Source organism: Furipterus horrens, unplaced genomic scaffold, assembly GCF_987537825.1.
Source record: "Furipterus horrens unplaced genomic scaffold, mFurHor1.1.pri manual_scaffold_6, whole genome shotgun sequence".
In the NCBI taxonomy this organism is placed as follows: domain Eukaryota; kingdom Metazoa; phylum Chordata; class Mammalia; order Chiroptera; family Furipteridae; genus Furipterus; species Furipterus horrens.
The window spans coordinates 176,433,907-176,578,085 of NW_028327176.1; the positions used below are offsets into that span (position 1 = coordinate 176,433,907).

At 40.9% G+C, this 144,179-nt stretch overlaps 3 protein-coding genes across 3 annotated transcripts; 1 reads left to right on the forward strand and 2 right to left on the reverse strand.

Annotated features, from left to right (window-relative positions):
- Positions 1–17,349: 17,349 nt before the first annotated feature.
- On the reverse strand, positions 17,350–39,577 carry ADAT2 (adenosine deaminase tRNA specific 2). The gene is made up of 6 exons (XM_090279928.1): positions 39,381–39,577; positions 28,457–28,561; positions 21,772–21,922; positions 20,459–20,565; positions 18,050–18,122; positions 17,350–17,956 (listed from the first exon to the last, which is right to left on the reverse strand). Exons 1-6 carry the CDS (start codon positions 39,474–39,476, stop codon positions 17,913–17,915), a joined length of 576 nt encoding a protein of 191 aa, XP_090136054.1. The 5' UTR covers positions 39,477–39,577; the 3' UTR covers positions 17,350–17,912.
- A 22-nt stretch (positions 39,578–39,599) lies between these two features.
- PEX3 (peroxisomal biogenesis factor 3) lies at positions 39,600–74,309 on the forward strand. The gene is made up of 12 exons (XM_090279927.1): positions 39,600–39,925; positions 47,708–47,839; positions 52,269–52,350; positions 57,644–57,687; positions 60,766–60,890; positions 61,178–61,244; positions 61,346–61,400; positions 61,979–62,147; positions 63,727–63,797; positions 65,835–65,957; positions 72,556–72,652; positions 73,540–74,309. Exons 1-12 carry the CDS (start codon positions 39,853–39,855, stop codon positions 73,621–73,623), a joined length of 1,122 nt encoding a protein of 373 aa, XP_090136053.1. The 5' UTR covers positions 39,600–39,852; the 3' UTR covers positions 73,624–74,309.
- Positions 74,310–80,831: 6,522 nt separating this feature from the next.
- FUCA2 (alpha-L-fucosidase 2) lies at positions 80,832–94,594 on the reverse strand. Its single transcript, XM_090279929.1, has 7 exons — positions 93,975–94,594; positions 90,967–91,154; positions 87,919–88,258; positions 86,415–86,625; positions 85,965–86,155; positions 83,077–83,185; positions 80,832–81,834 (listed from the first exon to the last, which is right to left on the reverse strand). The coding sequence occupies exons 1-7, from the start codon at positions 94,202–94,204 to the stop codon at positions 81,694–81,696; spliced, it is 1,410 nt and encodes a 469-aa protein (XP_090136055.1). The 5' UTR covers positions 94,205–94,594; the 3' UTR covers positions 80,832–81,693.
- Between the last annotated feature and the right edge of the window lie 49,585 nt (positions 94,595–144,179).

Below are 144,179 nucleotides of genomic sequence, written 5' to 3' on the forward strand. Positions count from 1 at the left end.
AGGAACCAGCGCTCCTTGGAGAAGTGGCTCATGCCGTGGCTAGACAAAGAAAGTACAGGATGAGTCTGCAACATCTTGTGTGCCAGAAAGTAAGTGCTTTAATACAAAATGATGACCACATTTCAATAGGATTCAGGAGCCAACTTGACAGGTTCTTTTGGCCAACTATGGGACACTTTGAACAAACAAAATAAATAATGATATAAATCAATCAGGACCCACAAAATATAATAAGAATCCAGGAGTCCATACTGATATAAATAAATAATTGAATAAATCAGTAAATGGGGAAGAAGAGAAAGCTCTTTCTCACAGTAAAACTCTAATAAATGTACAATTAAAGATGGAAAGAGAATGCTATCATTTCTAAATATTATAGTATAATTGTTTCAGGAAAGAATTGTCCATCAATGATAAAAAATTAGTAGCAAAAATATTATAAGAAATGGGATACTTACACAGTCTCAAACTAGAGCCCCTACAAAATATTTATTAATTAAAAAAAATAGTTGATTTGCAGTGGGGAAATCTAGTAGATGCTACTTCAACCAAATGATCGAAGTTCATATCACCAGTGATGGGACATGTCAACACCATGAGCCTCTTCGAATGATGTGCTGAGAAAGACACAGATAACTTTATAGTACTTTTATCAAAAATGAACAACTCAACTTTTATTCATGAAGAAATATAACCCAAACCCAAACTGAGGAAGGTTCTACAAAAATAACTTGCCAGTACCTTTTTGAAGTGTTAAGGTTACAAAAGTCAAAGGAAGGCTGAGGAATTGTTCATATTAAAGGGGCGGGAATGAAGCCAAATTTGAAGAGGTGCTCACCCTCAGGGTCAGGAGAGCAGAGCATAGAGCACGTCCTCCTGGTTTAGATCCTGGACATTAGTGGGCAAACTAGTGAAATTTGAATAAGGTCTCTAGACTGTATAATAGAATTGTACCTAGGTTAATTTCCTGATTTTGATTCCTTATACTGTTGTTATGTAAGATTAACATTTGAGGAATCTGGATATTCAGGGATGGTTCATACTGTCTGTACAACATTTTTAAGTTTACAATTGACTTCAAATGAAAAGATAAAGCAGTTTTAATTTTAAAATATTAAAGACAAACAAGTAAGGACACAGGCTTCTGGTCAAGAATGGAGCATAATGTCTCATGCAGGAGAACCTGGTAAGTCAGAAAGTGATCATGTGTGACACAAGCATGGGCTTTGGAACCATGCAGCTGTAAGCTCAACTCTGGCCTTGTCACTCCCTGATTGTGTGGTGCTAGGCTAGTTACCTAATCTTCCTAAGCTTCGGTTTGCTCATGGATAAAATGAGTCATCATGATCATACCTACTCCGTATGAGTATGACTATCTATATTACTATCTCTATTATGATCAGCTTATTCAATAGACAATATTTGCAGAGAATTAGCAGTTGGCCTTAGGGTTGTCACAATTAGCCATTCCAATGACTAGGCTATTCCTTGTGAACAGTTACACACTGTGCCCTACATGGTCCCTTTAAGGCCCAGTAGATACCCCACACAGACTATGTTTTTAAACTTCTGATGCATCTGTTGATAAGTAAAGCCAATACTTAGAAAACAAATAAATGATGGGTGATTGTTTTTCCTTAAAACATGATTTATAGGCCTCTTTTGGAGCAAAGAGCATTCGGTTTACTTTTAATTTTGTGGAAGCAGATTATGACATAGAGCAATTATTTGTGCATTGCCTGAAGCAGGCAGCAAGGGCCACCAGTGGGTGACTTAGGCGTAGAGAGAGACTGGCTCACTAAGAAGTTTTAAATCTTGACTCTTTCAAACACATGAAGAGAAGCCAAACCCTGGTGTGTCTGTTCTATGCGGATTCTGAACTACTTAAATGTGATGACATAGACCAAATTTTGAGGTTAAAAACTGCTTGAAGATTCATTTTTTTCTCCTTTAATCCATATTTGAGATAACTCCAGCATAAATAATGGGCAATCACTGAAGAAGGTTGAAATGGCTAAAGATATTCTATTCAGTGCTATTTCAGTGCTAAGTCAAACACTGAAGTGTCTGGCGTTTCTAGTAATACGTTTATTTAATGAAAAGGATATAAGATCAAGAGACTTCTTGGCAACTGCTCCATATCTAAATGAGGGATGCAAACCATCCCAAACAAAATATGCCAATCTGCTGTCTTCCAAATATTTCCAATAATCCTTTAAGTCAAGGAACAAACATTAAATTCCTGAATAAATTCTTCTTATCTTTAAAATCAGCTCCAAAGTTTTAGAAACCCTAGCTTTTCAATATTAACCAAAAAAGAGTTTCTATGCAGTCATCTGGACACACGACTTAAATTCATGTTAACTTTAACCAGGGCAGGGATGTTGTTTTGTAATATTTCAGTGACCCCTGGTTGACTCCTGAGCACTCTGGCCACATTGGGTTTTCAAAACACCTCCAATTTTGAGTCCTCATCCATCACTGCTGCCATTCACTTGACAGTAGCTTCTACTTTGCGTTGCTAAGATTGGGTGTATTTAGAATGTGTCATCTAATCACTGTGCTAATATCTCCACCCTCGGCAACCCTATTACTCCTCCAGTTTCTGAACAAACTCACTCTTTCAAGACTCACCTCTTTATTTGGGTTCCCAATCTTCTACCCAGAAGCTTCTCCCCATGGTTATTTATTTTTCTGATTGCCTTTCAAAAGCACATAAGTCACCCTTATGCTTTCTCTGAATAATTGCTATTCAGTTAGCTCTACACCAACAGTTTCCCTGCCTGAATCACGGGTTTTTCCTTTAAGCCTGGCTTCTATCCTGACTCCTCTATTAAAGCAAATCCAAGGACCTTTTATTGATATCTGTCTTTTCTGTCTCTGCCACTTCTGACTTTGGTGAACACACCGAGCTCAGTCTTCACTCTAAACCTTTGCTCCTTGTGTTCCACCGGAAATCTTCCCACTTCTTCATTTATCTCAGTCCTACCCATTCTTAAAGGTCCAGCTTCGGCCCCTTTTCATCTTTGAAGTCTCACCAGGACCTCCCTTCTCTGAAATCTTGCAATACTATTATTAGGACCCGCTGCATCTCCGAGGCGCACCCCAATCGTGCTTCTTGCCAAGCTACCCTTTCTTGGCCAGTGAGTGAGGATGTTCCTTAGTCATGCCAACTGGATTCTCTCCCTAGGATATAAACGTTGAAGAGATTGACTGAAGGAGAATATGGGTGGAGCTAAACCATCTTGGCTGCAGAGTTCTGCTGAGCCTGGGACCCAGTCCCACCTTCCTGATTTTGGGAGGTACAGGTGCTGGTCTTCCTGGACATGGCTCTTTTACATTTCCTTTATTTCTGGGACCCACCTTTTTTTTTATTTTCCCTTAAGTTGGTCAAAATAAATGTTTCCAACTAGATGCAAATAAACTTAAATAGGACTCACTTATTGCCTTTTATTACTTTGAATATGATGAGAGAGGAGCTAATTAAGTCTTGTGAACCAATGATATAGGACTTTTCTTGAGGGAAGAAACTGCCTTAAAACTCTATATATCTTTTATAAATTTTTAAGTTTATATAACTGCCTGATAATAATCATATGAAAATCTTCATCCATAAACAAGAATACTTACATGAGAGCATCCTTATGATTCTGTGTTGCAGTTTGGGATCCTTTGTTATTTCCCTAAACACACCCAAGTGCCAGCTATGACCAGCCACTACATTAGGCACTAAACTGGTACACAAGGTGAAAAAGAGAGAAGACATGGCACCTGCTCCGGCTGCGGTATCTGGAGTTTTTTTCACTTTAACTTGTGTCTTGTACAGTACTAGTACTAGTATTAATTTGGCACTTTTATTTCTGGAGTATTTTAAAATATAACACATCATTTGTTATTCCTATTGTACACAGGGTAAGCTGCTGTTAGGTCATGTGACCAAGATCAAAACCAGACCTACAACAAGAAGACAGATGCCCTGATTTACAGTGACCTTCCTTCCTTCCCTCTCTACCACAGTGAGAAATGTTTCCTTCGGGACACAATTAAATGCCGGTATTATATTTTATTTAATTCCCACATTACATCCAACTCATAGGTTATTCCTTTTTTGCACAAGATAAAGGCAGTTTCTGAGTTTTTGCTAGAGGAAAACAGACGTATTATCTGGTGCAGGGACATCTGGCTAACAGATATTTACATAGCGCATGCTGAAGTGCTGTGCGTTGGGCTGTTCTGTGATGATAACGTCACTCAAGATATACCGAGCCTCTGTCCTCACTGAGTTTATGCCCTTGTGGGAGAACAGGTGAGCACCATGTATGGGTTAGGTGCTAGGGTGAGGAAATACAGCACATCGTCAAGTTCCCCAAAGGTTTACATTCACAAAGAATCTGAATTTAATTTCCCAGTCTCCCCCAATCATTTGTCTAATGATTGAAACTGATCAGCCTTGGTCTTCCCCATTGTTTCAGAGCCAATGTCCCTTCATCTTCACAGTATCATCTTGACCCTTTCCTCTTCATAGTCTCCTTAAACCCATATTTTTACGGTGGTTTCCAACATTGCTATGGACACAGAGAGCACTCACAAAGTTGCTGGTGGACCCTCAGTGGTCCTCAGAGCTCTATACAAAAGTTCCTTTCCTGAGAAGTAGAAGCTTGTCTCTGTCATATTGTCAAAGGTGATACAAAGGTTACACCATGACATTTCTTCTTTAGGAAGGCATTTTCAGTGAGCAGTGTATCTGAATGTGTCCTGCTATTCTGCTTCTAGGGTCAACAGAAGTATATAAAACTTTTCAATTTTTTTCAAAACATGTGCCATGAAATTGACTTAATAGAAGGAATAACAACAGTAGTAGCTAGTTACAATGCAAAACTAGACTAGGACACATCAGTTGAAAGGGCACTTGATATAAAGACTGGATTTTCTGAGTTTAGAATTCACATTTGTCAGTTGTCAAAATGGACAATTTTATGGACAGTCCTAAAGATGTTACTGTCATTTTTTTAAAAAGTAATTTGTATAGGGTATTATTTTCATTTAGAGTTACTGCTAATGTAATGTAATGGGGCACTGCTAGGATAATTTGAGTGAAAAGAAGTGAGAATATGAAAAGATTTTATATTCAGTACATTTCTAAACCATGGCAGGTAAGAGGGATTTGAAAAACCCCAGAATGTAAAATGAGGTCAAGCAGTGATTTAAAAGTCTGTAAATTTCTTTGATCATAATGCTTAGCACTTTTTCTGAGAATTTGCTAACATTAATTACTCCTTACAACATTTTCATTCCATAATATCAACAGCTGCATTTTGTCTTCATTGGTGAAGATGTATAAAAAGGGAGTTAAAAGATGGCTCAGATCTGGAAAGGAGTTGGAGGCAGAGCTAGTTCCTAAATCTTGCATTTATAGTACATCATTAAGAGCTCCAGCCTTGAGAAAAGACAAACCCAGGTTCAAATTCCAGCTCTGTCACTTAGTATCTATGTGAAATTAGGCAAGTCACTTACTAAGTCCCAGTTTCTCCATCAGTAAAATGAGAATATGTGATAGATTACAAAAATGGGTCCAATTGTTTACCACCCTTGTATCCATACCTTTTACTATGCTGCTTTCCAGGGCTTTCCCAAATGATGGAGTGCATAATTCCACATCCTTAGACCTGGCTATGTGACTTGCTTTGACCAACGGATACTAACACACATGTTGCATGCAGAAAATTGAAACGGACTTACACAGTTAAGCTTGTACAGAGCATGCACTCAGAACTTGCAACTCTGCAATTGTCAAGAGAATATGCCTAGCCCAGTCTAGTGGAGGATGAGAGACAAATGGAGGAGGTGAATCTCCCCATTCATCCCAACCAAGGCCAGGCTGGTCTTCAGTGAGCCAAACCCTATGTGCTGCAAGCCAGTCTAGCCAAGATCAGCAGATCTGTTGAACCAATCATCCAAGATGCATAGCAATAAATACTTATTTTTACATGCCACTGAGGGGTTTTTGTTTGTTTTTGTTATGCATCATTGCTGTGAAAATAGATGACTGATGCATGATGATAGCACCTCTCACATACATAATCAACGTGACAAAATACATGTATATCACTGAGCATGGCACCTAGTGATAATAATAAAACAACCACAATAACATGTGTTCTTTCAGAGAACCAGTTACAGAACATGCAAAGGTACTGACAATTCAGTTCCTCTGTGGATCTTAAACAGGACCTGTCTCACTGAAAATTTGTTACAAAATTAGGCTATTCCATTTCCAGTTTTTGTAAAGAACCAAGATGATGGTCCAATTTTATTTTTTAAGCCTGTAAGTATCCTGGGATCTGTTCTCATAAGTAAAACATGTATTTTCTTTCTTGAAGATTTACTTTGTTAAAATTTAGAAACAAACAAAAAACCCACACACAGGGAATAAAAAGACATTCAAATTCATGAAGTTCTGAGAGAAGCCAAAGGCTAGCCTCACGGATACTCCCAAGTTTCAGGGTGTCGTCCCAGTGGAGGGCGTGGCAGGGAACAGCAGTCACCAACTTTTTTGTTCTTTTCCTAGTTGGGTAATCTTCTTGAAATAGTGTGATGCTTAAAGAATGTGAGCTCTAGATTTTAAATTCTGATTCTGCTTTTTACTAGCCCTGTGGTCCTGAGCAAGCTAAACTCGATAAACCTCTATTAACTCCCTGAAGTGGGGAGAAGGACAACAGCTTCCTGAGGTTGCTGCAAGGATCGTGTAACATCTGCAGAGCCTTTAGACCTGTGCCTGGTGCACAATAAACAGTCAATCAATATTAGCTATTATTAGTTGTGATAATGAATGGGTCTGTGTTCTGTCAGCTGCATTTCTAACTAGGCTAGATTGTCAAGAGCACCACTATCTATGTATGGTGAGCCGAATGTGCCTTGATTCAAACAGCCATTAGTGCTGACCTACCTGTATCCTCCCTAAGTATAGATTAAAAACTGAATCTCACTTAAGTCAGTCAGAAGAAACTAAGAACCATATGATTCTACTCATTTGTGGAATATAAAACTGAAACTCATGGACACAGACAGCAATGTGGTAGCTGCCAGAGGGAAGGGGGTTGCGGGACTGGGGATTGGAGGGAGGCCCAATATATATAGTGATGGAGGATGGTTTGACTTTGGGTGGTGGGCACACAGTGCAATATACAGATCTAGTAACATAGAACTGTACATCTGAAACCTATATGATCCTATTAGCCAATGTGACCCTAATAAATTTAATAAAATTATTTTTAGAAATTAAAAAATAAAAATAAAAGGAAATATTTGAGGTCAGTCACAGAAAAAAACCGAATCTCAGATTTTACACTCCAATGTAAGGAAAAGCCACACCCATCAAAAAGAAGAAGAAACAGGATTTGGCCACATGCCAAGAATAATGTTGCTCAGCTGCTCCCAAGCCATCTGATGTAGCCTCATATGACAAAGAGGGTTCAAAGTGACTTCTAATTTTGCACTGTAATTCTGGCCATTAGCACAGAGACATATCAAATGTCCGTCACCTAAGTAACCAGTAGCATGAATGAAAAAATGGCTCTCCACACCTTAAACACCAACATTCTTCCTTTTCTCGCTATTGCTCCTATTAATTCAGTGAAATTAACCTTCAAGACCAAAGTCTGCCCTGAGGGTTGCTGTCTTGCTCAGGAAAGGAGATCAAGAAAGAAGTGGAAAAAAAAAAAAAAAAAAAAAGTCTCACCCTCTCCTTCATGGAGCCACATCCTCTAAGTCCTCTCTTACCCTCTCTTTGTCCATATCTTCCTGGTCTCAACGAGGCGGCTATTTCATCTCCTCAGGGTCTTCAGAAATGGCTCTCTGCTGTGGTGCCCAGAAGCTGTGGTAACAGGCCATGACATGAATTACATTAGCCCCACGCCACAGTCAGCCCCAATTCTCTTTCTTATCTTGGACACAACTCAGCTATGCTGTCGGACCAAGCAGAGTGAACAATGAGCATCAGGTGAAAATATGGCCCAAATAATTTACCAGCGCTATAAAGTTCCTGAAACTACTGCCACCTTATAAAAGTTAACAACACAAACTTTCTCCCATTACTCATTCAATCTGCAGTTCCCACAGAGAAATTTCAGTCCAAAAGTCTGCCCTCCACTATTTCCTTTTACTCGCTCAGAAGAGATGGTATTTGGGCCTTCGGGTGGAATCGGGGATCCTTTGTCAGCAGCTGCACCCTGGGCTGTCTGCCAGTATAATTGCACCTCCAAAATTTGATTATTTCAACCCCAAGACACTCTTTTCCCTCTTTTCTCAAGTACCTACAGGTCAACAGAACACATGAGAATATCATAGCATCAGTCTTAATCCCACAAAATTTAGAAGCACAAATTCCCAGTAATACTCTAAATACTGATCATTATATAAGCAAAAGATAGCATTTCCCAGAGCCCAACACATTATATTCCAGACACTAATTGCTAGTGTCAGCTACAGACCGTTGTAAAGATTTGGTGTTTTCCAGGTCTGCAAAAAAAAAACAAAAAAAAACAAAAATAAATAAAAACTAAAAAGGGAAAGAACTCGTTCTTCAAATTTCAGGATACCAATGAACTTTTACCAACTGTTAGAATTCAGGTTTTAAAAGTCAAGTTCAAGAGAGAGTGAAATCCTACATCAAGACCTTAATTTTGTCACTGCATGCTCCTTGCCATGTTCTGCCTACACAACTGAGCTTACACACACCATTAAAATGGCAACTTAAAAATAAAAAACATGAAGGATGTCCTACTGCACTCACGGCTAACTCTGCTCTTGCCAAGGGCAATCAGCAGTGAAAAGATAAAACAATCAGTATTTGAATTTAAATGTTAAAACAATAATAAAGCCTATGGTCTCCCTAAGGTTAGTTTATAATAAAAATAAATTCTTGATCCTGGAAAACTTATCTGGTTTCTTTCCTCCTTTCTTTCCCCACTTAATGACTGAAGTTATTATTTCCATGGTGGTCTCCAAACCACACTTGGTTTCTATGTAGATTGGCATGTCACCTCCAACAATTTCACCAGCTGCCTTTTCCTCTCAAGAGAATATGATTAAAACATCAATCCAGCCTCTGGACTAGACTAGCAAAAATGTTATATAAATCCGTCTCCACACAACACAATGTTTGCTCTTAACTATGCGCCGCGTCCTCCCTTTTATTTGTTATGCCTCCACAGGAAAGTTACAGGTTCTAGCAAAGCAGATATAAAATCTTTCCCTCTCTGCCTCTCTACTGCTTGTTCCTCCTGACTTCTCAAACCTGAAAATGGGAAATTGCATGCCCGCGTTCAAAATGTAGGTTTCTAAGTGAGAAGAGAGGAGCGGGAGGACGGCCTTGGGTGTCTGAGACGGCTGACCCTGGCAGCCCAGAGCTGTCTGGCCGCGATGGCCCTCACGGGAACGCATGCAGACAGGGGTCCTGCTCAGTCAGCCGGAACAGCCTTCCCGGGCCGCTGCGAATTCACCGTGGGTCCCGGGGACTGGACACCATCCAGAGCTCAGATCCATCACTCAGCGGACATGGACTGAAACCGCCCCTGGTCTAGCACTGGGCTAAGTCCTGGCTTTGGAGGAGCTTACAATCTAATTATTATAATGAGAGACCAATTGAGTGTTAAAGTATGTGACACTAAGTAAGTGTTTGAAGAAAACGATTACTGGGGGCTAAAGTAGTTGGAAAACATTTCATGGAGATTGCAGGACTTTGAAGGAAGAATAAGATAATGCTTGAGGTTTATAACGTTGATGAAATGTTCTTGGAATGAAGGAACGCTGTGCTGAGTGTGGGGCGGACCTGAGCAGGAAGTCCACAAAGGAAGGTGGACTCCAGCTCCCCTTGGCGCCCTGCCAGGGGAGTGAGTCACTAAGAAAATGGGTTTCCTCTCGGGCCCAGAAATAATGTAATCTTTCCTGAAACTGCTTAGCATTTGAATCAGGAGGGTGACATCCTTAACTTACTTAAGCCTCCAATATAGAAATGTCATGGAAAGAAAGGACTTTCTATCAATGCCAGAACAGGCTAGATGAAAAGCTAAGAGCACTTTTCCTGCGGAATGAGTATTACCTAGTGGAGTGATGGGTCTTCTTCCAAAGAAAGGGCACTAACAGCTGGGAGGATCATTGGCAATACCTTCTAGCACTAAGGTTAGAATGGTCAAGCAGTGGCATTCACGTCCATGCATTTTTTTAGTCATTAATGAAAACAGCAGCACTTTGCAGTATTATTCCCCCTCAATTACTAACTTTGCGTTCATCAGTGTATTTTCAGGGAATTATGAGCATTTCAGGACAAAAGCATCTCTGGAAGACAGTCAGGTCTCTCCACCTCTTCCCATATTAACGACAGAACAGGCAGGTAGGGTGAAGGCATTGGCAACACGGCAAAACGAGTTTCCCAATGAAAAGCCATCAAGGCCCCTTTTCTCCACGTTTGGTTAAACTGCTGACTGGGTCAACTAGTGTAGTCGGTTACTTCTGAACTCTTTTTTTTTTTTTTAATTAATTTATTTTTAGAGAGAGGGGAAAGTAGAGAGGGAAAGAAACATCAATGTGCAGTTGCTTCTCATGTGCCCCCAACTGGGGACCTGATGTGCAACCTAGTTATGTACCCGGACTGGGAATCGAACCAGCGACACTTGGCTCTCAGGCTGACGCTCAATCCACTGAGCCATAGCAGCCAGGGTTGAACTCTTATCTCTAATTATTAGGTAAAACTGAAATGTACCCGTAGCTCCCCCCCTTTTTTTTTAATGGAGGAAGAACAATTTTATTTCATTCCAAGTACCATGTGCAGATCAGGTTTTTCATTAGGTAGACAGGGGCCTTGCTTAAACTAGTGTTTCTGAGTAGTTTGCCTACATTCCAACCAGGGACCCAACGGCAGGGCTTTCTGTGAGTGCTGGGGATCAATCAAGCGAGGTGTGATGTTTACTCAGCACTGAGCTAGGCTCAGAGAAGCTGAAAATTGAGTTTATTGCGCTGATCCTACGCCTATGACTCTTCCAGACCAGCAACTCCACCACATGTGCCTGTTGGACACACCCATGGGCGCTCCCAGGGTCACACACGCTCACTGAATGCTGGCTTTAACCTCACCCCTTCCCCAAAACAAGCAAGTGTGACAGAATAGTAGATGGGAGGCAGCGTCATAGGGAACGACTTGAATCTACTCTAAGGTATGCTTTGAACAAGAAGAAATAACGCATAGATGTCAGCAGGTAATTAAGAAAAAACGAATTGCAACATTTCAGAGTTGCAATGCCATCTGAGAACTGCTGCCTTTGACACCAAGCTGCATCGATGTCCCACAAATGGACTGGAATCTGTCGGTCTCAAGGACAACCCCGACTGGCTGCCTGCCAAGCAGGCCAGGGGGCAGCAAACCTTCTCTTAAAGGGCCAGACACAAAATACTTTAGGCTTTGGGAGCCATAGGCAGGTCTCTGTCACAACCACTGGGCTCTGCCACTGTAGCGCAGAGACAGCCCTAAAGACAGAAAAACAAGTGGGCATGACTGCATTAAAAAAAAACAAAAAAAACCCCTCAATTTATGGACTCTGAAGCTTGAATTTCATTTAATATGCTGTCCTTTCTAACTGTATGGAGGGACACCCTGCCTGAACTCAAATCTTAGCTTCACACTTTTTGCTGTTTTCACTGGGGCTTTTCCCAAATATTCCAATCTTCCTCCTCCTCCCAGGGTAGAGGGTGAATTACACCTTGAAGGTGGGCGTGGCTATGTGACTGACTTTAAGTCTTTGGTGAGCAAAAGTGATATCATTTCTGGGCGAAAGTCAGCAAGTCTTCTTGACTCGAGTGGTCCATGGTCCAGCAGTACAGAAATCACCTAGAAACTTGCTAAAAATGCAGAATCTCAGGCCTAGCCCAGGCCTCCTGAATCATAATATGCATTAAGTCCCCCAGGCGACTCAGATGCACATTCAAGTTTGGAACGCTCTGCTCTAGACAGAGAGCATTATTCGCCACTTCCTTGTCCCTGCTACCATGACTGGTGATGTTCCAGATGGGTGACTTAAGCCTGACGTGAACAAGACGTAAAGCATGAGAGAATTAAACCTTCATTCTAAGTCACTGAATTATGAAGACTGTTATCTTGCAATGATCTAGCCCATTCTGACATGATTACTTCATACTCTGACTCTTGGTAAGATATTTAATCTCCCTGTGCCTCAGTTTCTTTGGTGTAAAATAGAAGTAATAGTACTGACTCAAAGGGTTATGAGGATTAATGAGGTAACATATGAATAGAGATTGGCACCTATTAAGTTTCAGGTAAATATTGACTTCTATTATTGACACTGTCCATCCCCACTGCTCAAATTCCAATTCGTCTGCTTACCTCAGTGACTGGAGTGTCACAGCCTTAGTCTCTGGAAGTCTCCCACCCAAACCATACACACTCCAGAAACACATATGAAGTCACACATCAGAATGAGAAATCAGTTCTCCTCCGTTGGGGATCTCACTACGGTAACTGGGCCCAGGCATTTGTCACCTGACATTCCACTGTTCTAATAGTGCATATGCTGATGCTCACCCTCTTGCTTACCTTCCCTTTCGGGACACAGCTGGTGTACCTCGTCCAGGAAGTCTCCCTCAAGTACCTCTCGACTATGCAATTTAGAATTTGGACATAGTATTCGTGTATTACACATAAGGCTTGGTCCTGAACTCAATGCAGGTTAAAAAGAAAAATAACAAACACCTTATACATGTTTACTTTTTGTCTTTTCTTCAAATCTCAGTATGTGTGATTCCAGCACCAAAAGGTTACCAAACCTGTTGCAGAGGAAATTGGGGAAGATGTGCAGATAGAAGATTAGTATGATGACAGATTCTGCTTAAATCCTGGTTTTTAAAAGAGTCCAATAGATTTTTGACATTATAGCAACTGTTCTTAAAGATGATAAATATTTGATAACATTTTTAAGATGATTTTAAATAGCATGTATTTCTTATTCTAAACCCAAATAAAATGATAAGTTATCTTTTTCTCCTTGTCAAAGTGTATATGAGGAAACAAAATATTTTAAGACAGAACAAATATGTTAGTGTCTTAGAGCTCTCTTTCATATTTATAAACTGACTTAAAAAAAATCATGGTACTGAAGCAATTCACCACAGCTGCACAAGGAGACACATTATACAGTTCCGAAGTCACAGAACTTGAACAAGTACCTCAAGAGACCAAACCTCAACATTTTATATTCTCTAGGCCAGGGGGCAGCAAACCTTCTCTTAAAGGGCCAGACACAAAATGCTTTAGGCTTTGGGAACCATAGTTAGGCCTCTGTCACAACCACTGGGCTCTGCCATGGTAGCGCAGAGACAGCCCTAGACAACAGAAAAACAAGTGGGCATGGCTGCGTTAAAAAAAAACAAAAACAACATTAATTTATGGACTCTGAAGCTTGAATTTTATTTAATATTCACAGGCCACTAAATTCTTTTGATTTTTTTCAATCATTTAAAAACATAAAACTATTTTTAACTTGTGAGTGGTACCAAAACTAGGCAGCAGGCTGGGTTTGGCCCATGGGCCATACTTTGCCAACCCCAGCTCTAGGCTCCCAAAGGCATGCTTCTTCAACCACACCACCAAGTCTTTAGCCCAACATTCACTTAAAAATCAGGTAAGAAACAATCCCGTGAGCCTGTTTTTATTAGCTTCATTTGAAAAACACGGATTCTAAAGATGTCAAACTTTCATCAGAACTTATACCCATAAAAGTAACGTCACCCATCACCCCTTTCCTCACCACATGCAATTAACAGTTACAGAGTAAGAAAATAGTTGGCAGCTGTCTTCCAGGATGAAGTCAATCTAGTCTCATTCCTTCGCCAAAAGGCAGGGAAACCAGTTCTTGGCCTCTTCTCTAATTGATGCAGATTGACTGGGAAGGGCAAGCTTTGGCTTCAACATGGATTTTTAACTGGGAACCTCACTACTTGAAAAAAATTTTAATGATTTTTTTTTTTAAGAGCCTTGGGTTTTGCTATTTTTACTGATATTCATTTAAAAGTAGCAGTGCTTGGAACATTTTAAGTCTAGATGTCTCTATGGAAACCAAAAATAACTCCTATGTTATGGCCAAATGACTATCTACCCAGAATTATACAACCTGTTGTTGAATCACAACAGGCCATCTATGGTACAAAAAACATCTTAGACCTATTTTCCCAAAACTATTTTGTCAGATATAATTAAGTTGATATAATAATTAGTTTTGCTGAGGAGATCAAGAGAGCAAGAATTTATGTCCAAGGCTTCCTTTTAATTTTTATTAAGACATCCCTATTTAAAATATTATTAGGGAATTTTATAATTTTTGGAAAACACAAAAGAGAAAGCATGCAATCAAATAGTTTAACAGTTGCTTTGAAATTTACATAATTAATTTTCTTCTCCTTCTTTGCATCAATGTCAAATACATTTTTTAAAAATGTAACCATTTCTCATCCCAAACTGCTTATACATTGCAAAGGAAAAAAGAAAATTATATAGTGTAGAAATCAGATAATACCTTCACCAGGTGACCAAGTTTACACCACCAACGAGGGAAGATGACTTTTGGGTACCCCCAGAAATGACACACTGAGAACACAACATCACCTAGAATGCATAGCCTGAACATAATCATGAGAAAATACAATTATTTCGAAGGAAAAAAAGAAGAGAAAGTTGAAGGGGTGGGAGGAAAGACTGCATGATTTTTTAAATGTCATTGAAGACAAAGAGAGGAATATTCTAGACTAAAGGAAGCTAAAGGTACATGACAAGTAAATGTGATATCTGACCCAGAATGGATTTCATACAGCAGGGGGTTGGATGGGGGAGGTTTTCTAAAGGACATTAAGGGATCAACTGACAAAACTGGAATACAAACAACGTATTGGATAAAAGTAATGCATTAATATTAAATTTACTAATGTAAATAACTATGCCATGATTATATAAGAGAATATTCCTATGCTTAGGATATACTGAAACATTCAGTGTAAAGGACATGATGTATATGCATGCAACTTTCTACCAAATGGTTCAGAAAAATGATTATGTATGAACAGAGGAAGAGAAAAGAGAGAATAAAGGGAGCAAATAAAGTTAAAGGTATAAAAGATTGGCAATAATTTTGAAGAATAAGGGATACATGGGTGTTTTCCCAACTTCTCTGTAAGTTTGAAATTATTTCCAAATAGAGAGTTTACATAAAAAACGAATAGTTCTTGCCTGCATTGGAGTTCTTGCTGTCTAATTTCTCTCCATGAGATTCCAAATACAACACAGGAAGAGATGCCTGTGCCAAGTAACAAAGTGCAAAGATATTTTAACATGATCTTTTTTTATCAGTGATTGAAGCCTGCCAAAGCATTACATACCACCCATTCTCAGCAGAGTCTATTGCAAAAACCAGCCAACATTGGATACTCTAGCGACTTACATACCATCACTTCCTAGTCATTTCTCTAAACAGGGAAGAGGTTCTAAAACCTTTTTGCACCCCACAACTTTCTGAATTATCTTATATACAGAGCAAGTCCCTTGACTAGTCTCTTCGATAGGCAGTATCAGTATCAATCAATTGGAGTTGATCTTTTGAACTGAAGAATCTTAATATTTTAAGCCACATCTAAGCAGCTGGAGAATGTGGTACTCAGAAAGCAGGATCCCCTCATCAGCTCTCCGTAACTCCTCACCACCACCTTGAAAATGCTGTCAGAATCCCACAGCCTTAATGTCTATGACTCTATAATGGCCTTACACCAGCACTGGAGGTGCTTCAGTCTGCAACACACCACCATCTACACCAATTCTGTACCCCCACCCCAAAGTAATACAGGTAACTCTGCCTAAGACCAAACATTTCGGAAACTTTTCTAGAAGTCAATCGCTGGATAATCAAAAAAGTCATAATGAAAATTAAAATTTTCAGCCATGCTTAGGAATTAGGAAATACTCATTCTCCAAAACACAGCAAAGACAGAACATATGTATATTGGTAAGTCCTTTCTATCCTTCTCTATTTATAGTCTTATTATTTTCTAGATCATTTTAGCAGGAACTATCTCTGGGGTTAAAACAGCCATATACTACTTTTGGCTTTGGCTTTTTATCTTCGATATTCTCCTTATTATTCCCTTTTCCTCAAATTTCAACCCATAATTTTATTTAGCATGTGTTTACTAAGAGCCTACTTGACGTAAAGAGGCTTCGCCAGACATACTGGGGTGGCACTCTCTAGATAAAAGATTCCAGGTATTTTTGTCTATAAATAGTTCTCCAGAAAAATGATATGAAGACAATAAGTGCAATGAAGTCTGCCTGCAGAAAACCATAGAAGCCAGAAATGAATTATGACCAAGTGCAAATAGGAATAAACTAGGTGAAGCACTAAAATTTAATGAGAGGATAATTTTTAAAGCAGGTGAAACTGAAGAGAAATTACATGTAACATTATTATAGATTTAAAATCATGCCTGTTCTTCTCCATAAAATTCAAATGTCGTTAAAAACACATACGTACAAAATCAAGCAATTATAAATCCTCCGAAGCATGTAACTGTGATTAGCTGCTACTCTCAGCAATATAAAAAATACTTTCACCACAATTACATTCCAGCCTGTAATGTAATTCAAAACAAACAAGTCAGAGACATTGCTCAAATGGCAGAACCAACAAATACAGATGCTTTGCATCAAGGAAATGAATCCACTGAAGAAATGCAGCTGAGGAGCCGCAGTCCCGGGCCTGGAGCGGGGCTTCTGGTGGAACGGCGAGGCCCCCTTCTGGGCAGAAAGGCGCGGTGCACCGCGGCCGGGCTCCGCAAAGCCGCACTTGATCCGTGCCGGCCTCGCTGCAGTCAGTCCGTCCGCGTGGATATCCGGGAGTTCCCGCTGTGGCGCCCTGTCCAGGGCCGTGGTCACATTTTACCACTTCAGATTTTTAATTCTAAATCGGGATCTTTATAAAAAGCAAGAACTGTATTCGGTTTCAGTTAAAACCGACCATTCTATTTAGTTGCGCAACCAGCATTCCCACCAGCAATGGCTGGCCCATTCTTTTTGCCATAATCTGTATCACCCCCTCTAACATGCTATTCTGTTTATTATCTATCTCCCTGCCCCACGAGGGCAAGATTCTCTGTTTTGTTCACTGATTCACAGGACAGCTGCTCAGTAACAAAGAAGGAATTGTCCCAATTATGCTTTTATCTTTTAAGACTGTCTTCAAAAAGGCACAAATAAGGTTTTACTTTAGCAATATGCTGCAATTGAAAATGACACCTAAACACTTGTTTTAAAATAGGTGTTTATTCTAATTGTTTTATTAAGGTGAAAAATCTGTTCTGAGGACCATATAATCATGGTCTACCTGGATAAAACTCACGTACAGTGTCCAAGAAAGTCGTGGGCCCCCAACACCGTGGGAGAAAACAGTGGCTGCAAAGAGGGAAGACTCGCTTCTGCAACACCAGGCGTGGATGGGGGTCCACAGCAGCACACCCCAGTCTGGACACGCCAGTCACTGAGTCTGGATGCTCCTTCCTCACAGCACTTCCTGGGCTGGGCATCACAGTTTTGGCAGGAAGTGTACTGCACTGCTTACTAATTTCTAAAACCTCAATCTTTCAATTTCCCCCCTTTTCAAAATATTCTTTCAGCTAGTGTTAAAACCAGTAGTTGATTACAATTGTCAGGCTTTGTAAAGGTGCTAATTTGTTCCTTCCACAGAGGAAATGACGAGAGACCCTTTTCCCACAGGTTAAGGACGATATATAACATGTGATTCAAAGAGGTCACTAGCTGTCAGTTGAAGAATTTCATCCGGGGGCATTTGTCCTTCATTAGCTCAAGTTCAGGATTTCTGACATTCCTTTTTCCGAACCTTTGACTTCGGTGCTGTGAAGAGATAGGGGAAAAGGAGAAAATGAGGAGGTAGGCCCATGTCAGGATTTAAGTGAGGGACATTATACACAGCAGCAGAAAACTGACCGTTTGGATTTTCTTGTTTGTAGAAGTTCTTTAACATTTCCACTGCCTCCTCAGCCCGATAGCCAGGGATGCACTGATGAAATGAGACAGTTGAGAATGAACACAGGCCTACAATAACATGTGCGGTAGCCCATAAAAAGGCAATATATATGTCATTATGTAAACATTTTTCAGATGTTAATACACTTTGTAGATATCAGTAAAACAGGAAGTATATCTCCAAAAGAAGAGCTGGATGGCCTGTCAAACGTCACTCTGAATCAACTAATTATTGTTTCACAATCAACTACCATTGAAGTTACCAGCTATTTAATCTTGGGTAAGATTCTTAAGCTCTCTATGCCTTAGTTTCCTCACATGTAAAATGAAGGTAATTATGGCAATTAACCCAGAAGGATTTTGTGAGGATTAAATGGGAATAAATAAAATAAGTACCTGGTGCATCAGAAGTGCTCCTTACACATTAGCTATTTTTCTCTGCTCTTATTTACTGGTGGCCCGTGAAGTGTTTGATGCTATAGAGCTATGGTTGGCCGTACACAGCTAAAAATGATCAGCAAAAAAGGGTTTTTATATTTTTAAAGGGTTGTTTAAAAAAAAAAAGATGTGACAAAGACATAAATGGTTTTCAAAGGCTAAAATTTTTGTATCTGCTCTTTACTTACTATAGAGGATTTTTTTAAAGTGTTCAGTCTATTCTATGTTTGGTATCTAATTGGGGAGAAGAGATCAACATGTGAATGAATTAGATATTGTGATAACAATAAGGATTTGAAACTTGAACTTGATTTAAAGACAGAGAATATTTAAAGAGGCTGAACAGAGCACATTGGGGAAAGAGTAAGAATAAACTTGGGCTGTGTGTGAGGAAACCAGCTGGTGGGGGCAGGGGTGATTATAAAGGGAGTATAAGAAAAAAAATTAAAGAGTTGCAACAAGGTCAAAATAGATAGGGCTTCAAAGGCTTGCCACAGGAGTTCGGACCTGATAATGTTGCACCTTCTGAGATGCATGAAAAGCTCCAATGAGCAGAGATTTCAGGGAGCACATCTGGAAGTAGCAAGAAGTAGAGAAAGGGGCTGGTGGGCGCAGTCCGCTGCTCAGAGTGAGCCTCCTTTTCTCTAGTGCCTTCAGTCAGCCCTTGCCTGGGCCTACAGAGAGAGCCTGCATAAACTTTCCCCATCAAACCAAATACGAGTTCAACCTGTTTAAGTCCCAGATAAATGAGATCGTGCGGAACTTGTCTTTCTCTGTCTGTCTTAGCATAATGCCCTAGAGGTCCATCCATGTTGGTGTGTCCAAATGGCAGGATTTCCTTCTTCTTTATGACTGAATAAAGAAGAATAATATTCCGTGTGTGTGTGTGTGTGTGTGTGTGTGTGTTTATTTCATATTTTCTTTATAGAAGCAGAGAGCAGAATGGTGGTTGCCAGGGGCTCAGGGGTGCTGGAAATGGGGAGACACTGGCCAAAGGGTACAAACTTTGCATCATAAGAGGATTAAGTTCCAGGAATCGAAGGTACAGCATGGTGACCAGAGTTAACAGTGATATATTGTACACTTGACAGTGCTATGACAGTAAAGCTTAAATGTTTCACCGTAACAATGAGAAAATGGTGATTATATGAGGAGAAGGATGTGTTAATTAACTTTACTGTGGTAACATGTCACAATAAATATGTCTATCAAATCAAGTTGTAAACCTTAAACTTACATAATGTTATATGTCTAGTATATCACAATAAAGCTGGGGCAAAACCCAATGACCTCCCTTCTACCCTTCCCCCAGGCAAGCTGCCACCCTAACCCTTCCTGAGAATTTTCCAGAATCATGGTTTTCACTTTTGGGGCTCTCATTTCCTCCTCATCCTCATCCTCAATGGCTTGTGCTCCCAGGACTCCACTCAGATATCAAGGGCAGAAAAAAATATAATGAAAATACAGGTATTGATTGCTACACACCAAAAATAGCAATCACGTAATAAAAGTACTAAATGTGTGCAAAAATATAGTATTTACGGTAAATGTCATCTACTGTCACTGTCAGAGGCCAAACGTCAGACAAACTTGGTACAGCATGGAGCCAGGGAGTGTTGAGAGAGGAAACAGCAACAGCAGTAGTGCCTCCAAACATACCTGAAAGCCTGGGTGAAGAATGCCCGAAGATACCTCGGAAGGCTGGGGATTCTCCTTTCAGCAGAGATTCTGCTCATTCTGAGCTATGCACTCACCTGGAAATGACTGCCTGTCAGCTAACACTGCAGCATAAACGAACTGGTCTGGCAGTCCTGGGAGCCTGTCTGGTTCTAGCATGGCTTCTGGTATACCCGCCACATGCTTCCTATTCACAAGCCCGTGATGAGATAAAAGTAATCAGAAAGAAGGAAAAAGTGTAACAGTTCATGTTACCTGAAATGGTCTCCCAGTATTTGGTAAATCAGCGGAGGCAATATCTAGAACAGAGCCACAACCACCAAAACGTTCATTCTGACAGCCATATACAACCAGCGGGATTTATAAGAGAGAATTAAGGTTCTACAGAGAATGTGCAGTTCAAGACAAGACAGAATTTATACCAGCCATCCTAGAGAGGAAAGCTCATGCTACTCTTTAAAAACAATTAAGCTTAGCCCTCAGCCTGAAAATCACAGGATCCAGTTACACAAAGAGATTTTAAGGATTTAGAAAGTAATATCTCACAATTGTAGGCATAATGAAAACTAAATAGGTAGCTCGTCAATGTTTACAGTTTGCTGTTCTCCCCTGTTTTTCCTAAATCAGTTTGTTTGTTTGTTCGTTTGTTTGTTTTAATCATCAGAGAATTGTAGTCAGAAAAGAGGCAAGGATTTAACCCAGAGATTTTCACCTTTTAAAAACAGCATATTGTTCCTTGTTCTTTCCTCAAATAAAATATACTCTGTGCCCCTGCACAAAGCAAACTAAAGCGGAGTCACTGTAAGGCAGGGCGGGGAGAGAATTCTGCTGACCATAGCTGCCCTTTTCATAAAGTAGAGATTTTACATTTTATCAAACTCAAAATTCTCTGCATTATTTTTAGTGATCGGATTCACACATACATAGTCAACTAATTAGATAAAAATATGCGAGTATGAAACTGAGTATTTAAATTATTAAATTTATTTATTTTAATCTTGAGACTAACTTGCAGCACTCTATTTGCATCACTTACTCTATGAAGGACACAATTCAAAGAGCTGTAACTTTATCAACTTCCCACTTACTTACAACTATATCATAAATGATTTGTTTTTTACTGTGTATTGTCTTCACACTTAAAATTTTCATGTTTGCAATAGGTCTTCATGGCAAAAATAAAGAAATAAAAACATGCAAACAGAGAAAGAAAATTTTTAAATCACCAAAATCTATTATCCAAAGGCAAGACTTGGGAGCATGTTCTTCATACCTTGTCTTATGCACAGTTTTTCAATCTACTTTAACTTAAATTATGATTTATCCTTATATAAGAGTTCAAATTAGTGCTAGGCTTTTCTTTCTCTAGCTTATTTACTAGTTAAATCTTTATAGAGATTTTCTTTAATTTTTATATTTTTACTAAAAATATTTTGCCCAAGGGATATTACATTTTATAATATTCATCTCCTAGAATTTGTGTCCTTAGTCTGTTTTCATATATTAGGAACGGGTCATGTGCCTGGCCACTTTCGAGTTCACAGACATTAAGCCAAGTCCAAGGATACTCATCAGGCGGAGAGCACATGCGCACATGACGCACGGCTCCACGGTGACGTACAGCACAGTGCGCTCGAACACATCAGAGGGACTCCTGCCACTTCCACGACACCAATCCAAGGCCTGGTCGATGGCCACCATTTCCGCATGTCGAGTGGCCTGAAAAGAGAGAGGAGCTTCCCTTGACAATGTTTGTGACATTTGCCAAATACTCAAAAATAAATACAAAAAAAAAGGCGCCTATTGTTTCTGCCGAGGTTTATAAAGAATAGAGGTTTCAGGACACCCTTAGCCGCTGGCAATGTATTCCCCAGCTCAAGTACCATGACCTCACCAACAAAAGACATTTAAGTTAATCTGAAAGCCGTACAAATTATGCTGTATTTTTAGTTAAGTACCTAAAAACTTGAAGGACAAGCTTTCAATTAAAATGCCACAGAGAAGCTACGTCTAAAAAAAAAAAGAAAAAAAGATAAGCTTAGCATTTCTGAACATTTTAGGGAAAGCTTGAAATTGTCATAAGGACGTGCTCCGGTTTCAATGTGTTTCCAAGGCTGTCGCTGACCTGACTCTAAGCAAATCTGTATTAACTTTACAGGAATGTCATCACTTACATGTTCTTTGGGATGAGATTTTAAATGCTGGCAAACTTGAAAGAGAAGCAGATTTTTGGTTTAGGTCTCAGATACCTCATGTAGGCAGTAGAATATAGGAGAAATCACACAATATTTGGAATCAACCACATTTAAATTTGAATCCTGACTGTGACATTACTAATTCTGTGGCCCTGGGCAATTACATATCTTCTCTAAGCCTTGGTCTACCCATATATAAAGTGGGATACAATGGTATCTATGACTCTAAAAGCAATCTGAATTATAGGAAGCTAATGCTATATAATGCTGCATATAGACCCTGCTATGCAGCAATTACCATATTTTTTGCACTATAAGACACACCTGACCATAAGATGCACCTAGGTTTAAAGGAGGAAAACAAGTAAAAAAATATTCTGAACCAAATGGTGTACTAAAATATTTAATAAAATATAACAAAATAATATTTCAACCATGTAAAGTGAACAGCATTCAACAGCGGTATTAAGAACCATCATCACTGTCATTAACAAATGAGGAGAGACTTTAAGGTTCAAGTACTCTTCTAGTTTTCTGGGAACCCCAAGAACTCATCGCCACCAGTGTCAGAATTTATGAAGCTCATTTGTTCACAATCACTGATATCGCTTTCTTTGCTATCTTCATATACGATACTATCTTCAATTCCATCTCGTCGGCAGCCGTCCGTCTCGAGAGACGATGGCGTAGCTTCCTGAGAGTCTATCTGCACCGCCGAGAATGGCTGTGCAGTCCGATTCGGGAGTGACAATCCCTGCCGCACTTGGTACAGGTGAAGGCAGATGGCTGTTGTTGCTGCTGCTGACGCTGCTTCCGCCTCGATCTTTTCTGGGCCGCCTCCTCGTTGCGCGCAGCCTCTGCACGTGACGTACCTTGCCTGACCGCGAGCCTCCAGGCTAGGCGGTCGTCTGCTTGAACTTCCCATGTGTTGAGATTGATGGAGCATTGTGTCATGTCCTTTTTGCAGATGTCTTTGAACCGCAGTTTTGGGCGCCCTGTCATCCTCTTGCCTTCTGCTAGCTCGCCGTAGAGGAGGTCTTTGGGGATACGGCCTGCATCCATTCTTTTGACATGGCCGAGCCACCTGAGGCGTCTCTCGCTAAGAACTGCATGCAAACTGCTCATATTGGCTCGCTTCAGCACCTCGGTGTTGGGGACCTTATCCTGCCAGGCGACATGCAGGACGCGTCGCAGGCACCTCATGTGGAAGCTGTTGAGTTTCCTTTCGTGCCTTGCGTAGGTGGTCCACGTCTCGCTGCCATAGAGGAGAGTGCTGAGTACGCAGGCTTGGTAGATGCGCAGTCTGGTTTTCTCAGTGAGGCTGGAATTGTTCCACGCTCGCCGGTTCAGTCTGGCCATAACTGTGGCTGCCCTGGCGATTCTCCGGTTGACCTCCAAGTCGACTGACAGAGAGCTCGAGATGGTGGACCCGAGGTAAGTGAAGTCGTTGACAACCTCCAGGGTGTATCCGTCGATGGTGATGCATGGGGGAGTCCCCGTGCCTTGAGCCATAACATTCGTCTTCGTCAGGCTGATGGCTAGTCCGAACTCCTTGCATGCATGGGAAAGGCAAGTGACTAGCTGCTGGAGTCCCTCTTCGGAGTGTGATGTCAAAGCTGCGTCGTCGGCGAAGAGCATCTCACGGATGAGCACCTCTTTGACTTTGGTCTTGGCTCGTAGACGGGCCAGGTTGTAGAGCTTGCCATCGGATCTGGTGTGAATGAAGACACCCTCGCTGCAGTCCTTAAAGGCGTATTGGAGGAGCATGGAGAAGAAGATTCCGAACAGCGTAGGCGCGAGGACGCAGCCCTGCTTTACTCCGCTGCTGACTGGGAAGGCCTCAGAGGTTGCGCCGTTGTAGGACACCGTGCTGTGCATGTTGTCGTGAAAGGACATGACCACAGCAAGCAGATGTGGTGGACAGCCAATCTTCCGTAGCAAGCTGAAGAGTCCGCTTCGACTGACCAGATCAAACGCCTTCGTGAGGTCGATAAAGGCGAGGTAGAGTGGTTTATGCTGCTCGTGACACTTCTCCTGCAGCTGGCGTAGGGAGAAGATCATGTCCACTGTTGAGCGGCCAGCTCTGAAGCCACACTGGGACTCTGGGTAGACGCGGGAAGCAAGGGTCTGCAGGCGGGCAAGAGCGACCCGGGCGAATACTTTGCCAACGACGCTGAGGAGAGAGATGCCCCGGTAGTTGTTGCAGTCGCTGCGGTCTCCTTTGTTCTTGTACATGGTGATAATGTTGGCGTCTCTCATATCCTGGGGGATGTAACCCTCCTTCCAGCAGAGACAGAGTAGATGGTGGAGCGGCTGTAGCAGGACTGGTTTCCCGCTCTTTAGGATTTCTGGAGGGATTCCGTCGCTTCCTGGTGCTTTCCCGCAAGCAAGGCGGTCGATGGCTTTGCCGAGCTCTGCCGCAGTAGGTGGGGTGTCTAGCTCCTCCATGACTGGTAGGTCTGGGATGGCTTTAAGAGCAGTGTCTGTTACGGTGTTCTTCGTTGCGTACAGCTCGAGGTAGTGCTCGGTCCACCGCCGCATTTGCTGTTCCTGGTCAGTGATGACCTCACCTGTCTTGGACTTAAGGGGGGCGATCTTGGAGGGGATTGGGCCTGTTGCCTTCTTGATACCCTCATACATTCCTCGTGCGTTGCCTATATCGGCGGCTTCCTGGATGCGTCTGCACAGGTTTAGCCAATAGGTGTTGGCACAGTGGTGGGCGGTCTTCTGGACTTTGTTCCTGGCAGCCCGTAGAGCTTGAAGTGTACTGGGAGTGGGCGTGACCTTGTAAGCCAGTAGGGCCTTCCTCTTAGCCTCGATCACGGGTTCCATTTCTTCCCAGTGAGCCTCGTACCAGTCAGCGTTCTTCCGCTCTTTCTTCCCGTAAGCAATAATGGCGGAGTTGTATATGGCGTCGCGGAGACGTGGCCAATTGGATTCGATAATGTCATCTGCCGCCACTCCCTCGCCGAGTGCATCTTCCATCTTGTTGATGAATTGCTGGGTCTTAACTGGGTTGCTGGCACAACTGGTGTTGATGCGTGGGCGACCCTTCATCTTGGAGTGGTGCAACCTCTTCGGCATTATGCGCACCTTGCTTACCACGAGGGCATGGTCCGTGTCACAGTCTGCACTGTGGTAGCTGCGGGTGAGGAGGGTGCTGCCAATATCCGTTCTTCTGGTGATGACGAGGTCAAGCTGGTGCCAATGACGGGAGCGGGGGTGCCTCCATGACACCTGGTGGATCTCTTTGCACTTGAAGAATGTGTTTGTCACGCACAGGCCGTGGTGACACAAAAGCTCAAGCAGTCGCTGACCATTCTCATTGATCTTTCCTCTCCCAAAGTTTCCAAGGCAGGTGGGCCAGGCCATGTGGTCGGCTCCTACTCTTGCGTTGAAGTCTCCAAGGAGATAGAGAGCGTTACTTCTGGGAATCTTGGATAACGCTTCGTCCAGTGCATGGTAGAACTGTTCTTTCTCTTCGGTGGTGGTGCAGAGGGTTGGGGCATACGCGCTAAGAATGCTGACTGGGCCGAAAGTTGTTGACAATCGGAGGGTAAGTAATCTCTCTGTGCCATCTAAGGCATTGCTAATGCCACATTTTTTGAATGACTGTACAATGGTTTCACCATTCACTGACAGGTCAGGTAATACACATTATGGTCTTTGACACAATATTTGCTTCATAAGATGCACAGACATTTTGCCCCACTTTTGGGGGGAAAAAATGTGTCTTATGGAGCGAAAAATATGGTAATTATAATACTCATGATTATCACATTTATCAACAAACTTATACTGAGTGTTAACTACACACAGGCCACTGTGCTAGATTCTGTGTGGAATAAAGAGTCTCTGTCCTCAACAAGTGTAAAGCCTGGTAGCATAAGCAGAAAGGTGCTCAGTGACCTGTGACATAGGGCAGGGTGTGAAAAGTGCTGGTGAAGTGGCCCAAGTACCATGAAAGCCAGAATTACAAACTCAGAGCTAGAAGGTAGGTTAGAGAAGAGGTTCCCAAGCCTGGTGGCAAACCAGAACCAAATGGGGGAGCTTAAAAATAAGTGTCCCCAACTCGAGTGCTTTTAAAAAATCAAATTCAGATTTACTAAATCAAATCTCCCCATAGTTCTCACTAAGCACTTGTTGAACTGAATCATTTCAATCAGCTTCCTCTTTTATGGCTCTGTTAGGATGTATTAAAGACATACAAATGAGACAGGTGGCGGCAATGGTGACATGGGGCGGTGATGGTGTCAAAGCCAAAAGTAGGACTGAGGTCTCCTCATGTGGGATCAAGCGTCTTTCTATAGTGTGATTATAGGACGATCTTCTATAGGACACAGAATACCAAAATAGATCCAGGTTCATTTCAAGGTAAAGAAGTAACATAGGACATTGGCTGTTAGATGGATGTTGTTAGGACAAAGTTCTCGTTAAAGAAATTGTACCAATGCACAAAATACAAATAGGGAGATATGACAATTATCTAAAATATAAAATTCTACTCCCAAATACAAGCATCTATATATTAACTAATTGTTGTATTACACTTATTAGCTATCTCACAGGTATTTTGACATACACATAATAACTGCTTTGTGAATCTGGGTTCCCACTTAGCATGTATTTTGCTAAATCTCAGTTTTATTTCTGATACATGCAATGGATGAACTTTAAAACCCTCATAGCACTGGTACCAACACCAGCTTGTTCCCTGGCTCCCATGATCACGCAAGAAGATCAAAGTCTGTGTGAGGGTATTAGGGTTATAAGCTCTCCTTGAGCCCACCTAGTACTTCTTACAATCATAAAATCTGGTATTTCATTTACACTTACCATGGCACACTGTTGTGATACCACAGTCAAGAAGTGTTTCCTCAATTCATGAACTTCTCAACCTTACCACAATAAATTGAAAGTCTCATGACCTATTAACGATTACATACTACACGTAGGTGTCCCTGGCTGGTTTGGCTCAGTGGATTGAGCGTCGGCCTGCGAGCTAAGTGTCGCTGGTTCGATCTTCCAGTCAGGGCACATCAGAGAAGGAAAACTCTGACTCCAAAAAACCTCCGCTGCCTTGCGGCATACCTCTTCAGGGGAAAGGCTAAGGGAGTAAACCCCGACAGAAAATCCGGAGCCGGAGTCCCTAAGGCGGTTTGACGTTGTAGTCAACACCGGCAACTCCTGCGGCGCACCTGAAGCCAAGCTGTATTGACTCCGTCTTTCCCTTGGATCCTTCAGCTGCGAAGAGAGGGGGGGTCTGCTGCATGGGCAACAGCAGACCCTCCATATCACCCTGCCCAGGCTCTGTAGCTTCAGCTTCACTGGAGAGGACACTCCAGCGTCATCGCAAGATGTCGATTCAACACGGGAGGAGACAGATACCGTGTCACTCCCGAGTCGGACTGCACAGCCATTCTCGGCGGTGCAGATAGACTCTTAAGAAGCTACACCATCGTCTCTCGAGACGGATGGCTGCCGACTACACGTAGGTACACAGAAAGAAGCTAGTGGAGACTTTATTCCACTGAATTACCTGAAATAAGAATAGCTCCTTTATATATAGCTTCACCTCCAAAGTTATAAATTGAGGGTGATTTTTAATTTACTAGGAGCAACACATTATTTAAAATTACTAAAGAATATGAGTTAAGTTGATATGTTTTATAAAGTGGAATTTTCATATCTTAGATTTGCTTAAAATGGAGACACTCATTTCTTCTACACTGACACTCCAATGTCATAAAATCGCCTCTTAGGTTTCACTCAAGTGCAAAAAAGTAAAGCTCCATAAAATAGGAAATAAGCTCCAAAGATTTTATTGGTTCATTCAGTTTTTCTGAATTTTCCAAATTAAAAAAAAAAATCAACACGTATCACTTTTATCATCAGAAAAAAAAGTCATTAAAGAAAGAGAGAGATGTTCAGGGAAACTACCCTTCCATTGACACCTCCCGGAGGGTACACAGACCCCTCTTCTCACCAACTGTGACGACTTCGCTCCACCCCACCCTCTCTGCCCTGATGCTGCGGTTATACCACTGAACGCACATACGTTTTTGGTTTGATTAACTTCATTTCGTCCCTTCCCCACAACTTCGTTGTTGTAGACCAAAAGGCATCCAACAGGAACTTCAGTATTTTCTAGAGCTTCTCTGGCCTGAAAAACAAAGTGGAAAATCTCAGGTGCAATGTTCAATACTTGAAAGAACTACAGGGGAGAAACAGATGCAGCACGAGCAGGAAACACGCGACGAATGCTAGAACAGAGCAAGGCGACTGACCTTTGCCTTTTCTCAAGTACAGTCCAGGACTCAGCGCCTTTGTTCCCTGTTGTGTCCATACTAAGGGAGACTCAGGAAAAACATCCTGTTCTGAGGTCCTGAGCCCCTGATTTTTTTTTTTTTTTTCTCCCTGGAAGCAGAGGGGATCAAAAGGCTGTTATTGACTCTTGTTCTTAAATTGCCAGGGTCTGTGCACCTTTTCAGGGAGAGCATATGTATTTGCAAAGAGATAGAAGAAGAAATAATATTTATAAAACCTTTCTTAAAATCTTTCCTTGTTGAAATTCTACTTGCTTAATTCTGTTTCTCTAAAAATGACAGAAAATATCCCCTCGAGTTCCAATGACATTAAGGTGACCAGACTGGAAGCCTCCCTGCACCCCCAATTTCCGCTCTAAATGAGGCAAGAAAAGCTGAGGAGCAGTCGAGGTGAAAAGGACACAACCGCTTTGGAGAACGTTTCGGAAGTTTTCTTGAAAAGTAAACAGACACATCATCTATGGACAAATTCCACGCCTGAGTCTTCATTTAAGAAAAGGGACTAGACAGGGTGGGGCAAAAGTAGGTTTATAGCTGTGAATATGTAAAATACAGCTTATTTTTGCATTATTATTTATTAATTATCATATTTTCCATACAAACCACTGTAAACCTACTTTTGCTCCACCCTATATGTCTACGGAAAAAAAAGAAAAGAAAACTAAAAGAATGGTCTTACTAGCTTGACTCACAACAGGCAAAAATCTGGGAACAGCACAGGTGTGCATCAACAAGGGAACAGATAGCCCAACTGTGGCCTTTTCACACAGGGAATACTACTCAGCCATAAACAGGAACGAACTGCTGATATACACAACAGGTTGGCTGAGTCTCAGACATGCTGGGTAACAGAAGTCAAACACCAAGCGTCCACACCGCACGATTCCCTTCACGAGGAGCACTAGGCCGGACAAAACGAAACTACAGTGATGGACACGAAACGGGATATACAGACTGACTGACTGGAAAGGGACGCAAGGGATTGTCTGGGCTGGAGAAATTTTATCCCATTAAGGGTGAGGGTTGCACAGATGTTTACAACACTCAAAACTGAATGAACAATGCGTTGAAGACCTGTGCATTTCCCTGTATGTAAAGTTTACCTCAACTGAAAAATAAGTTTAGGAGCAATTCCACCACCACCATCCCAGGCATGGCAAACCGTTGTTCTATTTGCAAAGCCTCCCTCTTTCCCCTACTGCGCGTTTTCCTCCTGGCCCTTCTGCTTTGTGAACCCCAGCAGGCAGCTCCAGGGCCCAGGACAGTGAAAGCATACCTTTCCCGGGCAGACAGCAGAAGCAGGCAGGGTGTATCTGAGCACATCCTGATACTGCCATTGAGAGAGCATAAAGGAAGGGTGCTAGGGTACAATCATTTCCATTTGACTACAGTTAACCCAAAGCCAGCTGTTTGCAGAAAGGCGCATTTCTTATTTCGGCAGGCCAGAAGACACTTCGGAAGTGTAAGGGTAGGGCATATAGACACGTGCCATAGGGCACGTGCAGGGCAAAGTTGAAGGCATTGCTGAAAACAGTGTTCTTTCTCCTTCACTAGCCTCTCACTCTCGGCTGTACTTTAACGTAGCAATAACTTCCTATCATAATGTGAACATGGGTTCCTCAGCTCCTTCACGTTCGCTCAACAAACACTTTCCACGTGGCCATAGGGGAAAGGAGAGGCACACCAGTGGCAATCAACTGTGCCTCCTTTCTACTCTGGAGTAGGGGGCTAGAAAGATGGAAGGTGAAACTCTCTGAAGCGGTGAGACTATATTCTTCAGAACTGTGTCATGAACTACCCACGGGCTGATTCTGTCCCAGATCTAAAAATGGTGAAAGCATGCCTAGTTTATGCCAAGTTGGAAAGTCTGAAGAGTTCCAAGGTCTGGTGGATACATACAAATAGTCCAAACGCACTATCAGCTACTGTTAAAGGAAGCCGGTGGGGGGGGGGGGGGACCGCTGGCAGTGAGGCAGGAAGGAGGAGCTAAGTGTCATCACATCAAGAATGTAATTTAAAATAAGCTTGGAATCACACATAACCCCAGGTTCACATGAGAGACAAATCATGTATTTTTCCAACAAATATTTGTGAAGGATCTTGAGAGAAGGCAATTATCCTAGTGGTCCTAAATGCAATCACATGATCGCAGAAAGAGAGATTTGGCGCAGGAAGCAGAAAGCAGAAAGCAATGTGATGCTATACTGACAGTTTTGAAGATGGAGGAAGAGGCCATGAGCCAAGCAAGGAATGTCCCTCTAGAACAGCAATTTCCAACTGGTGTGCCGCAAGAATTTTTAAAACATGCAATACCCGACTATTTAATCAGAGGCACTGACCTCTTTTCTCTGAGACTGTCAAATTAAAAAAAAAAAAAAAAATGACAACAGCAAATACAATAATAGCTGTCCAGAATGAATAAATCAAAATTATACCGATTTTTCATGAGACTGGAAAAAAAAATAATTGTGTGTGTGTGTGTGTGCCACAGAAATTTAGTAATTAGTTTATGTGTGCCATGAGACGAGAAAGGTTGAAAATCCCTGCTCTAGAAGCTGAAAAAGGCAAGGAAACATATACTCTGGAGGCTCCAGAGGGCGCTGCGCCCTGCCGAAACATTGGTTGTGGCCAGAGAAACTGATTCCAGGCTACTGGCCTCCAGAGCTACAGGAGAATAAACTTGTGTTGTTTTATCCCACTAAGTTTGTGATTCTTTGTTACAAAAGCCATAGAAACTAATACACCTCATTAAGAGGAATAAAATACCAACTAAAACTGGAAGAAGATAATTGCAAACCACATATCAAACAAAGATCTAGTATCTAGACCACGTAAGGAACTCTCCAAAATTCAACAAGTAAAAAAAGCCCAAGCCCTGGCTGCTGTGGCTCAGTGGATTGAGCGTCGGCGTGCAAACCAAGTGTCACTGGTTCGATTCCCAGTCAGGGCACATGACTAGGTTGCACACCAGGTCCCCAGTTGGGGGCGCATGAGAGGCAACCGTACATTGATGTTTCTCTCCCTCTCTTTCTCCTTCCCCCCCTCTAAAAAAAAAGACCAAAAAACAATAAAATAAAGTAACCTTGTTAAAAAAAAAAAAAAAGCCCAAACAAGGCCACTAGAAAATGGACAAAATATATTAACAGAAATTTCACCAAAGAAGGCATACAAATGGCAAATAAGTACACGAAAAAATGTCCACATCATTAGTCATTAGGAAAATTAAAATTAAAACCACAATGAGACAGCAGTTTGCACCTGTCAGAATGGCTAAAATGAAAAGTAAAAACATCAAATGCTGCTGAGGCCGTGGAGAAACAGGACCGTGATACACTGCTGGTAGGCATATAAAATGGTACAGCCACTCTGGAAAATAGTTTGGCAGTTCCATAGAAAGCTCAACATGCACTAAATGTGTAACCCAGAAATCACACTCTTGGACATTTATTTACCCAGGAAAATAAAATCTTAGGTTCACACAATAGATTTCATACATAGGCATGAACATTTGTAGGAGTTTTATTCAAAATAGCCAAAAAACTGGAAGTGCCCAAATGTCCGTCAGTGGGAATACTTAAACGAGCGGTGGTACATCTATACCGCGGAAAATTACGCAGCAATAAAAAGGAATTACTATGGATTGACTCAACAACTTGGATGAATCTCAAGGAAATTATGTTGAAGGAAAAAAGAACTCTTAGAAGGTTACATATCCTTGTGTGTAACATTTCTGAGTGACAAAATTAAAGGTATGGAGAACAGACTAGTGGTTGCCAGGGTTTAGGGTTTGGGAGGGGAGGGCAGCCATAAAAGGGCAGCATCAGGGAACCTGTGGTTACGGAGCAGTTCTGTTAGTAATTAAACAAAACTGAACATGTGACAAAGTTCCATAGAACTACACATACACATGCACGTACACACGAGTGCATATAAAGCTGATGAAATCCTTATAAACCTTCAGGCTGTATCAATGTCATTTTCCTGGTTTTGATATTGTATTAGTGTTAATGTAAAATGTTACCACTGGAGGAAACTGGGTGAAGGGTATATGGGCCTTCCCTGTACATGTTTTTGCAACTTCCTGTGAATCTGTAATTATTTCAAAATAAAGTTTTTTTAAAAAGGTGTAATAAATAGAAGCATGTTGGAATGCAGATTGAGAGAAACCTGGTAAGGCAGTAGGAAAAGCAGGAGTGTTGGGTGTGATCCAAGACCCGAGAAAAAAATGAACCAAGAAAGAAGAGTCAATGAGGCGAGGCCACTTGGGAGGAGTGATGGAAATGAAAACCAATGGCTTGAAGAGGGACTTATCTGTAGGTTAGATGTCTAGCTTCTATTCCAACAGATTGTTATGGCTATGTTGCAATAAGCTTGCAAATAAGAGCTTACAATTTACTGAAAAACTTGCAGGACTATTTTAAGCACTTTATATGTATTAATGTATTTGGCTTATAACCCTATGAGATAGGTTCGATGATCTCCCCCATGTCACAGATGAGGAAACCGACACACGTAGAGGCTGTGAAATTTGCCCACATGAGAGGCTGGAACTAGAGCCCAGGCAATGTGGCTCCATCCATTCATTAGCTCAACAGGCATTTGTGGAGCCCCTGTCAGGTGCCAGCTCCCTCACCGCTTGGCCACTGCTCTGCCTCTAATTTCTGCTCCAGTCAGCAGGGATCAGCTACTTTCTCAGTGTTTGGGGTCAATGCAGTCTTACTTCAAGGGACAAAAGGAGAGGGAACACTGAGCAAAACAGTGAGATACAGAAAGTTTAAGACTAAAAACACTGCAAGCGAATAAACAAACGGGGAGACCACATGACAAGGATTTTCTGTAAAACCATGTGGAAGAGAATCCAAGACAAAGTGGAAGGGAGGGGGTGGCAGCGGAGAGGGAGAACCTGTACTGTTCGGTGGGGTTCCAAGTCTTGACTTGTCCACCTGAAACACTGAGGTGGGGCAGCACCCTGCAGAGACCCAGCAGCGTCTCATCCAGGCCTCCAGGGGGCTGGGCTTGTGCCTTTTGTGCTTTCCTATGGATTCTTTCTTTTTCCTTCCAGCAAATTTATCTCCCTTTACTCTGTTTCCCACCTCTCATATGCAGATTCTGAACCACAGAGTCGACCCTTGAAACACATGATTTTGAACTGCAAGGGTCAATTGAAAAAATCCTCCTATAAGCAGATCTCTGCAGTTCAAACCCACATTGTTCAAGGATCAATTGTATATGTGTATATATGTATATACAAAAATATGTATATTTGCTTTGCTGTCAAGTTCAAGATAGATTAAATTAGGCTGAAAATAATCTTCTATCCATCCCATCTCATACTTTCCAATACTCCCACCGCCTCTTCTGTCAAGTCTGATCATTTCTTTATAAACACAAAAGAACTCAGGCAAAATGGGTCTGAAATACGTGTAGGGAGATTTTAATTATCGCATCTTTTAGGGGAGAGGACAAAGCTCAATTACTTGGTCTTCCATAATTAACAAATTAACCTCTTTCAAAATTGAAGAACGAAATCTGTCTTCTTCCCAGCCCACTCACTGGTCTTCTCTTTGTCTTTAAATATCATTTTTGCTCTAGTCAAGGGCAGCTGGTTACAGATAATGACAGATCTGGAATGGAAGAGACCTTGTAGTTTCCCGAAAGCCATTGCTCTTATAACCTACTTTCCAGTGAGGTGGTAGTAAAGTGGGGGAGACTGGGCACAGACTCCTGATGAGTCCCCAGATATATTTCCTATCAAAAAAAAAAAAAAAAATCCAGGGAAAGAGCAATTTAGCCAGAACAACTCTTAGGTAGAAAGTAATAACATCCAAAAGAGAACACTGCAATGGTTACTGCTAGTGACACTTAGCTCTGTTTCCCTCTGTCAACTTTAAATTCCTCAGCCTGGCACCGAGAGCCTCCCAAGTACCACCAATCCTCCCCACCAGCCAACACAACTGGCCTAGCTTTTCATTGTTCTTCCAGGTCCCTGGTTCTGTGAGAATTGGACGGAAGTTATGGACTTTCTCACACCAAACAAACATAGGCACACGATGTTGTGATATACAGTTTCAGGAGGTATAGATTCCCTAAAACCTGGGCCCCACGTTAGAAAGCCCTGTTCTACATGGAGCTGAATCACCTCCAAACCAAAGACAAAGTCCTTAATTTCTTGGTAGTTGTCAGTTCCTCTGTGTTGGTTAACCTTTCCCTTCCTCTCCATCAACCCATATCCTTTTTATTCTTTGTTGAATTCAGTAAGCACCCCAATTTGATGCCAACTGACCCACTCAGGACTTTGTTGCCTATCATCTCATAGCACTTTATATCTATCTCTTAATCTGGATGCTGGACATGTTACTTATTAACTTTTTCATTAGTGCATGGCTTCATTTCACCTAGCACTAGCACAATATTACACTAATACAAGGCACCCATAAAATGAATACTGCAATAATATATGATGGATTTATTCTAGAACACTTGCTTTCTTGAGAGATAGATAAATATAGTTAGATAAACACACACACTCAATCTCTCTTTTTTCTTAATTATAAATTAAGATATGTTGAAGGCAGAAAACTTGGGGACAAAAAATCCACACATCAAAAAATAAAACCACTTAGTTATTACAATGTGACAGAAAATTTTCAAGCTTTTTCCTATGCTTGCATATACATAACAATGGGCAACACAATTTTTGTTGAGTTAGATCCGACACTTGTTTTTGACTAAGTTTTGGCATCTGAATCCAAAAATGACACCAGGTTTTCTCTAAAACATCAACTTTTTAAGGTACAGGATACCCTCCCTTTGCCCCCAAAATCATACAAAATTTACATACAAAGGAAAATAAAGAAAAAATTACCTGTATATACTGTTTATTTAAGAGTTATTTTATTCATATAAAGGCTATATATTGTTACTGTAAGTCAAATTGTGTACAAGTAGTAAAGTTCTGCTACCAAACATACACATTAAGGTATTTTATCTTTTCAAACGACAGGCTAGGAAATGCCAAAATGAGATACTTGAAACAGTCTCCTTCAGTTGGCAAAGCTTTAAAAATTGCTTCATGAGACCCAGTTTATGTGCAGAGGTGGGAATATAATGTTCTTTCTGTCAACAAGTGGCTCGTGTAGAACGTTTGGATCACCAGGTTTGAGGTCAGATCTTGGAGGCCAATTCAACTCCACCCAATGCTTCTCATAAGCTCTGCTGTCCCACAGACACAGAAAACAGGGATACTCGGTGTATCTGCGTTGCTGACAAAGAAAGGAGCAGACCATTTAAAGGTCAACACAGATGATCCAATTGTGATTGTGATATTACAACAGACTCTATGTCTTCATATTCTTCACGAAAACAAACTGAATGGCCAATTGCGACTGCACCAAATAAATTGCCACTGTGAAGGAGGACACATTTCAAGCTCCGCTGTGAGCTATTGATGACAGTAGCTATTCAGTGGCGTTATAGATTGGAATTCCCAGTTCCTCCATTAAACCATGTATGTTATGGCAATACACAAAGCCACCGTCACTTCGAAAGTACTGCAGAAATGCACTTTCTCTTGATTGAAAGTAGGATACCTTCGTTCCTTTATCAAGCAAGTTTTTCTTGTGCAGTCTTGATGCTAGGAGTTCTGAAGCCTCTTTGGATAGTCTCAAATCTTGTGCCAAATTATTCAACTCATGCTGATCAAATTCCTTACGAACTGAGTCATCTTCAATTTCAAAATCTTCATCGTTGCTCTCACTTAGTTCTTCACCATACTCCTGTTTTTCGAAAGAGGGTAGTTCAATGAAAACTGGCACTGGGATTTCAGCTGAATGAGGCACTGGGCGTATAGCTGATGGTAGACTAGGAAACTCTATTTTACATTTTTTTTTTTGTTCTATCCTGATGTTTTCACTATACAAAAGTAACAGTCATTTGAATGATCTCTGGGCTCTCACCAAACCATAGGTATACCAAATGGCAATTTACCATGTGTCTCCTTCGTCCACATCTGTAAATGCTCAACACACTGCTAGCACACCTTGTGAGGGACCCAAGACTTATCTTGATCACCAAGTTTTACTTTAAAATATGCAAAATAGGCTTGCCTGACAATTGCGCTTATGTTTGTCCTCTGACTGAGAATGGTGAAACTGCCACAGATATAGCAAAATGAATCAGGGTTGTTTAGGCACTTAAAATGAGAAGTAGCAGAAGCAGACATGATCTGAAGGAAGTAAGTACATATATAAATAAAAAAATAAATTCTGCTAACTCCTTGTATACAGACAAGAACTTGGACTACACTTCAGAATACAATTCACTATATAGAGCGGCACACAACCTCTCACCACACAGTCTCATGTGTAACTGAATGGCCTAGACAAGTAGGAGCCTGTTGCTGGTCTCCAAGGTCATCCCCCACCCCTCCCCAGTCGAGGGAGGTTTGCTCTTAGCCAATAAGAGAGCACTAGTGCTTCCCTAGATCCAGGCTCAATCCAGCCTAGAGTGGTCACATTAAGATAAGCTGTACAGAAAAAACTTGACGTGATAGAAGAAAACTACCTGCAGTTTTGAAATCAGCCTGCCTTTTTAAGTCTAAAACAGTGGAAAAATCGAACTCAACAGGAATTATGTTAAAAATTGTTCCCCTGTGAATTGGAGGTTTTTGGTTTTTTTTTTTTTTAAGTCAAATATATTTATGCTATATATACATTTTAGCAGCCCATCTTTTTCGTTTAGAAATATAAACATTGCCCAATTTTGGGTAATATTTTTCAGCACATGATTTTTTGTTGTTGTTAAATGTTGCACAGTGTTCCTCTCTATGAATATATGATTCATTTAACTGGTCCTCCATTGTTTGACATTTATATTGTTTCAAATATCTACTGTTATAAACAAGTGAAGAACCTCCCTACATATCTTCACTAATATCTCTATTACTTCCTTGTAAATTATTTCTAGAAATAGATATAAAATACAAAGGCCTCCTACAATGTGATTTAGAAAATAAAATTAATAATAAAATTGGGCAACAGATATGTCTAGGCCATTCACAGAAGAAAAAAAATTCAAGTGTCTAATTAGGAAGCTCAATCCATAGTAGGTCAGGGTCATGAGAAAGTAAAATGGCACGGAAATCCAGTAGAGTGTATGCTGGAAAGTAGTGAGCAACCAAACTGCAGTACAGGGGTGAAAACAGATGGCTAGACACAGCTTCACCCTCACCAGCCTTCCAAATCTGAGGAATTATTTACATCTTTGTCCCCATGTGAAAATGGGGACAGCAATATGTACCTCATATGAGGAGCTTACATATTTACGGCCCATATGAAACACTGTTCATAGCACTGAGTCTAAAACATAATAAGGGTGCCACACTGTTACTTACTGCCTATATTTGTTTCCAAGCCTATACCCTTAGAATTAGATGCTGTGATGATTAAAACAATAAGAACCCCCATTATATGTTTAGCTCTCCAAAAGAAAACAGTCATGAAAAATAGTGATTTTACAAAACAATAATAAAGTCTAGAACTTTAAAGTTTAATAAATTTATCAAAGAACAACAACAAAAAAGTTACACAGATGTTGCTCTTACCTGCAACACTGCCGAATGTTAAAAAGGGATATTTCAGAGCTAGTGGGAATAGCTGTAGGACAGAACATTCTTATATACTGCAGCTGGAATTGTGACCGCTTCAGACCAATACCAGCCAACAGAACCTTTTGTAGTACGGGAAATGTCCTTTGATCTGAGCTGTCCAATATGGTAGCCACTGGCCATGTGTGACTACTTAGTACTTGAAATGTGGTTAACATGACTGAGGAACCGAATATTTAATTTTATTTCCTCTTAACTTAAATTTAAATAGCCACATGTACACTCAATAAATATCCGTGCAGTAAATGAAGACATAATTATGAACTAATTAGCTTTAGGAGTCCAGAGACCAGTAAGGACAGGATGAATATAATAAAAAACATGTTATGAAAGATTTCTTTTAGAGCAGCTTTAGAGACATGTAAAACTGAAGGGCATTTCATAAATGTATATATGTGTGTGTGCCTGTACTTATATACATATACATATATATGCCAAATACACTTTTATCCCTACTAAAGAGCTCACTGGCGCACATTAAGTATCCGTAAAGCTTGGATTATACACAAATCTTATCCGAGCGCTCCTTAAACAGAAGGCAGTAGAATGGATGGATGCATGCATGCATGGATGTGTGGATGAATGGTAGAATCTGGCTGTATAGGGATTTGTTTTTATCTACTTCCTACCAGAAACATCCTCAGCTTCCTTCCTTCTACAAGATGGGGTCAAGGGGTCATAAACACAAAATAATGTGTCTTGGCGGATTTGCGAATGTGTTCACAGTAAAGAAGGGTACGTACCACATACGTGCCTACACCAACTGAATAGGGATATATGACGCATACTTTAGGCCAGTGAAAAAGAAATAATTTCTTTATTTCCTTTCTTCCTTCCCCAGGGCTACTGTGAGAATAGGCTAAAGCCAGCTGTTTACCTAAAACGAGATTGTGGTGACGAGAAAGCACCCGGGACCTTTGCTGAAATGATCGGGGTGGGAAGGGAGCCGGAGAAGGTCCCCACCCCCTGCATCTACCGCCCCGTTCTCTCACCATTTGCATGGCCGCCTCCATCCACTTTTCGATCTCCTCCGCAGACACCGAGCACCCAACGCCGGCGGCCGGCGTGGAAGCCTCCTCCGCCTCCATACCGCGCTGGGGCCGCGGCGGCCAGGGCCAGACGCCTCCGCGATGGGGGAGCTCTGCGCCGGAACTCGGCGGGTGCAGGCCATCGTTTCCGGGGGAAGTCGAACGGAGACGCACTCGGGAGCGAACTCTGGACGGACCTGGGTGCCGGGGACCCGTGAGTGGTGACGGCGGCGCGGCGGCGGCCGCAGAAAGCGCAGCTGCTCTGCTGGAGTCCACGCCCCCTTCCCGCTCCTGGAAGTCGTGTTTGTGATTTCGGGAGAGCCCCACGCCGGGCCACTGCGGTCCTGCCGAGTCGTCCAGGCCAGGTGACAAAGAAACGGTTTCCTGGTGCACCAGCCCCCCACCCCTAGGCAGCCCGCACCCCCGGGGACTGAAGATGCTGAGATCTATGTGGAATTTTCTCAAACGTCACAAAAAGAAGTTTATCTTCCTGGGCACGGTCCTCGGAGGTGGGTGACAGCGTTCTTGGAACGGAGCATTGGGAGAAGAGGGTGGGAGAGAGGTGGCTGTCTTCTAATATGGAGAGGCCGGGCGACCATGACCCGACATATGTTCAGCCATCGGATGGGGAGGCAAACCTCCGCGGTTCTCTGCATCTCCCCGATCGTGAAATGTGTGCCCTTTGCCATGACACTGCCCCTGCCTCTGTCTGTCGCCTCTCCTTGGTTCTCACGGACCTTGGGAGAACCCACCGCAATTAAGTTTCTGGTTTAAGGCACCATTCTCTTATGGACACATTTTTTTTTTTTTTTTAATACTCTTCTAGTGTTTTCCTGAGATTCTTTGTTTCTCTTTGGCACTCCTGGTATTTTGCTTGGCTACCCTTTGCAGAAGTTTCCTTATATTCTAGGAGTTACCTAAAGCCTGCAGGTCGAGTGTTGCTTAAAGTTAATTTGAATTTTTGAAAACAGCACAATTGTACAGAAGGACTGGAAGATATATACTAGACCAAAAACCACAAATCAGTATTGTAGCTCTATTTCTGGTATTGTAGAATGCGAACTTTGCAGCAAATTATGCAGTAATACAGTGGTTTCCCTGTGTGCAGTCTTCCTAGGGATCTTCAAGGTTGGGATCAGTGCCCGTTTAGCTGACGTTACTGAGTTGCACAGGCCAAGAAGAGATTTAGAAACATCGATAAGATAACAATCTTGAGAGCCTTTTTCTTTGTATGGCAGTCATGTCATATTGAGCAGGGGTGTACAGGAGAAAATAAAAAGTCTTTTGAGATATAGGAGAAGGAAATGTAGGAATATTAAGACATTTTTAGAATTGGAGTTTTTTGAGAAATATTATCACTGACTACATGCTTTGGTTACAGAAGTACTTAAAAAACAAAAACAGAAGTTTCCCAAAGAGAATTTGGTTGCTTTTCTCTTATTACCATTAGGTTATATTCCATTATCCCCCAAACAGTTTGAAATTAACAATAATTCAGATTTGTAGATTCTTGAAAGTTTGAAACAAACATCTTGATGAAGCAAAGAGAGAGTCTTTCTAGTCTCTGAGCTCTATCATAATTTGATAGTGAGCAAATGTGAATTTTTATCTAATTTCTTTTGAGAACTATTTTACAGTTAAAATATTTTCCAAAATATTCAGCCGCTGACACCTACTGTATATTTAGGTTACACTAAGACTGTTGATTCCATTTTATCAATATTTGTAGGTGCTAGAGATACATGTGTGATCGAAGAAGTATAAATATAGTATTTTTACCACCACTAAAGGAAAGGAAAGAATCTCCTTCTAGCAGTCTCAGAGAGACTGGCATACCCCTTCAAATTTATAGAAAAATCTAACGGTAGATTAGGAGTAATCATAGGGGAAACAAAAGATTATACTTAGGAGACAGTTACAGATTTTTTCAAAAATCTACTGAGAGCTTTATAGTTACAGATTAAGAGGAATGAGAAAGAAAAAAATGTTTCAGAGAGATGGAGAAAATAATCTTAGTGTTTTATAATTTTTTTAAAAAAGTTAATCTAAAAGGAAAAAAGAAGATGACCTTATGGTATTTGTTTAAGCCTCATATTTTTTTCTGCTTCAAGGGAAAGGTCTTGTAACGTGTTACATTTCAGTTAATCTAATTTAAGAATTATTTATCAAGTGCCTGTGGTATTGAAGGTAATGTGGTTGGAAATAGAAGATCTACCAGTAATAGTTACCAATTATTGGGTGCCCAGTGGGCACTATGCTAAGGTCTTATGTCCAATGGGGATGACAACAGAGTAGTTTTTGTTACCCCCATTCAAGAATGTGGGAAATAGAGCCCTAAGAATTTAAGAAACTTGCCCAGAGTCTCAGTGTTAGTAATTAGAAAGCTAGAATTCAGACCCAGGTGTGTTAGATCCCAAAGCACATTCTCTTTCCACACTATACCACTTTGCCTTTGTGGACTTTATGATCAAGTAGGAATGAGAAATAAGTGTCTTAGTCCACTAAGGCTGCTATAACAAAATACCACAAACTGGGTGGCTTATTAACAGCAAAAATTTATTTCTCACAGTTCTGGAGACTGGAAGTCCAAGATCGGGTGCCAGCGTGGTTAAGTGAGGACCTGCTTCCAAGTTGCACACTTGTTGTGTCCTCACATGGCAGAAGGGGCTCCCCCCTCATGACCTAAGCACCTTCCAGAGACCCCACTTGCTAATACCATCACATCAGGCATTAGGACTTCAGTATATAAATGCAGGGCACATAAACATTCACAGCACAGCAACAAATATGCAAGTAATTAAAATACAAAATAATAATAGCTGAAAAAATGTCATACAGATCAAACTGGTAGATAGCATGTAAAGTTATAAAAATTCAATAAAGGACTTAACAGAAGACACATATTGACAGGTTTGAAAGCTAGATATCAACATGCATCCTCAAGGAGGTTTAGCCATGCAATGGTAGGAAAATAACCTGAGTAAAAACTTGGAGTTACAAGCTGTCTTAAGTAATAATTTCCTGCATTTTGAATGAGGAACTACTTCAGACCAATTTGTACAATTTGACCAGTTTATGCAAAGACTAGAGCTTTGGTCCTCAAGCTTTTTGTCAGAGGTCTTCTTTACACTTTTTAAAAATTAAGGACTCTAAAGAACCTTTTAAATTTTGCACTTATTAATAGTCACCATATTAGGTATTGCAACCAAGAAATTTTAAAAATATTAATCAAAAAATAACAATAGTAAACCCATAACATAACATATTCTCTAAATTAGAGAAGAGTGGCATTGTTTTACATTTTTGAAACTCTCTTTGCTGTCTGGCTTAATTGAAGAAAGCTGGATTCTCACATCTCATTTTGTACTTAATCATTTGCGATGCCACAGGTCATGTAGCCTCTAGAATGCTCCACTGTAAACTTGGGAGAGAATGAGAATGAAAAAGGCAAGTAGTGTTTTTGTAATGTTGTGAAAATAGTTTTGATTCTCAGGTGCCCTGTAAGGGTATCGAGCACCTCCTGTAGTGTCCGAGTTTTACTTTGAGAACCGCGATGCTAAAGAACGTGTTGCAGAACAGAGAACAACCAGATTCAGATTTACTGACTTACCGATTTCTAAAAGTCCCAGAGCATTGACTTATATTTTATATCTTAATCCCTGTAACTTTGGTCTCTTACGTTTTTCATTTATTTATTCATGCTTTCATTCAACAAACATTTGAATGAGAGTAGGACTTACTTTCACTATATCCTATATCAGGCTCTGGGAATACAAAAGAATAAGATCATGTTCTTGACTTTGAGGAACTCGTGGTACATACAGTCCAGAAAGCAGAAATGGAAGTAAACAAAAGTAGTACAATGATAGTATTATGGTACCATAACAGAGCAGGGTGCTGTGGGGGAGCATGGAGGAGAGAGAAACGGGAAGGTGTCTGGTAAGCTTCACTCAAGAATCCACTGAAGTTGTACAGGTAGCAAGGGAGAAAGGGGCGCACCAGGAAAAAGGGATGTTCAGCAGATTCAGAGATATTCCTTTTGGTAAGTCAGAGTGTATTTCACTCTGGCTAACCCCAGAGAACCAATGAGGAATGGCAAAAAATGAATTTGGAGAACTCCTCAGAGTATAGATTGGGAAGGGCCTTCCTTACTGTGTCATTCTACAGAACTTGGCCATTATTTTGTGTATCAGTGCTTCTCAGACTTTAGAATGGATAGAAATCACTTAAGGAGTTTAATAAAAATATAGAATCCCTTTTTCCAGGATTATTCATTCATTCATTCAGCAAATACTTATTGGGCTCTTACTGAAGATGCTTTCAAGGAACTTCCTTAAAGGCTACATTTTTAACAAGTACCTCAAGTAATTCCAATGTAAGTGTAACAGAGAATCCTCATTAAGAAATGATGGAGGGTGTTGAAGAATTCTAAACACAGGAATAATGTCAGATTTAAGTTTTAGGAAATCACTTTGCATATCCAAGATGGATTGGAAAGGTGTAAGACCAGAAACAAAAGAGGAGAGTTGGGCAGCTGTGAAATGAGTGTATTAATGCGTGGGGTCCGAAAGAAGACACTGGTAGAGGAGTTGGAGTAAAGTGGAAAACTTAGAAAATACTTCTGAAATAGAATCAGAATGGCAGGATTTGGTAGTCTGTTGGATTAGGAGCAATGTTAATAGATTATTTCCAAACTTGAATTGAAATTACTAACCTAGCAAAATAGTTGTACTGAAGGGATTTTCATCCAGGAAGAGGAGACTAAGAAATGGTTTTTAAAAACCAAATACATAATATGGAAAGACTAGAAGATACCTTGCTTTACCAGCAGTGTTCTGAAAGGAAACCTCAAAACACTTTACATTTATTTTTTGAGGTATTTAATGAATGTTTTCATTATTCACTAATAAAGTTATAGCTACAGAACAAACTTAAACACTCATATAACCCCATACTTCTGTATTATGAATGGAGAAATCTAGCCCCTAAGAGAGGAAGGGATTTGCTCAAAACCACCTGCCTAGTTGGTGCTACAGCCATCAAGACTGTTCCAGGCCAGAATCTAGGCACCCACCCAGGATCAGAGGACCCTGAGCTCCATAATCTAGCTCATTAATTCTCTTCATTCTTCTTTTCCTAGGGAGACAATCTGACAACATCAGAATGTATGAATTTGGGGAGTGAGTGCCTGGATAAATTAGACTTTCTGTAGGAACTTACTTTAGTGCTAACTCAAGAAAAATAATGGATTGTGGGACTTTAGCCTAATTCCATGTCTTAGTTTTCTAGGACTGCCATAACTAAGTACCAGCCGAGAGGCTTAAGCAACAGAAATCTATTGTCTCACGGTTATGGAGGCCAGAAGTGTAAGATCAGTGAGTAGGCAGGATTTGTTGCTTTTAAGGGTTGTGAAAGAAGAATCTGTTCCAGACCCCTCCCCTTGGCTTTAAAGACAGCCATCTCCTCCCTGTTGATTTAAGAAATCATCAAACCTGTAGAGAATTCTTATAAGAGTTAATTTCAGCCAAGCTAACGATGTGCCAGGAAGCAGCGTCTTAGATGTTCCAGGTTTGTGGTTGCTTTTATACATTTGGAATTAAGGAGGGAATGGAAGGAAGATTAAATGGAGGTGGGAGAAAGCAAGGTACAGTTTAACAAGATTGTGTGGTTACTCCTCTGAGGAAAACTGGCATTTCAAAGGCGTGTTAACCTGGATGCTTGAGAACGATGGACAGGGCTTGCTTAGGGCAAAGATAAACATTCTTATAGGCATGGGTGTGACTCCCCGCCCTCGCCTGCCCCGTTGGGAATTTATGATCTGATCACCCTGTGAGGTTTCTTTCGGTCAGATTTATCATAGAGCCCCTTTTTCATCCATGCTCCTGTGTCTTTGCATTATCTTCTGTCTATACATGCTTGTGTCTGAATTTTCTCTTCTTACGAGAACACCAGTCATATGGGTTAGGGGCTACCTTAATGACCTCCTTTGACCTTAATTACCTCTGTAAAGAACTTCTCTCCAAATAAAGTAACATTCTGAATTACTGGGGCTTCAACATGGGAATTTGGAAGGGCACACAGTTCAACCCATAACAATTCATTTTCTTCTTTTAGCTTTAGTTAGAATATATTACATTTATCAAACAAATACAGCAGTTCCTAAAGAATTTTTAGCAAGACATGTTGAGAATCTAATGAAATCAATGGACCTTCCCCCTGGAAAACACATATCAAATCAAATTTACTCTTATTCCAGAAAATTCTTATACAAAAGGCATAATTGTAGTGTTTCACTTTACACTATTATTATTGTTTGAGAAATAATTTTACACATAACTTTTAGCAATCTGTTGTATGAATAAAACATAAGCAATTCATTGATAAGTAGGGCACATCAGAGAAGGAAAACTCTGACTCCAAAAAACCTCCGCTGCCTTGCGGCATACCTCTTCAGGGGAAAGGCTAAGGGAGTAAACCCCGACAGAAAATCCGGAGCCGGAGTCCCTAAGGCGGTTTGACATTGTAGTCAACACCGGCAACTCCTGCGGCGCACCTGAAGCCAAGCTGTATTGACTCCGTCTTTCCCTTGGACCCTTCAGCTGCGAAGAGAGGGGGGTCTGCTGCATGGGCAACAGCAGACCCTCCATATCACCCTGCCCAGGCTCTGTAGCTTCAGCTTCACTGGAGAGGACACTCCAGCGTCATCACAAGATGTCGATTCAACACGGGAGGAGACAGATACCGTGTCACTCCCGAGTTGGACTGCACAGCCATTCTCGGCGGTGCAGATAGACTCTTAAGAAGCTACACCATCGTCTCTCGAGACGGACGGCTGCCGCCGGAGTTGATACATAGCAGTTGCTTGTTAAAGGGTTACTGTGTGAAACATCAGTCAATTTATTTTGTTGGTTTTTTGGCACTGCCATCAGTTTATTTAGGATGGATTAAAAGAAAGGTAACTATGAAGACACCTGAAATTTTATTTGTTCTTTAAGAATGATTATACCCTGGCTGCTGTGGCTCAGTGGAGAGGGAGCGTCGGCCTGCGAGCCAAGTGTCTCCGGTTCGATTCCCAGTCAGGGCACATGACTAGGTTGCACGTCAGGTCTCCAGTTGGGGGAGCAAGTGAGAGGCAACCACACAGTGATGTTTCTCTCCCTCTCTTTCTCCTTTCCCCTCTCTCTAAAAAAATTAATAAACAAATAAATTATTTTTTTAAAAGAATGATTATAATGCCTTTATTTGCATACAAACATAATAGCAATCATAGTTCATTTCTGCCTAATTACTTGTAGCACATACCCTTTTGATGAATTGTTATTTTTAAGAAAAATAATGTTATCATTTCATCTATAATGCTTATTTTATTGAAAATAACTCAAGATATGTGTTTGCTTTACAGTTCCTAGGGGAATGAATGCCTCTCCCCATCTAAGACAAACAGACCAAATTCAATTATTTTCATCATGCACAATTCTTAGGTTCTTTTTGGTAGATATTAGGGCCCCAGACAGTTGGAGGTAGGTGAGGATCAGTTACTCCCCTACAACCTTGTTGCCAGGTTATCATGAAACAAATTCCAGCACACATAGAAACATCGTTAGATAAAACAGTATGATAAACCTGTTCTACCAGTGCAATGAAGTCTTACTGATTTTATCTTGTATTTTTAAAAAGTAATATACTGATTAGAGAAAATATGGGAAATGTAGAGAAGCAACCAGAAGAAAAGAATCACCTGCTATCCCACTATTCAACAATGATCATTATTTATTACATGTTAGAAATTAAAACCCACCTGTTTTCCTGTGTATCTGCTTACATTAGAAAGCAAACCTTCTAGGATCTTATTTTATCATATAAAAACATAACACAGGTATTTCCTTGAGTCATTAACTATTTAATAGTGTGGTTTTTAATAGCTACATCAGATTCTGTTGTATGGATAGACCTTTATTTAAGCAATTCCCTATTGCTGGTTATTTAGAATATCTCCAGTTTACTATTAAAGGCATTGACAGACTTTGAAGACTGGATTCCTTTGTGTTTCAGACCTAGTCTTTATGTACCTGTCTGTCATTGGCTGTTAAAATGACAATCTCCTTTCCCTTCTCTTTAGGTCACAATTCTTACGTAATTCTTTAATTTACATTTTTAGAAGTTGTTATGTTTAGCTTTTTGCTAATATAAGCCTTATATTTGAATAAAGCAGGTTAAGAGTACTGTTTGAAATTTATAATATGCTAATTATTGGATTAATATACTAGCTTGTTTTAAATATACAATTTTAGGAGTATATATCCTGGGGAAGTATGGACAGAAGAAAATCAGAGAAATACAAGAAAAGGAGGCTGCAGAATATATTGCCCAAGCACGGCGACAATATCATTTTGAAAGTAACCAGAGGACTTGCAATATGACAGGTAAGGCAAAGGGAAATATCTATATATGTATAAAGTTATTTGATGATTTATATTAATTTGCATACCTCCAGGACCAACGTTAAAAGAAAAAGCAAAGGAAGAATGATAAAATCTAGCAAGTATTTATTACATGACTTAACTGAAATACATCACTTAACGTGAATTGTAAAAATTAATATAAATCTCCTTGACTCGGTTGGAGCATTGTCCTACACACCAGAAGGTGCAGGGTTTGACTTCCAGTCAGGGCACAAACCTGAGCTGCAGGTTTGAGTCCTGGTTGAAGGCATCTGATTGATGTTTCTCTCTCTTTCTCTCCCTTCCTCTCTCTATAAAATCAATAAAAATATATCCTCCAGTGAGGATTTTAAAAAATCAATATAAATCAATATACAATATAAATGCTTATTCATTTACTTTATTTATTCATTCAGCAAGTAACTTGGGTTGCCCACCACTGGGGAAGCAGAAGTGAACTCTCCCCCCCCACCAAAAAAAAATCCCCGTCCTTCAGAGTTTATGTGCTAGTGAGAGAAAAACATGATAGCCAACAAATAACTCTAGGCAGTGATGGCCGCTATAAGGAGAATAAAGCTGGGGGAGGGAGGTGCTGTTTAAGATTAGGGCAGTCAGGAGAGTCAGGCCTCTTTAAGGAGGTGATATTTGAGGAGGAACAAAATGTTATAACAGAGGGAGCCATGCAAAAAGCCAAAATGCCTGAGGTGAGAACGAGCTTGGCACATTCAGGAAATAGCACAAAGGCCATGTGGCCAGAGCAGGTGAGCCGTGCAGGAGTGATAGGAAGTGGGCTGCAGGTAGGCCTGGTCCCATTGGGCCTTGTGGGTCGTAGTAAAGAGTCATAAGTTCGCTAAATTTACAGTAGGCAACTACAGACCTGTAAGTCTAGAAAAATAGTATGTATTTAAGCAGTGTTAATGAATGGTAATAATTTAACCTCCAGAGCTAGAAATCTACTGGGAGAATGCCATTAAAAAATCATTCAGGGGGGGGGGGGGAAAGCTATGTTATAATTGGCATAACTCCTTAAAGAATTAGTTCTCAAGTCCATGTCAAACCTGTTTTGGTTTTGGGTTGTTCTTTTGTTTTGGTTTTGTTTTTTTTTTAATTGTTAAAGCTTTCTCTAACATTTTTTTCAAGAACAATTAATTTAGAATGAATTTATAAAGGTAAATTTTCTTTGTTCAATTTTTTTTCAGAGTTGAAAGGCCTTTGTTTTTAGTTCAGTTTCATTTGAAAGATAAAGAGGCTGAAATTAAGGAGGTTCAGAGATCCATCCAGAGTTATAGCTGGCGTATGATTTTTATATTTAAAATACTAATACCTCATTCTGTAAAGCAAATAGTAGTCATAAGTACTGGATAAGCACAGACTCACGGGTGAGGCAGGTCTGTTACAGTTCCCACTTTGGCCTTGTAATATCTGTGTGTCTTTGGGGAAGTCTAAGTCTCAGTTCTCTCCTCTATAAAATGATCATCATAAAACCCACTTCATAAATGTTTTGTGAGAATGTGATGAGATAATACAGATAAAGTGCTTGGCATATAATACTCAGTAAATAACTTTTTATAGCATAATTCTTTAAATTAATATTCAGCATTCAATGTAATGGTGCTACCGAGGACATTTAAATGAATTTTTAGAGACTAAGAACAGTCCAGTTTTGCTTTTTACTCAAATTTTCAGAAAATAGAAAAAGGTGGGTCCTGGAGTCTCAGAGTGCGTCTCGGTTTCACGTGGACCCTCGTGTTGGTGTGGGTCCTCTGGGAAGCAGATGCTGGGATGGCGTTAGATGTGGGAAAGATTAATTTGGGGGAAGCACCTGTGGAGAATAAAGGAGAGAGCAGAGCTAGGCAAGGGAATCTTTTAGACCACAATGCAGGGAAAGGGAGAAGGAAAAAGATGAGGTAAGAAGAGCCTCCATCTATAGCACAGTTCTAAGAAAGTTTTGACAGACCTGGTAGAAGAGTCCCGCGGGAATGGGCCTGCTTCACTGTCCCCACTGGGCACTCTCATTGGCTGGGAGCAGTGCAGACATGGCCGTGGATCCAGAGGGGTGGCAGCTGGGACATCAGCTAACTGTTCCTCCTAGCAGAAGATGTGGTGGCAAATTTCCGTGACCATCACAGCCCTCGATGAATAAATAGCTGACCATGGGGAATTAAAGATAAAATATGTTAATCTCCAGAGGCCAAAATATAGGTTCACGGAAAAACTTTGAAAAGTAGCTCACTGGTATGCATTGATGATGGTGTTACATAGCATATGATTACATTTCTATCATTTGAATAAGATGTAATGGATATACTAAAAATATTTAGTACTTTTAGGTAAATATAGTTCATTTTTCTGTCCAAGAAATTATCCCCAACTTGAAAGATAGCATCTAATAAAATGCTTTTTTGCCTGACCATAGGCTTTATCTTCTTTATGATTTTACTAAAGATTTAGAAGGAATGCTTATCCAATTTGCACATGACACCATGCATGGACTCATAGCTGACACCATAAATGAAGTTTCAGAATGCAAAGTAGTCTCATTTTGTATAAGTACTAGATTAGGTTAAATGAATTGTCTATATTAAAAGTCAGTTGTACAGATCCAGAATTATCCAAGCTTGCTTGGAAGCAGGATGAGTAAGGATTGGGAATTCTGATTGAGTACAAGCTTATTATGAACAAATAGTATGCTGTGACTTCTAGAAATACTAATTTAATCATAGACTTCAGTCATAAAGTCTGTGGTTCAGCATGATCTGCAGTAGTCCGAGTATAGGTCCGTTTCTGCCTCTCACATGTAAGCAGATACAAACTGAAATGTGTCAGCAGCAGCTAAATAAGGTGAATGATAAGCACTAACACCTGTGAGCATTTCCACATGCGGAGAAGCGCTGCTATAAATGCTTTGTATGCCACCGTCCTCACAACGGCCCTGTAAGGTAGACCCAGTGCTATCCTTAGTTTACAGGTAAAGGCTACTGAGGCACAGAGAGATTGAGTAACTTGCTCAGGGTCACACAGATTCATGGCTGGTGAAGGGTTGTCTTATAATTTGTGGTTGGACTGATGTGTTTATCATGGAGACCAGATGGCTGAAAGAAGGCATGAATACTATATTCTGCAAGATACAGAAATGTATTTGTTCAGTGTTCATACAGATGTCTAGAATCAAAGAATCAACTTGTCTTTGGTTCAGTAGGCTGAAAGGGGAAGTCAAAAACACTTATTTCTCTGGAGAATAATTGAAGAGACTCTTCTCAGATCATGTTGTTATACCACATAATCTTTAAACCAGTTCCTTGATGACTCCATTTGCTGAATCTAGGGCTCTAGCCTTGCTTTTTATTGGTAAAGCAACGTATCATGTTTGTCCAAATCTAGATAACAAGTAGACTGAGAGATATAAGTCACCTTTTACTGCTACTTTAGTTAGTAGTCTAAATACCTTAGTTGATTTAATCATGCAGCTTGCACAGGAAGTATCCTGAAGCTACATAGGACATCCAGTACCGAAATAAATGTCTGGGGTTGGTTAAAAGCTGAACTTTCTATAGAAAAAAAGAAATAATGTGGATTTTGTAATTAATATGCTTTGCCTCGTCAAGAGGTAAAAATCGTACACCATAAGGTTTCCCTTTTAGAATGTGGCATTTGTGATGTCTTGACATTTTTTCATTTCCTCATTACTTATTCAGTGTTATAAATGCATTTTAAATTCACATGTATATATTTTTCCAACATTTCTTATACCATGCATAGAGCCATCGATAAAACAGCTATAAGTTACATGTGATCTTTTTTCCATAGAGTACTGTATCTTATTTTATCTTTATGTTGTCCTTGGGAGTTATAGGCAGGAGCCATTGGCAAAACTAGAACTACAGCTTAGCAGCTCTTCATTCCTAGCCTGATGCACTTTTGCCTAAGTTATAATAAATGCTTACCACTTGTAGTAGTTAATAAATAAATGCCTTTCTAAAACTAGAATTAAAATGTGAAGCAAAAAGTGTCTCTAAAGATAAAAATTTATTTTTACTCATTACATCAGAAGTAAACATTTATTATAAAGAAAATGTAGAGAGTATAGAAAAGAGGTAAAAAGGAATTATCTGTAATCCAAGGACCACCACTGTTAGCCTCTGGGAATGATTCTTCTCACACTTTTGTTTACATTGCTGTAATAGTATATATAACATTTTGTTCACTTAACATGGCGGATAAATGATTTGTTAGTATATAATCCATTATTATTATTATTATTATTATTATTATTACTAATTTGGAAACTAGCCCCGCCCTGCCCGTGCAGCCCTGGCTCGTTGCTAGTCCTGTCCCAGGAGCTAAGAAAAGTGTGCCTCCCAGCGAGGGACTCATTCCCCCGGTGACCTGTCGTATTTCCTTTGCGTTGCAGTGCTATCCATGCTCCCCACCCTGAGAGAGGCCCTGATGCAGCAGCTCAACTCTGAGAGCCTCACTGCTCTGCTCAAGCACCGGTAAGGGCGAGGGGCCACTCTTCTTTCCTTACACGCTGCACCTGAAGCTTATGCAGTCAGCCGAAATGCTTTTCACACGTCTTTGTTCCCTGATTTTTCTTTCTAGTTAAAGTCTGCATTATACAGGCTTATTTAGAAAAAAATATTTACTAACTATATCATTGAATTCATATTTTATTTTGTCCATTTGTTTGTGCTCTCCCTTGATGCACAAAATATTTAGGGAAGCAAATGTTTATGTGCATTCTGGTTTTTATATAAATAGATCTTATCTCACTTTGACGTTATTCAGAAATGTCATTATTGAGAGCTTAGGGAATATGTTTCTGAACCAGCTATTGTGAAGCTAAGTTGTGTTGAATGTTGGGCTTCTTAAAGAATTTACTTGTAATAGGTAAAGCATGGGAACACTCATTTTAGATAACTAAGGCATATGAACTTACCTTTTTTATTTTATTAACAAAATGAAGTACACACGTAGTGTGAGCACAAAGTAATGATACACTGGGGAACACAATTTTCATTGAGTTAGGTCTGACACTTGTTCTTGACTAACTTTTGGCATCTGAATCCAAAATTGACCCCAGTTTGTCTCTATCACGTCAACTTTTTGAGGTACAGTATACCCTCCCTTTGCCCCAAAAATCATACAAAATGTACATGCAAAGGAAAATAAAGAAAAAATTACCTGAATATGCTGTTTATTTAGAGTTATTTTATTCATATAAAGGCTATATATTGTTACTATAAGTCAAATTGTGTACAAGTAGTGAAGTTCTGCTACCAAACATACATATTAAGGTATTTTATCTTTTCAAACGACAAGCTAGGAAATGCCAAAATGAGATACTTGAAACAGTCTCCTTCAGTTGGCAAAGCTTGAACAGATTGCTTCATGAGACCCAGTTTTATGTGCAGAGGTGGGAATATAATGTTCTTTCTGTCAACAAGTGGCTTGTGTAGAACGTTTGGATCACCAGATTTGAGGTCAGATCTTGGAGGCCAATTTGACTCCACCCAATGCTTCTCACAAGCTCTGCTGTCCCACATACACAGAAAACAGGGATACTTGGTGCATCCATGTTGCTGACCAAGAAGGAAGCAGACCATTTGAAGGTCAACACAGATCACAGATGATCCAATTGTGCTTGTGATATTACAACAGACTCTATGTCTTCATATTCTTCACGAAAACAAACTGAATGGCCAATTGGGACTGCACCAAATAAATTGCCACTGTGAAGAAGGACACATTTCAAGCTCCACTGTGAGCTGTTGATGAACAGTAGCCATTTAGTTGCGTTATAGATTGGAATTCCCAGTTCCTCCATTAAACCATTTATGTTATGGCAATAGACAAAGCCACCGTCACTTCGAAAGTACTGCAGAAATGCACTTTCTCTTGATTGAAAGTAGGATACCTTCGTTCCTTTATCAAGCAAGTTTTTCTTGTGCAGTCTTGATGCTAGGAGTTCTGAAGCCTCTTTGGATAGTCTCAAATCTTGTGCCAAATTATTCAACTCATGCTGATCAAATCCTTTACGAACTGAGTCATCTTCAATTTCAAAATCTTCATCATTGCTGTCACTTAGTTCTTCATACTCCTGTTTTTTGAAAGAGGGTAGTTCAATGAAAACTGGCACTGGGATTTCAGCTGAATGAGGCACTGGGCGTATAGCTGATGGTAGACTAGGATACTCTATTTTGCATTGATTTTTCTTGTTATATCCTGATGTTTTTACTGTACAAAAGTAACAGTCATTTGAATGATCTCTGGACTCTCACCAAACCATAGGTATACCAAATGGCAATTTATCACGTGTCCCCTTCGTCCACATCCATAAACTCTCAACACACTGTTTGCACACCTTGTGAAGAGCCCAAGACTTATCTTGATCACCAAGTTTTACTTTAAAATATGCAAAATAGGCTGGCCTGACAAATGCGCTGATGTTCGTCCTTTGACTGGGAATGGTGAAACTGCCACAGATAGAACAAAATGAATCAGGGTTGTTTAGACACTTACGACAAGAAGCAGCAGAGACAGACATGATCTGAAGGACAGGAAATAAGTACGTATGTAAATAAAAAAATCAATTCTACTCACTCCTTGTATACAGACAAGAACTCCGACTACACTTCCGAATACGATTCACTATATAGAGCAGCACACAACCTCTCACCACACTGTCTCATGTGTAACTGAATAGCCTAGACAAGTATGAACCTGTCTCTGGTCTCCAAGGTCGTCCCTCACCCCTCCCCAGGAGAGGGAGGTTTGCTCTCAGCCAATAGGAGAGCGCTAGTGCTTCCCTAGATCCAGGCTCAATCCAGCCTAGAGTAGTCGCATTAAGATAAGCTGTACAAAAAAAGCTTGACGTGATAGAAGAAAACTAACTGCAGTTTGAAATCAGCATGCCTACTTAAGTCTAAAACGACCTAAAAATCAAACTCACCAGGAATTATGTTAAAAATTGTTCCCTGTATAATTTAACTTACTGTGACAATTTACTCAGTACCCTTGCATACGGAGCGTGGTGTGTGCTGGGTATTATAATTTAGTGTGGTGCTGTGTAAGTTTGAAAAGGGTTCCAGAGGGAAATGGCTTCTTATTTTAATGAACAAGATAAAGGGAAATGGTTTCGATGAATAAATTTTAATCTTTGTGGCCTTACTGAGACATGTACTTTCCTTGTAGTCGTCCTTAAGTATGCAGGGGAAGGAAGTCTATTCCTGGGCTGTCTTCCTGCGCCAGGCCCCGTGCTAGGTTCCTCATGTACATGCTCCCATTCCGTTTTCACAAATTCCTTGTGAAGCAGATATTATCATTCATTTTGCACATAGGAATTTACTGTTCAGACAACTTCAATAGAAAGCTGGAAAATTTCTTGAAACATTTTCTATATTCAGAGAAGACCTCTCAAAGTAACAATGGATTTGTGTACTTGAGATTTTTTTTATCTGGTTAAAGTGTAATGCTGGTGATAAGGGATTTTGCTACTAAATTTCATCATTCTTAGAGGTTGACATGATTTTGCTATTACATACAGATGCAAGGTTCAGTTTATAAGTTAGTTTATATCATTATATGAAGAAGAAACATATAAGCAGATTACTCTCAAGTGCTTAATTATCACATATATGTATATAAACAAATATGTACATAAGTAGAAAAATAAAATACATTTTAATTATCTTCAGTTTTAGTCTTATTGGGAACACAAGACAAATGAAAAAAGTGAATAGAACCTTTATAAAAGCAACATAAAAACAGACACAATAAACTTAGTGGCATTCTTCTTTCTTGGTGACTCTGCTCCTTGTGATAATCAAGATAAGGTAAGGTCTCTTTCCCTTTAAGATACTGCCATCCAAGAGAGGAGGTGAATGAAGTAAATTACAATTCAAGACACATTATGTTTGATCTGTGGTTAGAAGAGAAAAGTAAAAGCCACATGTGGGGTGAAGATGTGGCAGGCTAGAGAAGACCGATTGATTCCGAAGGCTGTGTCTGGCTGGCTTTGAGGAAAAGCCGACATTTCTCTTTTCTTATTCAATATGCAAACAGGAGAATTCCTTATGTTCCTAAGAGTTTATGATGACCAACAGTTCTCATTCACTGTTTCCTCTTTAAATCTCAATGTTATTTTTCATTTTGATTTGGAATAACTATTTGCAGTTTGGAGTAAAAGAATATCCATGTGAAAGATATTTGCGTAACAGAGGGCTTAAGCCCTTTCAAAATGTGATTAAATAAGGCCTCCAGTCTAAAGATTGCTTTTGTATCAGTTTTCAGTCAACTAAGGTCTCATATAAGCCTGTCAAGCAAGTTAATTTTCACTTCAAACAAATTATGAGAATAACTAGTCAGAAATAAGTAAAAGATTAGATAGTCTTATTTTGTCACTTTTGTAATAGCAAATAAATTTTCATCACTGTTTCTAATACTTGGAATTCTTATTAAACATTGGTAATTATGATGTTTCAGTGAATGATAAAGAATATTTTTTAATTTTTTTTAACATTGATTTTAGAGAGAGAGAAAGAGAGAGAAATATCTATTTGTTGTTCCACTTGTTTATGCACCGATTGATTGAGTCTTGTATGAGCCCTGACTTGGATCAAACCCACAACCTTGGCATATCAGGACAATGCTGTACCCAACTGAGCTACCCAACCAGGTCCAGTGACAAAGAATCTTAAATATCTTCTGTCACAAGAGATATCTAACACTTTGAAAGGATTAGTTTAGTTCTTTAGCAGATATTTTAGTGACACTAAAGAATTAGAAGTGACCCTGGCCTGGTAGCTCAGTTGGTTAGAGTGCTGTACCAATACACCAAAGTTGTAGGTTCAATCCCCAGTCAGGGCACATACAAGAATCAACCCATGAATACATAAATAAGTGAAACAACAAATCGATGTTTCTCCCTCTCTCCCTTCCTCTCTCTTACTAAAACAAATAAATAAAAATTTTAAAAAGTAGAATTAGAATGAATTCATGATACATTTTATCTCTGAATATATATTCATATAAATACATAAATACATATATATTTACTAGCTTAGTCTACTGAAAAGGCTTAGAATTGCTACCCAATGGCAATGGATATCTGTAACCTTTAATCAAAGGTTGCCATCTCAGATTACTATTTCCTACTACCAGGAAGTAGGACTCTTGGAGAAATGGCTGATTTCAGATCTGCAGCAAGAAATGAACAGGTTAAACACAGAACAACTTATCGTCTCAATAAGCAAGGAAGCTGTCAAACACTAAATGAGCTCATGTCAAAAGGATTCAGGAACCAACCTGAATAGTCCCCGCTTTGGTTAAAGATGGACAATTTGAACATCAATAAGAATAACTACAATGAGTTAAAACATATCAAATATTAATATATATTTAAATTCATGTATTTGTAATGATGCTTTAAAACCAAAAAAAAAGTCATTATTTACCTTTGAATGATTAGAAGACCTACTTTATTATGTGTAAAATATTAAATAAGGGGAAGAAATAAACATTATTTTCTGTTTTTCCTACATGATTTTATAACATATATATTTATATGCTCAGAAAGAGGTAAAAGACTAGAAGACTATATACCAATGCACTAGTGAAATAGTTATCATTGGTTACTAAAATTATAGTGTGTTTTTTTTTACTATATTTTGTGGGCTTTGTTTTCTGCAGTTACCCTGTTATAAACTGTAATTAAATATATAGCTGTAAAGTTCAAAGTTTTCTGTTAGATTATCTAATTATTATTTTCATATATTCTGTTTTCTTTAGGCCTTCAAACAAGCTAGAAATATGGGAGGATCTGAAGATAATAAGTAAGCTTGCGTGCTCCGTGACAGCACATCTTTAAAGTATTTCCAAAGGGAAATTTTTGTACTCTTATGCGGATGACTCTGCCTCGTAGAGTTGTCAGGATTAAATAATCCTCATAAAGTAAATAGATCAATGTCTGGTCAGATTAAGTACTTCGTGGCTGTTAAAAATGTAGTATTATTGTTATTGTTATGATAATGCGTAAACCTGTCCTAGACTACATACACCTATACCAGTAGGTACTGATATCTGCAATATTATACTTTAAAAGAGTTTTTACTCCAACTCAGAGAGTAACATTACTTTGATATTGTATACAAACTTTCATTAGTAATAAAAGCTTGAAGCAAAGAGCTGCCCTGGGGCATGTGTATAGATATATATTAATATAAATACACCCATGTCTTAGAACTTTATACTATCGGTTATTCCTACATTTTTCCATCCATTCAACTGATCTTTATCAACTGAAGCATGCTGAAGTCTTCCTGTTTGGAAATGAACTAAACCTTTGTAGTACCCTGTATTTCCTTTCAGCTTTATACATTCTCACACACAACAAAGATTTCTACATTCCCTTCTTCTCACTCCCACTCACTCTGACACAGGACAGCCTGGCTTCCACTCCCATCTCCACCCAAGCGGATCTTGCAACATTAGTAGTAATTTCCATGTTGCTAAATCCACCTGTCATTTTTCCCCTGCTACACTTAATGGCAACACTCAACACCTTTACTCTCCCCGCCTTTTGAACACTGCCCTTTGTTACTGTAACAAAGGTACTGTTTCTGTACCTTCCTCTAGGCCTTTAATGGGCTCATCCTCCTTTACCTGCCTTTGAAGGCTGGAGTTCTTCACACTTAGCTCTCTTTCACTCTGAACTGGCTCCCTGGACAAATGAGAGTTCTGAGGCTACAACTCTTCGTGCTTCCCAGTCTTTTCTTATTTTCCATTTCATTTTTATTTATTCACTTATTTTTTTTATCCTCACCCAAACATATGCTTATTGATTTTTGGAGCATTTCCTATTGAAATACCAATAGCATATTTCAGAGATCTAGAACTAATATTTCAAAAATTTATATGGAACCAAAAAAGACCCTAAATAGCCTCAGCAATCTTGAGAAAGAAGAACAAAGTTGGAGGGATCACAATACCTTATATCAAACTATAGTACAAGGCCACTGTAATCAAAACAGTCTGGTACTGGCATAAGAACAGACACATAGATAAATGGAACAGAATAGAGAGCTCAGAAGTAAACCCAGGTCTCTATGGTCAATTAATATTTGACAAAGGGGGCACAAGCATATAATGGAGTAAAAATAGCCTCTTCAATAAATGATGTTGGGAGAACTGGACTGGTACACGCAAAAAAATGACACTAGACCACCAACTTACACCATACACCAGAATAAACTCAAAATGGATAAAAGACTTAAATATAAGTAATGACACCATAAAAGTTCTAGCAGAAAACATAGACAGTAAAATTTCAAATATCCCACATAGCAGTATTTTTGTGAATATGTCTCTTAGGGCAAGTGAAATAAAGGTAAAAATAAACAACTGGGACTACAGCAAATTAAAAAGCTTCTGCACGGCTAAAGAACCCATCATCAAAATGAAAAGAGAACTGACCATTTGGGGGAACATATTTGCCAATGGTACATCGGCAAAATATATAAAGAACTCATACAACTCAACACCAGGAAGACAACAACCCAATTAAAAAATGGGCAAAGGACCTGAATAGACACTTCTCCAAAGAGGACATACAGAGGGCCCATAGACATATGAAAAGATGCTAAACATCACTAGCCATCAGAGAGACGCAAATTAAAATGACAGTGAGATATCACCTCACACCTGTCAGAATGGCCGTCATTAATAAATCAACAAACAGCAAATGCTATTGAGGATGTGGAGATAAGGGAACCCTACTGCACTGCTTGTGGGAATGCAGACTGCTGCAGCCACTATGGAAAACAGTATGGAATTTCCTCAAAAAATTAAAAATGGAACTGCCTTTTGAACCAGTGATTCTACTGCTAGGAATATACGCTAAGAATCCCAAAATACCGATTCAAAAGAGCTTATGCACCCCTATGTTCATAGCAGTGCTGTTTACAATAGCCAAGTGGTGGAAACAGCCTAAATGCCCATCACTAGATTAGTGGATTAAAAAACTGTGGTACATTTACACAATGGAATACTACCCAGCAGGAAGAATGAAGGAATTCCTACCTTTTGCAACAGCGTGGACGGAACTAAGAGACTATTGTGCTAAGTGAAATAAGGCAGTCAGTGAAATACAAATACCATCTGGTCTCACTTACAAGAAGAATCTAATGAACAAAATTACTAATGAGCAGAACAGAACCAGAAACATGAAAACTTAGAACAGACTGACAGCTGCCAGAGGCGAGGTGGGTGAAGAATAATGGTGGGAAGAAGGGGAAGGGACTAGTCAAAGAACATGTATGAAGAACCCACGGACAAGGACAACAGGGTGGGGATGGCCTGTGGGAGTGGGTGTGGGGGAGGCTGGGCAGAGGAGGGCAAAGAGAAAAATTGGGACAACTGTAATAGAATAAAGAAGAATTTTTTAAAAATGAAAAGAGAAGAAAGAAGAAGGGAGGGAGAGGAACATGGCTGTGAATGAGAAACATCAATCGGCTGGCCCTTGTATGTGCCTGGACCTGGGACCAAACCCACAACCTAGGCGTGTGCCCTGATCAGAAATTGGACCTGAGAGCTATCAGTTTACAGAACAATGCTCCAGCCAAATGAGCCACACTGGCCAGGGCCTTATTTTCTTTTTAAAGCTAATACTATATAACCCTTCACTCAATATATTGGTTATTGTTTTAATTAAGAGACCATAGCTAACCTACATTAAGAAGTTATAAGGAAATAGACTTGGAAATATTTTGAATTGATGTATTTTTGTACTTGAAACAGTTACAAGTGTATTTTTAACTCGTTCCATGAAAAAGTAACCATAGGGATGCTTTGTGATTTTACACATTTTTTGTGTTTTAATGATAGCACCAGATGGTTTTCTTTTCTCTCTGAAGGTTTCACAAGAAGTATTGTGGCTGTATATAGTACTTGCATGCTGGTTGTCCTTTTGCGAGTCCAGTTAAACATTATTGGTGGATATATCTACCTGGATAATGCAGCAGTTGGGAAAAATGGCACCGTAAGTTTAGTAGACTTAAATACATAGTGCCCTTTGTTTCAAGAGGTTCAAACTGAGTATTACTTATTCTGATAATTTCTATAAATTAAATATCTTTACATCTCATGTGATTGTAAACTTCTAGCATTAGTATTTTTACATTTTGAAACTAGACTTTTTGTTAATGAGAACTAATATTATTTTTGCTTATTAGTCCAGATCCTGAGCATCTCAGCTCAAGTTATACTGAAAATATTATTTATTTACTCATAATGTTAGGTAATTTAACCTTATTCTATTTTGTACAGACAGTCCTTGCTCCCCCAGATGTCCAACAGCAATATTTATCAAGTATTCAACACCTCCTTGGAGATGGTAAGATTTTTATTTGTGACCTATAAACTAATTGTAATTCATTTATTTGTATTATTGAGGAATTTGAAAAATAAACAAGACTTTTATTTTTGTTTTAATAGGCCTGACAGAATTGATCACTGTCATTAAACAAGCTGTACAGAAGATTTTAGGAAAGTAAGGCATTTTGCTTTGGATTTTCTGACTTCCTGGTTCTAATGAATAAAGGAAAACTTAGAGTTCTTCTAGCACAGCTAGGAGCTTGACAAACACTCGTAACTTCACAAATGATGGTTTCTGAAATTCTTTGTAACCTAGTAAGAGAGACAGCCCTGGGTACTGCACTGTGGAATCCATTTTCTTTATCAGAGTCAACCTTTTGATACTAAGGGGAACATCTTAGTGTTTCATTGTTTGTTGCTAGATTTCCAAACCAGAAGCATTTGGGTCATGAGATAAAAGGCCTACTTTAAAATCTACCTGTGAGGTTTTTATCTCTTACTTATACTGGTAATGCCTATAATTACAGTGAGAATTTTCATGTAACATATGCAGCAAAACTTTTCTTGGCTCTGTAATAATGTCCCTTAACTGATGGCTGATATTTTCGCCTACTCCAGTGATCTCACAGTCAGCAGGTTCAGGTTTGACTGAATGGAACAGGATCTCAGGTAGTAACACGTTAAGAAAAGAGAGTGTACCGGATGTATCATATAGTTTCAGCTAATTTCCAATTTCCTTTTCTCTGTTTCCAGTGTTTCTCTTAAACACTCTTTGTCCCTTTTGGACTTGGAGCAAAAACTAAAAGAAATCAGAAATCTCATTGAGCAGCATAAATCTTCTTCCTGGATGGAGAAAAATGGATCCAAATCTTTATTATGCCATTATATGATGCCAGATGAAGAAACTCCATTAGCAGCTCAGGTACTTAATTCATAGCCATTTAACCACAGATGTTACTTGATATATTTAAAACTTTTTTACTGTCTCTTAACATTTAGACTTTTGAGTCTCTTAGAATGGTATGTGATTGAAAGATATATATTTCAATAATTTAAATAAAACCTTATTCATTTTGAAAACAGTTCATATATGACTGATTTCTAATTAGAAACATAATTTTAGATATTCAGATTTTTATTGAGAGTTATGTGACATACTGTGATATATGATCAGGATATAAAATGAAAAGGACATGTTCATTACACACAGGGAACTCAGGAGACAAATTCAGTGCCTATGGCTAGAGCATATTTCTGTGAGATCAAGTAGCAGCAGATAGAGCTGATAGTGGGGAAAGATCATGAAGAGCTTTATATGCCAAGATAAAGAGTCTGAACTTAAATTTATAGACAGAGAAAGGTAAATTTTAATCAGGCCAGTACCACTGTCACATTTGCTCCTACTTAAATTAAATCAATGATGGCAGTATCAAAATGGGCTGAAGGGAGTTGTCATCCAGTTGAGACAGAGGCCTAATCTAACAGTTGTCCACTGTGGTGCTGCTGCACACCTACGTATCCCAGGCATTGTGATTGAAGTTATTCATTGATTAAGAATAATAAAAACGCCACAGATTGCAAGTTATATACCTCATTTAAAAATAATCATTGGTGGTTCCATATGTAAGTGGATTGCACCCATGCTTTACAGTTGAGAAGAGTATCTCTCACTTGGCACCTGGAAAAGCCTTAGACCAGAAAGGCCCCAATGCCATACCTTAGCCTTAGTATGCAGTATTTTTCATTGTCTGCAAGTTCTCCCCTACCCTCAAGACCCCAAAGATAGACCTGTTGGGTGCTGAGACCTTGCACTTATGAGTAGGCAAAAATAAAAATAAAAATTTGCAACCTGTTGAAGGCATCCTTGAGGGATGAAGGCCGAAATGAACAAGCATAATAGATGGGACTGAATTAATAAAAGAAACAGAAAACTTACAGGTTAAAATCTTACAGAGATGCAACAAGAGTATTAAAAAAGCATTCTGGAATGATAAAACAGTTTTCAAATTTTAAAATTCAACCAGTGGAAGTTAAAAAGAAAACTATTCGGAAGAACAGGTGAAGAGAGGAATGATTAACTGAATATTACCTGAATTGAATTAAAACCTGAAACTTCAGATTGAAAGGATACACAGAGTCCCAGAATAGTATAGACTGGTGAAAAAGACACATACGTGTCCTGGGAAAGTGTCTTACCGACAAAAGAAAAAATAATCGCGGGCCTCTGCAACCTAAAAGGTTACTTCTTTTTCTTTGTAAATATATTCTAGAAGTGTGTCCAAGAGGGCCCAGATAAACACAAATCTTACAAAGTATAATTTTACTTTGTTTCGCCTTTTAAAAACACAGGAACCTTTACAGTTCTTTTTTAGTTTAACATTTTGTAATTGTTGATAGAACATAGACTTAGATTTCTTCAGCTCTTGAGTTTATTAATATGACTAGTTTCATCATTACCCTGTGCTAACATTTGAAACCCGAATGGCATTTTAATTTCACAGGCCTGTGGGCTTTCTCCTAGAGATGTTACCACTATTAAACTACTCAATGAAACCAGGGACATGTTGGAAAGGTATGTATACTGCATGTAACAGAAAACATGTGTTTCTGTTTTGATTGTACTATGACCATTTTTTACTCTTTCTTGAACAACATATTCAACATAACCTTTTGTTGAAATTAAATTTTTTAATCTATTTCCCTGCTGTTAGGTAGGATCTCCTACCTAAACCAGTGGTTCTGTTACTAGGATGGGGAGGAAAGCAGAGGTTTTTTTCGAGTTGCCTTTGCCTGGCCTACTTACTTCCCTGGCCTAGAGATTCTGTATTCTACTTGAGGGGCTAGAAGATAGTATTAATATTTTGAAAAATCTTTCAAGGACAATTCTGGTATACACAGTGTATACTAGTAAATAGTTTACAAACCAGTTCTGTAACCACAGCAGTTCTGGCTGCCAATTTGAAGCCTCTCCCTGCTGATCCTGGGAGGTGGGAAGAGATACTCTTGTAAGCCAGAGCTAGCCTGCTTCAGCTAATCTTCATGTGTACACACACACACACACACACACACACACTCAATTTGAGAACTACTCCCTTTAACGCTTTCAGAATACACATGTTCCTAAAACTTTCAGTGATAAAAGTTTCATATCTTCCCTAATATGAGAGCTACTATCTTAAATCACCCAGAAGAGAGCCAGGCTGTTAAAATAAGAAAAACACCAGACTATACATTAGAAGACCAGACCCAGACTCAAGACTGGCTGGCCTACGTATCAGCTGTTCGACCTTGCCTGAGCCACTTCACCTCTTTTAGGTAGTTGTATCATTGTCAGATCTGAGGAGTAATGCCAGTCTTGCCCACTTTGTCTTACGTGATTAAAATATCAAAAATTCTTTTAAATTATAACTTAAGACCATTTCTCTAGTTATGTTTTCTGAGGAAATTATATCCTCTGCTTATAGTATTTTTCATGATCTTGAAAATCAGCACAGTTTTAAGTTAACTCAGCTACTGAATCTACTATCTGAATTCATCAAGTTCTAGTTCCTTAACTTTCTACAGTAGCAATCTCTCCTTTTTTCTCTTATTCAGGATTCCACCAAATCACTCTATGAAGCTCTAGAAAAGGTCATCAGTGATATTTTGCCAAATCCAGTCAACCCGTAATGTTCATCTTACGTGACCTTTCTCTGAAAATTGACACTGTTGATCAAGACCTTCTTGAAATTTTTTTCTCATATGGCTTCCATGGCATCTAATCTCTTAATTTTTCTCTCAATGCTCAGATCATATTTTCTTAGGGTCCTCTATGTCTATCTTTCTTTTAAACATTCGAGTTTCCCCAGGTGTTTGTTCTTATTTCATCCTTAATTGCTCTGAGCAGCTTTTTATACTCCCCTTGCTTTAACTACTGTCTGTACGCCAATAATTTCCAAATTTATAGCCTTCGTCCTACAGTCCCATGAGTTGGTATGGATAGAGATTTCTGCCTGTCAAAGACAGGACTAATTAATCAATGAGGCATTTTCTGACTTTCGTAGCACACATACGTTATTCTTTACAGTAGAGAGTTTTTGTTAAGTACTAATATGGCATAACAAAAAAATTTTGAACTTTAAGATAAAAAGGGCTTTGGTTCAAATTCTAGCTACCCCATTTACTAATTACATACCATCTGGTAAATTTCTTTATCCCTCAAGTATCCAGTTCCTCATTTGTCCAGGATAATAAAAATTTTTAAATTACTGGTATTTCATGATGAAATATGTAAGTCAAACCAATAATCTAAGACTATAAGAGGATTTCTCTTCAAAAAATTCTTCAAGAGAAGTAATGCTATTATCGATATTTTAAAAATACATTATACAAAATACTGATAAATGTAAGAAAATCTAAAGAAATGGATGAATGTTTTCATTGTGCTATGCTTATAAGCTTTCTTTTTATTCTAACTTTTAAAGATTGACATATATTTTTATAGTGGGTTAGGCTCTAAAACTAGATTGTGACTAGAAGAGGTGGCTGTCAAAGGTAGCCACAGTTATTGAATTTATTTTCTTTTCTATTAATAATCTACAAAATAACTTATCCTTCTAATTTTGTGTAGTCCAGATTTTAGTACGGTTTTGAATACCTGTTTAAACCGAGGATTTAGTAGACTACTAGACAATATGGCTGAGTTCTTTCGACCTACTGAACAGGATCTGCAGCATGGTAACTCCATGAACAGGTAAGATGACATGTCAAAATGTTATCAGTCTAATGAATACTCTAATAAAATAGTGCTTTTGATGTATTAGTTTATATCTTAGAGGATAAATTTGCTCCTTTTTCAACAAATTAAACTCTGTTAAACCAGTGACTGCTTCACTAGTAGAATTCTTTCTGGACTCAATGTTAAAACTCATTTTTTTCAAAAATTTTCCCAATATAGATAAGTACTTAAGTTGTGAAACTACCTTTCTATAGGCCAAATTCTAATTATTGAGGGTTTTTTTTTAAACTCTTTAGAATACAAAGCTGAAATATATTTTTGTTCTTGTTTTACTTTTTTATTGAATTTATTGGGGTGACATTGGTTAATAAAATTATATGTTTCAGGTGTACAATTTCATAATAAATCATCTGTAAAAATGTTTTAAGTTTTAATTTGTTCTCTAATTTTATTCAAGTACTGAAAACCATAATTGGCCTATATAATTTAATACTTTGGTCATCGTAAGAGCCAGGCATTACTGTTGTAGATTTCCATTTGATGAGTTATCTCCTAGTTCTACAACTGCATAAATGTACTCATTTTCCGCCCTTACTGTAAGACTGGGAATATTTTGTTAGTGCAATTGTTAGTAATTTTAAACATAACTTATACTAAGTCATGGATTCATGCTGCCAAAGATATTTTATTGTTTCATTATAACTTTATCAGCTTAACATAAGCACCTTGGAACTCCTGTTAAGAGTTTACACTCTGTCTTGCATATTAAACTCAGAAAATATAAGGTATTAAGTCAATGTTAACTGGCTATAAAATCATTCATTAAAAATAAGGGAAACAATAAATGATATGCAGTATGTATGTGTAATATCCCAGTTACTCCTTAAATATATAGGACAAGAGATTGATTATTTGCCCAATTCTCTAAAGAATGGTTTAACATTGAGGATATGGAATGTTTAGAGCCATAAAATTTATCTTCTGAAACAAAATATCATCCTAAGATATTTTTTTAGCAGTTCTTTAAATTATACAAATATAAATTTGAGCCCCTATAGACTCCCTAAATTAAGGTACTCCAATTCATAAAATTTCACTATAATCTCAACCTAGCAAGGTTTTGGTTATTTCCTGAGTGTTTATAAAGAATTATAATAGTAGTTTTAACATGAACAAATACTTGATCTTATACACTGAAGAATTACAAAATATTGCAACAACCACAACACCTATTGATAATCTTCCTTTTCTGAACTCCTGTAGTATTCATCTGTACTTTTATGTATAACCTACATTTCACCTTGAACTAGAGTCTTATTCCTTAGTTACATTTTAAGCTTCCTCAGAGCCAGAGACTATCTCATTCCCTTTCATGTTTCATTATGTACACTAGGCAGGCAGTAGAAATTTCCTAAGTTTTTCTCTTTCATGTCAATAACCATGAAACATTATTGAGCGGTAGAAACATTCCCATTATGCCTGCTGTCATACATATTGTTTAACATGTCATGGAAGTTCTAGCCATCACAATAAGTAAAAAAAAAATAATTTTAACTATTGACAGACAAATATCATTAATTATGTGTATTACGATTAGTCAGAACCCTCAAGAGAATCATCTGAAGAGTGATGCAAACAATAATAGCTCAAATTATATATGTGTGTGTATACTATTTATCTGTATATTTACTTACATACTTTATATAACATACATATCTGTATATAAACTAATATATGTATAATAAATATTTAAAAATCAAAAACTTTCCTATTACCAGTAATAGCCCAATATAAAATATAAATGGAAAGATGAGACCTAAAAAGAAAACTGTGCAGACTTAAAGTATGAATATAGAGGCAAGACTCTTCAGCAGAATACTACTCATATAAGCAAATGGAATCCAGAAATATATAGCAACAATTATAGCAATCAATGCTTCCTTTTCCATGTGCAAGTATGGTAATAATCATTTTTCAAAGCATTATCTCATTGGATTTTTGAACTAACCCTAGGAAATAAATTCTATTATCCTCCTCTTTGGAATGGTGAGAAAACTAAGAAAAATTAAATAACTTGATGTCAAACAGCTAGTGAGTAGTAACACCAGATGTTCAATGTCTCACATTAGAACCTGTAATTTTTCATTATTCTTCAACACTAACAAGGATTTATTTTAAGAATGCAAGGAGGGTTAAAACACTAAGAAAGTTATTACAGTATTCTACAACATAAGTTAATGGGACAAAAATATCTTCAGTATTGCTGAAAAGGCATTCAATTAAACAACATTATTGATAAAAATGTTTTAGAAATACTTTTTATATAATAAAAGAATATTTTTTCTTTTTTTTATTGTGTTTTTTCATTACCATTTGTCCCCTTGAAAGCCCCCTTCCCCGCCCCCAGTCACCACCCTGCTGTCCATGTCCGTGAGTCCTTATTCCTTTTTACTCAGTCCCTGCACCCCCTGACCCCACCCCACCCCCAGAGCTGTCAGCCTGCTCTCTAGCTGAGTCCCTGTTTTGCTTGTTAGTTCAGTTTGTTCATTAGATTACACATGAGTGAAATCATATGGTATTTGTCTTTCTCTGACTGGTTTATTTCACGTAGCATAATGTTCCCAGGTCCATCTATGCTCTCACAAGGGTAAAACTTTCTTCTTTTTTATGGCCAAATAGTATTCCATTGTGTAAATGTCCCATAGTTGTTTTATCCTCTGATCTACTGATGGACACTTGTGTTGCTTCCAGATCTTGGTGATTGTAAATAACACTGCAATGAACACAGGAGTGCTTATATTCTTTTGAATTACTGTTTCGGTTTTCTTCAGATAAATTCCCAGAAGTGGAATCACTGGGTCATAAGGCAGTTCCATTTTTAATTCTTTGAGGACCTTTCATACCACTTTCCACAGTGGCTGCACCAATCTGCATACCCACCAAGAGTTCAAAAGTGTTCCCCTTTCTCCACATCCTCACTAGATTTATAGATGATAGCCATTCTGCCAGGTGTGAGATGGTATCTCATTGTGGTTCTGATTTGCATTTCTCTGATGATTAGTGACATTAAGCATCTTTTCGTATGTTTATTGGCCATGAGTCTGTCCTCTTTGGAGAAGTGTCTATTCAGATCCTTTGCTCATTTTTAATTAGATTGTTTTTTGGAGTAGAGTTTTATAAGCTCTTTATAAATTTTGGATATTAACCCCATATCAGATGTATCAGTGAATATGTTCTCCCATTCAGTGGGTTGTCTTTTTATAAGAGAATATTTGAAATCAAAGCAAATATTGTAATGAATGGTAAAACACTGGAATTATCCCATTAAAATCAGAAACAATGTAAAGATGGTCACTATTCAAAAAGAGACTAGACTTTGGGTGGTTAGCACACAATGCACTCAATATTCAAAGGACATATAAAATTGTACACCTGAAATTTATATAATGTTATTAACCAATGTTACCCCAATAAATTTAAGTTTTTAAAAGTTTTTTTTAAAGATGGTCACTATTGGTATATTTATGCAACATCACTATATTACTCTAATCATGTTGTAAATGTTGTAAAGCTAGGGAAAGACCAATTTTGAGAACCATTTATTTTTATATGTTAACTTGCAAATAGACAGCTTTTACTGAATTTTTATTATTATATTGTAAATTATTAGTTGACTATTGATTTTCTAAGTTCAATTCTTATTTTCATAAAATGATATATCAGTTTTGGGGAGGGCAAAATTTATTGTTATATGAAGGTGATCAGATTTTATACTTAGAAATCCAAGAGAATCAATTAAAAATTGTGAAGTTAGCCTCCCAAAATTAATCTGTAAATGTAATCAAAGTACCATCAAAATTGCATTAGGAATTAGAGGGTGATTGCTTTACTTCTGAACCTGAAAAATTGATAGTAAAGATGATCTAGAGGAATAAAGGGATGAGAATATTCAAGAAATAACTGAAAAAGTAAAGCAGTAAGTGTACTTTCCCTATAGAACATATAAGGTGCAGTTTTAGAATAATATGTTATTCTTTTAAAAGACTAGGTAATCAGTGGCCTATGATATAATATCCTGAAACAGGCTCTAAAATATATAGGACATTGTTCCATGATGAAGATGAGGAAGAGAGGTATATTTATTTCATAAATGATGATAAGACAAATAGTCATTTACAATGACTAATTATAAAATAATAATAAAGTTAGAGCCCTTCTGTACCATACATATAGAAAAAACAGATACATCCAGGAGGCTTAAGCAATAAAAATAAATGAACTGATTAAAAAATAAAGGTGAATATTTGATCTCAAAATAAAAATATTTTGAAGAATTAAAGAAATAAATACAATGATAGGTTTTACTGCAAAAATTTTAAACTTATAGATCACACAAGTTAATAATATTAGATGTAAATTGATATGTTGGGGAAAGTGTTTACAAACCATAGATGTCGCACAAAGAGGTAACTAGCATTATATATGCACCAGTTAAGGAAGGGAACACCCAAAAAAAAGAAGTCATAGACATAAACGGATACTTCACAAAAAGCAGAGAGAGAGAAATGGCTATTTTGTTTATTCATCTAACATCTGTTTCTTGAACACCTGCTATGCATCAGGCACTGTACCAGGTCTCTGTCCTCATGGATCTTTCCATCTAGTAGGAAAAGTAGACAGTAAACAGAATTGTACAAAGTATAATAAGTGTTATAAGGGAAAAGAACATTGAGCATGTAATAGAAGTATTTGAACCAACATTAAAAGCCAAGCAGAGTTGCTCTGAGGAAATCATTCGAACTAAGAACTAAAAGATGAACAACTATTTAATATGGCACTGGAGTGGAATGAGGCAGTCGCCATTCAGGGCAGAAGCCACAGGGCAAAGAGCTTTGGAGACAGGAGGACCGAGGTTCAATTTGAGGACCTGGAAGAAGGCTGGTGTCGCAGCTGAACAGATGAACCAGGGCCAGAGTGGTGTGAGGTGCAGTTGGAGAATTCAGCATGTGCAGATTAAGGGTGTTGGCGTGAAATGCTGGGGAGCCACTGGAGGAGTGCCAAGAGAGTGACATGGTAGGATTTCCAATGTAGGAACATTTTGAGTGCTTTGTGGAAAAGAAATTGGGAAAGTGGAAGTTGGGGTGGGACATAGCAATGGATGAATGAAGACTTCTGTTAATCAAGTCAGTAAGTACGTACTGAGCACAGCCGGTGCACCAGGCTCTTTACTAAGTGCTAGGCTAATGTGGTGAGTAAAGCAGACGCGGTACCTAGCCTCACGGACCTTGGATGGTAGGTGTCTTCAGCTTCTGCTGAAGGCAAACCCACAGATGTATACAAAAGAAACATGTAAACAAAATCATGACAGATTTTGAAAAATGCTGCACAGCTACTCTGAAGGAGAATAATGCCCAGTTTCCTTAGGAGTACATAAGTCCTCCCTACTTCCTTTTTCCTTTTTAAGCATTGCCTTAAATCCCAGCGTAGCGTGCTGGTTAGACACCACAGCTTCAGCATTTTCATTATATTTAAAAGGAAATGTCTAGTCTAACCCCAGGTTATAATGTATAAAGTATGATATTTAATGTGATAAACCTAAGTCTGTAACCCACACATAAAAATTCATTTTCTCATTTAGCTGTTATACATAATCACATGTAACGTTTATTCTTCTCACAAATGCTTATTGAACACTTACAAGTTAGAAGGTCATTGCTGAATTCTCTGACTTCATCTCACACCACTCTGGCCCTGGTTCCATTGCTGTAGTCCAGACAGGAAATAATGCTTAATTTGGACTAGGTTTGACGATGGGGAGAAGTAGAGGCACGTTTAAGAAATATTTAAGATTGTGGAGAGAGTGTATGTAGGCAGGGAAAGGCGCTGCCTGGGAGGGTGCCCAGGCTTCATGTTTACACAGTCAAATCGATGATGGCACAGCTCACTGGGGTAGAGGGAGAAACATTCAACGTTGCTAGTAATTAGGGGACATACAGACCAGAACTGTGAGATACCATTTTCAGCTACCTGACGTACAAAGATAAAAGGAAAAGGTAATGCTTGACACAGAAAGAAGGCATGATGGGGCAGGTATTCTCACACGCTGCTGCAGAAGCTGAGGGCATTTGGCAGTATACATTTTAAGCCTTAAAGACATTCATACCCTTTGACCCAGTAATTCCATGTTAATATAAGGAGTTACTTATATTAAGGAAAATGAGACAAAAACTTAGATGCCTAAGTCTAGGGAGCTGATATATATTGTCACAGCCACATAGATTATTATGTAATCATTAAAAACAGGCAAAAATTTGGGAACCATTTTTATTAAGATGAAAACATGCTTATTTAAATACAAGTCAAAACAGTATTGCTTGGGAAGTTATAGCTGTGTGTTATAAAAAAAATAGATATAAAAATTACTGGAAGAAATTAACCATGATGTGAATTATAGTTGTGATTTCCAGGTGGTAGAGTTATATATGATTTTTATTTTCTTATTCACACATTTCTGTAAGTATTTTTCAATAGATACTTATTAATTCATAATTAAAATGTTAAATGCCTATATGATAAATTTCAGAGGATACTTATTACTGTGATGATGTTTCAGTCTTTCCAGTGTCAGCCTGCCTTTAGCTAAGATAATTCCGATAGTAAATGGACAGATCCATTCGGTTTGCAGTGAAACGCCTAGTCATTTTGTTCAGGTAAGAAGAAAGCTTTGGGGTATTAAAAATAGATTATATATTTGGTAGTGGTTTTGTTTGTCTAACATAAAATTACATTTCACTCCTGTGATATTTGCTCAAAGAAAATAAAAACTTAACACCACATGCTTGGCGTGACGGAACGCCCCATGAGAGTAATAACATATCATGGCAAATTTATGAGGTCGAGACGACCTTTGTCCATGTCAAAGTCCGACACCTGATAGACTGCGCTTTAGTCCAGATACATTCCAGTGATCAGTTGAAGTTACAGTGTTAATGTTTCGCATTAGGCTGTGCTAGTGAGAATGTCAAGCATTGAGGTAGATCAATGATACAAGTCCTCAAATTTTTAGAAAAACCAAAAAAAAAACTTTTGTGAAGCAATAAACCATTGTAATAATAAATATAACTATTAATAGTACACCAATAATCTGCTTACTAAAAGCCGCACAGGCAGTGGGTTATTTATATTTTTTACTATACTATTACTCTATTCTTTCTTAGGAAAGCATTTTAGAATGCATTGAGTAAGACATTATATTAAAGGGATAACTTTGAATTCACATAAGTTTTTCTGAGTCCTTTGGAAACTGTATTATAAGTAAAGAATTACTTGCAATATAACTCAATTCCAGACTACCCCAATAACGTGCAGTGAGAAGAGTCCCTAGGCCTAAGTGTAACAATGGCATCCCTCCTAGGAACCAACGCAATAAATATCTCCTAGAATTTATTATAAGAAAAAATACTCCTTCCAGTGAGTGGTTTCCTTTTCGGCTTTAACACCACAAAACTTAGAGGTACATTTGATTCTTGATTCCAGAAATGGATTCCGATTATGTATACACTGTGCAAGCTAAACATTTTGTTGCCGTCTTTGCTAGGACCTGTTGACGATGGAGCAAGTGAAAGACTTCGCGGCTAATGTCTACGAAGCTTTTAGTACTCCCCAACAACTGGAGAAGTGATTTCTTTTAAATGCCTACAATGGATTAGTTTACTTTTAAAAATACATTGAATAAGTCAAATATATATAAGTAGTGATTTATTACCAAAATGCCTAATTAAAAAATATTCTTAAGGTCTTCATTTCATAATAAAACAGATTTGTCATCTTAATATATTTTTTAAAGTCATCAGTGGACTGGTTTTTGTGAGCATATCTGAATGTACATAGCACATATATCAGAATTTGTTTCTCCATGGATATTACTTCCAAACTGACTGAAAACTAATGCAGACATGTTTTTTTATATAATAGGAAATTCAGTGTACTTTGACATTAATACTGAGGTAAAAAAGTTCTTGGGGAAATAGATGTAATGTTTGGAAAATGTGAATCATAAAGTTCACTGCACTGCAGTATACAGTAGTAGGTCAGACTTTTCTCCAGTTACTCTTAAAAGGAATAAGTTATTTCTCTTAAATATGCCTGAAGGAGGACTTTTCTTTTTATGGAAATCAGTGAATTTAACAACCATGAATAGCATTTTTTTTTTCTTTACTATTGTTAACAATCCTTAGAAAATTATATCATGATTTAGAGGCTAAATTGTGTTGATGTCATCTACTCACAGCTATTATTAACTGCATAATTTCATTCATTTGCATGTAAATAATTTTAATAACCTACTTTGTATTGATTTTAAGCACAGTGGATATTGTAATAAAAATATTTTAGTAAAATATGATTTTGTTAATACTTTATAGCCATTATTTGTTCCTTAGCATTTCTTCTTCTTCTTTTTTTTTAACCACATTCTGTTTATCCTTTCATCTGTTGATGGACATTGGGCTGCTTCCATCTTTTGCCCATTGTGAGTAATGCAGCTGTGAGCATAAATGTGCAAATGCCTCTTGCACACCCTGCTCGAAGTTCTTTCAGATATGTACCCAGATGTGGGATTTCGAGATCATGTAGTAGGTCTATTTTTAATTTTTAAAGGACCCTCCATACTGTTCTTCATAGTGGTTGTACCATTTTACATTTGAACCGACTGTGCACATGGGTTCCGATTTCTTCACCTCCTTGCCAGCGCTGGTTATTTAGTTTAGTTTTTGACAGTGGTTGTTCTGATGTGTGTGAAGCAATATCTCATTGTGGTTTTGATTTTCATTTCTGTGATGATCAGTGATGTTGAGCATCTTTTCATATTATTTTTTATTGTGTTTTTTCATTACCATTTATCCCACCATACCCTCTTCCACCTCCATCCACCCCCTCCCTGCATAATCACCACACTGTTGTCTCTGTCCGTGAATGCGTTCTCTTTTTTTCATTTTTCATTCAATCCCTCCATCCTCCCCCAACCTTCTCCCCAGGTCTGTCAGCCTGCTGTTAGTTCAGTTTGTTCATTACATTCCACATATGAGTGCAATCATATGGTAACTGTCTTTCTCTACTGCTTTATTTCACTTAGCATAATGTTCCCTAGGTCCATCCATGCTGTTGCAAAGGGTGCAGTTTTCGCCTTCTTTACAGCCGAGTAGTATTCCATTGTATAAAGGTACATTAGCTGATGCATCTACTAATGTACCTTTGGGCTGCATCCAAATCTTGGCTATCGTAAATAACACTGCAATGAACGTAGGGGTGCAGGATGACTATCATCAATAAATCAATAAACAAGTGTTGGTGATGATGTGCAGAAAGGGGTACCCTCATGCACTGTTGATGGGAATGCAGATTGGTGCAGCCACAGTGGAAAGCAGTATGTAGTTACCTCAAAAAATTAAAAATGGAACTGCCTTATGACTCAGTGATAGTGATGCTACTTCTGGGAATTTATCTGAAGAAACCCAAAACACTAATTCAAAAGTATATATGCATCTTTTTCTATTCTTGTCAGTCATATGTAAATCACCTTTGGAATAATATCTATTCAAGTCTTTTGCCCATATTTTCTAATTTTTATTGAATTTATTGGGGGGTGACATTGGTTAATAAAATTATATAGGTTTGAGGTGTACAATCCTATAAAATACATCATCTGCATATTGTATTGTGTGTTTGCCACCCAACGCCTAGTCTCCTTCCATCATCATCATCCCCCTTTACCCTCTCATACCTCCCCTGCCTCCCTTTCCCTCCAGTAATGACCTTCTGATGTCTTTGCCAATGAGCTTTTTTTTTCTTTGCTTAATCCCTTCACCTTTTTCACCCAGACCCTCCAAGCCCCTTCCTTTTTGACAGCTGTCAGTCTGTTCTCTGTAAGTTTCTATTTTTTTTATTTTGTTCATCAGATTTCACATATAAACGAAATCATATGGTACTTGTCTTTCTCTGGCTGGCTTATTTCACTTAGCATAATACTCTCCAGATCCATCCATGTTGTTGTGAAAGGTAAGATTTCCTTCCTTTTTACAGCTGAATAGTATTCCATTGTTGTAAATGTACCACAGCTTTGTTATCACTCATCTACTGATGAGAACTTGGGCTGCTTCCAAATCTTGGCTATTGTAAATACTGCTGCATTAAACATAGGGGTGCATATATTCTTTTGAATCAGTGTTTTGGGTTTCTTTGGATATATTCTCAGAAGTGGAATTGCTAGATCATAACACAGTTCCATTTTAATATTTTGAGGTAACTCCATACTGCTCTTCACAGTGGCTGTACCAATCTGAATTACCACCAAGAGAGCAAGGTTCTTTTTTTCCCACATCCTCACCAATATTTGTTTGTTAATTTATTGTTGTGGTTATTCGGGGTCTTTTGTGGTTACATATAAATTTTTGGAATATTCTCGTTCTATGAAATACACCATTGATACCTTAATAGGAATTGCTTTGGGTAGTATGTACAATTTAGTGTTAATTCTTCATATCCATGGGCATGGTATATGCTTCCACTTACTTGTATCTTCTTCAAAATTTCCTTCTTCAATGTCATAATTTTCCAAGTACAAGTCTTATACATCCCTGGTTAAATTTATTTTTAGTTTGTTTGTTTTTTTTCTTTTTTAAGCAATGGTGAATGAGAATTGTTTCATTTTCTCTTTCTGATAGTTTAGTATTGGTGTATAAAAATGACTTCTGGATGTTTGTTTGAATCCTGCTCCTTGACTAAATTCATTTATCAGTTTTAGTAGTTTTGGGGAGGAATCTTTAGATTCTCTATGTACAGTATCATATCATCTGCAAATAATGATAGTTTTACTTTTTTCCTTTCCAATTTGGGTGCCTTTTATTTCTTCTTATCTGATTGCTATGGCTAGGACCTCCAGTACCATGCTGAATAAGAGAGGTGAAAGCAGACATCCCTGTCTTGTTCCTGATCTTAAAAGGAACACTTGTAGTTTCTACCTATTTAGTATGATGTTGGCTGCCAGTTTGCCATATATGGCCTTTATTACATTGAGGTATGTTCCTTCTAGTCCCACTTTGCTGAGGGTTTTTTATCATAAATGGGTGCTGGATTTTATCAAATGCTTTTTCTGCATCTATTGATATGATCATGTGGTTTTTATCTTTCATTTTTTTAATATGGTGTATTACTATTACATTTATTTATGGGACAAAACCCGTGGTACACAGCAAAAGCAGTACCCAGTGGGAAATTCATAGCATTACAGGTCTACCTCAGGGAACAAGAAAAATCTCAAATAAAGTCTAAGAAACAATACAAAAGATCAATAAAACCAAAAGCTGGTTCTTTGAAAAGATAAATGAGATTGACAAACCTTTACCCAGATTCATCAAGAAAAAAAGAGAAAGGACCCAGATAAATAAGAAATGAAAGAGGAGCAGTAACAACTGACACCAAAGAAAATAGAAAGGACTGTAAGAAAATATGAACAACTATACGCCAACAAATTGGACAATCTGGACAAGATGGATAAATTTCCAGTAACATACAATATTCCAAAACTCTATCTGGAAGAATAAGAAAATCTGAGTAGATAGATTACAATGAATTAAATTGAAGCAGCAATCAAAAAACCCAACAAACAAAAGTCCTGGACTGGATGACTTTGTAGGTTAATTTTACCAAACATTCAAAGAACTAACACCTATCTTTCTCAAACTACTACTGTTAATAAATTCAAAAGGAGAGAAGACTCCCAAGCTCATTTTTTACAAGGCCAGCATTATTCTGACTCCAAAACCAGATAAAGATACTACAAAGAAAGAAAATTATAGGCCAATATCCCTGATGTATATAGATGCTAAAATCCTCCACAAAATATTAGCAAACTGGATCCAGGAATACATTAAAAAGATTATACACCATGAACAAATGGGATTAATCCAGGGATGCAACGTTGGTACAATAACCATAGCATTTTTGCTATTATTTTTGGAAGATGCTAGTTTTCAATTTCACTTTAACTAGTAATATAATTGATGCTCTATTTTAATTTGTTAAGAAAAAATAGCATTTCCTTGAAAAAGAAATAATTCACTCATAAATCTATAGTACTGTATTTACTTATAAGGGTAACCAGAGCAGAAATAAGTGAATCATGTATCAGTATATTAGGTCTGTTTTCAGTATATAAGAATGTTTTCAGTAACTTCATTTTATGTTTTTCTACCATCACATGTAGCTTAATAGTGGGAGGCAGAAAATGAATTGTGAAGTCTCTTCGAAGGCCAGGCTAGGCCCGAAGCCACTGCTAGGGAGCCGATGCCAGGATGTAAAAAAAAAAAAAAAAAAAAGTAAAGGTGGGGGAGAGGGAAAGTGTTTATTTTTAAAGTGTAACAGAAGGTAATGATATTATTTCTAATAGGGAGATATAAAAACTGAATTCTAGAAAACTAGTAGTGAATATGTGTATAATAGGGCATCTCTTCCAGAAGTATTAACCCAGGATTTCATCCAAAGAAAATTTGAGGCTGAATGGGTGTAGCTTTCTAAGGATACAAAGCTGAATCATTTGCATCTATAGTTATGGCAACTGAAGAGACAAGGTAAAAATCCTCCTGTATTTGGAGCTTATTGTCCTTAGACATTACAAATTTATCTTCTGTTAGTACAGTTTTGTCTGGGACCCTTAGTTATTTGGGTAGTCCAAAAAGTCATTGAAAGCAGGGCTTCATAAAAAATAAATAACATCTGTATTCTTAGATATTTTAACTTAATATATAAAGTTTATTTGCCAATTATTTAATGTAAGAATTAGCCTTTTCTACCTTTTTAGTATAAGTCTGCCTAGAGGCATTCTCTAATTGTCTTCCTTGTACAAATCCCATGTATTACATTACATGGTTGTGAAACAAGGATACAGAATTCTTACAAATTTTTACTGTATTTTCCCCCAAACACCAGCTGCTACACTAATACTGATGGATTCCTAGAACACACACACCTGTATTCCAAGGGGCCTGTCCTCCAGAAGATAATTCCAGGTTTTTTGGGGGGGGAGGGGGATACCCCCTCATATTGACTGGTTATTAGCAAGGCATTCTATCAGTGCCTCTGAAAGCTGAGCTGTGTTTTGTCACTTAGCTTCCTCATAGCTACTCATTACCTACACCCTATGTCTACCTGTCATTTTCCTAAACATTTTATTTTTTCTCCTTCTCAATGTATGAGGGTAAAGGTGGACAGGATAGGAATTTAAGTGGTTGACAGGTTTTGGTTTCAGAAATACTTTTTCTTCAAACAAACATATGACCCTACTTTGAAGATTCCTATACCACTATTAATTTGGGTTGTTTTTTTTTTTTTTTTTTTTTCCTTTTTTGCTTTTTGTTAGTCTAGTGTTTAGGATCATGTTAATATGTCCACGTTGGATTTCTAATAAAATGTTCATTGAAATTTAGAACAGGAAAAGTATTTATTTGTGTAAATGATTTGGCATGGTTTCAAAATTCTGAATTTCAAAAATGAGTACTTTTTTCTTTTTCCACTTTAACATGATTGTAAGAAATAAGTATAAATAGTGTTTTATTTCACTCTCTATTTAAAGCAATTTTTGGAAACCATGCTATGTCTGCATTTGATTAACTGACAAAGTGGAACCTGTAGCAGTTCAGCTAAAGATCTGGCCATATTGCAACCTTTTATTGAGGTTAATCAACAGTTAATCAGTATTTCTCTAAATTTACATCAAAATCAGTATTGTTTTTGCTTCATTACCTTGCTTTATTCTTAAGGAAGATCTGAAGTGAGTTTCTAATTTTTATCTAGGCTTTCAACTTCATTTTGGTTGAAGGCAAATATAGAAAGCAAATTCTTTAATTTAAATGTTTTATTTATTGATTTTTTTAGAGAGAGAAACATTTGATTTGTTGTTCTACTTATTTATTCATTCATTGGTTGATTCTTGTATGTGCCCTAACCAGGGATCAAACCCGCAACCTTAGCTTATTGGGATGATGCTCTAACCAACTGAGCTACCCAACCAGTGCTGAAATTTAATTTAAATTGGGACCTCAAATTATCACACCTACAAAAATGGACCCACACCTCCAATTCCACACCCCTTGCACACCCCTGAAAAAAACCTGGAAGAATATATACTAAAATGTTAGCAATGGTCATCTGAATAGTGATTTTACCTTTGAGCATCTCTGCATGTTTTAAAATATCTACAGTGAATATTTATTAGTTTTATTACCAGGAGGGGGGGGGAGACAATTTCTTAAAATAAAAACACAATTACTGTAAGCATTGAAAATATATATTAGGTCAAATTTATTACATACCTACCACTATATTAGTCTGCTAGGGTTGCCATAACAAAATACCTCCGACTGGGTAGCTTAAACAACCGTAATTTATTTTCTCACAGTTCTGGAAGCTGGAAGTTCTAGGTGTCGTCAGGCTCGGTTTCTCTTGAGGCCTCTCCCCTTGGCCTGCTGACGGCCCGCCTTCTCTGTGTCCTTGCATGGCCTTCAGTCTCTGCTTGTGCATCCGTGGTATCTCTTCCTCTTATAAGGGGAAAGGCCCCTACCCCTATAATTTCATTTAACCTTAATTACCTCCTTCAGTGCCATATCTCCAAATACAGTCACACTGGGGATTAAGGCTCCCACATTTGGCAGCAGACACAATTCAGTCCTTAACACCAGTAATTCCTAGCTATTCTAAAACAAAATCTCCACCTCAGAATCACACATGGAGTTCAATTCAATATGAAGAGACTTCAATGGCAAATATGGGGGAGAGGGAAATTTCCTCTACCCTTCTAGGTTCTTCCAGCGGGGCTAATCAAATTGACACGAGACAGATAGAAGATAATCACATTTAATGACATGTGTATGTATGGGAACTCTATACATGAGAGGTTCAGAGACAGGGAGTTAAAATGAGGCCTATATGATGTTCTGAGCTAAGGCTGAGGTAAAGTAAGGTGCCTGGGGGCTTCAGAAGGGAAGAAGGTTTTGCAGGATGAAAAGTAAATGAGATGTTCAGGAATTCAGTTTGCCCTGCCCTACAGATAGGTCATAAAAAGTTCTTTCTTTCCGAGATATGTATGGCAATGATATGTCTATATCAAAATGTCTTTAATGAAATGAGAGAACATGTGTTAAGGTTTATGATTGCAGAATTAAGTGGAGATAGTGAAGATTATTAACTGGAATTTGGTGGATTTTTTCCTTTGTTTTTAATATTAATTTCTATATTCATTGTAACAAAATTAAATGTCAAATAGTTTAAGATATTCTTCATGTTTACTTTATAGATCTGTCAGTTTTCTGGAAACATTAAAATGGTGAGAAAAAGTTATTTCTGGTGATAACTTATTATGGGCAGGGCCCCAAACTGAACTTCTTTAAGGGAGAGGTCAAAGTTTCTCATGAGCCCGCAGCATCTTGATGGCCTTTAGCTCGAAATAATGCACATGCCAAAGTGGCATATCTTGGTGAGGCCTGTTCTAAACACAAAGTGTCCTAGAGAGTTAACACAGTTACATGGCTAATTTAGGAAAACATTTAGGTAGTAAGAGGTAAATGGCTATACTGCCTAAATAATTACCTGACTTTTCTTGACCCATTTCACATTTGCTTTTTCCATGTGCTATAGTTTATAGAAGGCTGACATTTTCTAATCTTAGATGTAACTGCAACATGCACCACTCTGCTGCACGTTAGGTCACATTAGTTAGTGCTAGAGTCCAGCCCCATTTACAGGGCATCTGATGAAAGGTTAGATGTGGCAGTTCCACCATAATGCCATTTTTCTCCAAAGAGGTCCACTGAAGTGGCTGTCCATGTCCCAGTAGTTTAACCTGAAAATAAAACACATACACAAATGTCTCCAAATGTATCTCTGACCCACCCACTTTATTGAGAAGAGGTGGCTGATGTTTTTTAAAAGCATCGTAGAGAGAAGATTTAGTTTTTACTTTTAATTAGTAGTTCACAAGCTGTTTAACCCTTGATCACAAACAGTACGTCCATCTTGCTCCTATATTATTCTCAAATAAAAATGTGAAGAAGTTGGGGAAGAAGAAATGTAAAAGTTGAATAAAGTGTCAAAGTAGGGAAAATGCAGAAGAGAGAATCAGGGAAGATGATTCTGGAACCAATCTGCCCGAATTAAGTTCTTACACAGAATGTTTGGAGGATGGTTCCTCTCCCTTGTCCAGCCAGGCTTCCTCCCCAGAATTGTCAATGACCTCCACTAATCAACAATACTTAACTGTGACCTATTACTGTAATTGTTTTATATCCTTAGCCTTATACTAAGTGAATTAAAATAATCTACATATCTGGTTATTTTGACACATAAAACTTTGCTTATCATGTAGAGCAATATAAAAACAAAACCTATTAACTTTTAAGTAGCAGTATTAATGCGGGCCAAAGAGAACATTGCTAAAATAAACAAATCATGTCATACCCAGGCCACTAAGCTATAATTAAACATCAGATATGAACTCTATATTCTTTCCTTCCTGATCAATCATACACATTAGAAATGAAATATGAAAAGATAATGCAAGAAGAAGCATATTATCCCCAAGGAAATTGTCAATTTCTTTAAAATAAGCTATAAAATTTATCAAAAAGTACTCCAATACCAGACCTAGTGGTTATAACTTTTAGATTAACCATTAACTTTCTCCAAAGTATTTTATGAACTTAAAATAGTAAGGCCAGGACATCTTACTTTTATTCAGATGTGTTCTGGGGTGGGAAGTCAGGGGAAAGATCTGAATTCCAGTTTTATGAAAAAAAAATCATTTTGGATGCATACAGTAAACTTGAACAACATAGAATGACTATGAAGAGGAATGTTTTACATTGATATGCATGGAGATGATGTTTTATAAGTTTAGTTTTCTGGGAAATGAAAGAAAAATTTCAAAGGTTCAGGCCAAACATCCCCACTGATGAAGCTCATTTTAAAATTACTTGTATGGGCAATGAGGGGAACACATACAGGCTCTCCTTGAAGTTAAAAGTTATGTTTTCATCAGGATAGTCTAGTCATTTAAAGGAACAATAAAGATAAAATTCCCTCTTACCTCTGTTGACCCTAGAGTAGCTTTGGGTTGGCCAAGAAACAGCTTTCCAGATGTGGGCCATTTGAGAAACATGGCATAGACCAATTTTTCTTTAGGTTTGAATGTGTACCTGGTTAAAAAGGGAAAATAGCATAGTAATATTCCTCATTATTTATGGGTCAAGTCTGGAATTATTTGCAGAGGTACTTCCATTTGGTAAATATTTATCAATGTTTTCATTAACAAAGGTAAAGAAAAATAGCTCCATGGGAGTGTAAAAAGCACCCAAAGGGATACTGATCCCAATTCCAGTTGGAGGGAGAGGGTTGCCCATACCGCAAACTGATTCTCAGACACCATCTGGGAGTCCTACAATTCAACTCAATTCTGACACTACCCAGAGATGGTGTCAGATTCCATAGGTGAAGGGTAGTTCTGGGGACAGTGATGGCAAACCAGGGCTAAAATCTCAAAGGATTTTAACGATGGACCTGGGAGTCTATTTTGGACAAAAAAGGGGCTCTGCAGAAAGTAACCTCACAGGCTGATCTGATCCAAAATGTGGGCACATTGTGGTGGGTAGCCAAACCCAAAGCATATAACCTTTTTTAGTAAAAAGTTTTCCTCTGCTGTAAGCAAGCCCTGTCTGTAGTTTCTGTGCATCTATTTAACATCTAGTTAACACGTCTTAGAAATCTGCATAAGCACCCGCAAGAGAGCACATAATCTTGTTAACTATCCTGTAATCCAATCCCCTTTGCTTTCTCCCACCTTCCTTGCATTCTCTCCTTAATTCCAAGTGCATAAAAGAAACTGCAAAACTGTCCTTCTCCGGAGCACTTGAGATCTTGCTTCCCAGCAGTTGTCAACAGTTTTGGCTGAAGAAACTCATTAGAATTCTCTATAGGTTTGGACATTCCCTACATCGACACTATAGTTGACTGCTGCAAGGAGGGGAAGCATAAACGAAGAAACCAAGAGCAAGCCCTGGCTGGTGTGGCCTAGTGGATTGAGCAGTGGCCTGCGAACTGAAAGGTCACCAGTTCAATTCCCAGTCAGGACACATGCCTGTGTTGCAGGCCAGGTCCCCAGTTAGGGGCATGTGAGAGGCAACCAATCGATGTCTCTCTCACATGTAAATGTTTTTTCCCTCTTTCTCTCTTTCTTCCCTTCTCTCAAAAAATAAATTTAAAAAATCTTTATTAAAAAAGAGAGAGAGAGAGAAGAAAAAGAAACCAAGAGTAAAAGAGCTCTCAAAGTGAAGAGGGGAAAGCAGGCCCCCCTGAGGTCGGTGAGGTTGGTAGGGAGCAGGCACAAGGGCTTTTATAGGCCTTGTTGAATATCTTGGCTTTTATCTTCACGTATTTAAAGAAAATTTAATGGAGTAACAGTTAATGATTGTGAAGTCCCAGATGAGAGACCTTCAGAGTCAAATATAAGCCCAGAAAAAAATTCCAAAACCAAATTGCAACGAGCCTCTGTGAAATGCAGGCTTGGAACTAAATTTTCATTATGGCTTCTGAAATTCTACAACCTGTAGCTTCTGTCTACATTGCCTTAGTTTACTTTCTCCGATGAGCCGACAATTCTTTTTTGTCATAAGTCAAGTGAAATCAAAGAACATTTAGTCTAATCTTGTGATCAATACTTGATCAAGCTATCTTCACTTCGGTAGCAACACAAGGTGAAGTTTTAGACCTTCGCTCACACTACTCTTATGTATGTACATATAAGACCCTACATCGGAAACCATTATGTATGCAGAGTTTGATTGGGGTACTTATTGGCCCACAGAACCTTCCAAAACTCACACAGGAGCCTAAGCTAAGGCTTTTTAAGAAAAACACAGTAAAGAGAAAAATAAGCAAGTTAAGATCATTCATTTTAAAGAAACTTTCGGTTTAGGTTTACTTGAATACTATGAACAGGTTACAATTTTTTAATCAACTAAAATAATGCTGTTATTGGAGCTGATTTTTAATGTTTTCTTCTGCCCTTCAGCAAGCACCTCTTGCTTAGTAATTTGATGTGATACAACATCTGCAAAAGTTAGACAACTTAACGGACTAAACAGAAGTCTCTCTTTTAGATTAACCACTCAGGGTTTTTGGCTTTTCTAAATGAGTTATAGTTTGTGTAGGAGTTGACTACTTCCCCCTAAAATTTGTCCATTAGGAGGTGTCTAGAGATGATTTAAGCTCAATTTGCTAAATAGTAAGTGTTCAAAAATATGCTAATGTCTTCTCCTTCTTTCTCTTTAACATGAATTATCTTAACTTGCTAATTTTTCTCTTTACTGTATTTTTCTTTAAAAAGCCTTGGCTTAGGCTTCTGTCTGAGTTTTGGAAGGTTCTGTTGGCCAATAAGTACCCCAATCAGACTCTGCTTATATAATGGTTTCTGAAATAGGGTCTTATCTACACATAAGAGCAGTGTGAGTGAAGCTCTAAAAATTCACCCTGTGTTGCTACCAAAGTGAATGTAGCTTGATCAAGTATAGATCACAAGATTAGACTAAACTAAGGCAATGTAGAAAGTATAGTATTCCCTCACTTGTCACGGGTATTCGTTCTAGACCCCCTCACGAAGTAGTAACCTTACATTTATTCTACACTCTTAAACCTACGTAACTTTAACAACATATGTATACAGTACCGCAAAATACTGTGATATGGCGAAACATCCGCGATAAATAAATATAATATTTTTTAAAAATCCTTCGATACAGAGAGGCCGCATTAAGTGAACCACGATACAGAGAGGGACTACTGTAAATAAAGTTTGGAAAGTGTTTTGTATAAACAGGCATTCATTCAATTCCCTTTTTTATCCTACTGTTCTCTGTATATCTCTGAGAAAACTTAAGTGCCTTTCTCTATCAAATAGTACTTGGTAAAAGAATAACTTACCACACATCTGGGGTGACAGTGTCATTCTGGGATCTCCAAGGGCTGGTTTCATAAACAGCTTCTCCATTGACTTTTAGCCAGGTCCCCATTTGCCTTAATCGCTCCTCAAAAATTGGAGAAATGGTGCCATCTTGTGTGGGTCCAATATTCATCAAAAGATTTCCTCCACACGAAACTGTTTCTACAAGTTGCTAAAGAAAATAAATAAAAAATAAAAGAATGAATATAGTTCTTAGAGTGATAAAAGAATTCTGTCATGAATGTATTACTATATCATATTTTATGGACTCACACATGCATATATGGTCGCTATCTAGGAGAACAAATGTAGAAGACAGAACAGTGTCCTGTGCTTACAGGCCCCTGAGCTACACAAATAACAAAAAGTGATTCTCACACACACACCCTATTAAGAATATTACCATATTGTTACAAGGCATTTTCCTGTACCTTCACCAATTCTTCAATTGTGAGATAGTCACAGATTCCAGCATTCCTCCTATAACCCCAGGAAAACTTGTCTATTGTCATGCAGTTTTCCCACTTGTGTGGCAGGAGATGTCCTGGGTTATAACGATCACGACAGGTGTAGTAGCCACCATGTTTACAGATGCTTCCAGCTCCCCAACGGTCGTTGGTGACCACTGTGTCCCGCACTGGGCTGAAATGAAAAGTATACTTTTTATAAACAAGAAGTAAAAAAAAATAATACAAAAGGAAAATATCACTGAAAAGGGATCTGACTGAAACATACTCCTGAAAATTCATGGTAGTGTAACATAATGCAAAGCCCATGGTTTTGAAGTCACATAGACCTGGGCTGATTACAGTCCTGTCTGTCACATTTTAAACTCCCTATCCTAGAGCATGTCACCTAATTCCTCTGAGCAAACAATTTCCTCAGCTATTATTGGAACAGAAGTAACATCTAAGACACCTAGCTCAGTGCCAGCACATACAGCACTTATAGTTACACTATTATTGCAAGCTTCCCCCCAACAGTGAAGTTACAATTAAGACGTTCTTCTCCCCTATGACTGAATAATCTCATACGTACATGCTAGCCTCTTTCTCTTACCATTGGGCCTAGTATTGCAAAATTTCAGGAAAGTCAACTGTTGCCGTCATGAAATTCACTGTAGTATGAAAGATCTCTACAATATTATTGATCATAGCAGGTGGTACCACCAGCACTTCTCTACTTAGAGGGGACGGTTTTGATTCACAGATTGAAGTGGATGGCTCCCAGTTTTTCCCCTTGGAGAGAGTACATGAACAAACAGCCATTTCAAATATCAAGACAGCTGTCCAGCGTATTTGTACATGCGTCCTTTATGGGTTCGGGAAACACAGCAGAACACTTCCTGACTTTATAACACAATACCAAGGACCTTCTACTGTAGTTACAGATATAAATTTGTTCCACAGAGTTTAAGCCTAATGGAGGAGCCCAGTCAGAACTCCCTGTTCTAATGGGGCAGGCTGGGCCATGCTAGAAAGCAATGGGAAAGAACAGGGACACTTGAGAATGATGACGGAAAAAGGAGACAGACAAAGGGGACATGGACTGGGCAGCAAAGGGTATCAAAGGGTAAGAGGATAAAAAGCAGCAGCAATGAGAGGAACTGAAAAGCACCTAATCAGAGCCAGTCATGAATAGAGTTGTCCCAGAAAAGGAGACGAAACTGGGGACCCACAAAATTAATGTCTTCAAAATTCTGCAGTCTGTGACTTGCAGTCTGACTTCAAAATCAGACTTTTGAGTTGCATTTGACTCCTGATTTTGTAACTCTTGACTATTTTGAGTAAGTATTGATATATCTAATGTATATTATTTAAAATGATCTCCTCCCCTATACCACACATGAGCCTTAAAGGAAATAGTTTCAAGAAGCAAGGGAATGAAATGTTATACACGTATTGGGCATGTTTAAGGTCACTACAGCATACATGCCTGTCATTGTACAGCCAAGCTAAGAAACCTGTGCTGTTCCAGTAGCCATCTGGTGCCCCTCCGTCGCCATCTGCCCAAAGGACCTCCGGCTGGTACTTGTTCACCAACTCCTGGAGCTCAGGTAGCGTCTTAGAAACTGGAAATTGTCGCTTCTGGAATGAGCTGGATTCATCATCAAGGAAGAGCGGATGAAACCACTCAAAAAGGGAATAGTACAGTCCGAAGCGCAGGTCAGTCCTGTGCCTAATGGCTACCTCAAGTTCCTTGATGATGTCCCGCTTTGGACCCTCATCTACAGCGTTCCAGTTCCACGAGTACTTGGAGCCCCACAAGGTGAAGCCTGCACAATTGTGTTAAAAAGCTGTGTAAGTATGTCCATGTCATTGTAGGTCAGTCTCTACCTATACAGATGCCAAAACAAATTTGATCATACGTGGGATATATAAATAACTGCCTCTACAAGCAACTCTTATGGCAATTTTCTTCCCATAGGATATATCCTGCTTTTATACAAGAAAAAAAGTGAGAATTTAAACAAGGTAAACCGAGGTTTTTAGAAGTAATTCTCAGGGGACCCACAAGGTCTGTATAGTCTGATCTATCTTCTGTATTTTCCCTCCGGGAATATAGACTTCCTGGGGAATAGCATCGTGTCTGCAGACTTCTTTGTTACGTCCCAGCCAACTGCCAGCACTGGACCTAACGTGAGATCAACATGAGGAGATCACAGAAAGATTAAAGTATATTCCCTGGCTTTAGGATTGTTTATTTGAGTATAGTAGGTTCCTAGAACACTGGTGATCCACGTGTAGCAGTACCTCTCCTTGAGCCCCATTAGTCATTTAACCAGGGGGTACAGTGGTGTAAGAAAGACCCCAGTCCTCAGTAATTCTGTATTTTCAAATACTACACTCACCGTTTGTAACCCCACCCTACTCTAAAGGCATAAGCTTATATGTTGGTCCTTAAATTACCAAAGTGAGTTACCTACCTACCAAATGGGTAAGAAAAATAATGTCTACCATTAAGCTACTACTTTGAAATAATTCATATTTTAAAAGGAATTTGCATTTAGATTGCTGGTTGTTCTATCTAGAAATATTAGAAGCATTATATAAACTGATGTACTTAAGAAATCATACGAATGTCTCAACATTTTTAGTTAGTGCCTAGGAACATAGGTACGTTGTTATTATCCCACCAAAATCTACGAGAATCTCTGAGAATAGATATATACATGAGGTGCTTTTGGTGAAACAATTAACTCTTGTAAATCAGGACAAATCTAAGATGGACACACTCTTTAGATTCATTTTTAAGACACTTTATAAAGAGCTTCAAAGATGTTTGTGGTAAGCTTCAAAGCAGTGCGGATATTTAAAATGTCTTATTCAAAATGTTTCAACTTGACAGGCCCTAACTCAGGCAATGCTAACACTATGTGGGTCTTCAGTCAGTATCACCCTCACCATAAGCGCACACAGTGGTCTTTCTGCCTGACCAAGCTCAGCAGGGTCTTTGCCTTAAGCAATGAAAACATCTGACAACATGGGCCCTAGAAAGTTTTTAAATGTGAGCTTCATCTTCTGTCCTCACAACATGATTAAGAGTTGTTTTGTCTGTCTTTTTAATAAGCTCACTATGTCATACTTTGTGCCATACAGCTTGGAGAAGTTCCTAGGGAAGGAAATCAACATGTTCACAAACAAATACACTTCATAAATATTCATCTAAGTAGGAGAAACATCTATACAAAAAAAAAAAAAAAAAAAATCACTAAGCCACTAAATAGTGGCCAAATTCATGGTTTTGGTTCTTCCCTCCTACGTCCCTCCCCACCCCTGAAGAAAGCAATGAGGCAAAATTTCTTATACCAAGACAAAGATGGGCTTGCAGAGGAAACTGTCAAATGAATTAACACAAGGTTAGGAAAATAACTTATCAATGGTTTCTTGATCTTATGAACACGTGAATAGTGATGGGTGGAAACGATTCTATCAATGTAGGACCACAGTGATGGTCAACTTCACTGGGCCATAGGGTACCCAGATATTTGGCTAAACATTATTCTTGGTATGTCTGAAGGTATTTCTACATGAGGTTATCATTTAAATTAGCAGACCGCATAAAGCAGATTGCCCTCCCTAATGTGGTAGGCCTCATCCAATCTGCTGAAGGCCTAAGTAGGATAAAAGACTGAGTTAGCAAAAATTCTTTCTGCATGCCTTCGAGCTGAGACATTGGTCTTCTTCACCTTTGGACCCAGACTTGGACTAGAACCTACATCATTAATTCTCTTGGTTCTCAGGCCTTCTGACAGACGTGAACTATAGTCTGGACCACTCAGCCTCCATAATTGTGTGAGTCGATTTCATATAATAAATCTTTTTATATCTATTATACTTCCTATCAGTGCTGTTTCTCTGGAGAACCCTGACTAATACAACCACTGTGTTTCCTTTTAGCTACTCTTCTACCCTCTCTGATATTTCTGGGCACCGTTATGGTTCCATAATCCTCTTCCTTTCAGGTAATCTGTGTCAGTTTCATCATTAGCAAATTGTCTACCATTTGGCCATGTAACAGTTGGCCAAAGGCACAGCCATGTGTGTCAGTAATGACACAAGACTGCAGCAGCATAAGCCCCATGGTGCCTTCCCAGCATGCACTATGGAGATGGAATGAAAGGAAAGAGTGTAACTGCAATTATAAACTCTGACCTTCCCCCCCCCCCCCCCGCCACATCCCACTTCAAATAGCTTTAATCAAATTTTGGAAATATTGTTAAACATGCATATAACAAAATGTGACCATTTTTAATTTTTCTGTTATGTGGAGGGTATGGCCTTTCTGCATACCTAATGACTCTTCATTGGGTGGAACATGTGATCCCTTAAATTATAAGCAAATGTCAGTAGCCACTTATGGTTGCTACCAAGAGAAAACTCTGGTTCCATGTGGATGACCTTGCTTTAGTTTCCTCTCCCAAAAGAACTCCTTTACATTTCATAACCATCGTCCATGTTTGCAAATGTTGCACTCACTTACCTTCATGATGTTTGGCAGTTAAGATAACATATTTGGCACCAGAAGCCTGAAAAATATCTGCCCATTGGTTCACGTTAAAAAACTTTGCTGTAAATAGTGGTCCAAAATCTTCATATTTGAAATCAGGAGGGTAATTATTTTTCATAAAGTCCACAAACTTTTGTATCTTTTCCTTTTGCCAATACCACCTAAGGGGAGGAACAGAAACAGCACATGAAACATATAAACATTTAAAATAATCATGCCAGCTCTCTTCCCTAGTTCCCCTTGCTCAAATACTACCCACGTTCTCTTTCTCACTTTCCCGACGGTTTGACTTTTCTTTAAAGAAAGCTTATGTAAACCAAATTTCCCCTCATCTTCCATCTGCCGCTCTGTGAGAGCCGCTCAACTCATAAACTAGAACATTCTAGACAACACAGCCACACATTTGCTATTAATTCCCCAAGTTTAAATCATAACAAGTAGTGTGTATCTTTGTATCATAAGTGAGGAAGACTTAGAGGGAAAACTAAGTTCCTAAAACATAACATGGATCTATTACATTCACTAGCAGAAAACAGCAAAATTAAGAAGATGCTGTTATTTTAAAATACCGACTCAACCTTCAAGGATTACTTGTTAAATGCATTTATCCTGAGCAATGGGGCCTAACCTTCCTAAAGCAAGGCTTCATGAGGAAAACAGTATCAAAACATAATTATACATTTTAGATAAACACAGCAGTAAGTACCCTCATGAAAAAGTCTCAAGCCCCGTCTCTGACCCATCTTCTCCTTTTTCCACCACCACTCCTTTCATAAGAATATTTCTGTAGGATGAGCAAATCCATACCCGACACTACATCCCCAAAGATGATCAGGAGGTTCTTCCAGCTGAAGAGACATCATTGAAGACATCCTATATCACAGGCACTAGTGTTTGCCTGCTTAAAAGTCAGATACATAATTTCCCAGCTTCCACTGCAGCTTGGACATGGACACGTGACCCAAGCCAATCAATGGAATTTAAGAGGAAGCCAACTTGGGAGATTCCTTTGGACAAGGTTGTGTGAAGTTACGGCTGGCCACCATCATGTGACCATGAAGGAACAAGTCAACAGGCTGAGTATGACAGAAAGAGCCTACATCTTTGATTTCATCAGTGAGCCAACCACTTCTAATTCTCCTTATGTATGATAACAAGCCCCAATTATTATACATTTTACTGGGATTTTCTATACCTTGAAGGGAAAGTATCCTAATTGATCCATGACACATATTTACCTTTTAAATGGAACTGCAATAGAGAAAATGGGACAGTCAGAAACTTGAACAAGAATTAGGGATTTCTCCTATTTTCTTTTCCTTGCACAGTCTAATTCGAACCTGCATTCTCTATATTGTCTAGAGTCACTTCTCAAATTTCATACTAATAGACAGGAAAAGAGGCACTTGAAAAATCTATCACTTCTATTTAGTTTTGAATTGCCATTAAGGACAGCAAAATAAACTCATCGCTGCTGTTGACTGCCCATGAGTCAAACCGGGATGGGGTTTAGAAAAGACACAAAGGGAAACCATGATACTACACTACAGGGTTAAAGTCCTTCCACGCCATCAGAAATATACTCTACTTTTTGTTGGTTTGTTTGAGAAGTATCTCTGTTGTTCTAGGTCACAACAAACAACCCTGTGTTCATTTGTAGAAAATAAGTTTACTATTGCGAAGAATAGAATAACTCAAAACCAGCTGTTTGTGGCAAAGCACTAGTCTCAGTGAACAAACATCAATCCTCTTCCAGCACCAAATGTATATTTACTTAATCTTCATGGCTGAACAAAATAACTTAAAATATAAAGTATTCTATTCAGTAAAAGAGGAAGAAAACCTGTTCACTTATGTGCCTAGCTAATCGGAAACCTTTCAGAAATAACTGCCAAATGCCTCACAGCACAAAACTTGCAAATAAAGATTTACAGCATCCTGAAGTAAATATGTTTGATAATGTGTGGTATGGGAAGGAAGAAGCCCTTGTTTTACAAGTTCATTTCAAAAGAGTAAATGACTAGTACTCCAAAGGTTACACAACTGGCCTACGTTACTAAGAAAAGTCACTGGTTGCAGAAAGTAAATCTCTGTAGAAAATGGTACAATGTATGCTATGCAATGTGAATACAATATAGAGTTTATTCTATATACTACATAAAGTATATATTAAACTCGATGTACACTATATAATATGGATAGTATAAAGTAGAGTTAAATACTCATCGTTCATTTTTATTTTAATTAGGAATATATATTTGATTCCATTTCTATCTTGAAGAAATTAAGACCTGAAGCAATCAGGAAAGGCATGTGAAACACTTCAAAGTTGTAGGAGATTACATGCACATTTTTACATAGGTCTCAAGGTAAAAATAGAAAGAGCAATTTTTTGTGCAACACCTTTCATACAGTAGACTATTAATAATTAAGGTTTCCTTTTTAATTAGGGTAACATTCTAGAACCTTTTTAAAAAAATTCCTAGGGGTACATGGTAACATTTTAACATTGAAGAGCCAGTACATGCCCAAATGAACAGACGTTCCCCAAATCCATGAATTTACCTTTTAACCATACCTCATGGTAGAACGACTGAAAATGGGCAGGTAGCAGATGGGACATCGGAGTGTCCAGGGACAGACAGTTTAGGCCCAAGCTTCAATGCTTATCATTTGACCCTACATAAGTCGATTAATATCTGCTAGTTTAGTCGTTTGATGGTTATACTATAGTGTGATCAATATACGTTGGTAAGTGCAACTATCCAGAAGCTGAGAAGCCAGAGCCCCCTTAACTGACAACTACAGTCACGGGGAGGTAAAAGGCAACGTTCTTCCGGGAAGAAAGCTCACACAATTATGCATTTAACGGCAGGAAATTCTAAACGCGGATAAACCACTGGGAGGCGAAATCGCCAGCGGTGGCTGGGCCCTGGCCGGAGGCCCGGGGACAAAAAGAGGGTCAGAGGATACGCACTCACCAAAACCATTCGCTCCCGAAACTGGGCACGGAGAACACGCCCCAGTGGATGAAGATGCCGAACTTGGCCTGGTCGAACCAAGCGGGCAGCTGTCGGGCGTCCAGGGACTCCCAGGTGGGGTCGAAGCGCGCGGCACCGCGGGCGGGACACTGCGCGGACAGCAGCGGCAGCAGCGCTGCGAGCAGCGGGACCAGCAGGAGCGCGAGCCCGGCCGGCTCCGGGGCCAGCATGTCTCTGCAGCCGCCTCGTCCCGCGCGCACGCTGGCGTCCTTCCGCGTCCCCGGCCAAGAACGCTCCGCCTCTGTCACCTGACCAAACTGTCAAGGAGAAAGGCACCATCCAGGCTCGCATGGTGGCGGCCGCTGTCCGGGCCCAGAGGGGCTGCGTCGCTCACCTGCGTAACTAAGGCGTTTCACTCCAACGCCCGCACTTCGGCTGCTTAGCGAAGACTCCTGGTCAGTCTATCCGTTTGGGAAAGGGGGCAAAGACTGGCACCGCAAACAACCCAGCTCGTTCTCAGCTTCTGGGTGCCTGAGTCTGTGTCCGGGGAAACTCCGAGAGTTTCTAATTCAGTCTGGGCCCCGTAATGTGCATTTCAGACCGAGTTCTACTTGCTGATGTTGCTGAGAACGGCTGCTCTAGAAAGCGAGGTGATCTAAGATGGGTGAAGTCAGTGGGGTGAATGTTTAAGCAGTCTGCAGCCGTGGGAAAAGAAGCCAGAACTTGGAATTGTTCATCAAGGGGCGTCACCAAAACTCAGGTCTCCTCCTCTTATGCTTTCAAGACTGAAAACAGCTCTCATCCTTCTGCTCCTGCAAAACATCTCTCATCCTTCGATGGGCCAGTTCAAATGTCACCTCCTCCCAGCTTTAAGTCACTGCCTTCCCTCCCCACGTTTACTCCCTGCTGTGTGTTCCTAAAAACATCTTATTCCCACCTCTAAAATAGGATTCCCAAGATCGTGCTGTGGTATGGAGGATCCAGATCTCACTTCTCATTAGGCTGTGAGCTTGCAGAGGGCAGGGATAACGACCTTCAATCCCGTAGTCCCTGCCTTGAAAGCAGAGCCTGGCTCCTGGCAGCACTCAAAGCGTGTTGGTTGAAGCCTTTCAATGAGTTAGGACTGGGGTTCTAATTATGAAGTGCTATAAAAGAACGAAGGAGATGAGGGGTTGCAGAAACCTGAATATAATTTATAGCCCAGCATTGGGATTTTTGCATTTGAACTCTGAAGCTGCTTACAGTGCACGCCTCTCTGCTCCTTGGACTTGGAAACTGCCTGCAGAACCAAAGGCTTCTCTGTGCTGATTTCCGCCGGTAAGTTACGCAGAAGCTTCCGGTCTACAAGTCTGAACCAGAACTGGGATATTGACAAGTGCCTAATTATATGCTATCTGTTGATCTGTTGATCTGTTACTGTCCTCTCACAGCCCCCCTTGCTGACCGCTGAGTCAGCTGTCTGTTGTTAAAAGTCCAGTTGCCCCTGCCAAGTAGAAAACAAATAATTTAAGTTTGTCGCTTTGTTTCCCCTAGCAACCCATCTCTTTGCTACAATTTACACCTTTAAAAAACAAACCAACAAATAAAAGAACCTATTCTCCTCTCCCTCTCCTACCCTGGCAAATGATTGAGGGCTAGTCCCTGGATTGCAAATCATATATGGATAAAACTCTTAATATCTTTTGGAAGTTTTGCTAACTAAGGAAGTGACACTAAGTAGCTGTTGCCCTCACTCTGCTACCTCTGCAAAGACATGGGAGCAGCAGCTGCCACTGTCACCCTAGGTATAAGGGCATTCATCCATTTGATGCAACCCCCCTGGACCACAGCTACACTGTAAAGGCCCCCAGTCTTCCCAAGGCAAGGCTCTCCTGGAAGAGAGAGATCAGGGAACCAACTGAACATGCATGACCAACGGCAATAACCCCAGTTAGTGATAAAGTGGATGATGATTTTTTTATTTGGTCTTTGATCCTAGAGTGATTTCAGGACCTCAGTGGCCACTGAACCCCCAGGTTAATTTTTAACAAAAAAGTGGACCTCTTAGTCACTGCACCTTGAAGTCCCTTGAAACAGAGGTTTGTGTAATAAGTGGAAAAGACATATTTCATGCTGACAATGAGATTGTGACCTCTTAAAGGGATAGCAGACATAGCTAGGTGACCGCAGCGGTGGGGCCCTGTCTTCTCATCAAACATTTGCCCATGTAAACCCTATATTTTGAAAGTTTCAATTTCCCAAACAAACGTATTTATCATTCAATAAATTATTTGCATCTTCGTGTATTTCAGTCAATCAGACCTGATCTGCATAAGTGCCACTTGGGTCATTTATGATTTCACTTAAAGGCAATTTTTTTTTTTAGTCAGTAAGTACCACCTTATAATAAACTTAAAATTTCTGTAGGAAATACTGAAAATAGATGAAAGACCTTCCTTAGTGCCCTTGGAGACACATAAGTGTTCTTGAATACCACATGGGGGACCACTGATACAGGAATTTGAATAAATAGGAAAGAGATTTATTTGGAAATGAAGAGAGAGAAGAGATTCTACTCCAAATATACTTGTTAAATGACTAAAAGAATGAACTCTATGAAATGTTTAAAACATAGTCACTTACAAAGAGAGCAGCATGCAGTACATTGCACTTCACATTTTATCAGATAATATGTTACAAACCGACTGTCATTGCACTTAAAGCTACTGCTTATTAGCAATGCGACCGCACCACCATAAGGCACTCTGTGTTAAAGGTTTTGATAGAGGATCCAGATTCCTGAGAAATGACAGTTTCCCCAGGTGCACATGGCTCATTTGGGGGGGGCCTTGGGACTCAGTGGGGAACCCTGCAGGGAGCCCTGATTCCATCCGGTTTGTCTGAGGTCACCACAAGATGCCAGATGAAGAAATGGAAAGGTCTTGGTCCCTGAAGCAACAGGTATTCCTCACTGTGAAGCTATCAAGGTCAGCAGCCACATGCAGGGCAGCAGCAACAGGTTCATGGGGTACTTACCTCCGTCACTGCTCCTGATCTCCCGGGCAAGAGGGGCAGGAGGCCGGCCCTGGACAACCTCTTTGTTGCTGCGGGAGGACGTCATCATGCCACTGCTGTCCTCTCAGGGCTGTCAACAGCTGACATCTGAGTGAGTGAGGCTCTTTAGGACACGTTCTGTGTCTCTGTGTGGGAGCTGGACGACTGCCACCCCCCACCCCCGCCCCGTCTCAGCAGTTACCAGAACTCCTCTGAAGTGGACGATGGAAGAAGTGAAACATTGCCTCCTGGCTGACATCAGCACACAGCCTCTTTCTGGAAATGCAGAAGAACAGCGTTCAAAACAAACATTCTTTCTTTATATGGCAAATAAACCAAGCTGATGAAGTAGGGGAAATAAAATCCTCCCTTTTACTGGCCTGGAGGAGGGAGAGACGGAGGAGGCCACAGTGTTCTGGGCAGGCAGGACAGCAGCAGGACTCGGAGCCTGAGAGCACAGATGTGGTCCCCGGGCATCGGAGTCCCATGCCTGCTCCCTCCTCTACCACAAGGCTGCGTGATCTCTGGGAGTCACTCAGCACCGCTGGGCCTCGGTTTCTGTACCGATTGGATGTGAAAAATAACAGTACAGCTTCCCCGAGGATTGCTACGAAAATTAAATCACACAGAGCACTTATTAAGCCTCATCTCAGTGTAGACGAGTAGTGTTATGTGTGATAGGTGAATCAGGGGAGACTATGGGATGGGCATTTCTGTGTGAAATCCCACTGAGGACTCCAAAGGAAGCCGCCTAGGCTGACTGGCAAATTTCAGTAGGGGAAGCCATGTGGTTAGGTGAAGGGAGAGGCTGCTTTTGAGCTTTCCCCGGTGACCTTGAGGCTAAATGATACACACAGGACCCAGAAGTAGCTCAGACCCTACCAGGAAATCTGACCTCAGTGCGCCCCCCCCCCCCCCCCCCCCCCATAGCTGGGCCTCTGTGCTGAGCGGAGTCTGCAGCCCTGCTCAGAGGCTCCAGCAAACCAGTGGAAGCGGAGGCGGGCCCAGTGCAGACCAGATCCTGAGTTAGAGCAGCTTCTGGCTTCATCTGGGGACATAAGCAGGGAAGTGTCAGTCCCCTAGTGCCTGGAGAGCAACCCCGAAGCCTCCCTGCCTAGAATCGCTCGCCACTGAGGCAAAACCTGAGACTCCGGGTGTGTTTACCCAAAGGAGAGCCTAAATATTTGCTAAGGAGGCTGTTTAATTCACAGGATTTGTCTACATTTAGTCCAAACTGAACAGTTAATTTTGGCCACCAACCAACTGGTGTGTGTATGAGAGAGAGGGACAACATGCAGGTCTGCCAAGGCAAGCAGGTTGACTTGCTATAAAACAAAGGAGCCACCTTTTCTCTGCACTGCAGCGGGTACCACCGGGTCATGTGAGGAGACTGGGCTTCTGAATGTGCAACACATTTGCCTTCTGCTTCACTCCTTCCCAATGTCTTCACTGAAGAAACAAATGATCTAATTAGTGTCCATGCATGAAGGCCTGATTCAGGGAGAGGAGGCCTAGGTCACACATTGACCTCCTTTCCAGGGGCCCTCCTGACTGAGGGCGACAGCCTGCTCCAGGCTCCGTGGGTCACAGCAGAGGGGGAAGTTTCCACAGCCCTGGTTAGGGGTGGCAGGGAAGGGGCCAGGTCCTTGGAGAACAAGGAAGCAAAACAAAGAGAGAGAGAAGGAAAGAACTTACTGGACACAAGCACAAAGATGATAATAACTTTTTAAAAAAGTGACAGGAAAAACAAAGCGTGTCTGAAATTGGAATCAGAAAGAGACTACAGTGCAAAGAAAAGCAGACGAGGTGCAAGAATAGGGAGTGACGAGAAGAGAGAAAGGGGCAAGTGGAGTGGGGGATTGAAAGGAGGTGCTACAGACAAAGCAGGGTGGCAGACACAGGAGGCCATCCCGGAGGTGAAGGAGAGGAGACCAACTTCCTCAGCATGCCAGGAGCCCGAGTGGAGGGGGGTAGACAGTGGAGGAGGGACACGGGGAAGGAGAGGGGCAGGTGACATGGGCAGGAGACCTGCGGGTGAGGAGAAGTGGAGGCTGAGGAACCAGTGGGAGGGAGTGGGCGGATCAGAAAGATGGGATGGGGTTGGGGGGGCGAGGGGGTCCTCCCTCCAGTCTGGTGCTAGCTGAGCGCATTTGTTTTCCCGAGGGTAGAATCTGCCTGCAAAGATTATCTACTGCTGGGAAGTCCTTTCTTCAGGAGCAGCCTGGCCGTACCATAAACTATTCACATACTGCCACACAGATGGCTTTGTTCTCACTTATTGTCACTGAAGAGTGCGGCTCTGGTGCAGGGCGTCAGGGCAGGAACTGCCAGGCTGTACTCTCACGTTCAGGGCCGCTGGGCACTGTGGTCTTCGTGGGCCCTTTTCTCTTCCAGAAAAAACCCCACACACATTAAAAAGTATATTTTACGGTTCTGTTGGTATAAAGGCAAATATATCATATTGCTATTATATATTAAAACGTTTTCTTTAACCTAAAATTTCCTTTTTTCCCCATTTAGATCTTAGGAGAAACTTGAAAATTTTTGTGGCCTCTGCAAGCACTGTGGGCCCTGGGCACTGTGCCTACTGCTTTGCGTGGATAGATAAGTCTGCCCTGCAGAACTTTGAGACACAGGATAATGAACACTAAAAATACACAAAGAGATTAGATGAAATATTTATATTAATGTGAGCCAGGGTAAGTGCATTAGAATAGCAACAACTGAACGTGGTAATCACGAAAATTCCATGATTACAGAGAGGTGGTTTTTTAAGGTGCCGGTATATACCGTCTAGTACTTATATTCTGAGCACCTTTCTAAGTGTTTGATGACATATATACACTATATATGTATTTAATTATGTATATACAATTAAATACCCTCATAAGGCATTTTTATTATCTCCATTCTACAGATGAAGACAAGGGCACAGAGAGGCTACCTAACGTGGCTAGACAGACGAAGGCCCATTATGCTAAACTGGGGAAAGCTGCCTGGACTTCGGTTATTATGTAAATGAAAACAATGTATTCACTCATTCATTTATTTAGTCATTACTCCTTTATTTTATTAGGTCAAAATATATTTATTCAGGCCCTATGCTGTGCCAGGTACTGACCTGGGCCCGGCAGTTGCAATGGCAAGAAAACAGAGCCGGCTCTATCCCTCATATGGTTTATATGGCTTGCTCTCCAGTGTGGAATGTAGACATTGAGTACATACCTACCCACATGTAATACTGCAAACTGAATACTATGAAATCATATGGCATGGGACCTCAATCCAGTCTTGGGTTCAGAGAAAGCTTCCTTGGGGAGTTAAAATTTTAACTAAAAAAGTGTCTGGGATAATTTAGTTAATTAGGTAGACAGACAGTGGGAGCAATGGTGTTCCAGCAGAGGCTAACAAAATGGGTCAGGTGCCCTGGATCTAAAACCAACCTTCAAGAAGCTTCTAAGAACTCTGTTTCCCTCAAGAACTAGAGTCCATTGGAAAGAGAGAAGGAGTCCACAGAGATAAGCAATGAGGAAGTGCTGCTGTGGGAGAAATGTGTGGAGCACTGGAGCGAGGGGAGGGAGAAGATTGGGGGATGCGGGTATTCTAAACAGCAATCTCAGGGTAAGACCTCCAAGGGAGACTAGAGCAACCTCAAGCAATTTTTACAAGAGGTAGGCAAAGGATGTTATCCATCTTAGAGCCCTGAGGAATACTCACTGCAGTCGTTTTAAACATTAAGGATATCAAGGATCAGTCCTGTGGATAGTCTAATAAAAAAATTGCTGTAATCTTCTCAGAAGATGACCAGATCCTCGTGTGAGGCTATGGTAGTTAAGATTTATAGCGCTATTGAAGATGGTACCATGACACAGTGGTCAAGACAGAGAAGTAAGTATGTGCAGTGATGAGGGGATGCCATACCCTGCAGATTGGCACCAAGCAGAGACCCCTTTTTCATATTATTATCTGTAGAATTTCTTATCAAGGAATGAAGATGGCGGCGTATGTAATACACGTGACTGCAATTCCTTGGAGTCTCCATATGGGGGCCACATTTCAGTTCCCTTCACAACACACTCTTTTCTTTCCTGGATATTGATTGATACCTTGAGAAATTAGAAAAGAACTTCGTTCATTCTGTGAAGCAGGCAAAAACCTGTATTATTATATGACCACAGAACTGCTCAAATATTCATTCCAAAAAGTAAAAGACCCCCTCAAATATCTGTATAAGGCTTAGTCTGTATATTTTATGTTCCCCAATGTTCTTCACAGACAATCAAACCTGAAGCTATGTACTCATCAACAAGTAAAACAGGATTAGAAAAGCAACATGACAAATAAACTTCCAGGAATGCCTTACCTTTTACGCAAAATGTTGAAACAATCTTAAGTGCATGGATTCATCCTCAGAATTAAAAGGATTTTCCATTTACTCTTTCTCTTTTCTTAAGTGCAGAATTAATCATGTCTATATTTAAATTTTTGGCATTTGTTCATGGTGTTTTGTTTGTTTTCATTAATTCTGCCTCAAGTACTTGTCTTCTTGGCAAAAAAAAAAAAAAAAGAAAACAACCTTAATATCTCCCCCTTTCCACATGAACTGGTGTAGACACTCTTGATATTAAAAAAAAAAAAAAAAAAGGCCCAATTTCCATATCCCAGCGGGAAGAGCACGGGCATCAGATCGCCCACACTGCCTGGCTTCTGGCTGCCCTCCTAGCTGCTTGTGAAATTCGTTGCGAGCTGCTCTGTGGGGCTGAAGAGATGACCCCGGCTCTGTGGCTCCTGGGTGCTTCAGAGGAAGATGCTGCCGTACCTACTTCCCACCTGCCACCTGCGGGCATCTCCCTGAGAGCTCAGGAGGACCACGCCCAGGTTCTCGAGGCACTCGGCCCTGCTGGCCGGCTCACCGCATTCCCACAGATGGCTACCTCCTGCATGCCCAGGATGCTGCATGTGTCTTCTAAAAGTGGTAGCTCTAAGGAGTCAGTTCTTCCAGTGTATACCCTTGGAAGGCAACATAACGTCCCCCCAGGGTGTCCACTCCTAATCCTCAGAACCCAAATATATTGTTTCACAGAAAAGGGGAATGTAGATTGCAGGTGGAATTAAGGCTGCTAATTACAGTTGAAATCAGATCAGCTTGGATTATCTGGGTGACCCCTCCACCCCAAGAAACATAATCATTAAGATCTTTAAATGGGGAAGAGGGATGCAGAAGAGTTCACATCAGAAGGATGGTGTCATGAAAAGGATTTGACTGGTGTTTGCTGGCTTTGAAGATGGACGTGAGTCGTGAGCCAAAGAACAACAGCAGCCTCTGGAAGCTGAAAAGGGCAAAGAATGGATTCTTCCCTGGAGCTTCCAGAGGGAACGCTGCTCACTTTGATTTTAGCTCAGTGAAACAAAACCCATTTTGGACTTCTAACTTCCAGAACTGTAAGATAATAAATTTATATTGTTATCAGCCACTAAATTTGTAGTAATTTGTTACAGCAGCAATAAGAAACTAATACATCCAAATGGTGTCCTTAAATTCCTAGGGTACCCTTGCCTGAGGTTTCAGGTACTAGCTCTCCACAGTCACTTCTTCAGCCTGCACATGCAACTGTCTCTCAAAGGACCGTGGGGTCTATGTGTGGCTTTTCAAGGCCATAGGCCTCCGTGGTTAGTAATGTTGGCTCACATGAGTGGCGTTTCTCCGAGTGCCACTCATGCCCATGGCTCCAAGGACAGTCCTCTGATTTTGTACAACATGGCCATCTCCAGAATCCAGGTCATGATTTTTCTGGAGTCTGAGCCCTAATGGATTCAGAACATCTGTTCCTCTTTCCCTTCCAGGGACTAAGAACTCAATGCCGGGTGTAGGAACACTTTTACTTGTAAACCCTCAAAACTCAAAGGGTCTAACAAACCCTCTCTGATGACTGCTTTAGAGCTGGTCACTAATTTTCTGAAGGAAGGTTACCCTTGGGGCTTTCAGGAGGTGCCACGGCTCATTCTGAAGAAGGCTCCTTACAGTAGCATCAATTTTCTTCATCTTTTAGGGGCCACACCTACTTTTCTAGAGGTGGGGGTAGAACTAAGTAAAAGAATCCAGATACAAAGAGTTCATACAGTCTGTCCATTTATGTAAAATTCTAGAAGATGCCAACTATTCCATAATGACAAAATAAAAATAAAAAAAGAAAGCAGTTCCATGGTTGCCCGTGGCTGTGGGCAAAAGGAGGGATGAACTATAATTCAGAAGTAGGAAGCATCTTTGGGGCGATGGAAATTATCAGTATCTTGATTGTGGCAGTTTCACTAGTGTGTCCATCTGTCAAAATGTATAAAGGTGGCCCATACCAGTGTGGTTCAGTTGGTTGGGCATCATCCCACAAAGCAAAGGGTCGCTGGTTCAATTCCCAGTCAGGGCACGTGCCTGGGTTGCAGGTTTGGTCCCAGTCGGGGCACATACGGGAGGTAACTGATTGATGTTTCCTCCTGACATTGGTGCTTCTCCTCCCTCTGTTTCTCCCTCTCTTACCCCCTCCCAAAATAAATAAAGTCTTTTAAAAATTTTATAAAATTATACATTTAAATAGATACAATATATTATGTATAAATTAAACTTCACTAAAGTTGATATTGTAAAAAGGATGAGGAGTATTATCCCAAGGAAAATCAAGGGACTGGTTAAAAAAATAAGTGAAAGGTTGTCCACAACACAAAGAAATAGTCAAGGATTTTTTTTTTCAGCCTCAAACTGAATATATGGTGTTGATAGTGTGCTTTCTGCCTGAGGTTTAAAATTTTGCTTTTATTTCTGTAATCATCTTTGACAGGTAGGAATGCTATCCTGCCACAACACATCTTTTAAAAAAGCAAAAACCTTAGAATAGAGGGATAGGTGATCCTAAGATAATCATTAATATCTATATCACATCAAGAGCCACCTCACAGTTAAGAGTGAAATTCTAGACCCATTCCTGTTAGAATAAAGGGAAAAAACTGTGATATTCATTATCACCAAGTTTGTTGAAAATTCTTGCTAAAAAAAGGCCATATCAAGCCTAAATAAAAGTATTATTATTAGCAAGGAGAAGATATCCCCCTTTCTTTCCTCCTTTCCTCACTGAATCCCTCTCTTCTTTTTGTAGATGATATTATTGTAGACTTAAAAAAAAAAAACCAAACAAACCAAGAATCAGCTGAAAATGCTTAGAGCTAAAAAAGAGTTCAATAAGGTACTAGGTTACAAAGATACAAAAATCAATAGCTTTCCTGTATACACAACAGCTGGCTTGAAAAAGGAATTAAAAAGCCCATTAACAATAACAACAAAAAAAATGTGAAATAGAAACTAAAAGGTAAACAACAAACTGAGCAAATACATTTTCTGCAAATATGAGAAAAACTGTACTCTTCTCGATCTATAAAGTGCTCATACAAATCAATAAGGCTAAAATCCCCGCAGAGAAAGGGCATAAACAACCATTTCACAAACAGGAACTACAAATAATGGGCAATAAAGAGATCAAACAGGTGTTCAAAGGCACCAGACTTTTAAAATGCTAATTATAACAACAGATGTTTACCATTTTCTTTTTTGTCAATCCAGAAAATATTTTTTAAAAATTTATGGGCAAAGCTGGCTAAGTATGATGGGTACTCTCAAATACTGTGAGCAAGGGTAGGAACTGATATGATCTTGTGAGTGATAGTGTAAATTACATACAATATTTCTGGAAAGCAATTTCATTTTGTTTCTGAGTTGTTTTACATTATAGTTTTTGGTTTTTATAAAGTCAAACGTTGATTTTTTTTGCCTGTCATTTTTTCTATTACTTTCATTTCTAGAAAGTGCTTTTTCTATCCCATATTTTCTTCTTGCTTTTTATGGCTTGTGTGTGTTTCTTTTTAAAATTAAACTATTTAATCTCTCTCTATGTAGTGTATCTTTTTTAGTGATGTGTCAAAGGAAGATTTTTAAAATAGCTTACAAATAGTTTGGAAAAAAAATCAACACTGTTTATTGATGAATTCCCATTGATCTGTTCTGGTGCCTTTATGATAGACTAAAACAGATATATTTGATTTTTAGGATTTTATACTCTGGTCCATTGGCACAGTCACGGGTAAAGTGATACGTGGTTAGAACAGGGGCTCTCGAGCCAGTCTGCCCATGAGCTTTGGGACTTAGGACACTTCACTCACGCTTTCTGCGCCTTCATTTCTCATCTGTAAAACAGTGCTAATAGGTTTCTGTGAGGACTTATTGTGTTACAGCAACACGTTTAAAGCACTTAGTGTAATGCCTGGTATATTACACATGTGAAGTGAGTCTTAATATGCCAACACCACTTGGTTTAGTTATAGCTCTGGCTTATTTTAAAATTATTAAGTAAAACAAGTCTTTCTCGCTTCTATTTTGAGCCAAAAATCTTGGAGTAGTCCTTGAGTCATTGCTTTCCTTCATCCCCTACCTCCAGTCCAGAAAATAAAAATCCACTAAGACTTTCAAAATGTACTTCAGATCATGCCACACTCCTGCTGAAAGCCTTCCATGGACTTCATTCCACCGGAACTAGCAGAACACCTGGATCACATGCACACCGCCTCCCCCTGGCTCATTACATCCTTGTGGTCTTTCCGTGGCTCGTTCTTCCTGCAGTTTTCACATCTGCCACCCTTCAGCCTGTAATGTGTCCTCTGTCTTCGGGTGTGTACAAAGGTCCCATCTTCAGAAAGGACTTCCCTGACCGTGCTAGTTAAAAGGACCCCCCTTTCTGGCTATTTCTTATCAGATCACCCTATTCATTTCCTTCAAAGTATTGTAACCGTGAGAAATGACGGCGTTTGTGTGCTTTCCTTTTTTCCAGTCTCCCCCGCTGCCCTGGCTGTTTCTCTGGGAGCTCCTGGCGGTCCACCCTTGCCCCACTCACTCCCACAGAACCAGCCTCCAGAATAGACCCTGTGCTGGGATGCTATTCTGAGATAGAATGTAGAAGAAAACTTATTGAGAGGTTACATCACCTTATTTCTCCACAAGGTCATCTCATCAAGGAATTACAGGTAATATTTATTTACTTCTCTCCCTTCTGGGAGGGCAAGATTAAAAACAATCAAACCATAAATTCCAAGTCTAAGGACAACCTCTAAAATGTTCTCTGTTTGCTTGTTTGGGTCCCCTTCCCACCCCCATGCAGCTGGAGATGCATCAAGAAGGGATAAAAGATAATTTTGTCTCTCCTCCAGAAGGGTAGACCTTGGCTTCCAAGGAGCCCTAGAATAGCATTTGAACGTCTTTTATGTTTTTATGTGTGAGCACAAGCCTCCAAACCAGAGAAGTTTCTAAGCACAAAACAATCTCTGTGTACATCCCTGCCTGCTACAGGTCTTGGCCATTCAAGGAAATGAGGTTGGCTTGTCTCCCAAGGGAAAGAAAGGGAAAGCAATGTGGTGGGGAGTTTATTTTCTTTCTTCTTCTTGAAATATAATTTCCATACAGTAAAAGACTCTCTTTTTGGCACACAGTTCTATGACTTTTGACAAATAACCTTGTGTAATCACCACCACCACCAAGTCATAGAACAATCCCATTGGTCCAAAATGTCATGCCCACTCTCTACTCCCTCGCATCTACTACTCTGTTTTCTGTTCCCAGAGCTTTGCTTTTTCCAGAATACCATTGAAGTGAAACAATACTATACGAAGTCCCTTGAGCCTTCCTTCTTCTACTTTGCACACTGCTTTTGAGATTCTTCCATGTTGTATGTTTCAGTATTTCCTACGTCTGCTTTGCTGAGTAGTAAGTAGTCCGTTGTATGAAAGTACTTACTTGGGTCGTTCCTTGTTTTTGCAGATTACGAAAAAAGGTGCTATAAACACTTGCTTTCAGAGTTTTGGATAAGTGTAAGTTTTTATCTCCCTACAGTAAATACTTTGACTGAGATTGCTGAGTCACAGTGTGAGTGCACGTCTCACTTTAGAAGAAACTGCCAAACTAGTTTCCCAAGTGCCTGTGTCTTTTTGAATTCCCACCGGCAATTGATGTTAGTGTTTTGAGGGTTGAATTGAGGAGGATCCGATCCCCAGGTGTATTGGGTACTTCTAACCTTTTGACACCTGAGTGATGGGTTCCTTAACACCCCGTTTAACAAATATTCTCTGAGGATTCAGGATGTGGGAGAGGGGGTTCTGTGTTGACTGGTCATCCTGGACACTACATGCTGATGCCTTGAAAGTCTAGGTGAAGGACCCTAGAGCTGACCTTGGCAACCAGTGGACTAAGAATTATTAGAACAGTCCTCTCCTATCTTCCTAAAGTCTTAAGCACTAAAGAAAGCTCTTGTGTGATCCAAGGAGAAGGAATTCATTCTGGAAAATATCTTGGGAGTAACCTTTATAGATAAAGCTGAGCTGGGTATGCTTTATAGAAACAAAGAAGTATACTGCATATTGCAAATGTCTTAAGAGTATTGTATTGACCTTCCAGTATATGCCAATCATTACACTCAGCACTTTATATACATTATTTTTCAATTCTTAAAACAACCCAACAAATTAAGTATGCACATCGATTAAGTATCACGTAGGTATCAAAATTGTAGCAAAAGGTAATGACTCTGACCTTGTTACCACTCTGCTAAATCCTTTGACAGCCTTCTCTGTTTCATGTCCCACCGCGTCCCTACTCTCCTCAAAGGCTCCAGACTCACCTTGCTACTTCTCTCTGCCATTTCCTGCCCTGCCCCTGAACCTGCCATTCCCTCTGCCTGGGAGGCTTTTCCTGCCTCTTCCTCTTTTGCATCCTTCGTCGGCAGCCGTCCGTCTTGAGAGACGATGGTGTAGCTTCTTAAGAGTCTATCTGCACCGCCGAGAATGGTTGTGCAGTCCGACTCGGGAGTGACACGGTATGTGTCTCCTCCCGTGTTGAATCGACATCTTGCGATGACGCTAGAGTGTCCTCTCCAGTGAAGCTGAAGCTACAGAGCCTGGGCAGGGTGATATGGAGGGTCTGCTGTTGCCCATGCAGCAGACCCCCCCTCTCTTCGCAGCTGAAGGGTCCAAGGGAAAGACGGAGTCAATACAGCTTGGCTTCAGGTGCGCCGCAGGAGTTGCCGGTGTTGACTACAACGTCAAACCGCCTTAGGGACTCCGGCTCCGGATTTTCTGTCGGGGTTTACTCCCTTAGCCTTTCCCCTGAAGAGGTATGCCGCAAGGCAGCGGAGGTTTTTTGGAGTCAGAGTTTTCCTTCTCTGATGTGCCCTGACTGGAAGATCGAACCAGCGACACTTTCCCTACTCCCTTTCAAAATGAATATAAATAAAAGTGTCCATAGAACCATGAAATCTCAGACAAGAAGAAACCTTAGAGGCCATCAAAGCTAGTTACCTATTTCTTACTGATTCTTTTTTTTTTAATGTGACCTTAAATGCTGGCCTACTTTTACTATATTGTTGCCCTTCAGCTTCATTTCCTTTGTTATGAGGCCCTGTTTATTACCTGGGTTCCTTGTCTTTCTGCTATTTCATTTTGGTTATGTATATCATCCATTCTGATCTCTGCTACTTCTTTTCAAATATTACTTTGATTCCCCTTCTCTCACTCACGGCGATTTTATCTACCTGTATTAAGGAAACAATATTGTCCATGAAAGACACTCATTTCTAATGCCTTCATTCTGGCATCATGTGTCCTGAAGAACAAATTTACACTGTATTTGTGTGTGTGTGCTTTATATATAAAGTCTGATAAACAGAGCTTTGTACAAATATAGTGGGAGGGGAAGACAGCAAAATAAAATTATAATTATAAAAGTAATCCAAGTTAAGGGGGATTGGTATTGTCTTCAAGAAACGTCTTGTATTTAGAAAGTTCGTTTGGAATTTGAGCAGCACAACTGTTTGTATACCATTCCTGCCTAAAGACTACCAATCAGTTACAGTGAAGAAATATCGATCAGTTACAAAATATCCTTCAGTTCTCTAGTGTGTCTGATTTTAAAAACTATAAATACTTTTTACTCTGCATTGAAGTACTTGAATAAAAGTCCCTCCTTCCATAAGTTAAACTACAATACACAAAGAGCCCTTCACACTGGTTGTGGCTTTAGGAGAGGCCCACCAGGCCGAGGGAGGGAAGAGGGAGCCACCTCCAGGGAATGGGGAGATTCCACACTACATCCATGTGCTCCTGTTGAAAGCAGAGTGTTCTAAGCATGAATGGGCATATCAAACTAAATTTGCATTTATGAAGTGAATGATAAATGAAATTAATCAATGCATTTTCATGTATATCTTGTGTCATCTTATGTAAATCATAATGCCAAAGAAAATGGTAGAACAATAAAATTATTTTGGGTATGTTAAATCAACAAGTAATTCCTTTTTCACCTTCTGTTTTTATTTCTAGTCTTTCAGGAATAACATTTAATGAAAATAACTGAATAAAAAGCAAACGAAACATATCTACAAACATTTCATGTTAAAAAACTGAACCATAGCTTGTTTATTAAGTTCTGGGCAAAATATTGCCCTCTGGGCTGAGAGATATTTCTAAGGAAATAGAAATCTTATAGCAGGAGTGAGACAGGATAAACAAAACTGGAAATGAACAGAACCCAAATAATATAATGACTAATCATTTTAGGATTGTACAAGCCTGATGGTATTCGAAAAGTGAATCCTAATCCTAATCTTGTTTACCTTTTCAGTCTCAAAATTTAGCCACCCTCACCCCCCGTGAACTCCTGTTCTCCAAGCATATACCATAGTGTCCCCAGGAGCCTCACTTCCTCAAACCTCTGTGTCCTGGCAGATGCCCTTCCTCAGCCTGTGGTGCCTTTGCATCTCAGGTGTCACTTCCTCTGAGAAGCCTTCCCTGATCCTTCACCTCACGCAAGTTTGGTGTCTGCTCCTCTGGGTGTTCATCGTGCTTTCCATGTCCATGTCACTTTTGTCACTTGCCATGAATTGCCGGGTAATTATGTGTTGATGTCTGCCGCCCCAAAGAGATTTCATTCATTGATTGATTCATTCATTCAACACACAGCAGTGCTGGGAGAACATAGGCCAGTCTGGGTACTTCCTGCCTGAAGTAGTTCACAGGGAGTAGGAGAAATAGGCTAGCATCCCCAAAGCTACAGTTTGGTATGGAAAGTGACACAGAGATTCATATGGGACATAATGGCACTGTTCGGGAGGGGTCCTTGCCTGGCTTTGAGGTTGGGAGGTACGGGGAAAGCTTCATGGCGAGACACTTGGCCTGAGGCCGGCTGAGTGATGGCCAGGCAGATAGGAATGAAAGGTGAGGCATCAAAGTGCAGAGGGAATGGGGGCGCAAGGACACGGGGAGAAGAGGAACAGGAAACTACAAATGCCCCTGCATGTCAGAGAGCAGCATATGTACACGAGCAGCAAGGAAAGAATTTGGGGCAGGGGAGATAAGTCCTGACATGCCACACTAAGAACTATGCCCAAGGTGGGCCATGGACCCTTATTTGTGGAGGAGAAGCGAAGTCATGTGTGTCTTTTGGAAAAATTATTCTGGGAAAGAGATGGGGCAGAGGGAAAGGAAGTGAGCCTAGAGGCAAGTTCTTTAAAAGGAAAATAGAAGGTGACGTTTCAAGCCAAAGAAGTGGCTGTGGGAGAGCAGGGAAGAGATCAATTCTCAAGATATTTATCTCAGACAGAGAACGGGCAGAACAGGTTCATGGGGAAGAAGGAGGCATTCAGCCTTGGGGTCAAGGAACCGAACCTCATAAAGAGAAGCCCAGTAGGCAGCTGGACATTGGGGTCCAGAGACCAGGAGAGAAGTTGGGGCTGGAGGGAGAGATTTGGGAGGCATCTGTGCATAGTTCACAGCTCAAGATAAGACTTCTTAGGAAAAAAATTATATGTCAAGTGTGAAGAAGAAAGGGCTAATGCTGGACCCCTGAAGAGTATTTGGCAAGAACAGATGGAAATAAGAGATCCTGAGATGTGAATAACTAGGAGGCAGAGAAGCCCAAGGGACCCCCAGGAAGATGAGTACCCCAGAAACCAGGGGAGCAGAGTCCAGAGAAGGAGCAGGTGGTCAGGGTGTGCAAAGTTTCAGTGGGGTCAGATTAAGCCAGACCTGAGAGATCCCCGGTACATTTGGCAAGTAAGTGCTCAAAAGTGATCTTAGCCAAAGCATCGCCATACAGTAGTAGGGCAGAAGTCACAGTGCAGACAGTAAAGGAATGCATGGAGAAGGAGGGCTAGAAGAACAGGGACTAGCAAGTGGATGCTACTCTCTCTAGAAGCTTGACTGTGGAGGGAAAATGAATGGAGGAATATAGCATTGAGGGGTTCCTTGAGGGCATGGAGCACCTAGCACAGTGCCTGGCCCACTCAGATATGTATATATTAACTAAAAGTTGAAATGATAAATTGCTGAGTAACTGAATAAGAGCCAGGGAGACTTTGTGTGTTCTGAAGTATTTAGTTACTTGTTCATATTCAGAAGAGATGGTAGAGAGAATAAACCAGAGAAGAGAGAAGCAGGAGGCCTGGAGGATGGCAGGAGGCCTCATACTGTAAGCAACAGGGCGAAGAAAGTGGGGTGAGACCTCTATGCAGGAAGCAGGGACGTGGGCTCTGGAGGGAAGGCAACCTACTGGAGTGTGGGGGCGGGTGGGTAAATGCTGAGCAAGTGGACTCAGAAATACAGACAGCATCATGGGGCAGTTACACAGGAGAGCCAATGGTGATGGGAGGTACAATTGTGATCTAATGCTCATTATTCAGGGACAATGGGAAGTCCAGCTAAGTGTCTTTTCAACCCTATCAGTGACCTATCTAACAAAAATAATGCAGTCAATGCTGTGAAGCAGACATATTTTTTTCTGTCCTAAACAACACATATTATCAAGAAAGTGAAGTAGCATTTGGAGTGGTGTGAATTTAAAAAGGGGGGAGCTCAGGAAACATTGCGTGGCAAGACCAGGCAAGCTTGGCTGACTTTGTGGAAATGGACCTGTATTTGGACAGTTTCCACAGCAAAACTGGAATAACCATACCCTGCCCACAGAGTTGCCGTGGGAATGACAGGTGGAAGCCCTTTTAAATGATCAAGGGTGAGCTGTTCTTATTCCACCGGCCTAGTTGCTACAAAGGCCTTCGTGGGTATCAATGTAACTCTCTAGCTTGCATCCCTTATTTTTGTCCCTCCTTTCTTGTACCTCCTCTGCTTGGGTTGTTTTTTCTTATTAAAAGATATTAATATCTGCAAAGAGTCGGACAGAGCCCCTAGAACATGGGTGTGCGTTTGCCAATAAAGGTTAATGGCTAACCCTGTTTCACCCTATTTCCCCCACCCCCCATTCATCACCTATTTCTGCTTCCCATCTATGGCCTGCACACAAACCCAGGGACGTCTGTCCCTTGCCATGAGCTTCCAGGAATAGTGACTGTTGAGGCTGATTTGCAGCTGTTTAATTCTGGGCAAGTCCTAACTTGGGTACCTCATCATGAAATTGATAAAGGTTAGGTTGTGAAATCACCCGCTGACCCAGTAAAATGCCAACTGCCGGTTTTGCAAATCTCTACAAGGCATGGTGTCAGCTAAGATGCTTCCAACGAACCCAACTGGGAGACCAGTCCTTCCGTTGGAAAGCATTGGCTCAAACATCAAATCTGTGTTATTTACTCAGTTGTGGGAAGACTGGTGTTTTAAACATGACCTTTGACTCTACCCGGCAGACAGAAATCCAGGGATGTGGGCAACAAGGAGAGGGCGAGAAGGACTTTTCAGGCGCGGGGTGACAGGAGAAGGTCATCGGACTTAAGGGATTCTGGGATCTGCCGGTGACCCACCAGCCCCTTGGGCCCTGCAGTTTCATACCCTAAACAGGGTATGATCATTTCTATTCCACCTCTAGCCTCGCGCGCCCTCGCGCGTGTGCGCGAGTGCGTGTGTGTGTGTGTGTGTGTGTGTGTGTGTGTACACGGCATTCCACGCCCCTTCCACCTCCCCCCACCCCCCAATAAATGGAAATGGTAGTTACCCCTGACCTTGCATCCCAGCTCCAGAAGCCCAGACCCCACTTCTCTGCTGGCTGCGTGACAGCCAGCCAGAGGGGACCTTCCTGCTGCCACCCTGCAAAGGGCAGTGGCCAGGACCTTGGGGGAGGAGCAGCCGGGCAGGTTCGCGGGCACCGAGGGCGGCCGGCACCAAGCCCTGCGGCTTTCGCCGGCGGGAGCGAGAACAGGCTGTAGGCGGCTCCTTCCTGTGCAAACTTTTCTGTCCTCTTCCTCCTCCCGCCCTCCCGACCAGCTTCTAGGCGCCCAGAGTCCAGCCTCCCGGCCCTTCGCGCTGCCACCGGGTCGCGGCGCGCCGGGTAGCACAACGCTCGGCGCCGGCCCCACCCCGCGCTCCGGCCGGCAACCGGAGGAGCCAATGGCCGAGGCGGGCAGGAGCCCTGCGGAGCACCCGCGGGAGCCAGTCGGGCAGGTGGCGGCTGAAGCCTCTGAGCCCCAGGCGTCCGCCCCGCCGCGGGCCCTACGCAGGCTGCCGGGTGATCCGAGCCCCCGTGGCCGCTCCCAGAGTGACCTGTCGTCGTGCTCAAGCAGGGGCCGCCCTCTCCGGGTCCACATCTCCGGCTCAGGTACGGGCGGCTCAGGGCGTTGGGTCCGGTCGGCGCCCGTGGAAGGGTGGGCGCGGGCAGGCGCGGCGATGGCTAGGCTGCCAGCCCGAGGCGTCCTCGGGCACCGGTCTCGCAGGCTGGTGGCGGGAGGGGAGGGGCTGGAGGAGGTGGAGGGAGGGCGAAGCTGAACTCACCCTGCCGCCCATCTCCTAGGCTGCCTGCCTGCGGCCCCGTACCCTCGGCCGGAGATGCTCGAACCAGGCTGCGCCGGGTGGGCGCGCGTCTCGCCGGGACTGACTTGCAACCCGCCGCGTTAGGAAGCGGTTTGCGGTGTGCGGTGTCCGGAGCACATGCTGCTCTGGTTCTTAGGCTTAGCCATCAGGAAGAGGAACCTTCTCTCGGTCTTAAGCGCGACTTTGTCCCTCGGAAGGGTGCGGTCCTCTCACTTCGGGGGCTGGGCCAATGCAGGTCTCTGAAACCCTCCCCACTGTTCAGGCTTCTCTGAAATAAAGCGTCCTGGGGAAGAAGGCGGGGGGTGCCGGTCAGAGAACGTGGGATGTGCGTTTTTTCTCCCTGTAAAAACCTATGCAGGTGGTGGTCAGAGTTTGGCAAGCCTGTTTGTTCATCGGGTCCTTCACTGTTCTGGATAAAGCCTGGAGCCAGAACCTCTGCGGTCGCCCGGCCACTGCACCTGGCCTGGTGCCCGGGCTCCCCTCTGCGCGGTGTGCACGGCGGTCCTGGGGGCCGCTCGGTGCGCGGGGACTGACAGAACCAGGAGCTCGGCAGGTGCTGCCAGCGCGGTGCTGCGCAACGTGGGGCGCATCACTTAACCTTGTCTCTCCTATCTCGGTATTTAAAGTGGGAATGAGAGTGTGGAGTTACCACATAGGGAAGTTATGAGAATTAAATAATTAATAATTTTTAAATGCTTTGGAAATAAGCATTACCTTAAGAACTGCAGAACTGTTTTTTAAAAGTCCACCAGATTTGTTAAGTTTCCACAGATTGTTTTCTGATTTTCAATCTAGAGCATATACATGGGAGCTGGAAGTTGGAAATAAAACTAACATCAAAAGTACCGATTGCAGCCAAAGGCCCTCGCAATGCTGCCCAGGTGTACACTACCCGCCACCTTGATCCCCTTATGCTTTGGCCTCAAGCCTCAGCTCTAACTCAGCCTCACCACCACCTGAATCCGAGTTTCATAAAAGGGCACATTTCCGCGTCTCTGACTCCACTCCAAATAGCTAGCTCTGCTTTCCACAGAAGCCCTCTCTTTTCTTATTCTTGTAATGTTGTTTTTGCTGCGCAACATATATACTTAAAGAACATTAAAGGTGTTGTCAGTCTGACTTTGCAGATCACATTGGATAAAGCTGGTTGCAATTATTCAGTACAGGTAATGAGACGTAGGCCGTGGGGTTTGTGGCAAGACTCTTTTGCCGAATTTTTATTGTGTAAAGAATTGAATGGGAAATCTTTTACCTCTTGCTCTTTATGTCTTGGCCAAACTGAACTTGACCCATGGATAATCTTGATTGAGTTTTACAAAGATTAACTGTCCAGATGATTCTAAAAAGACAACTGAAAATTAGTCCAGTTGGTGACTGTACATAAAATAAACATGACTTGTATCACCATATTTTCTTTTCATAGAGACAAATTAAGGCACATATGCACCTCTTAAATGCGAGTGTGCAAAGTGTACAACATGTGAACTATGGGCTTCATTTTATGACATTATTTTTACCTTTAAGAAATCTGTGCCTTCTGTGTGCTCTTAAAGGACTTTGGGAAGTGACAACTTTCGGCTTTGTTGTCCCCTGTGCCCCCAGATGCTGACCCATCTGTAGAAGAGTGAACTTCTCCCAAGAGACTGTGTTCCATTTTCAGAACTGAGCCTTGGATTTCAAGAGCAGGCTAAACGTGACCAGGAGCTCCCTGTATTTCTTAGTCAGAAAAAATGTGATCTGGTTCCTCATGGGTATAAGCAGAGTATTTTCCCAGAGTCCTGTGGCCTCTGCAGCCAGGCAGGATGGATGAGATTCAGCCAGATAATGGGGCTGGGATAACGGAGTTGTCCTAGAGGCACAAAGGGAAGGTTACACCACCTTGTGAAAACATTCCTTGGCCTGGGGGAGGGCAGTCTAAATTCCAGGTCCTCCCCAGGAGCTCTGGACACACACGTGGGCAGTGTCTACAGCTAGATTATATGTGGCCTTGCCAGAATGGCCCCAAACTAGCAGCACCAGCCTGATCTCGGAATCTCAGACCCCACCCCAGACCTACTTAATTCTAATCTGTATTTCACAAGGTTCCCAGGTTGTTCTCAGGTACATTTACATTTAAGAAGCATGACTCTCTGACACCTGTTTTCAAAGTTGGTTACACATGGAAGTCACTTGGGGAGTTACCAAACCACCTATGGCTGGGTCTCACCCCAGGGATTCTGATTTAATTGGCATCAGGTGCAACCTGGCATGAGGTGATTCTAATGTGTAGCCAAGTTTGGGACCCACTGTCTTGTGGTGTATATGTCAATACTTACTGCGATGTTGTGGCCAGGGTTGGCGTGGCTGGGCAGGTGTAAGGTTGATGAATTTGGTTGAGTACCTTCTTACATCCCTATGGTACTTCTTCCCCCTATTGCTACCTCCCAAGCAGCTTTTCTCACTCCCTTTCTTGATTCCAATTTCTAGTCAACAAGTTTCTCCTAAGGGTTAATTTCTAATAATGAGTGAACTACCTGGTGTGAATCCTTGGGAGAATGTTGAGGGGGGAGGGGACATCACATTTGAAAAGATGTGTGGCTGGGAGAGAGGAGAAGAGGGGAAGGAAGGAAGAAGGAAGGTGTTGTTCCCCAAGGGCTGATAAAGAAGAGCCTCACTCCCAAACAACCGTCTGCTCCTCACTACCCCAGTCTGTCACCCTACCTCCCACTCCAGCCTCCTCTCTACCCCTAGCCCATGAAAAACTAACTGAAAACTTGAAACTTGGCCGTGAAAATTTTGCCAACTATGGCAGTAAAAGTCATTCCAATACGAAACCTTTATAAAAGACCTGCTGTGTTCGCAGGTGCTGTGGGGACATCACAGGAGGACCCACTCTCCCCGTCTCTGCTTTAATAACTAGATTGTTGACAAGAAAACGTCTCAGACTTCAATGGTTTTTATTAAACTTGTGATGTGAACAGTTATTTTTTACAGGATACAAATGCATGTGTGTTGTCAGCAAAAGCTATACGTTGTTTTGTATATTAAAATGCATTCAAGCCCTGAACTCGGAGCATCCTCCTGAACACCAAAGGGATGTGGGTTTGATCCCCAGTAGGGGTGCGTGCAGAGGGAACCAATTGATGTTTCTCTCTCACACTGATGTCTCCGTCCCTCCCCACCTCCTTCCTCTCTCTCAAAAAAAAAAATCAATAAACATATTCATGGGTGAGGATTAAAAAAAAATCCATTCAAAAAATGTGAAGACAACCAAATATTTTCATGTAAATGCATTATTTAAATAACCCTGAGATTAATACATAAGCCTTTTCATTGACCTTATAAAAACTGAGATTTTTTTTTCTTTCTAAAAACTTAGATTGATTTTGTTTTATGTTTTCTGAACTTTTAGCTCTGGAACACAACAGAAGTTCTGGATTTTAAAAACCTAGTATTTCTTTGTAAATGTAGCAATATTTTAGCATTAAAAAATAAAATTTTGAAATAGCTTTTGGTGGTATATGGTCAGGTGCTTTCTTCCTTTTTCAGCCCAAGCTTTTCTCATATTAGAGACTATAATACAGTCAATGGGTTCGGATGTGCTCTTTGGAGAAGCCCTATTTCTGTTGTGAGCTTTCAGCAAGTACTGACCATGCCCTACTGTGTGCCAGGCGCTCTGCTGGACTTGTCAGGCCAAGAGGTGTTTGTGTCTTCAGATGATGACTCTTAGTCTTGCATCTTGGACTGCACAGAGAAGTCTTTGAGCCACCTCAGAAAAGGGAGGTATGAATGAGTGGAACACTCTATTAGCTTGAGGTATAGATGTTTGGTACCTTGCTTCATCCCTCCTGCATCCCTTTGCCCTGGTACATACAGGTGTATAAGAAACTGCAAATCCAGTATCTTTCTCTTGAGTCTTCCATCCCTAGTGTGTTCAGGGACAGGGCCGTGAGACATCTAGCAAACTTGGATGTTGTGTCATTCCTTTCCCTCTGCTGCGCGGCCCCTGCCACGAGGTGCTGCTGTCTAAGACTGGCTCTGCAGCTGGTGTTCACCTGTCCCACTGAGGGAAGCCCTTGCCTGTCCACACCTTGCTGGCGCTCCCACAGTGCCTGTCACTGACTTGCAAGGTTATAGCTCTTGGGGTTGATGCTTGCGTGTTCAGCCATTGTTCCAAAAGCATAATGCTGTGCCAGGGTGGCTGGGTCCCCAGGGGCCACAGTCCCAGCTGGGCTGGAGCTGCCCTAGCCCAGGAACAATGGATACCTGCTCCCTTTCCATTTGCTTAACTCTGAGTGGTTTTTGCCAAACAAAGACCATCTGGCTCTCAATTTACTTTCCGTGTGTGCCTATTCACCGAAGAGCAAAGCCTCCCTGCCAGGAGCACAAGAACGTCCAGGGCAGAGCACACAGCAGGGATCGCATCCAGCCCGTGCCCAGCCCTGGCCACGCTGTGCGCCCTAGCGTGGACATGCACACCCTCCCCTCGCCCCCACAGGCCATCGGCTTCTAGTCATCTAGTAGCCGGCTGTTGTGGGGCTTCATCCCAGAAGGGCTGCCCTTTGTCTGACTCTCACCAAGGCACCCATTAGAAGCTGATGGTGGCCCTGTACCTGGTGTTGGCACATTTTAAAATTCATCTTTACCCATATACGCTGTAGCAGAGGCTGGCACACTACAAATCTTCACCTGTTAAATAAGGATGTACCTGTTAAGTCAGGTTGCACTTTGTCTCAGACTGAAACCAAGAAGATGTCAGGAACTGAGGCAACCCTAGGGACCAGTTCCTCTATCTCTAGAGCCTCCTGAAGGAAGCCTTCTGACACCTAGCTTCTCTTTGACCAGCTTTCCTCCCCTCTAATCTGAGCAGATTCTCCTTCACAGGTACTTCCTTATCCGTCTACTCATAAACACCACGTCGTGGCTTCGATCGACGCTACCCCATCCTTACCTTTGCCCCCTCTTAGCGCTTGTCTCTATATTTACCAGGAAAAATTTACTTGTATTTCTTTGTCCAAATTTCCCAGAAAAGATACCACTGTCTGAAAACACCTTTTCACAGCAGCTCATAGGTCACCATGAAGCCTACAGGTGATTGTCTGTCCTTGATCTGATGATGCCTGCCCCACTCAAACCAGCTGTGGCCTGAAAGGTGCCAATGGGGCCACTTAGAAAGGACTGAGCCAGGGAAGTTTCCACTCATTCATTCATTCATTCAACTGGTTTTGATTGAGATGAAGGCTACTACAGTCACTGTTCTAGGTACTAGGTGTACAGAGATAACAGGATATGATTCTGCAATTTGGGGGGCAAGACTGAAAGCAGAAAAGGTGTAGCAGGCCAGATACAGCAGCATGCCTAGTGATCTAAGCCATTGTTGTTTGTCATGATTTTGCTAAAATAAGTGACTGATGATGATGATGATGATGATGAAGATGATGATGATTACTCTTGTTCTTGTTTTCAGAGGATGCACCAATCACTGATTATGCCTGAACCAGGCAAGCTCTATCTTGCACTGTAGATCAATGGCAGCTCTGAGGCTGAGTGAAGCAGTGGATTTATTTTGAGTGCCAGCTACTGCAGGGGGTATACTAGATAAAGGGGCATATCTTGATCTTTTAATTCATTTCTTCAACCAGCAAACAGCTAAAGGGCTAAACACAGAGGCTGCAAATGCATCCTTAAGGAACTCACAGTCTAGTGGGAGGAAGACGGAAAACTGTAGTGCAATAAAGTATGAGCTCTGACTTGTGCCCTTTCCTGGGCCTGGGGGAGAACCCAGGAGACTCAGCTATAGGAAATGGTGTGGGGAAGGGTAATCAGGGAGGGCTTCCTGAAGGGGATGAAAGCTGTGCTATCTTCATGCCAAAGGAGGATCAGGAAGATAGATCTGGGTGAGGAGGAGGAGGAGTGTTTGGGAGAAGGAACAGTACCCACAAAAGTACCAAGGCTTGAAACAACCTGACATCATCAGAAAACCCCCAGCAGTTTGTTTGGCTTTCAGTCGGGTCCTGTAGTGGTGGGAGAGGGGAGAGAAGGGAGATTAGGGGGCTGAGGATGAGAGGTTCCTATGTCACTGTTTCCTGGGAGACACAATTGTGGTGACAGTTGTAAGGCCTTTGCAAGCTTGTTAGGGGCATGTTCTTGGGTCTCCTAACATGGACACTGAGGGGAGGACAAGATATGAACAGCTAAGATTTGAGACATAGAATCATGCTCGTGACATGTGTGATCTTGGTCAACCTACTGTCCCTCCCTTTCCTGCTTGGTCTCCTCGTGTCTGACCTGGAAATGGTCAGTAACAGTTAACACCTAGCTCAGAGAGCTCTTGACTGAAAACTGGCCTTGAACTTGAAAGTGCCATGTAAATGGTGGCACCTTTTGCACACTTCTATTGTGGGACTTGCTATGGAATATTCAAATTATGCATGAGTTTGTCTTCTTCATACTGTAAAATCATTGAAGTCAAGAAGTGTGTTTTATTTATTTTTTGGATTTTCAGTGCCTAAAGCAGGGCCTGGTATATACTAGGTGCTTGCTAGATATTTACAAAATTAATGCATAAGTTACTTAAGTCAGTTCTTTTGACACCAAGTATCTATAAATCAAAAATTAGGCAAAGTGATAAAAATTATAAATGGAAGATTGGGTAAAAGCGATTATTCACAAATGTTTTGACCTTTAAAAAAACTAACCAGTGTGTTTTTAAAGAGCTTACTAATGAGATCATTGGAGCTTCTTTGGGGGTATGAAGCAAACCTCACTTTATGGCATGTACAGAAGGTCGTGGAAGAGACTTGGTGACTGTCAGTCCAGCTCCATGCTGGTGATGATGGAATCAAGTAACAGGGATTCTTTAGCCTCCTTGGCGTGCTGAGGACTGGGTGGAAGAGGGCAGGCGAGAGGGATTAGGAGGAAGTGAACTCTCGTGCCAATCTGGTGCTGTACTGTTTACACACGCTATCAGAGTTCATCTTTATAGCAACTCTGTGACATAGCTATGTATCACTTTTAGATAAGGAACCTGGCTTTAGACAGGTGGAGTAACCCACCCTAGTCCCACAGGTAGCAGAGAAGTAGTAAAACCAAAACTGAAATCTTTATGATTTCAAAGCCTATACTCTTTCCCTTACCGCATGCCACCTTCCTGCCTATCCATCACCCCTGTGGAAAGCCCCCAAACGGACCCCCACCAGCAGGGAGGAAACCAGTTGTGGCATGCCTTACCCTACAAGCACCACACTGAGAGACACCATCAGAATAAACATCTCTTTCCAGCAAAGGGTCTTATTAAGGCCCCAGCCAATTGTCTGTCCATTTCAAGGTGCACCCAATGCATCAGATTTCTAGTGTAAACAGCAGATCTGTATTAATTGTGATGGGATTCCAGAATCCAGTATTTGCAGGCTAGCGCACTTCAGGTGTCCTTACGTAGGTGCATCCTCTTCACCTCCGCCCACTAGGTCTTCGAGTCAGGTGTGTAATCCATGTCTGAGAACCATATCTTGTCTCAAAGTACAAGTGTCGTTTCAGTTACAGTGAAGCTCAGGAAAAACATCGAAGCAGTTTTAGTGTTTTTAAAATACCATCCCGGGTGACTCATTATCTTTGATCACACTAGCTGAAATTTGCACCAAGAAGTAGGTTGCACCAGCTTGCCTTAGAAAAAGTTCTAAGATCTAACGTGCTTTGTGACCTATTGGCTAAAACTTGACATTTATAGAGCTTACTTCGCATTTTCTTGATACCTCTGTGAAGGCTTAAGAAAAAGTAGCTATTGCTTATCCCTTGTAGCAGGAAGAAACGTGCAGCTTAGAGAAAAGTACATTTTCTATATTGAGAGCTCAGGGCTGTGACTGGGGTGGGAATATCATAGGTGTGATACTTCAGTTTTGGGTCACTGGCTTACATATGTTTAGTGGGTGACATTAAATGTATGGCCATGATTCAGGTCACCCATGTCGGTCTGTAATCTTTTGTCTTCATGGATGTTTTATACCCAAATATTGGGCATACTTCTTCAGAGGTTTGCTTTCTATTACATAATAATTCAGTACCCTAAACATCAATAATAGACATATATTAAACCCCTGTTCTTCAACCTACTGGGCATTATAAATCTTTGCTTTCTGCCCCAGATACCTGGATGAAGGTCATAGAAATATATGATTATGATAAAGAATGTGATTTATATGTATAGTAAATGTAATAGATCTTATGTCCTCAAGTGACTGTTATCTTGTAGCATTTTCCTACTGGAAGAAGGTATGCTTTCTTCAGTTATGCTCTGGCTGAGGAAAATAGTGTTTAACAAGAGTTATATGCCTAAAATGTTCAATCCCCAGTTTTATTCACTTGCCCTGTTTACAGCACAATTGTAGCTCTTTCAAAAAATTATATCTACCCATCAGATACTACCATTGGGGAAGATTTGAAGTGGCCTAGACATTGCTGGGCTAATGGTCCCACTGTGGGAATTCACTTGCTGTTTGCCAGCATGATTATTTTGGTGGGAAGAATGATCACTTGGACATCTAAGTCATTCATAATACTGTATTGTAATACTTCATACCCCCAAATACATAACCATGCAAGAGCAGCATGTGCTAACCAAAGAGGTCCATGTGGACTACTAACACAGTGGCCATGAGATTTAGAAATGAAAGAAGGCTGCTGTGGCATTTGTGGGAAGGACTCAGTAAGAGATCAATGAAAAGATTTCTAAGAGATAGCAAGGTCTTGATCAAAATGAACAAATTTTCATAGCCAGCAAAAGAGACTTCCTTTTTTGAGTGAAAGAAGAGAGTTTTTAAAGATAATGATACAAGAGCAGCCCCAAACTAGGAAGTGGAGTTGAATATTATAAGGCACTAGATCCAGGAACTGATAAGTTGTCTGTGGCCAAGGGAGCACTTTCTCTCCTTCACTTTTTTCCTTTAGGGATCGATCGATCTATCTACCTACCTACCTACCTAATGTAATCTGTTTTTCCATCCACCTATGCATACTTATCATATTTCTCTGCTGTTATGAGCACATGTTTACTTTCTCAATTTACACATCTTCAGTTCAAATCAGCAGAGAGACTCCTCAGTGCCCTTGGGTCCCAGTTCCAGATGCCCAGCCTGGGTCAGATAGCTATCCCTTGACCTTGCTCTATGTGTTATGTGCAACAAGTTAGACTTCTGGCTTGTATGCTTGTAGGTGTGGAGAAGATTGTTCTTAGGTAAGAGATGGGGGGAATGGGAAAACACACCAAAATAATCCATCGCCTCAATGCCCCAGAGGATTAGTGAAGTGAGGAATTCCTGGGTTTTCAGGATGCAGAAGTGTCACTGAGAAGCCAATGCCTGTTAAGGTAAGAAAGAAGAAAACAGGTAGGGTAAGAAAATTATATAGAATAAGAAAACATTCATTTATAACGAAGTGGATGGTCTGTAGCACAGTGGGGTGTTATGGAGTTTTGGGTAAGGAAGCAAGAAGGAGGGGTTTTTCTAGGGAACAGCAAGGTAGGAAGAGGAAGAATGAAAGCCATTGGCTGGGGTGCTGGATTGGGAGTACATGTTGGGGGGTCACAAGGGAGCAGATATTATGACTTGAGGAATAGAAAGAACACGGGGGAGAAGTCTTGGCTGTGAAGACAGACATCCTTCTCTTTTATCCAGTTGACGGGGTGGCTACCCAACTTCCTCCCCAACAGCCATCACGGCGGCAGTAGTATGCCTATTACCAAGGTGCTACCTGCACTCCTTTTATTTCCACTCAGCCCTCCATGGTCATTTGCCCAGACCTCCCCACTCCTTTAGGAACACTAATAATGGGCCTCACATAGCAGCTCAAGCCCATGCTTCTTTCCAAATGGTCCACAGTGGTCAAGTGGCTGATCCAAAACCTGGCTGTGTGGGCCTTTCGTTCTCCCAGAAGGTAATTTTGGCTTCTGATGCTATTCAGGGGGTGGGGTGTCATTTCTCTGGGCTTATCTGATTAAACATTTCTGATCAAGGGTTCAGAGTTGGTGTTAGGTCACATGTGATCATCCAGATCAAGACTGGTAGTTTTTCACTGGCATGACTGCTCTTTAGGCAGCTGACAAATTCCCAAAGGCCTGGGACCTAATACAAGTCCATGGCCCTAGGCAGTGACAAGATGGGGCTGTTTGCCTGTGCCTGGGGACACACAGGAGGGACCAGGCAGCAGCCAAGCAGCTGCAGAAGAAAGAGGTGTTTTAAACATTCTGGTGCTGGAAAAACCTACACATCAAAATCTTCGTGCAAATGTCCCTGTCCCACCGCCCCTTTGGGCTGCCTGGCCACACTCCTCCCTTCTCCAGCTCACACCTACTTTAACTGTTGCTCTTTGAGCCCTCTTCCTCCAAGACTTCCCTTGATGTTCATTTCTGCAGCCCCTCACCTGTGTTAAAGTGTGACGGAGGACTGGGGGTGGAGGTGTCTCGATATGATTCAACTGGTCCCTGAGCCCCATTGAGGAAGCCCTTAATCCCAGGCTGTGGCTTTCAGTCATTATCCCCTCACTGCTCTGTTAATAGTCAACAGGCAGCAAAGCTCCCCCCCCCCCCCGCCCGTCCCCCACTGCAAAGGCTGAGCCACGCCAGAAAGCGCCAAGGCTACTCCTCTTCTCTTCTGGATGGGTATAGGGCTGAGGTTTCAGTGTTTCAACAGACAACTTAAGTCCACTGTGATGGCCTGTTGACCAGTGTTCTCAGCTGGGTTCACGTCTGATTTAGGTGACAAGGTTATATGATCTAATGTAGCATTTCTCAAATGTTTCTATGCTTATGAATCACCCGGGGATCTTGTTGAAATGTGCTAAGTCTGGGGTGCCAATTGAGCTTTTGCGTTTTCTAATAGACTTCTCAGTGTTGCTGATGCTTCTGGTCCACGAACCACGTGTTGAGGAGCAATCCTTTTTATTGGGCGTGTCAACTGTCTTAAGGACAGATTCCTTTTGCACTAAAGTCTTAAAATTCCATCCATGGAAACTGTTGTCTCGCTTTAAAGCCCTCTCTGGCTTTCCTGAGAGTTAAACCTTACTATACATTATTTACAGGAGGTGGATGCTCGAAAGATTTAAGAGAAAGGGAGCCTTCAGAACTTGTACCTATGCAGGATATTTTGCTTCAAGAGTGCCCCTGTGAACTGGCTGCTGGTACTTTGCCTGCGAACCTTCTAGTGTCTAGTGTGTAGAGCAACAATTTTTAACCAGTGTGCCACATATTTTTAAAACATGTGATACCTGACTCTTTAGTCAAGGGCACAGACCTCTTTTCCTTTAGATTGTCAAATAAAAAAATGACAGCAGCCAGCACAATAGCCATCTGGTATAAATGGCCTGTCTTGAACCATACTATGTAGTTCTTACAAGAGAATTACATCTTACTGGTCACATTGCACATAACAAGGTTGTGCCTGATTAGTTAAGTCCTCATTCTTATATACAAGTATAGGCACCTGATTTTTTTTAAAAGTCACTTTGAAACAAAAAGGGTACATAATTACTATTACTTTTGTAAGGCAATCAAAATTATACCTTTTTTATAAGAGTAGCAGTATATTTTTCAGTGTGACAGAGAATTTTAGTAATTAGTTTATGTATGGCATGAGATGAAAAGGCTTAAAATTACTTATCTAGAGGGTTTTTCAGATAATAGGATCAAGAGAGGGAGGTGGGAAAAGTTTTTGAGATATAATTGACATATGACATTGTATTAGTTTTTGGTGTACAATATAATGATTTGACATTTGTATATATTGCAAAATGAGCACCACAATAAGTTTAGTTAACATCCATCTACCCTCTTAGCAACTTTCAAATATCATTCACTGTAGTCGTCATGCTGTACCTCACACCCCGGGACTGGCTTATCGTATAACTGGAAGTTTGTGCCTTTTGACCACATACACCTAGCTTTTTTTTTTTTAACTAAATATTAAAACAGCTAATTCACTGGAAACTCAAAACTCAAATTCATTTTTCAAGATGGCATTACCCAAAACATGTAAAAACAAGAGGAAAAGATGAATACGCACTTTTGAAAAGTTTTAATTCTTCATCTCTTGGTGTCTGTGATGCCTTTACTAGAGCAGAAGAGGAAGAGGCCGAGGAGCCTGCAGCTGAGGTTAGTGATGCTCAGACCAGGGCTGTGATCACAGACAGGAGAAGGACGGGAGACCTCAGGAGCTACCGTGGTGATGGACTGGGCATGATCTCCTTGGAAGGAGACTGGAGATGCTAAGTCACACCTCAGTATCAGAGTGTTGGTGGTGCCCCTGATAAATATGAGGATGTTGGAAAATAGGCAGGTTTGAGGATGCGACAAGAAGATATGTTCATTTTTTCAACTGTGGTTGATGTTCCAATAGCCATGGGAGACACCCTGTAAGAGTGTGAAACATACCAATGGGAAGAAGCTATGGCTCTGAATGGAGAACTTGGAGTTATTGATTGTGTCAATTATATGACAGCTTATTATGCCTGGAGAGCACAAAAATTTTCATACATAACCATTTTATTCAACAAATAATTATTAAAGCAACCATGACGCAGTAGATTTTAAGTTTCCACGTGAGCGCAGACTGTTTGAGGACAGCATTTGAATATCAGATCAGATTTTTGTAAGCTCCATAGTGCCTCATCCCTAGTAGTTGCTTATAAAGCATTTATTGGAAGTGACAGATTATACTTGGGACTATATCATCACTAGACATGATGAGAAGCCACAGCTGAAAAAAATGAGAATGAGGGAGAAAGAGCGTGGTGAGCAAGGTTATTAGCAGCACTCAAATCACCTAAGAACCCCTGAAGAATAAAGGCTGAAAAGACCTCAGTGGGCTGCTTCTGAAGGAAGTTACTAGAATTCACACTAAAGCACTTTCAGTGACGTCCTAGGAACAGAAACCCAGGGAGGAGCCAGGGGAATTGGAGATGAAGGTGGGATCCAGGACCAGGATCATGGACGGAAACAAAGGATGGTGAGTAGAGAAAATACCCGTCAGCAGTAATCGTCTTCCTGTGAAGCAAGTATGTTCCGTAACCTTCATCAGCATGGTGTTCTGTGTGCTGTCACAGTTGTGTATGGATAATAATAAGCATGAAGCAGATGGTGCTCTATCAAGATTAAAAACAAATTGAAGATAAGTGTAGGAAGACTGGCATGATCTGTACTGTCTGGCCACCTGTCATTAGCCAGGTATTTAAGGAGTGACGTGAGCAGTGATATTTCATCCACAAGCTTAAACATGCTATCCATCCCAGAAGTGTGGCTGAGGGACTAGAACCCACGTGTAATCATTGATCCATCAACAATGCTCAGCAGGTATTTACTGAGTCTCTGCCGTATGCCAGTGGGAAACAAAATGCAGCCCATGGAGCCTACAATGTAGTGGAGAATGTCAAGGATAAACAAAGCTGGACATTAGTTAAAGCAGAAAGGTCAGATTTTAATCAGTAATATGCTACCGCGATAGGGAAAAGGAATCTAGTGTGAACTGAACTGAACTTTGATTTGGGCATTTTAAAGGGAGAATGAGGAACTAGGGAGGGGGTGAGTGGAGGTTCAGTAGGGTTAGGGAAGTGAAAAATTACAAGTGGGCTGGTCCATGTGAAGTCTATTTGGGTTCATTATTGGTGCTTATCAAAGTCAAGCTCCTTTCTCCCACAGGCTGGGAGACAGAGATCCTATCTTCAAGTGTTGGTTGGAACACATAGTAAATTATTTCAGCAGCCTTGAGTTTTCCCAGGCAGGCACTATAAGGGGCAGGGGGGTGGGGGGCGGGCTATGGTCATCTAGGGATGTGACTTTGAGCTATTAGAAACTATATTAGTGTTTGTTCAAATATTATATTTATAGGCCAAAGTTGAGGCCGAGTCAGGAAGACAGCTTGGAAGTGCCTGGCTAGCTTGGTCAAGGGGACAGGTGTGTTATTTGTGTCTAAGCCATAGAAAGCAGCCTGAGGGGTGGGGTGGGGTGGGGAAGAGGGGTGGAATGTGAGCTCGGAGAGGTGAGAAGGCCATGGGCCTCTGCTGACCATGGCAATGATGCTCTTTTTCTCTGAGAGAGATGGCACGTCAGCAGAGGGCTTGATGAAGTTAGTGTGGAAATCAGAGTTGGGGAGATAACACAGTACCAGCTTAAGAGTGAATCTTTGAGGATGGCAGGGCTATAGTGTCTGCCTCTGCTTCCCCACTTCCTTTAGTTAATGGACCATGAGGTTAGTGAGAGTTAAGGGGACTCTGCAGTTAACCGTATGTGGAAGTAGCTGAAGGAACCCTCAGAATGTCTTCGCCTCACCTCCAACAGTTCTCCTGGAGATGGAAGTGTAACTGAAACAGCAATTCTCCACTTTTCCAGCCTCAGCAAACCCAGCTTATAGTTTTTCTATTATTAAAATATTATATTCTTAATGTTGAACGTTCAACTACTACAGAAACGTGAAAGAAAAAGTATAATTTCTCTCGTATCCCCTGTCCTCACTGTCTTCAGCGTGTGTCCTTTCAGACTGCTTCTGTGAAAACACCCAGAAATGTACAGGACTAATTTTCTTCTCTTCACAAATTTGGGATTATGATCTGTGTAATCTTTACAAACTGTATTTTTTTTTTACTCAAAAATTTCCTGAATGTTCTTTTATGTCGATATACATGATTTTACCTCATTCACTTTAAAGTTTGCAAAAAATTTACAGTCTAGTTGTATCATTTTTTGTATAAATACTTCCCTGTTTATAAAACTTGTAGGGTTTTTTTTTTTTTTGGTATTATTTTGATATTACAAACAAAGTTCAGTGAAAGTTGGACCTATATATCTTCCTATGTAAGTGGGTGTATTTCCATGAGAAGATTCCCAAATCAAACGTTAATCAGTTTTCAACGTCTAATAAGGTACTGCCATGTTTTTCTCCAAAAGTCTGTACAGATTTACACACCTAGCGGAGTGTGAGAGCCTGTTCCCACACCCTTGCCAGGACCCAAAACTATTAACATGTTTTAGCTTTTGCTAGGCTAAGAGGTATACACTGTGTGTCTAATTTTACATTTCTCTGATCACTTTCAAACTTGGGAGCATATTATATTATTAGTCCTTGGTTGTTTTCCTCTGTGGTCTTCCGATGCATATCCCCTGCCCATTACTTTGTTACATTACTCTCTTAGCTCTTGGTGTGTATGGAGGGTGATAATTCTTTGTTGTATACGTTGGAAATATTTTCTGCTACTCAGTTGCTTTCACTTTGTTCTCGGCAGCTTCTGTTGCTCAAGAACCAATCCAGTTTTGATGTGTGCAGGCACACGTTGATTGACGCCTGTGAGGATTTACGAACGTGCCATATATGTCTATAGTTGCTTTGAAATGCCCTTCAGTAGAAGCCATTCTGGCATCTGTGATTCTTATCTTCCCTCCTCGTGTGGGAGGCTTCCTGCTTTGCTCTTGTCTGTGTCAGTGTTGGGCCTGAAGAGCTTCATTTAACCAGTGGGGACAGACAGAAGAGATTTACAATCAGGTCAGATTATTCCTACCACCTGTGATACTCGGGATACTTTCCTGGGGGTAAGGTAAAATGTGGGACACCACCTTGCCGGAAGCAAATGCCTCTTGTGTGCAGATCAGGTGTTACTTGGAGCCAAAAACCTTATATTTTCAACACGGGCACTGCTGCTGAATTTCATTGCCTCCAACCCAGATCCTTGATTTAGTTCAGAAACAACTGATACAACCATCTGTGAAAACTTGTGGGGGAAAAAGAAGGGCAGTCTTTCTGGTCTGTTCTATTTTCTGCCATGATGATCAGCAACGGAGATATTTTACATTTCACTTACCGGTTTGTTTTCTGCATTTCCTTTTGCTCCACTTTGCGTTCCTCAACTTCTGGCCATCGAAAGGCAAATTAAATATTAAAAATTAAATATTCTGGAGGGTCAGAATTTACTTGATTTGATAGTAACCACAGCACCTGTTTGAGTATTCTTTGTTTTGTTTTTGTTTTTTTAGTGTTCTAACTAATCATGTGAATTGTCTCATCTTGGTAAAATGTTGATGCTACCACCTCCAACCATCCTCCCACCTCCATTTGTAGAGAAATTTTAATTATCACCTAAGAATGGTGTCTTGTTAGACAGTATCATGACGAGCACAAAAGAATTTAGGGCACTTTGACACTTAGGGTTTTTTTTTTTAACTGTTGTTTTTTAAGCTGATATTTCACAATTATTTTTTAAAAGGGAAATAAAAAAGAAAGAGCAAAAGGAAAAAAGGAAGGAAGGAAACCAAACCTTTTACTCTTGGTAATTGCTTTGTTTGTGGTCTTGACTGAAGTTGCAATAGAAAGTACAGTGAAAACTCAAGATGTTTAAGAAATTAATGAATTTCAGGGACCTCAGGCAGGTTCCTATTCTCTGTAGGTAATTACTAAAATTTCCAGCTTTGATTATAGCATTTTTTGACACAGTTTTTGTGACACCTACTGCTATATAATCCAACCCTAGATTATTTTAGACTTTGGTTCTTAAATTGACCTCAAGACATTAAGTGTCTGGGCATCTCCAGTGCTCATAGGTGGCAGATATAAAAAGTGGGCCAGCAGATCATGGAAACAATGGCCAAAGACATCCTCTCGTCTTTCCTCCTAGAAACCACATTTGCCTTTGCAATAAAAATGAGGCCAGAATGAAAGGGCCTTTCTAGCCTACCAGTGTCACTTAATAAAGGTCAGAAGAACTGGTGAGCATCTCTCTCAGTTCTCCAGAGTTCACCAATAAGAGATTGATTTGGTTTGACAAACTTTCCCTTTTAAGGAATAAGCATTACCTGAAGGATGAAGGCCATGTGGCAGTCTTTCACATTCATATGTATGTAAAATACTTTCATCATGATCAGCATCATCAGAATCATGGCTACACTATTGTAGGGAGCTTTACTGCTGCCATATTTGATGTCCTAGCCTTCTGAGTCCAGCTTGACTCTTACTTACCCCGTTGTTTCTTGGATGAGAGAAGTGAGAGGGAGGTAACAGCATTGGGTCCTACAATGGTGAACACCAGGCAAAATTCAAACCCAGTCTTCTGATCCCCAGTTTAGGCCTGCTGCCACCACACCAGATAATCAGATAAATTACATTCTACATCTGTGTGAACAAGCACTGTGGGCACTGTGGGGGGAGGTGTCAGAGGCAGTGTGGGCAGCCAGAGATGCGGCCTGATGTTGAGGCTGATCTTTTACTGATGTTCGAGGCACTGATCTGGCCATGCAGGCTGGTCTGCTCCTCCGAACTCTAGCTGTTTAACTCGGCCAACTTCTCCCTCCCGATGCTTTCCTCTCAGGTCTGGAGGTACCAATTATTTGCATATTCTACCCACTACCACCTCAGGTTACCATGCTGCCACCTTAGAAACAGAGAGAGACATGTAGTTTCTTCTGCATCAACTCTGATGAAAAAAAGTGGAAATATAAGTCATGTTCTTGAACAGGTCAAATTTAGGCCCACAGGCTGAGAAATAAGCTGGAGCTGTGGTAGGCAGTTAGACAGACATAGCAGAGCAAGGACACTGGGCCAGTACAGAAGGTCACCGGGACAGAAAGCTCCGGATGCCTAGCAACGAGCAAAACTGGGAAAACGAGGACCTCACCCTCAGGGTAACCTTTCCTCCCCTGGCATATCTCTCTGGTCATGTGGTTTGGACCCTCCCCTGACCTTTTCTCCCCTGGTATGTTTCCAGACATGTTGGTTAGACCCCCAGAGAGGGGGGACGAGCAAGGGGCCTGGAGAATAGCCCCTAAGCATTCAGCCCCCAAGACAACGAGGTTCTGACCCACATCGAATACATCTAGGCCTCAGTTGTATTTAAACTCCAGGCCCAGAAAAGCAGCAAAACCAGACAGGCCATGCCATGGCCAACGTCAGGGCCAGCTGCATTGGCTCATGACCCTCTGCCCTGGTGCTGACCAATCAGTGGAGACCATGACCCTAAAAGGACATGTCTAGAAAGTTGATGAATATTCTATTGGGATCCCCCCGCCCCCGAGAACTCCAGATACACACCCACATGCCAGAGGACCCAAGGATCTAAGCCCTCTCTATGGAGCATGCCTGGTCATTTCCCCACCGCCACCCCTGGGGCACATTTTCTTTGCCTCTCTCTTTCTCCTAAGCTCCAAGGGCCCTTCTTTTACTTCTGTAACTTGTTTCCTGAGCCCTCTTCTTCTAGTGCTCACTTCTTCTACCTCTGTGGCTTTCTAAATAAACTTTATCTTGTAGTTTGAGTCTTGTCTCTGAATTCTTTCTTAGCCAGAACTCAAGTCCTGAGGTTGCTGAACCGAGGTCCCATCTGACCCCATTGATCTAACACCTGGTGCTGTTCTCGCTGCCAGCAGAACGGTCTTCCATCATGAGTGCAGTCTGCACACAGCTGCCAGAAGCACCCTTCCCTGGTGCTGCTTTTGTTTCCCTCACTCCTTGCTCAGAAACACCTGTGAAGGGTGGACAGGGTTCCTCCTGTCCAATCCAGCCTCACCTACTCCAGGAGACCCACCAATAGGAGCACTGTCCCTCCAAGCCTCCCCTTGGGCTCCTCCACTGTACCGCCCCACACAGGGACTTCTTCCTTCTTACCTCATATCTCGTGTCTTTATCGTTGCCCCAGATCAGAAACCTGTAGCCTGAAAGAGAACTAAGAGAAATATTATATAATCAAAGTGTATGGATTTTATTTGTATTCCTGTTCAAATAAACTGTACCAAAAAAAGTCATACTGCATATTCTGTGATATTAAGGAATTGAGACTAATTGTTTTTTAGGTGTGAAATGGTATTGCAGTAATGTCTCTTAAAAAAGAAGAGTCTTGTCCTGCTGGTGTGGTTCAGTGGATTGAGCACTGGACTGTGAACCAAAGGGTCACTGGTTTGATTCCCAGTCAGGGCACATGCCCAGGTTATGGGCCAGATCCCCAGATAGGGGCACATGGGAGGCAACTACACATTGATGTTTCTCTCTCTCTCTTTCTTCCTCCCTTCCCCTCTCTCTAAAATTAAATAAAAAATTTAAAAAGAGTCTCTATTTGTATATGATAATATCATAAAGAGAAAAAAAAGATATACACTTTTTTCTCTAAATGCTCAAATCTCCCTTTCACTTAGCTTCTTCACTTTACCAAAGAAACGTGTTCTGTTGGCATTAGAAATATTAAATTTCTAAGTTCATATGTAGTGATAGTACTAGGTTTTAAAAAAATAAGTCAAGAGTGTCAGATCTGTTACAAGAAGCAAGTTAAATGTTTCCATGTTCATTTTCATTTTTAGGCTACACAGTTGAGAAATCAAGAAGTTCACTATTTTTCTTATTCTTATCATCTTATCATTGTTCTTAGTAATATTCTAGGCAGAGGAAGGTAAAGAAGGTGTGTAAGTGAATTCTGCAGTGTCAAAGTAGGTTTGTGCTGTTTTTACAACATGGAGAGGTAGTGAGTGGTCCTCTCACACAAGCTAGTTAACTGTTTGTTTCTGAACGGGGACACTGTTTCCATACGCAGGTATGCTTGGATTGTCAGACCTTTGAAGAGAATTTCAGGACCTCGCTGCACACGGTGGATCAGGTAGCTGTAGGGCGTAATCTCATCTCTGATGATTGAGCAGCTGGAATGCGTAGGTGTGGCCCAGCCTCTCCCTCCCCCGTCCCTCAGTTGCAAAGGCCAAGGAAAGAAAGGGTCACTCACTCAGCACAGCTGGCATTCAGGAGCAGATCATACTAGTTCTCCACCCCTCCTGGCCCATCTTTGACTTCTACCTGATATGGGGTGAATGGGAAGGTGCAGAGCCAAATGAGGAATGAATTAATCTAGGAAACTAATCTTCAATGGTCTGTGAAGATACTCTGGAAGGGGAGCAAGGCTTCCCCTCACTGTCATATAGAGACAGATGACTGTCCCGATACAGCAGGAGTCATTGGACTGTACTCCTTGGGTGTACTTCTTTGGTGACTTTGGATCCTGGCTGAAACATTCTCATTGCAAGCACCTGCTCTTTATTTGCATCTTGATCAAGTGGGTTAGCTCTAGCCATGTGTGTCAGGCCAGGATGAATTCAGAGGCAGAATCTCCTGGATCTAACGTCAGACCAGCCTGTTTGGAAATTGCTTCTGATCCTACTGAGGAAATGTCAGGAGGAAAGAAGGAGAGGGAGAAGCAAAAGATTTATGAGTTATTTATTAGTTTGTGACACTATGCATATCAACGGTAACTCTATCCTGACATCTGTCCCTCCCACCTCCATCCCCGACTCTTCCTGGATCTGAAGTGGGAAGAGACAACGTAGGAAGGAGCTGAATATAATTCATTCAGGAGCATGTCAGGTAACTCCTTCTCTTCTTCCCTCTTATACTTTGCTGGTGTTGTCAGTCATTTTCAAATCCTTAAAAAACTTAGGAAAAGGACAATGAAGATTATTACGAAAACATTATCAAGGAGTAGATTTCTTGTACATATAGGAATTGTTTGTAGAAAATAAACACTTGATATTTTTAACCTTTTTAGTAAATATTACACAGTATTATTTATTATCATATAATCCATTGGGTTTTAAAAATGAAAATAAATCCCTTAATTAAATAATGCTACTTAAAAGAGAGATTTTTGGGAAAAGTATATTGGCAGAATTTCTCTATTTATAAAGAGCCCTGCAGTTTTGATTGGTATAACCAATCAAGTGATTAGAAACTGAGGCAAGTGTTCAATTCTACATCTTAAAGTAGGCTAATTCATCTATAAACCATGTGGCTAGTATCCAATTATAAATGACCAGAAATTTAACCCAGTTTGGGACAACTGTCTTGTGCCCTTTCACTTTGATTTTACCATTTATTCATTTGATGAACTCTGATTAAGAAGCCACTATGTGGAAGGTGCTAGAGGCACAAAAATGAGTAAGACATCATTTGTTCCTGTATCTAGGGGCTTATTTCTATGGCATAAACCAGCCTGACTAGTTCATTTCCATTGTATTTCAACATGGTGTAGCATGCGCTACCATAGGCAGGAGACCTGTCCTAGACTGGAATTGTCAAGAGAAGTTACCCAAAGGAGGTGACGGGCACCTGAGCTGAGTCATGAAGGGTTAAGTGGGTGCTGACCATGTGAAAAAGAAGAAGCTGTTCCAGGCAAGGTGACCAGTGTGGGTGCGTAAATGAGAGGGAATACAGGGACCATGAGAAATTGTAAATAACTCTCAATGGTTGTAAAATAAAATGCCAAGTGTGTGTGTTTGAAAGAGAGATCGGGGTGAGTGGGAGGAGAGTCATGTCAAGAATTGGTGGGAGTTCCAGGCTTAGGACCAGTAGACACTCTGGAGCGCTTTAAGTGATGATCCGCGCAGACTGTCGTACCCGGCCGCCAGGCAGGGTGAACCAGTCTTGCTTGGGCCCTGTTAGGCTTCGCTGGCGGCCAGCCTGGCCCGGGCCCAGCACCCCTCAAACACAGGCAAGGATTGGAGGAGGGGGGCTGACCTCCTCTGACCTTGGTGAGATATCTGTGCTGCTTGTGAGACATGCTGCTTCTCTCTGGAGGGTCTGGCCCTCTGAGCACCACTTCCCTATCCCTGTGACAACAGTCTTAGCGCTTAGGGATGCTGTGATTTTTTCGTACTGGGGGGCCTATCGCAGCGCTGTTCACCCAGGGCGCTTACAAACTCAATGAGTTTGGTAGCTATGAAGACCCTCAGACCCTCCAACACCAGCAGAGGGTCCTTGGATTTCTGGAATATTACAAGGGCCATAATCACTACTTCTCAAAGCTGACTGCTTCACAGCAAGGCCTTATCCAAAAAGACTGGGCGACCTCACATCACACAGACCAGGTAAGAGGGAAGGAGTTGCCCTTAAGGAAACGGCTAACCAAAAGGTTTTCCTCCTATAATTTACATATTATTTGCTTTTATTACACATGGAGATCTAAACAATGTGGAAAAATTATTTAATTTGAACATGGAATGTTATTAGTATGTAGCATGTATTTTTAATACTAGTGACTATTAAAAGTGTGTTTCATAACTTGGGTCTGATATTAATTCTGTAATTCTGAGAAAGTACCATTTATAGGCTATTCATATAAACATTGAGTTACCCTCAGTTCACTCACAGTTTTTGTGGAGGTTCTGGTCAAAAGACAAAATTATGCACATGAAACAAGCCCACGTGTTGTGAACTTGGTAAAGACATCGGACTTCTGTTCTCAGTGCTTTTGCAGGAGGGCTCGGCCACAGCTCACCTGAGCACCTGAGCCAGTGCCGACCCCTGCGCTGCCTGTCTATCCATTTAACACACACAGTAGTCACGACCCTCCATGCTCCTCCGTTGTTTCCCCCCTTCGTCACTAAGTATACCACTCACCAGCATTACCTTTTCTTTGCACGTCCCTACACACGTACACACACGCTAGAAAATAAGCTTCGTGAGAGCAGGGGCCTGCCATCTTCTTTTGAACTCTGTCATCAGTGCCTGGACTGTTAGATAGTTGCTTAATTAGTATCTGTTGAATGAATGCATCGCAGAGGCTGTTGGAGAAGAACTTTCAGGAAGAAATTCAGGATCCCGAATAGCAGACACGATTTAGGCCCCGTGGTTTAGGTCTCAGCCATTTGGGGAAAGGAGGTTTAAGGTGAAACTGGGCTGGATTCGCAGGGGCTGCTGGGAGCCCAGAGTGTAGAAGTGACACTCGGTCCCCTGGTCTGATCAGCACTCGGTGTAGCCGGGCACAGGGAGGGGTGCGGCGAACACCACCCCAGGCCTTTGGCATGGCCTCCCCGTTCCCACAGGTGTAGTGGTGAGATCTCATTGGATGACCTTGAAGGCAGCCCATCTGAGGGGAGAGGGAGGACAGGAATGGGGACCAGGAGCCCTGCATCAATACTGGGGCAGGGAGCCAGGGAGAGCTGAGTTCTTACCGCCCATGTGATCTCCCCCTCACGCTGGGCTCATGAAGTCCGAGGAAATTCAGGCTGCTTTGGGGATTAACCTCCACCAAGACCATAATTGGTTGAGCTTCAGGAGCACATTTTCTTCTCCTGTGTTGTCGCTATGGAAAAGGTTGCAGCCTTTCTATTATGCCCTGTTCTCCAAACATGCCCTCTCTCTTCTCCCCACATGTTGACACATGCTGGTCCCTGGGCTTCGGGGTCTCTTCTTTCTTGATGTAGAGCATCCACTCAGGCTTCAAAACTCTGACCAGATGTCACTGCCAGGCAGGAAGCGTTCTTAGCTCCTCTGGCCCAGGCACCCGCTTTCTCTGTGGTCTCACAGCCATGTCACCGTGTCTACGACTGTGTGAGAAAATCTGGGTTTTTTTGCTGTCTCTTCAATGGGACTCTGCATTTTCAAGGGTAGTAATCATATCTTAAAATTGATGTCTGTCATCTTCATGTCATCCTCTCTGGATATGAATGATGAAAACAAAATGAAAGAACTTGTCCAAAGTGTTAAAAAAACAGATCAGCCACAGTTTCTTTGTTTGTTTTTGAAAAGGCAGCGAGCTGCTGGGGGAAAAAGTGTGGGATTATACATACAATGGAATGTTATTCACCTGTTAAAAGGAATAAAATTCAGACACATGCTGCAACATGGATGAACCTTGAAAACACTGTGCTAGGTGAAAGAAGCCAGACATACAAGGACAAATATTGTATGATTTCACTTACATGACATATTAGGATAGGCAAATTCATAGGGCCAGAATGAAGAATAGAGGTTGCCAGGGGCTGGGAGGAAGTGGGGAAGGAATTAAGAGTTTCTGTTTGAGGTGATGAAAAGTTCTAGAAATAGATAGTGGTAAATGTACTTAATGCCACTGAATTGTACATGTAAAATGGTTGAATTCTTTGTTATGTACATTTCACTGCAATTAAAAACAAAGGCAATAACTAAGGAATAAATAAATGAAAGGTTTAACCATAAAATGTCCCAAAGTCACAAATGCAGAAAGTAGTTCAAAAGTGTGACCAGTTTAATGGGATACAACTAAGACAGACTTTTTTTTAAACCCTCACATGAGCATATTTTTCAGAGGTAAAGGAATGGAGAGAGAGAGACACAGACAGACAGACACCGAATGGCTGCTTCCTGTACATGCCCTGACCAGTGGTCAAATCCATATCCTAGGTATGTGCCCTGACCAGGAATTGAACCTGCAACCTTTTGGTGCACAGGGATGACACTCCAAACAACTGACCCACAACAGCCAGGACATGACAGACTCTTTATCAAGAAAAGAAAACCTGTGTTCTTCTCTTGACATTAAGTTTAGGGAACTCAGTAAGATTCCATCAAAGCTAACATAGCATTCTCTTATTTTTCTGCAAAATTATCAGCTGCAAGTGCTTTTCCCCAACATTAAATTAAACATCTTCTGTCTATGATATTTTATTTCCAGTAAGCGAAGAGAATTCAAATGGGGTATTGAAATGCCTTACAAAATTGATTTCTTTCTTTTTTAAAAAATTATTTATTTATTTATTTGTTTGTTTATTTTATTTTTAGAGAGAGGGGAGAAAGAGAGGTGGTTTCCTTTTTTTTTTTTTTTTTTTAAGATTTTACTTATTTATTTTTAGAGACAGGAAAAGGGAGGGAGGAAGAGAGGGAGAGAAACATCAATGTGTGGTTGCCTCTCATGCACCCCAAACTGAGGACCTGGCCCGCAACCCAGGCATGTGCCCTGACTGGGAATCAAACCGGCATCCCTTTGGTTCACAGGCCAGCACTCAGTCCACTGAGCCACACCAGGCAGGGCACAAAATTAATTTCATTTGTCACATTTAGTTTTTAATCTGTCTTAATAATAAAACATATACACATACATATAACAAAGGTAAAAATTAAATGAACAGCTATAACATAATTAGAGTCTTATGGATTTTTATTTTCCTGGGATTGGAGTCCTCTGTTATGTCAGATAAATCTTTTGCCTGAATGTTCTATTTTTAATTCTCATGCACATTTATGGAAACGCACTAAAGGGGGAAATCTGCATTTAAAATGTCCCTCCAAGAGGTGAGTTGTGTGGGGCTCGAGGAAACACGTCAGAGCTGATGTCTGGCCTGGGCCGTGTTTGGATTGCATAGGGACAGTGCCCAGAGAAGGTGCCTGGTAAATGCCACTGACTGATCGGACGTCAGTTCTCGGAAGGGCTGCTGATCAGAAGCAGAGGCTTTGGCAGAACCTAAATGGCAAAGTCACAAACAGTAACAGGCCCTAAAAATAACCAGTGCAACCCCAGCAAAATGCAAGCCCTTATATGTGGGAAGTATAATGGGAGATGTATCGATTGGTATTTTTGCCCCAATGCGGGAGTAGTGATCACAGCGGAGCAGCTCATCTTTTCCCCAGAGGAGGCGAGTGTAAAACATCAGTCACCGTCAGCAGAGCCTTCTGACAACAATGACAACTCAAGTCCATAGATGTTTATGAGGAGTTTTCTGGTTGTAAGTGTCTGCTGGAATGCAACTATAATCGGCTTTCATGTAGTCATTCTTTCTGCTCACGTTTAATGAACACCTACTATATATACCACGCATTGTTCTAGGTACTCGGGATGTATCAGTGAATCAAGTCAACCCCAAGTTCTCTGCCATCCTGAAGCTTATGTTTCTAGCAAGGAGAAGACACAGAATAAGGAATAAACATTGTACACGAAAAAGCGCTGTTACAGAAAAAGGAAAAAGGAGCAGGAAAAAGAAATTCAAGTGTGCCAAAGGGAGGAGAGCGTGGGGGCAGGTGGCTGCGTTAGGGTGGGCAGGGTAAGCTTTGTGGAGACAGTGATACATGACAAAGGCTTGGAACAGGAAGTTAGCAGATAGTGGGGTCGGGAGAGGACAGCATTCCAGGCATTGGAGGTGTGAAGGCCTCGACAGGAGCGCCCTCTGCTGGTCCCAGGCCACGTGGTTGCTCGGGGCCCACTGGAGAGAAGGGCCTTGGGGGTTTTCTGCTTTGGGTGGCCCTGCAGGGCTCTGAGCAGAGCAGTGACCTGACCTGATTTTGATTTTAAACTCTGCCCTGGCCGGTGTGGCCCAGTTGGTGGAGTGTTGACCTGTGGCCGAAAGGTTGTGGATTTGATTCCTGGTCAGGGTTCCTTCCACGCGGCGGGTTTGATCCCCGGTGGGGAACACGTAGGATCCGCATATGGGAGGCAATCGATCGATGTCTCTCTCGCGCGCATTATGTGTCTCTCTCCTTTCCTCTCTACTCTCCTCCTCTCTAAAAGCAACGAGAAAGTGTCCTCAGGTGAGGATAAAAAAATAAAGAAAAACAAAACGTGAAGGGTTCCCTTTGCTGCTGTGTGGAGAATAGACGAGAGGCACAGCAGAGGTAGGGGTTCTGTCTACACTCCAGGGGACACAGGCTGGGGGCCGGACAGGCGCTGGGAAAGGGGCCTGGTCTGGATACATTTTGAAGGCGGGGTCAGCGTGATGTTCGCCGGGGGGTGTCGTGGCACCTGGGCTGTGAGAGGAGTCTAGGGCGGCTCCGAGGGTTCGCCCTGAGCAAGGGAAAGATGGAGTTGCCACAGGTGGGACACGGGTAGACTGCGCGCGTTGCAGCAGGTTTGGGGTGGAGGTTGGGGGTTCACTTTGGACACACGGAGTTTGAGACGTCTGTTAGACATCCCGAGGGAGGTGTTGCGTGCAGACCGTCAATGTATTCATTTTCTACCCCTGCTGTAACAAACGCCACAAATCATTCCCTTAAAACACCACAGACTTAGAGTTTCAGGGGCAGACACCCTAGAATCAAAGGAGTGACAAGACCATGTTCCTTCTGGAAGGTCTAGGGGAGAATCTGTTCTCTTCCCTTTCCCCAATGTCTAGACCCTCATCCTCCCTCTTCCAAGTGTGTTACTCCAGTCTCCACTTCATCGTCACCTTGCCTTCTCTGGCCCTCTTGCCTTACTCTTGTAAGGACACTTCTGATCCTATTGGCCCACCTGGATAACGTCTCAAGGTCTTCAAATTAATTATATACATCTGCAAAATGAAGTCTGGAGTTCTGCAAAGACATCCAATCTGGAGTAAACGTCTGCATTCAAAGCCCATATGGGAGGATTCAGTGACTCCCGTAACTCAGGGCAGGGTGCAATTGGACACTGGATCCTGGGATTAAAAAATAGTCATCGTACTCCTTATTCTGCCTTGTTTTCCCCCTAGTCCCCTTGCCCACCATGCTCGCCCCCATCTTCTTGGCTCTGGGTGTCTAGGATGGGTCCATTTTCTGCTACTGCAGGATCAAGAGAGTCAGCCAGGAACTCCAGGCTGAGTCATCTCAGCGAGAACCCCAGAGAAAAGATAGAATCGCTCTGTTATGGGGCCGGCATGTTAAATCCCACGGGGCTCTGATAGGGCCCCTGGAGTCACCCCTGTGGACGGTGACTGCTGGTCCCAAGAGAACAAAGTAGAGCAAGAGGAGGGGCAGTTCCCCAGAGTAGAGTGTGTGCATGGGGGGAGGGGGAAGGCACTATTTCTTGAAAAGAGGACGGGATGCTGGTGAAACAAAACTGAATCCAGCTTGTTCTTCTCTGCACCTGTCTCCTCCCCTGCCTGCACCTTAGAATAGTTTAAGTTCCAGACATCATATCATTTTTCCTGTAAAAAAATATTTCAGTACGTAACACCAAAGAGTAGGGACTCTTAAAAAACGCAACCACAACACCATTATCGCACTAAAAACTTTGAATATGACTGCCATTAACTCCTCATTGTTCGAATTTCCCCAGTTGTCTCATAAATGATAGTTTGAATCAGGTTCCAACGTAGGTCAATCCGTTCCATTTGGTTCAGAATTTCCTTCTGAAACGTGACTGAAGGTTATTTGTCTGAAGCTGTTATAAACACCAGCCCTGATTCCTCACAGTCCCTCCACTGTGCTCATTATTCTGTCTCCACCGGGACACCTGCCTTTCTCTTGTGACTACAGCCCTTTCACTTCTTTGTTTCACTGCCACCAAGCAGCAGAGTGGCTTCTGCTCAGAAAGCATTCTGGAGTCATTTTGAAAGAGCCAGCTGGGGGTTAGGTGGGTTTGGCTTTTGAAAATCCCCGAAGAGCTAACAATGCAGCGTTTCTGTCCTGCTTCCCCTCCTCCCTCGTTCTCCCATTTGGAGATGAAAACGAGGATGTTCCCCCCTCCTCCTCCTCCTCATCTTTGCCCTATGGGCGTTGCCCTCTATTTTCCAATGCTAACCAGCTTCAGGTAGAACCTTCTACCATGCGGGCCTGCCTGGACCTTCCTTAGGCAGCCACATTACTGACTTGAGACCTAAACTTCCCTCTTTGTGGTCGGTGATAGGCTTCGACCTGTCAGTGAATCCCTCAGAGTCCTTGAGGGTTAAGGTATATTCTGGGGGAGAGAGCTGGTGAGAAGGGTTTTGTTTTTAAAGAGTCCTTATTGTTTCGTGTTCCATACTAGAATAGTTACAGGAAAAATGATACGATGTCTGGAATTTAAAGTATTCTAAGGTGGGGGAGGGGAGAAGATAGTCACTAGGAGAAAAAGTTGGACTCAGGGTTCTGTTTCACCAGCTTCCCATGCTCTTCGGCCCCTCACCTTAGACAGGTTTTGGCCATTCCCACAGCTCGCCCGAAGCTATCCACAGCATTTTGGTCCAGCCGCTGCTCATCTTCTCATGAAATTGTCATCACATATACAGTTTTGCTATTTTTTTCATTCATCATATCATTAACATTTTTTTGTTATTCCATCTTTTCCTTTAATTTTTCAACAATTCATACTATGCAAGGGTTTCTTTCTTGGTAGAGTTAATGTATTCAGCCACCTGTTCTGGAGAGGGACCTCTGTCTGCACTGACCGAGCAAGTGGCCTTCCCAGTGTTGTCGCAGCTGACGGGCAGCTGTATCGCTGTGCTGGATGTCTTTCTGCGTCTCTGCCCAGCCACCGGCTCCCTGTCCTGTGCCCTCCGCTTCCTCCAAAGTTCAGGTGCAGGACCGTTGCCCCGATTCTCCTGAAAGTGGAGATTGATGTTTATCACAATGACCCTCAGTTTGGAAGAATCAAATTATGTTTCATGCTTTGTTTTTTTTTTTTTTCCTTAAAATTTAAAAAACGTTCTGGTTTGCAATAATGTTATCCTTATGAAACCTCTGCAAAGCTAATACATGGGGTTCTCTTACACTCTCCCACCTGGCTTCCCCAAAAGATAACAGCTTACAAAACCGTACTGCAGTTATTGAAATCAGGATGCGAACACAGATAAAATACTCACTAATCTGCAGCTCTTATTCAAATCTAGCCAGCTAGCCCACTAACGGCCTCCAGTAGTTCTTGCCTGTAGCAATCATTGTGGTGGTGAATGCTGCACGAAGATTTTCTATTTCTGCCATTCCTTCTACATGGAACAATTGGAATTCCTCTCTCTCGGGAAGAGCTGTTTCATCTGAGCTACTTATTATTCATAAAATTCTTTATTTGTATCAATATGGACTCAGATATTTATTTTATTGCATGTGTTAAAATCCATTACTATTGTTGCTTATTTTCTTGACCCAGTTGCTGCATATTTGGCTATTGAGAGCTCCCTCAAGTTGGCTTCTATATCCTTCTGACTTGCCCCATCATTTTTTAAAAGCATTTCCCTGTATTTTGGCACCAGAAGCTATTCCCGGCTTATCTTGTATTCCCTGCTCCCACCTGGGAATCAGCCATTTCTCCTAGGAGCCCTCATTTAAATATTGTTTTAATGTTACATTTATAACATTCTCTTCATATTCTTTGAAAATTAATATTTACTTTGTGGAAGGTATTTTCCTACCATCTAGACTACATAATTAATCATGAAACATTGGTCCACCAACGTCCAATTACAAAGGCATATTCTATGTTGTTTTATATGGTAAAAAATAAAAAAGAAGAAGCCACGCACTTAGGATTTTCATCAAAAGATCTGCTGTTTCTTTTCTGGTTCTGTATTTTTCTCTGCACCTGACCACAGAGTCAATATGTTTTAGAGTTTCCTTTGCTTTCAGACTTTGTTGTTGCCAAAAACATTCTTTTCTCTGTCATATAAATATTCTGTCATATTTCTTTTCTGCAATTTAGCTCCTTACTGGCTCAATTCCTCTCTCCTATCTTATCCTGACACCTCCGCTCTTTGCTGAATTCCTGGTATAGCATCTCTGTTCCTCTGATGCTTGCAACATTTTCTAGTCAATTCAATCAATATATACAGCTCAACACTGAGGTGGACCAGAAAGTTTCTTGGCCAAAAGTAGAGGGTGTATTCCAATCACATATTTTTGTTGAGAGAGAGAGAGAGAGAGAGAGAGAGAGAGAGAGAAAGAGATGGAGAGAGACGGAGAGAGTGTGTGTTTT

Excerpts from the sequence above, each read along its gene's own strand:
- ADAT2 (XM_090279928.1), bottom strand. The coding sequence starts at position 39,476 with ATGGAGGCGGAGGAGGCTTCCACGCCGGCCGCCGGCGTTGGGTGCTCG. Across the intron at positions 21,923-28,456 it reads AAGTTAATCAAACCAAAAAC|GCCACTCGACATGCGGAAAT; the intron begins GTATGTGCGTTC and ends CTCTCTTTTCAG. Across the intron at positions 17,957-18,049 it reads CAAACAAGAAAATCCAAACG|CACCGAAGTCAAAGGTTCGG; the intron begins GTCAGTTTTCTG and ends ATCTCTTCACAG.
- PEX3 (XM_090279927.1), top strand. The coding sequence starts at position 39,853 with ATGCTGAGATCTATGTGGAATTTTCTCAAACGTCACAAAAAGAAGTTT. Across the intron at positions 61,245-61,345 it reads TCAACACCTCCTTGGAGATG|GCCTGACAGAATTGATCACT; the intron begins GTAAGATTTTTA and ends TTGTTTTAATAG. Across the intron at positions 65,958-72,555 it reads CATGGTAACTCCATGAACAG|TCTTTCCAGTGTCAGCCTGC; the intron begins GTAAGATGACAT and ends ATGATGTTTCAG.
- FUCA2 (XM_090279929.1), bottom strand. The coding sequence starts at position 94,204 with ATGCTGGCCCCGGAGCCGGCCGGGCTCGCGCTCCTGCTGGTCCCGCTG. Across the intron at positions 88,259-90,966 it reads AACTGCCAAACATCATGAAG|GCTTCACCTTGTGGGGCTCC; the intron begins GTAAGTGAGTGC and ends ACAATTGTGCAG. Across the intron at positions 83,186-85,964 it reads ACTGTCACCCCAGATGTGTG|GTACACATTCAAACCTAAAG; the intron begins GTAAGTTATTCT and ends CTTTTTAACCAG.